The 119,059-nt window shown below is 42.1% G+C and overlaps 4 protein-coding genes across 8 annotated transcripts; all 4 read right to left on the reverse strand.

Moving 5' to 3' along the window:
* Positions 1-3,535: 3,535 nt before the first annotated feature.
* n4bp2l2 (NEDD4 binding protein 2-like 2) lies at positions 3,536-7,304 on the reverse strand. 3 transcript variants are annotated; one of them, XM_086164513.1, is made up of 5 exons: positions 6,005-7,304; positions 4,887-5,011; positions 4,478-4,566; positions 4,307-4,383; positions 3,536-4,223 (listed from the first exon to the last, which is right to left on the reverse strand). In XM_086164513.1, exons 1-5 carry the CDS (start codon positions 7,036-7,038, stop codon positions 4,094-4,096), a joined length of 1,455 nt encoding a protein of 484 aa, XP_086020639.1. In that variant the 5' UTR covers positions 7,039-7,304; the 3' UTR covers positions 3,536-4,093. The 3 variants fall into 3 exon arrangements, 2 of the variants coding, with proteins under 2 accessions (XP_086020639.1, XP_086020640.1); XM_086164514.1 differs by lacking the exon at positions 4,887-5,011 and having other exon boundaries at positions 4,087-4,223; XR_015107456.1 differs by lacking the exon at positions 3,536-4,223 and having other exon boundaries at positions 4,336-4,383; positions 4,780-5,011.
* Positions 7,305-11,976: 4,672 nt separating this feature from the next.
* brca2 (BRCA2 DNA repair associated) lies at positions 11,977-19,604 on the reverse strand. The gene is made up of 16 exons (XM_086164954.1): positions 17,657-19,604; positions 17,388-17,486; positions 16,914-17,300; positions 16,641-16,831; positions 16,353-16,537; positions 16,110-16,280; positions 15,108-15,456; positions 14,883-15,038; positions 14,664-14,811; positions 14,478-14,590; positions 14,175-14,373; positions 13,918-14,084; positions 13,660-13,798; positions 13,326-13,582; positions 12,697-12,810; positions 11,977-12,599 (listed from the first exon to the last, which is right to left on the reverse strand). The coding sequence occupies exons 1-16, from the start codon at positions 19,602-19,604 to the stop codon at positions 12,222-12,224; spliced, it is 5,001 nt and encodes a 1,666-aa protein (XP_086021080.1). The 3' UTR covers positions 11,977-12,221.
* Positions 19,605-20,347: 743 nt separating this feature from the next.
* LOC147224214 (uncharacterized) lies at positions 20,348-24,555 on the reverse strand. The gene is made up of 11 exons (XM_086164956.1): positions 24,288-24,555; positions 24,105-24,156; positions 23,831-23,871; positions 23,706-23,734; positions 23,487-23,598; positions 23,337-23,392; positions 22,958-23,048; positions 22,146-22,631; positions 20,934-21,910; positions 20,786-20,863; positions 20,348-20,425 (listed from the first exon to the last, which is right to left on the reverse strand). Exons 1-11 carry the CDS (start codon positions 24,553-24,555, stop codon positions 20,348-20,350), a joined length of 2,268 nt encoding a protein of 755 aa, XP_086021082.1.
* A 1,558-nt stretch (positions 24,556-26,113) lies between these two features.
* LOC147224215 (protein furry homolog) lies at positions 26,114-82,182 on the reverse strand. Of its 3 annotated transcripts, none has more exons than XM_086164793.1 (62): positions 81,888-82,182; positions 72,308-72,507; positions 67,518-67,571; positions 66,559-66,698; positions 66,375-66,465; positions 65,654-65,733; positions 65,478-65,558; positions 64,323-64,491; positions 61,367-61,459; positions 61,158-61,256; positions 60,242-60,343; positions 60,061-60,164; positions 59,483-59,591; positions 59,296-59,382; positions 59,040-59,211; positions 58,797-58,929; positions 58,597-58,704; positions 57,132-57,372; positions 56,837-57,019; positions 56,662-56,748; positions 55,396-55,655; positions 54,539-54,728; positions 54,138-54,262; positions 53,293-53,350; positions 53,114-53,205; positions 52,853-53,025; positions 52,249-52,409; positions 51,365-51,475; positions 48,388-48,542; positions 48,199-48,298; positions 47,941-48,112; positions 46,381-46,637; positions 46,153-46,299; positions 45,889-46,057; positions 45,398-45,488; positions 45,208-45,290; positions 44,674-44,824; positions 44,469-44,572; positions 43,871-44,056; positions 43,051-43,249; positions 42,021-42,142; positions 41,735-41,922; positions 40,419-40,513; positions 38,089-38,669; positions 37,233-37,330; positions 36,986-37,156; positions 36,760-36,900; positions 35,587-35,766; positions 34,781-34,945; positions 34,617-34,691; positions 34,356-34,526; positions 33,162-33,362; positions 31,999-32,142; positions 31,114-31,262; positions 30,832-31,039; positions 29,519-29,665; positions 29,340-29,438; positions 29,171-29,254; positions 28,445-28,462; positions 27,943-28,053; positions 27,640-27,845; positions 26,114-27,573 (listed from the first exon to the last, which is right to left on the reverse strand). In XM_086164793.1, the coding sequence occupies exons 1-62, from the start codon at positions 82,102-82,104 to the stop codon at positions 27,315-27,317; spliced, it is 9,147 nt and encodes a 3,048-aa protein (XP_086020919.1). In that variant the 5' UTR covers positions 82,105-82,182; the 3' UTR covers positions 26,114-27,314. The 3 variants fall into 3 exon arrangements, with proteins under 3 accessions (XP_086020919.1, XP_086020920.1, XP_086020921.1); XM_086164794.1 differs by lacking the exon at positions 81,888-82,182 and adding an exon at positions 76,803-76,903 and having other exon boundaries at positions 57,117-57,372; XM_086164795.1 differs by lacking the exons at positions 28,445-28,462; positions 81,888-82,182 and adding an exon at positions 76,803-76,903 and having other exon boundaries at positions 26,138-27,573; positions 57,117-57,372.
* Between the last annotated feature and the right edge of the window lie 36,877 nt (positions 82,183-119,059).

The following is a 119,059-nucleotide window of genomic DNA, read 5'->3' on the forward strand; positions in this document are numbered from 1 at the left end:
CCATGTATCCATTTATTTTACCCTGATATATATATAAAACTAGACACGAAACGTGTCAATGTTTCTATATGTGGCCCTGTAATAGATTGGTGAACCCTGCCTCTTGCCCAATGACAGCTGGAATAAGCTCAAAGATAATTTAAAAATATATACAAATGTATTTTTATACTGCTGTGTATGCATCGATGCTACTGTTTTTTAGCATAACACATAAACATCAGTGGTGCAGCTACACACATGACTCACACACCAGTTTACATCCCCCCTGCATATACTTTAATAGTCTCCTATTCCTCACTGTCAGATTTATTCTGGAAATCCTTTTTTTTTCTATCTTTTCTTTTTTTAAGCTAATTAAATGGACGTTTAATAAACCCGAGAAAAACACCCAGCTTGCTAAAGCTGCTGGTCAATTATCCTCGTATTAGCCCGTTGTGCTCACTTTTTGTTTTTGGCACTGTTTGGATGCCAGCTTTCATTTCATCTGCCCTTTTCTCTTTCCAATAGCTGACGGTAATTGTCACTTGCATTCAAGGAGCAGAGTTCTCATTATGTCCCTCACATCATCACTATTCAAGGCACACATGTTCTTTTTTATGAGTATGTGTGTGTGTGTGTGTGTGTGTGTGTGTGTGTGTGTGTGTGTGTGTGTGTGTGTGTGTGTGTGTGTGTGTGTGCGTGCCGCAAGTTATCTCCTGACAGCCTTGACACCCGGGATGTGCACCTCGCAAGGTTGTCAAGGTGAGACTGGAAAACAGCAGGGGCTTTTGCAAAAAAATATACTTCAATTCCCGCTTTAGCTGTCAAGGTTCAACCTGTTTTCGATCAGGATTTGGGAAACGCGTCATTTTTTTTTTACGCTTACATCGACCCTGTAGATTTCCCACACTTCTGCAAAGAGTTAGCATTAAAATATTTATGAGTAGGAAAAAAAAAACCAAGAAATTGGATCAGGTGCTGGAATATTCAGGATATTATTTGGAATGCACGGGAATCAAATCCAAGTACTGCAGCACAGCTGCTATGGTTTCCCATGCCCTCATCTATTATTTGGCATTGAAAGAATCCACAGGTCCTTTCTGTGGTGCCAAGAGAGGAAGCACAGGAGTACACAGACCCCCGCGGGAAGCCAGATGTCTTCCTGTTTCTGACATCCTGTCATTGCAGTGGCACGGTGCTCCATGAAATTTGAAAAAAAAAAAAAAAAAAAAAATCCCCACATTTTTCCTTTCGCCCTTCCAGGCATTCAGAAAAGTAATTACCACAGTTGTTGATTGCGCTTTGGTTTAGGTGCCTTTCAGATCAATGTCCGGTAACAGGACAGAAGCACAATATCTGCCATGCCAAGAATCATTAACTTGTCCAGCCAGTTTTAATAGCTTCCTCAAACCAATGGGAGTGTCAGGAAATCAAACTCATTGAGGTGAGGGGGATGAGCACAGGCTCACCGGGCGCGAAGAGTCACGGCGGCACAAGGTGAGGTGACTCGTCCAAGTCAGATTTTCGTCGACTCGAGATCAGGCGCCCTGACGTGAGAGGTTTCTAATGTGTGGCTTGTTGAAAAATATTCATCAAGTGTTTTTGCGTGTTGCCTGGGATGCCACCCCTCCACAGAATACACAATGTGAAAAAGAGGAAGCCTTCACATAATTGCAGTCCTGATGTCAGGCAAGTTCCTGATTCTGGACTGCAGTTTCATGGCCATTCTGAAACCGTCTCTTGTTTTCTCACAGCATATCAAAATTCAAACACAAGGATGTCAGGATGCTGAAGTTACAACCCACTATTCCACTCCCTCCATTCCATCCCACAAGATGCTGAAGTCTCTCTTTCTCCAACTTAGTCCACAGATGTCGAATTGTCCCCGAGTCTCTACTGGACTCTGATAATATATCGAAATATTCCCACTTCTTTTCCTTTTGTGCACGACTGCTTCTTTACACTGAGAAAACCATCACGCTACTATTGCACCATATACCATGATGTTACCTCCAGACTTTTGCACTAAACTGTAAACACACACACAAAAAAACCTCTGCTGCTACTCTCATGCCATCAAATATCAGTCTGTATCTGCATGCACTTTATACTTCATCCCTCATCGTTTCATATAACAGTGAATTTTACTGTTTAATTTGCGCTGTTATTATTTTGTTAATTTCATGTCACCGCAGGATCATGAGAAACATCTTCTTGATTCCTCTGTATGTCCATTACATACGGAGAAACTGACAATCAAGCTGACTTTTCATTCATTTGTCCATCCATCCACAACTGAGGCTATCTTCCAGAAACCAGCCAGGATAAACAAAAATCCATGAAGCAGCGGCCATATTTAAATTTTATCATTTTTATATATATATATATCTTAAAGCTTTATGACCCTCCCCGCTCTAATTAACCTCTACCGAGCTCTTATTAACCTTTCCCATGCTCTCATAAACACTCCCTATACCCTTAAACACAGATTAACACTCCGAGCAGCGATCGCACATCGATGTGAAATGGACAAGGCAAGACGCTGAATGCATGCTATGCGCAGGAGATGCAGAGAATGATGCTGAGCCAATCAGAGCCAAGGATACAGAACACCATGCTCTGATTGGTCACCACTCTAGAAAATGCTTAATTTATCCCAAAACTAATTTAGATAATAAATATATAAAAATACATTTATACAACAAAAAAAAACCACTGTACGGCGAAAAAAAAACACAATATAAATTGAAATTAAAGTTAAAAATCTGCGATGAAATGAGACCGTGAAAGAAAAACCGCAATATGGCGAGGGATGATTGCACTGCCTATCCTGCACCCAGCGTCACTGGAAGGACTTGAGCAGGGCCACATATATAGGGCCACATATATAGACATATATAGACTCACTCATACGGGGTAATTTTTCCAGTTAACATGCATGTTTTTGGACTACAGGAGGAAACCGGGGAAAACCCACACCAACGGGGGGGAGAACATGAGAACTCCACATAGAAAGATCCCCTTGTCAGAATGAAACCAGGGTCCTTTGCCCCATGAGGCCGAAGCTCTAACCACTGCGCCACCATGCCAACAACCATTCGCTTTAATTCAAACATTGTATCGAGACTAACAATTACTCTCAATCAGACTTGAAACCATTCACCCTCCCACTCCCATCATAGACACAAAACTCACACTTCAATATGGAGACATAAAACCATTCACCCTCTCACTCATACATTATAGAGACATTCACAGGTAATCTAGAAATATATAACCCTTTCTCGCTGAGACACAATGCACGTCAGAGTGACACGCGTTAAAGGCCGGTGAATAGAAATAAAGCCCATTCAGCGGCGCCTCGGTGAAAATCCTGAGGGGATTCTCTGGGTTATTAGAATCGCAGACGTCGCCACGGTCACTATTGTTCAGTCGCGCTGGCTGAGAAGGTCAGTATTTTCCAACGGCATGCTGTGACATTTAACCCCCCCTACTGACTCATGGACCGCTCTAAGAAATCGGTTTCACGTTGTATTATAGTTGTAAAATGAAACACGTTATCCTTTTTTTTTTTTTTTTTTATATTGATACCAACAAGAATCAGTGATTGTGATATTATTTGAACTGTTTTTTGCAGGAACAAGATCACACAGACGAAAAAGGGGTCAGGGTAAAAAAAAAAAATAAAACAGGTACAAAAGGTAAAATGGACCGTGACAATTTTTCTTGTTCGTGGCAACACAGGGGGGAGGACACTCAGCGCCGCTCCGCCTCTGACTTCCAGGAATTACCCCGGGCCGAGGGCGATAGCGAACAGCTGACCGGTCCCTCCTCCCCGATAAATCGCTTACCAAATCGTGATGCTGATTTACTCCAGAGCAGAGATAAGACTGACAGGCAAGTAAATACTGAAAAATCACGTTCAAGAAAATAAAGCCTCTCTTCTTCGTACAAATTGACAATTTACAAAAACATATTTAAAAAGCCGGGAGGGGCGGCGGTTACTAAGTATTTACACCTTGAGAAAAATTGTTCTTCTTTGAGGCTAATTATTTGGCTTTTTTAACCTTCCTGGGGATAAAAAAAAAAAAAAAAGAAAATCTAACATTTGGTCTCATCTCCGTCGTCTCTTTTTGCCGGGACGCGGCTCTTGCGAGTTCATGACGATGCTGACGGAAACCGGCGAGGAGAAGCGGTCCATCATCTGCGCGATTTTGTCCCGGGGAACGGCGTGCTTGTTCCTCCTGGGGGGGGGGGGGGACGAGGGTGTTAGTTTTCCATCAACAGCTGCCGCTTAGATATCAATCTGTAAAAGAAGGAGCCCTACTTCTCCAGCTCACAGGGATCGAACTTCCAGTCAGTGTCGGGCTCGCAGAAGTCCACTCTGTATCCTTGCTCTAAAGCCTGCCACAGGAATTGTTTGTTTTTTTTGTTTGATTTCGAGATAATGAAAGTCGTGGAGTAAAAAAAAGCGCGTAAGAGTGACGTGGCAGCTCACCATTTGAACGTACGGCTTCATTTCCCAGGCCTGGATGTTGGTGTTGTCGATGATGATGGGAGACCGGCGTTCGTGCATCGCATCTTTGGCTATGGGAAGGTTGGGGGGAAAAAAAAGGATAGGGTTTAACCATGTAAGCAAAACATATTTTTTAAGTGACGTGAATGGCTTAAAAACAGCTTGAATTTAAAAAAAGCTAAAATTAAAGGAGGAAACAGCCAGATAAACTATCTTACATATGTATGTAATTTGTCCTATTTAACCTGCTCAATAGAGACACATTTAATTTACTGCCACTCAACTAGGTATGTTTGTAGATACTGAGACACTTTAATTCCTCTTCAGCGACATTCAAGGAAGCCGAGGTCTGAGGGACAAGACTGAGCGCTGGGTTTTTATTTTACCGCACCCCTGCACTGGTTCCATTCATGGGCTTTGCCGAGGAGCCCCGGATTATAGCGGTAACCATCTTCCTGCGCAAAGTAGTCGTCCGTGCTCAGTATCAACCCGCCAGGAGCATCGGAGAGCAGCTTCCTGTGGGGGAGACGGGTGACAGAGGTTTTATTTTTAGCAAAAGAGAAAGAGTACAATCCCCGTTTTCTCACGGTCATGTGAGACTGTCACTGCTGTCCTCGGATGAGAGACACACAACCATTCACACTCTCATTTACATGTCTTGGATATTTAAAAGTTCCCAATAAACCTACTGAATCTTTTTTTGATTTATTATTATTTTTGTTGATATTTGTTAAAATAGTACTTATTTTCTTCTTGGTCTGCATTCTGTGGCGTGAGCCGGGACGGAAACCAGCTAAATTTCTGTTTCAAAAGAGGCTCATCGCTTCCAACAATCACCAAACCAATGCCTGTTTGACGACTACTATTTCACAACATTAAATTTTATTCTATAAAACATGGTAATCATTGGATGATTTCCATCTGATTTTTTTTTTTACTTCTTTTTTTCCCAGATGTAAATTTCAAGCCCGCAGGTGGTTACATTTATGATTACTGTTGTTTTGTTTACATTTATTTTTGTTTTTTAGAAATGTTTTCAAATGGTGTTTCAAATATTTATAGGCGGCGGCGCGGCGGTTAGCACTTCGGCATCTTAGCTCGATTGACCCGGGTTTGATTCAGACAGGGGGGCCTTTCTGTTTTGCCCGATGGCAGCTGGGACAGGCTCCAGCATCCCTGCGACACTGGGTAGGACGAGCGGTAAACAATGGATGGATGTCTCAAATTGCACATTGAAAGCTATTTTCTGATTATGTCTGTGGAGGTTCTCAGTCATGAATCAGTCTTGTTGTGGCAACTGGATTTGAATTTCTTCACTTGAGGAGTATTTACTGATTAATTATTGAAATCTATCTTTTCTGGTGGCGATGCCATCCAGTGTTTTGGCAAATCTGGTCATGTTAGGACTACAGGGACGTCAAAATGGAAACGTTTATCTCTAAAATTGAATGTTCAATGCCGAACAATGACAGAGTCAATGAATCAAAACGGAGTGCTCAAAAGATGTACCTGGCCATCGTCGATTTCCCAGATCCTGGCAATCCTCGCAACAAGATCAGCACCTGGGAGGAATGATGCGCTCCGGTCTCATCGGGGGGTCGGCAGTGATGCTGCTGTTCCCACAGGTCGTTCCCGGAATCAAACCCTTGACGCATATCAAAATCCTCGCCCCAGTCTTGCCATATTTCTTGCGGGTCGTCGTACCACCGACCGTTTTCGTAATCTGCGCGTGCATCCATGCTGTATCCGGACTCGTAACCGTCGAAATAGGGAGGGGTTTCTTCATAAAAGCCCTGAGGCGGGAGATGATGCTGAGGTAATGGGGGCCCCTCGGGGAAACCCCTGTGCTGGTTTGGGATTCCGTGTGGTCTCCAAGTGGCATGTGTGTGAGGCAGCTCATAATCTGGATAAGGGAGGGGCGGGCAATGGAATGGGGGTCCGCGAAATGAGGGATCCGGTTCTCTGTCAACTGGAGGAGGATAATACCGGGGATCCTGAGTTGGTGCGCCTCTGAAATCGTTTGGGTCAGCACCCGATCTTGGCCATCTGGCGTGATACGGTTCGTTTTGATACCAGTGAGGCCAAGACGAGGATTTAAGCTCACTATTCCTGTGGAAGGCGTTCCTCTCTCGATGTCTTCTTCCTCTGAACTCCTGCAGGTTTGCATTCTGCATCTCGCCGCTGGTCGAGCTTCTGGGTCGCAGAGCAAAACCTTCGTCTCGCCCATCGCGATCGCTTTCATCGGCGCCGTGTTGACGTCCGTCGATCTCTTCGAGCTCTTTGTAAAACTCACTCAACGAGTTTTCGAGGTCGGGTTTGGGAGCGTCTTTTTGTGGGGGAAACGCCGGACCGATGAATGCTGTGCTAGTGAGTCCGACCTGCTTGACAACCCGCTCCCGCTCATTTTCCCCGCAAGTGCCGTTAGTCTCACAGCCGGCGTCCTTGGCAGCGGGGGGTTCTACACCACCTTCTTCAGTTTTACCGTTTTCGGATAAATCCCCGGTGGGGGGATTTCCATCTCGAAGAGAAACCGCCTCAGACATCTAATAAAAGGATAAAAACAATGTTTACATTCACTTGGCTTCTAGTCGACAACATGAAAGTGAACTCAAAACGGCTAGCTAGGTCGAGCAACGACGGTCGAGAAAGAAAATAAACTTCGTGCAGCTAAATATTACTACTTCATCTGAAAAACAAACAAACAAATTCAAAAACACGATTACGTAATGTTTTGGAATCAAAAAGTAAAAATAACGGAAATAACGACAAAAGCAATCCTGTACACCATTCCAACATTGCAGCAGTTTTTTTGTTTACGGAAGTGACGTCATATGCCTCTTCTTCGTGTACCTGTTGATAGTTGGCGAGAGTCTTTGCGCCATCAAGTGGAGAATAACAACAACAACAACAAACGCATGAAATGCCTCAAAATGATGTTGTAAGCAGGTCATCAGCAGTGGAAAAAGGTTTCAAGCAGTGACGTGCAGTCAGTAGAGGCAGAGGAGGCCGGGCCTCACCTGTCATCATGGAAAGAAATTAAATGGTTATATTCATTCAATGACTCGTACGATAAAGTCATTTTCCACGTAGCTTCATCACTTTTAGTTTTTTTTTTTCAAAATCGCTAAAAAAATTCACATTTACCGTTCAAATATGAAAAAGAGACGTGCAGTGATGTGGCAACCAGCTGAGCCCACTATGGATTGCGCAATGATTCTGCTAGCTGTGCTGCCATTCTATGCACTAAGACTATTGCTGTCTCTGTGGATGTCACTATTAAAAAAACACTTTTAATGTATGAACTAAATTTCCATAGTTTAGCTGATGTGTCGAATGTTTTTCGTCAACAACTGTAATGTGTTTCTCGTGTTTCTCATGATCATAAAACAACTGCGAAGAGACATTAAGTGAGGCACGCAGTGACAGTGCCTCATGGTAGGGGGCACCTCTAATCCCAAGGATCCTTCTTACTACTTAGCTACAGAATAATATAATTGGCAATAACAAGCTACAGTAAACAGTTAAACAGTCAAGTGCAGCCATCCAGCTTTTTTTTGCCGATGTCATCGGGCTGATAGCTCACAAACGATGAGGGATGAATGTAAATCTCCTGGACAGGTTCTCAACTTTTTGGCCCAGAAGGATCTCATTCAAACTGTTCCTGAGGCGACAAAGTTCTCCGGCCGGTGGTCACCGTTCCGGCAGCATCAGCGGAGCGCTCATTCTCGGCACCAAAAAGACTCAAAACATACAGTCGGAACAGGACCAATCAAGGACGACTGTCTTCACTGGCAGTGATTTTCACACATATAGTGTTCTATATGTAAAGAATGCTGATATGATACTTTAAACAAAGCACGTCAACTGGTGCCAATAAAATGGTGAATAAGTTACTCTGAAAGGTTCATATGTTTGTAAATCTGATTGTGATGACGTCAGTGCCTCACCAGCCATGAACCTCACCGCACGTCACTGGTATCAAGGTCCTAACATTTATCATTACCGATCACCGAACAGTGATTGGCTTGCAGGAACAATTTCTTTGACCCTTTTTTTTTTTTTTCTTGAAAGACGATGAAAAACGACTCACTTTTTGTCTTAAATATATGCTGTTTGCTTTTGTTTTAAATATACGCTCAAAGTTAAAGTTTTAAGCATGTACCAAAAGTGGATTTTTAGAAATACACGATTAATGTTCCAGAGGATTTGTGAAATCTTGAGTCAAAAAAATTATTCATACTTTGTACCTCATTTCTACATTTTTTTGTCCTTTCAGTTATTAAAGTGGAGGGAAACCCACCCCATATATGTATATATGTATATTACAGGAGACACAACAGCTTGAACCAGTAATCCTTTGAAATGATAAAAACCCCAACAACAGATGTCACCACACAGGCCCGAGTCACATGACACCCTCATTGCCAAGGAGACACAGCATGGAGGATGTAAGGGAGCAAACTGAACCATAGGACCTTCATCAATCACAGTATGGTGCATTTGAAAGATGTGTCAAATACGGATTTAAGGGTGCAATCGGAGGAAGAGGAAGTGCAAAAGGAGTCCAGAGGGAAGCAGATGAGGTTTACATTGATAATATTGGGATAATAAATGCGTGCTTTCAATCATCCAGATACTTGCTGTCATATCTTGTTGCTTGATTTCTTGAAGCCGTTTCGCCTCTCATCCAGGATAAGGGGCCACCCATATGACTTTTGGCATGTTTTGAACAGCCGTTTATCTCTTTGGCAAGTCGTGCTTTGGCAAGTCGTGCTTTCTGTTCAAGGAGGTACATGGACTATTATTCATTATATATGTATGCAGATGCAAGTTTCACCTGTGCTGAGATATGAACGATATATAGTTTCATAAGAGCAGGGCAAGGATATTAGCAGAAATGGAAACACAGTGGGAAAAAAAAGTGTCAACCGCTGCATTTACACTGTGACTGTAAACAAGTAGATCAGGGTCTTCCCAAATCAAAAACCCTGGATGACCAACGAGGTCTGGACCCTCCTCAAAAACCGGACTCCCCCTTCAAATCAGGAGACAAGACTCTATACAGCTTGGCCAGGCCTCAGCTGAGAAGAGGAATTAAAAATGCCAAACTGGCATTTCAAAGAAAAATCAAGGATCACTTTTCAGAGAAGGACCGCGAAAAATGTGGCAGGGTATTAACCCTGTCACCACTTACAGAGGCGGAAACCCAACACCTGTCAAAACTGATGCCACACAGGTCGAGGAACTTTCTCTGCAAGGCTCCCATGCCCTTGACAGAACCATCGACAAGCGCACCGGCCCTCCAAAATAGCACACTGCTACTTCAGGAGCATGCAGTGAGAAAGGTGTTGAGGACAGTGAACCACAGGAAAGCCACCGGCTCAGATGAAGTACCTGGAAGGGTACTCCGAGCATCCGCTGATGAGCTCACCGGTGTCCTCAGCACAAACTTCAACCGCTCCCTGACACATACCATCGTCCCTTCATGCCTAAAGTCATCTACAATAATCGCCCTCCCCAAAAGGCCAGCTGCAGCCAATCCCAACGGCTACACACCCGTTGCCGTTGCCATAGTCTCACAGCACTCAGGTCTACCATGCCCCCACAAGTATGCATGCAGAGCAAACTGCTCCACCGAGGAAAACTACGCCAGACGTCATACACTTCATCTTCACCTTCAACAACCATCATTCCGGAGATTCTGGTGGAGAAACGGTATCAAATGGACAATCTCGACCCCCGTCTGCTGTTGGATTAAAGACTTCCTAACAAACCGCCTACAAGCAGACAGATCCGGCCCCCACCTCTCCTCCACCATAACACTCTGCACCGGCTCCCCCCATGGTTGTGTACCCTTCCCCGTCCTGTACACTCTACACACACAAACGGCCGCTCCCCCGTGCCATCTCTGCAACACCTGCTATAAATCTGCAGAGGACATCACCATAATTACAGAGAGGAAGTGAGAGAGATTATAGAGATGAGGTGCGGAAACCGACAAATGGGTGCACAGCAAACAACCTCACACTGAACACCACAAAAACAAAAGAAATCATCCTGGGCTTCAGGAGAGGGGGCACAGAGCCAGCCCTACTCCACATCAACAGGGATCGTGTAACAGAAATCCGGGGGTGCACATGGTCCGGCGACTCCATTTACTTAGGTTGGTCGGGAAAACCAACCTAGAGGAGGAGCTGCTTGTGACCTACCGAGAGCACCAGGACATAATGTGTGACAATGTGTTATGCTGGATGCATGGCGGCTGACAGGAGAGCACTGCGGTGAGAAACATTGCCCAAAAGATCTCGGGCTGCTCTCGACCCAGCCAAGAGGATATCGTCAGCTCTGGCTAGCTCAGCAGGGTGACAAAAATCATCGAGGACAATTCCCACCCAGGCAACCACATGTTCAAACTGCTGCCCCCCCAGTCAGCGCTCCTGTGCACACAAAAGCTGCACGAATAGACTCAGAGACACCACTTAACCACCATTCCATAAACCTGCAAACTAATTACCCCTTCATCACTCAAGTGCAATAACTTGCCGTGCATTATTTGTTTTTCATGTATTTGAATTTTACATGTCTAGTCAAGCACTTTATTGCATCCTTTTTTTAAAATTTATTATCTATTATTATATTGTGTAGCATAGTGTTGCATTTTACCTTCCCCGTTAGTTTTCATTTCCTTCAACACCGAGCTGCACTACAATTTTGTTGCATTTTGACATGCAATGACAATACTTCGATTCTATGCTATGCTACAGAACTTCAGACAGATGCTCTGTAAGGAAGAAGTCTGATAACAGTGGAGGCTGCAGCAAAATAGGGCGCGATTCCTGCTTCCAGAACTCTGGAACCTGATTCTGAGTGACATGTTGCCAGATTAAACACAACGAGAGGCAGAACCTCATCCCGATATTGACTGATCTGTCGCGTTTCCCCGCGGCCCTCAGCTCCGCCATCCGTCCTGAGCCGTCCACTCCGGGGCAACGTGTGACATTTTGAATCAATCATAAAGGAAAATGTCCACTCCAAAAATATCTCCAAATGACAGTCTGTTTTAAAAGAAACTTGTGACTCAACCTGTGGAAGAGATAGACTAACCTGGTAGCAAAGACATCCTCGCTAACAGTGGTCATTTTAAATCAAATGTATTTATTTAATGTTTTTATTAATTTGCTACGGTGCCTCACTTTCCTCATTTCCTCTTGGCCTTCAGAACTGTAAGCAAAGGATACGTAAGGTAGCAAATGCACTGTTGCATCTCAAACTAATTTTGATTCGGCCTTCTCTGCCTTCTCAAAACTTCCATTAAAAAAAAAAAAAAAAAAGAAGTGCATATATACATATACATATATATACATATATATATATATATATATTTTTTTTATTTTTTTTTTTGCACCGGATATTTATTAAAGTAAGTTCACTGTCAATCAACATGGCGGATTCCTCTTTCCTTGTGTCAGTTATGTATTTATTAACAACGATTTTCTCTTGAGTCACAGTCTGTTTCCATATTTACACTAGATGGTTTCTAAATTTAGAACTTGCCTTTTACAGATGGGCAAAACAGTTTTGGGAGGGGATCCCAAATCAACTTTAAACAAAGTTTCACTGGCGGAATATTTTTTCTTGATGATATGTAAAGACAGTGAGGAGATGTTATTGCACCTTTTTAAGAGTAGAGTGAGATTGCGAGTCGCCGTATTTACAGATAGTCTTTCTAGTATCTTCCCATAGTAGTGCGCTGCTTGTACACTTGGCGGGCATCGTCTGCACGCAGCACCTGAGTGTCAATCATAGCTAGCTCCTCGTCGTTCACCCACTCGTCCATCAGCGCAGACGTGGCCGGTCCAGGAGCAGGGGACTGCGGGGGTTTTGGCGTGCCGGGCGTCCTCGACCTCCGGGGTGGGTTAAACGTCTTGCTGATGCACGGTGAGGCGCCTGAGCTCAGGTGGGGCAAAGGAGGCGGGGAAGGGATCCGGGACAGATAGTCTAGCGCCCTCCTCCTCTTGAGGGTTTTTGGATCTTTTTCCGAGGAACCAGTAGCTGGAGGTGGTTTGCTGTTCAGGGGCGTGAAGGTTCCCTGCAGAGATGTTCTCTGTCATGTGGAACACATTCTAATGTTAGACCTGTTGTTTATTACTAAATTGTTTGCTCACAGGGATTTTTTATTCTTTAGGTAAACGCACACTTGCCTTTAAATCCAGTCTCTCTGTTGTGGGGGCTGGTGAGAAGAGGGAGCTTGGGCCATCACATTTGATCAGGCGTGAAAGTTTCTCCTCAGCAGTGATAAAGAAATTCTCCTGACCCTGAAGAACACGAGTATGAGGTTTCTTAGTTGTATCCAGATTCGAGAAAACAAAAAACACTGTACTGAAACAAAGTTACGCATATATTTATCATGATCAAGGACTAAAAATGATGCACCCCTAGGAGGTTCTGCGGTATTGCATCAGTATATCTTTATTAAAAATGTGTCATGCTGAGCTTTATTTCCTATGTCGGTGAAATTGTGTGATGTTTTATTGTATGTGCTTTTATTGCTGTACTTATTACTGCAATGTTTTACAAGGAAAGTGCTGTGTGTTGGTGATCGAAGCAGAACAGCTCTGACCGTAGAAATGGTTTAAGAAGCTACCGGTCCATTCTTGTTTCATATAATAGGCTCAAATCCCGATCAATTACTTATTCAGGAGTTTCCAAACTCGGGGAGCAATCATGATAAACAACTATGATTCAAATATAAACATAAAACTGGAATTTTCACACATTTTAGACCACATGAAATGATAACACCACTTCTTAGTATTATGCAACGCTGTACCTGACCCAGGGCTCTGAGCAGGCTGAGGGATTCCTGAAGATGTTTCTCTTTTGGGTTGGTGGAGAAGACGGCGAGATCCCCGGCATAGACGACCGGAGTGGGATGAGTGGACTGGCCCCTCAGCTGAAGATTACTGACCGCCAATGGCGTGCAAGGTTTGACCACATCCTCCAGGCCGGACTGCGCGAGGCTGCTGAAGCAACGGACTTTGACGAAGTTCAGCCTCCCGTCGACCAGATAAAACGCAGGAGAGGAGCCTGCGTGCGCGGGTGAAAAACACTCAGTTTACGACAGGGCAAAAGGCAGAGGCGCTCAAGGCAGCTGGGTCACAAACCTTGTGGATCAACGATATTGATGACATATCCTGTTACATCTACCTCCCCACAAGGCATCTTTAGGCCTGAGTTTTGGAGATCCATGAAAGAGGTAGACACTCTGGGTTGAAAACAAGCAGACAACCAATCCTGGGAGGGCTATTTGGAAGACAAATCGCACACATTACATGTGGTATGTTTGGTTCTTTTCCCGACCTGGCTTAATTTAGCTCACGGGTGATTCCGCATCAAAAACAACTTCCTAGGTTCTTCAGTACCTGCAGGTTCTCAAATCGAGTTTTCTTAGTGCTGCTGAGCTGCACAGTTGCAAGACCTATGCGCTTTTTCCCGTCTGAAGCTGTGAGGTTGTAGCCTTTGTAGCGGCAGCCTTCCTTGAGCATGGACTGGAGGTCAGAGGTCGGTCGCCAAATGTTTAATTGGTAAACTGAAAACAACAGCGCCAATCAGAATCTGAAAACACGCCCGTAGCGTGAAGTTCAGTAACCAAAGTTCGTGTAGACAGAGGAGGACTGACTGTTTCCGGTTGGATCCAGGGAGTCCGCGATGGAGAGCCTCCACACGGGGGTGACGTCCCGTCTTGGATAGCTGGCTTCACTGCCGTCAGCATCCTCTAGAGCGCGGCGATAGCGGTCCTGCAGTTCGACCTGCTTCTTCTCCATGAGTGCCCGGCTGTATTTACGCAGGCTCTCCAGCTGTTGTTCATTCAAATTAGCCTTGAAGATTAAAGTAAAACGTATTTGTAATTAAAGCTCCGTATTACTAATATATTATACAGATTCCTTTGAGACAAGAACACAACATGGAAAGTACTTATAACCTCAATATAAGCTGGGTCATCGCCCACAATCTTGTAAAGCTCCTCCCCATCTTGCAGACTTGCAATGTCCTGACGACTGATCAGTCGTTTTCTCCTCTGCGGGATTTTCAGATCTGAAAATAAAATCCCGTTTGAGTGGATTCTGCCTCAGTTTGCGTTGAGCATGCTCAGTACGGGCACACTTGCCTTTCTCCTCCTTTTCGATTTCCGCTTGAATTTTCACAAAAAGGTCCTCCATGGCCTTTTGCCTGTGGCTGTTGTAGCGTCGCGACTCCTTCTCTTCCGCACGGACGGTACGGAAGATGCCGCCGCCGTCTGGTTTCCTCTCCATCCACTGTACGGACAAGACGCGTCGTCATGACCACGAGCTGTCGCGAGAAACAGCGGCCACACAGCCGCGCCTACCTGCATGGGGTAACTTCGGAGTACGACAAAGTCCATGCATCCAACTGGCCCTCCGTTGCTGTATAGGCATGACAGAGGAAGCAGGAACGGCCGCGGATCCCGGTGAAATCCCAGCTTTGCATCCCACCGCGCTCGTCGACTGCTATTGGCACAAATCTAAAAAAAGGTGGCGGTATTTAGAGAGGACTAGGTGAAAGGCGGATGGAGACGCAGACGTTCCTGTACCTTTAACATGAGGGAATCAGGTGCCTCCAGAGGGGAGCAAGCCTCTTGGGATCCCACCAGCTGAGCCCCGTGGATTATCAACTTCCCACCGACAGCCAGCCGGCCCCCGTGAAGCATGGCGGTCAGAGGGTCGTCCAGCTGGCCCTTGATGGCGTACCATCCGTCTGTCAGCCAAACGACAGCAGAGCCCTGTGGAGTCTTGGCGTCACTCTGTTGTCTTCTGAGCGGGGAGTGGCCCCTGGAGACGACCCCGCAGACACACAGCACCAGGGTTTTTGCGGGGACGTCGTCCTTTTCCATGATCCTCCTAAGAGCTGGCCTCTGGCTGCGGTCGATCTCAACGTCATATCTGAAATTTGAATTACACGGGAAAATGTCTGTCCGAATATAGGGAAATACGTACTCAATCCTATATGATCATCAGCGGTCATTTACGTAAATTGTTTCATAATGTTATACTGTTTTTTTTTATTTTTTAAATTAAAACAAAAAACAAACAATCACACTGATATTCTTCAAATTATTAAACTTAATGGGTTTGCATGCTCAAAGCTGGACTCTACTATTTAGATGTTAATCTCAGTTATGAACTCATATCCATTACATTTCAGTTTGCACTTTTGCAATTTGCAAACCAATAATGTCATATTATGCTTATTAATTTGTTTAGTCAGTCAGCCAGTCCAAAAAATGATCTGGTTTCACTGTGAACAGCAAAGTATGGACTTCATTGTCCAGGAAAACACATTTCCAGACTGCACATAATAAACACTTTGAATCTTGAAATGATTTCCAACAAAAGTAAATAGGCTTAATCATGGCGAAGGCCCAGTGAGCCTTACTGCGCTGCCAAATATTTTATCACGTATAACAGCAATCGTCCTCTCGGTCTGTGTCTTCCAAATGACGTGTCATCGGTTGTGTAAAAGCAGCTGTCAAAATAAAGATTTAAGCCTTAAGAGTTAAAAAAAAGAAGCCAAAAGAATCCACGATCCCTCGTACCTGTACTTCAGTTGTAAGAGAACTTGTTCTGGGGTGAGACAGAGGCTGCCCATTGTTTCCGGAAAGGACCTTTCCATCGAGGCCTGCTTCCACACGATCCACCTGTAGTGGTTGTACCCCCACTCCTCACTGATCAGCTTTGGGTCCACGCCTGGGGTGTCGCACAACGCTCTGCATAAGAGGAATCAGACCCGTTCAGCACATTGAGTATTCATTAATATGCCTGATATTTCATGAAGATACCTATAAAACTGCTCTTTCCCCGCAGTCCCGTCGTCGCTGGGGATCAGGCAACCGCCGTCGGCGAGGCGGACCCCGCCGTCGGTGAACGCCTCCTTTTTGAGGAACTGCTGTAAATCAAAGCGAAAAGACTCCGCATTCTCGCCAGTGATCTCGCCCACATGCCGGTGCACTCCGAACTCATACAGCTGAAGAAAAAAAAAAAAAAAGAAAAAATCAAGAGCATGAACGTGTCAGGAAGCTATATTGGCAGTAAAAATGTTCCAAAGCAAAGTGAACTGATGGCCTTGCCTGTTTTTCGGTGTATTTGGCAGGTGTCTTTCCATTCACGGCATCCTTAAATGGAATTCTCGATACTCCTGAGGTTTTGGTTAAGAACAAGCTCCCTGGCAGAGGTTGAATGGTCTGGCGATTCTTCTTTCGGATCCTCATGTCTTGCATATTTCGTGCGAGCTCGGTGTCCTCTGGGGTCTGGATCGCCTCTGTTACACAGAGCAGATACTCACAAATTTCCTCTATTTTTTGTGACACGTAGTATTCGACTGACCCGTTTCTACACGCTACCTTGTCTGCACGTGTTGGGCCCGGTGCCGTCCTCCAAGGCTGACTCCGCTGCTCCACAATTAACAGTGTTGTTCTGTTTGTTCCCAAGACTGCAGTTTGTAGATTCAGCAGAGGTCTTTTCCTGAGCATCTCTGTTTCCCATTGAACGTGTAGCAGTTGGGTTTTTCTTGGTGGGCGGTATGAAAGTGTGGCCTTTGGAGGACATTCCAGCAGGACGCTGGTGTCCTCCCTCCTTGTGAAGTTTTGAGGATTCTTGGAGAGACGTTCTTTGCTTTCTGATCGGTGGAATGAACGCAGAAGGTGTTCTCGGGGCATCGTTGGACGGCCTTGTGATATTTGGCTGCAGAGAGACGCTATACTGGAAAACTCGCCTGTCCTTCAGTATACCTTCCATGACAAAACAACTATTACATCACTTTGAACATGTTCAATTTTCAGAAGCAAATATTTCATGAATGCACAACTATTATTCACCGTTGGGAGAACTTGTTTCTGGACGGAGCTTCGATCTTCTGAGATTATCGAGAGTTCTATCAAACTCTTCCAGTAATCGTCTCTTCATGGGAGGCTCATCTGAAGTGTCACAAAACAACAGTTTCAGATAAAAAAAGGGAAAAACCGAAACCAAATTACACTCATTTAAAAAAAAAAAAAAAATCCTGGAATAATTCTGATCCAATGAGACAGGTTGTAGGAAGTAATTGAAAATGCAATATTAAAATGAGTATTATTAAAACACTCACCAGGCATATCTGCATCCTCTGCTGGTCTTTTTTCTGCAGGGTTTTGTGCCACTGAAAATGCGCCGCTGCACTTCGGGGTATCTTGACGGCCCGCGGCCTCTGGAGTCGTCAGCAGGCCGGCGGCACTCTCATCTTCTAACAAGGCTTTTGTGCAGTCCAACGCCTCCTGGGCGAGAGACCACTGCTGGGTTTCGGTGCAGCCGCTGAGATCCAGGGAGTGGATGTTCACGATTGAGACCTCCCCACGTGAGGGCTGTTCCTGAGAGGTATTCCCCTCACAGAGGCGAGCTCTTTCAACATCGCCAGCTTTTGATGTACCCGCCTTAGGGTCGTGACTCGGGCTCTCTTCTGGTTTCTTGTCACTCCTCGTGGTGGAGACAGGTGATATTTCTGCACTGACACTGATGTCCGCAAAAAGGGCTTTAGCTTTCAGGAGGGCTTTGGGGGAAAAGGCCACTTGCTTACCGCTGGCCTTTAGAAAGCCATTACTCCTGGCTGGTGGGGTATGAACGGGATTGGAATGTGCCGCTTTTGTGCTGATTTTACCCTCATTATCACCACAGTCACCAAACAGCATCTGTGCTTTCTGTAGAGCCTCAGCCGAAATGGCAACCCCTCTGCCACCGGCAGTCTGAAAGCCGACATTTCGCCGCGGTAAATTCTCTCCCCTTTGTTGGAGTGTCTTCTCTGCCTCCTCAAATGCGGCGCACAGAGACTGCTCTGTTTGTGCCGCAGCGTCATCCGGCAAAGAAGGCGTTTTATGACCGGCCTCACAATATCCAAAATCCTGCGGCGGCGAAGCACCTCCATTTTGGTTGGGCTCTCCTTTCATGTTATCCAATGTCAGACTTTGATTTAAGAGAGACTTTGCTCTCGCCACTGCATCATCTGGCAGTTTGACTTTTTTGCCACTGGCCGTGAAGAATCCGCCATCAACGCTTATCGGTTTCACAGAAGAGAGTGGAATCTTTTTTGAAACTGTACTTGATGAAGAGGGAATCGGCTCTACCAACCCTGACGGTTTTACATGCACAGTAGCCAAATTTGAGAGGCCCGATTCATTCTTGGAGATATCTTTATGATTTTCCATGTTATCACAGTGTGCCATCTTTTCTGTGATTTCATCTCCCGTGTCGTCACATTCACCCAACAGCGAGTGCGCTTTCTTCAGAGCGGCAGATGAAATCCAGACTCCTTTGCCACTAGCTGTGCAAAATCCAACATTTTCTTGCATCAGACAGTCTCTGTTTTGGCTGAGCCTTTTCTTCGGTTCCTCACATTTCACACTTTCATTCAAAAGACTCTTTGCTTTTGCCAAGGAATCGTCTGACACGGAGACCTTTTTGCCACCGGCTGTGCGGAATCCAATATTTTGTGGGGTTTCATCCGTTTTTTTCTTGATTTCAGTGTTTTCACTGATCAGCAATGCTGCTTCTGTGATCTCACTGTCCGATAGAGACTCTCTCTCGTTATCCAGTTTCAATTCATCTGCTGCAGACGAACAAAACGCATTTGCCACAGAGGGGGACGGGGGAGATAGCGACTTAGGAGCTAGAAAGGGATCTGCATGTAAACAAACTGAGGAGGCTTTAGCGTTCATGCTCTCAAATGCAGAGTTCTCAGAAGTCCTGATTTTCCCTCCATGTGTGGTGTGAAATTTCAGATCAACTTTGCCACTTTTCTCCTTTGTAACAAGCTCGCCATCTGTCTCCACAGGTTTTTCCGAAACAGCACGACGGTCTTTCGGCAGATTTTTAGCTTTTCGCAAAGATGTCTTTGACTCACAGACAGTTGCGCCCCCTGCTGTGTTCGTCTCATCTGCATTTTGAACATTGTCTTGTCTCTCGCTGCTCCACACTGGGCTGGAGACGGTCACAATGTCGTCAAAAAGGGCTCTCGCCTTCCTGAGGGCCTCAGCTGAAAGGGCGACTGGCTTTTTACTGGCCATGAGAAACCCAGTATTTCTTGCTGGTGATTTGTGTCCGGGAACCTTAGGGATTTGGTTTGCAACGCTGTCATCCTGTTCCCTGTTGCAATCACGAAACAAGATGTTTGCTCTATTAAGAGCTGCAGATGTAACAGTAACTACTTTGCCGCTGGCTGTCTGAAAACCACTTGATGGATGTTCGCAATCACCCAATCTCGATGAGCTTTCTCGCTGCATCTGCTTGTTTGCTTCCTCGGGAGTATAAAGCTCTTTGAAAATTCGATCTGCCTTTGCTATTGCAACAGCTGACACAGATATTTTGCTCCCACCAGCCGTGCGAAATCCACCGCTATTGCACGAGTCTGAGGAAGGAGAACTGGTATTCTTCGATAATCTGCAGAGTGGAGAAGGAAACGGGCTTTCATTCAAAGACCGCTTACCATGAAAACCAACTAAATCAGATGAAGCCGCTGTTTTCCTTGGAGGATAAATCCCCTCAACGTGTTGCACCCTCTGAAATTTACTGCAGCTGTTGACTGTTTCTTCCACGACGGTTGCTTTGACAGAATAAGTGCTTTTGAGCCTTGGATGGTTTTTCTGATTTTCACTGAGACCTGAGTTCCTCTGTTGAACTGGCGTGGCATCACTGCAGTCCACAACGTCACAATCTTTAAGTAAAGCAGTTGCCTGTTTCATTGCTTTTGCTGAAATAGAGATACCTTTTCCGCTGGCCATCTTAAACCCGCTTTGATTTGTGGTTGGATCTACGGAGCCATTTTGAAGACATCCAGGAACATGCTCATCTCTTGGGCCTGGGATTTTCTCCCTTGAGTCTGAAAAGCCTGAAGGAGAAAAGTCACCAAACATCAGAATGGCCTCCTTGTGTCCGATGTTCCCAGTGCTATGACCTCCCACACAGTCTTGATCTTCCCCTGCAACATTTTTGTCACTTTGCTCCATTTCTAAGATTTGATCCATGACAAGCTTTTCCTTTAGACCCAAAAACAGGGGACAAGGTTCTGCTGCTGTTTTATGCCCTGCTTCTTTGGAGATTTGTTCTGAGGATGAGCCTCCTTTTGGCTCGACTAACTTGGTTCTGTCTTTGGGTGATTTGATGTGTGTATTCTCATCGACTGAAAGAATTCTTTCATGTTCATTTTGCTTTTCAGCAGCTGAACTGAAACTGTCATCGAAATCAATACCCGAGAGAAGATCTGGGTCAAATTCTTTGTTGGCTTTTTGTGAGGGGATTGCATTGCTTTGACACTGTCGGTGTTGATCTGCAGTTTGGAATTGCGTAAATTCGAATTGAGTATCTGCTTCTTCCAAGAGCGTACACAAGGCTTTCACATCAGCTCTTTGTGACACAGTCAACTGACACTGAGAGTCCCTGCTGCTTGGGCCGTTTGAGGCAGGGTCTGAGTCGCTGGCCAACACATGAGTGATTATTCCTGCATCCTTAGTGCCGCTGGTCCTTTCGCTGGGTTGATGAGTAAGAGGCCTGTCACCTACAGTCTGTTCAGGAAAACATTTGCCCTTCTCTTGGTTAAATGACAACATTCCTGTTGCCTTATCCAGTGGTGTCTTGAATCCTGATGCATGGTCATAAGGAAGAGAATCACTTGTTTTCTCTGAACAGCCATTGAGTTGACCCTGCTGGAGTGAGTTGTTTACATGCAACTCATGCTCTCCGCCACCAACCACTGTGTCCTCTTCCTCAATGCTACGCATCGAGGCATCAGTTTGTCCTCCAGGTAAAACATCCTCTAGCTGTGCCTCCCTGTTTTCTCTGTGTGAAGAATAAATAGGTGTTATCCACGGTTGACTTGGAGCTGGTTTCTCTGGACTCAGGTGAGCAGGGGTTGCAGTCACATTGGTGATGTCAGCCACAGCAGACTGGAATCCGCTGTCACGGACTGTTCCCTCGATGCCCGAGTCATTCTGATAAGTGTCAGAGACAGGTCTTCGGTTGGAGATACCTGCACTGTCATGTGGGAGGGATGCTTGCTTTGCTATGTGCTTGGCTTGTTTCATGGCAGCCAGACAGGCCGATGGAGAGAAGTTGTCCTGAGGAGAATCCTTCACTGCTGTGCTCAGTTTCCCAGAGTTGATCATTTGACTTGAGTCTTGCGCAAAAGCCCAGCAGAGCAGGGTCACGTCATAATCCTGGGATCTGGAATGGGTAAAGGGAGGTAGATCTCGCTTGGCGGCAACGGCAGGGTCGTTCTGTTGGACTGAAGAATTTCCATCAACAAGTTTACTATTGCTGTTAAAACATTCCACTTCCTCCTCTGCCTTTAGTACCGCCTTACTCTTCAAGTCCTCTCCTAAAATGAAGCAGAGCACAAAACAAGATTTTAGCAAAACCTCAAATGGAAAAATGGGTTTTACAGAGCTCAAAATTACCTTGTGATAACGCCATCTTTAAAGAGTTTTTTTGTTCTTGTGGGTTTGTAGGCTCCACAGTGTAAACAAATGCTCTCTTTTTCTTTGTAAATCCGGAGTCTGGCTTTTTTGGAGATGCTACGACCAATAAAGAGTGACTTTGTGCTTCTGTCAAACTTTTGTTTTCCACTACTGGACCAGATTTTTTAAGACAAGAGGAATCCACCGCACAGGTGGAAATTTCAGATAAACTCAAAGGAGACCACTGGGTGAATCCCAGCTCTTTAGCTCTGGCAGGGCTTTCCGAGTGCAAAGACGGGGGGATGCTGCAAAGTTCCCGATCTCCTGTAGTTTTTCCTGTGGATGCATTCATGTTCTCGGTCGGTGGCCCCGGGGAGCTGAAGCCGCAGGCATTTGTTGAAATGATTTTCTTCCTCCTTAATATCGTCGTTTTTACTTTCCTTAGTGCTGAGCTACTATTGGAGAAAAACAGAGACGGACCATTTTCGGCCCCTTCAAGAACACTTTCGACTGTGGTTCGAATTTGTCCGTCCTCAATAGCATCCGGAACCTTCTGCCTCCCTCCTGTGTTGCAGTGGTTTGGTGAAGACGGCAGTGGGCTGAGGGATTCCGGATTCTTTTCGTTTTCAGGAGAAACAACATCTGTTGAATCAAATAAGCAACAACATTAGGAGCCATGGAGTGAATCACCAACATCCTCCTGACTAAAATGTAAGAATCTCAGGATGTGCAATATTTGCAATGATACGGGCAAATCGTAAATGGAGCCCATTTTTAATGAGACAAATACTGTTGACGGAGATACCATGATTGTTGTTACCAGGACCGACCAAACACAAAGCAAATTTTCAAAACACCTGCATCATAGATTGGTTCCTATTGATATGCATGCTTTTCTAAATGCTTGGTTTAAGCTGTCAGTCATTACAGAAAGAAACAACAAAATGTAAAAAGAGGTGAGACAATACCCTGCTGAATGAGGACCGGGTCATTTCTCTTTGGTGACATCGGTTCATTTTTTGATGCAGCTGCTACGGAGGGGAAAAGCTCCCGTACAAACTGAGGAAAATCACAAGGAAGAAAACATCAGTCTCAAAAATAAACCAGAAAGTACCTTGCAACTTTGAAGTTCAAAATATGTGATTGCTGCCTGTGTGATAACATTTCAGAGCGACTGCTTCATTTGGATTTCTTATCTGTTCACACAATTTAAGAACTGCAGAATCTCTTTGTTCTCCACTTAGTTTGGAAAGAAAAATACTTCAGCATTTGATTAAAATATCAATATCATTGTGCCTCTTTTCATGGCATGAAATCAATGCAATGCATTGTGTGGAAAATACCTACCACGATATTTTTGTCATCAAGGAGGCTCATTGGACGGGGACTGTCATCCTTTTTAGCTGAAACATTGAGAGAACACACAAGTAATTGAACAATCTACATGTGTCGCTGACATTAAACAATGGAGAAAAAGGAAAAAATACACTTTCTTACACAAAATCAGGGTGGATGGCAGTCCGGGTGGGGTATTTAGAGAACTTGTCCATGATAGATCAGAATGAATGTTAACGCCAAGGCTCTCAGATATATGGTTGGCATAGCTGGCCTGGGTCATTAATGGGACAAATCAAGGACATATAGTTATGCATTGTATGAAGAACTTTGATTTTCCCACAGTAAATGAACAATATCAGTCAGATCAAATATACTCACATGGGATTTTTGTGGGGTGTGTAGTATGTCTGTACAGATGACAAAAGAAATAAATCAGATGGTGATGGATGATTGCACTTTCATATCTGAGATAAGGAATATAATTACTTTACACTAAAGCTTACCTAGCCCTTTCTTCATACATTCATATTTTGAAGGTAGGACCCTGAAAAGAAAAGAGAGGCAGACTTTTAACTAATACATTACTTTAGTCCACATGCATTGTACAAAAGCATCAATTTCTAAAGCAAATAACAAGGCAAATAAAAGTTAAATTTAATAATATTATCATCAGTGTTTCTATTTAGCATTCAAAAATATTTCTTTCAGAAATGTATGTGGCACATAAAAAAGATGTCATATAACCAAACTGCAAATTTCCAGTATAGTTTGACTTACTCTTCTTTAGAAGTCTGAAACATATGTGGACTTCTTGATGTCCAAGGTGTTCCTTTTTCACAGAAGAGGGGTTGATATTTTTTTTAGGTAACCATATCAGAAAGGCTCAGACACATATTAGTTAGTTGGCATACTATACAGTATATATTTAACTAGCAACCAACATAGGTGACGAATAATTACCTTTGTCAGGAGTAGTGAAAGAAAGCTCTTCCTCAGTTTGCGGCGATAAAACATGTCTGTGTCTAAAAACCTTAGGGGTTGAAAACATCTGACTCTCCAAAGCAGTTTTGTTGAGTGGGGGTTTGAAATGTCCCTCCTGGTTCGCACACAGGTCATCCTGATCGGAGGCATTCCCCTCATATGTGGATGCTTGAGCGGTCAATACGTCGAACCAGTCGGGGTTCAAGGGTCCAAGCTCTAACAAAAAAAGGAACCATGTTTTAAACATGTATTTATTGATTCATATTAATGTGCTTTCCTACACTCAGGGTCACGGTGATGCTGGAGCCTATCCCAGCTGTCCACCCTGAGCTAGTTGTAGGGCAACACACGTGCAATAAATCAATATGATTCAAGACGTACCTTCAAAAAAAATCTTGCAATATTAAGTTAATTTACAATGTTTTTTTCCTCCACTGGTACCAAAAAATTAGGGTAAATGGCAAAATAGGATGCGCTAAATCGAGGGTATTACATCAGAGCTGTAAGAGAATTATAGTGACCATAATTATGCTATGTCTGTGGAGGCTCTCCAGGTCAAGGTAAATTATTGTCGACATCTTCTTGTTATAGCAACTGGACTTGAATTTCTTCACTTGAAGACGTTCCACCTCTCTTCTTCGGTTCATGTTAAAGGGAAGAAATTCAAGTCCAGTTGCCACGACAGAAAATGTTGACAAGAACTCATAACCATGCTATTTTAATAATCGATTTCGAAATAGCCGTATCATCGTGATCGACATATAAAAGATATACCATGTTATATTCAACATCTACGAAAGTAAATCATGTTTAATCCGCTGTCCATAGATGTACACGAGTCAAAGATTTCCAACGTGTTGTCTGAACTCACCTGTCCAGATGTTGTCTTTCAAAGCTTCGTATATGAACTCTGAGGGAAAATCCATCCCGGGCGACTTGGGTAATCTCGTAGCCCCCTTTCCATGACACACCTACAAGCTTGAGCTTCTCTCACAGGCTGTCTTTAAAACGGTCTGGTCCAGCGCTAGCTAACTTCACACTAGGACCCTTTATTAGCTTGTCAAGGAGCTAATGCGAATCACAATTGAACGTAATCAACGTAGCTAATAGCTAACTTAACTTCCATTGCTGGGGAATACATTTTAACAAGCTAGCAATCGTCAGGTTATCCTGCTAACTCACGCCACATTCTCACAAAATAAACCCTCTAAAGTATATAACTTTGCTTTGAGGATACATACCATGGCGACGTGCTAGAGTGCTAATATCCATATCCCCACAAAGGCTTTGACATGCTGTTCATAGCTATAAAAGCCGTTTAATACTGTAAAAAATGCTCTGACATGCAGCGTATAACATTCTTGCTAAGTTTGGGCAGTCCAGCGAGGCAAAATAAATCTCGCGCGCAGAGAGCGCAGGAAGTCACCGCGGCTTCAAAATAAAAGTCTTTAAATCAGAAATAAGAGACTTTAGTGGCACCGAAGCCACAAATAAATTTCAGATAACGCTAATAAAATTCGTTTTTATAGCAAATCATCTCTGAATAGAAGAGACTAACATGTAATGTCAATAATAATAATATTAATGTGGGAGCGTCTGAAATGTTGACCAATCAGAGGCGACGTACAAGCGCAGTCCCCAAAATCACAAATCCCCGCTAGATAAAAGTTATTGTTTTGGTATTATTTTATGTCAAACACGAATATGTATACAGTGCAAACTGTATATAAATGAAAAAAAAATGTAGCAATGGATAAAATTCATGTCATCAGTAACCCATGTTTGAATAACACAGTGAAACCATATTTATTGAATGCAAGCTTTACTTGTTTATTCATTTTTTTCAGTCTTTTTTTATTGCTGCATTAGTGTGTAGAACTCCAAAGTACAGTACATTGCAAATAAAGTACAATTTACAAGATGAGAGTCTGCACCGTTAGTTCTTCTGGGAGCTGTACATATTAAGTAACTACCTCTTCTTCTCAACACACCAGTCAAATCATAAATTCAGAAAAATACAATCTTATGAGTCTGTGTAAAGCCACTATCGCACTGTGTACAATTATTCTTTTAAAAAATATATATATATGTATATATATATATTTTTTTTTTCATAGACATTACGGTTCATAATACATACAGTTTGCAAGCTTGGCATGTTTTCAATAGATTAAACAAAATATATCTTTCAATCTACTCTGATAAAAGCACATTTTTCTCTTGCAAATAATATAAATATTTTGTCTATTTGCTTAAAAGCTGCATGGGTACAAAGTAGTCTGATGTTTTACGTGACATATCACCCACACATGAGCATTGCATGTAGGTTTGGGAGACAGTAGATTTGCAGCATACTGAAGTAGTTGAATATAAACAATATCAATAAGTTGGTTATCCATATTTCCCATCTGGGATGGTCGTCAATTTCATGTCACGCAGTCAAGCATAAACTAAACACCCGCATACACACACACACACACACACACACACACACACACACATACACACAAACACACACACACACACACACAAAACATACATAAAGACCCAATACTTTTACCAAGTAAGAAGTCTCCCTTCTTGTTTTCCAATGCTATGATAATAAAATACATTCTTTTATGATACAGTAAAAGTCTTCCACGTCTGTGAAGAATTGCACATTTTCCCTTGAAATTTAAAACAAAACTACTGACTTGCTTAGCTTTGGTATGTCGTGTGTTAAACGCAAAAAAGTTGTTGACCTCAGTAGCAATTGGTCGCTTTTGTGACAACATATCATATTAGTGCAATGAAAGTCCGACGGTCTCGCTCTGCATGCGCTTGAAAAACAAATACATTGACGCATGTGCAAAGATATGACTTTCTAACGATGTTATTGCCAAGAAAGGGCCGAGCGGAGCGCTTGTCGATCACTGAGATGATAGCAGCAACTTCAGACAGGACCAGAGGCGACGCATCGGACACCGCGCTCTCCTGGTAACGGCGTTATTCGCTCCCGCGCTGCCGTTAAAGAGTTGAGCCCGAAATTCTCGAGTCCGGAAGGAAAGCTGTGATGGCTCGATAACCCCGGGCTTGTCGAATCATATCCCGAATCTCCCCGTTGAGTTCCATTAACTTGACAGAGATTTCTGTCAGGTCCCGTTTTGTCCCCACCAGTGCAAAAGTTCCTGTCCGGCCCAGAGTCTGATGTCTGAAGAAAATGTTCAGTAGGGTTTGGATTTCATCCTCCGAGTGGCTGCCAAAGATATCATTCGGCCATGTCGTCCTGGAATTGAAATCAGTTTTAGTTTTTCTCAAGGAGATTTACAGTAGAAATCCACGCGTTTCTTACCTGCACTCGCGAATATAGCGGATGGCAGTGGCGAAGCCGTTGTTCTTCAAACCCTCAAGGACGGCCTGCACGGCGGCCTCCGACGAGCTAAAAGCGGGCTCAGTGCAAAAGCTTTCACGGGCGGCGGTGTCGTCGTTTGCGATCGAGGATGCGGCGGCTCTCAGGCAGCTCTTCAGCTCTGTCAGCTCAGCGGACATGTTCGTCAGCTGCGGGTCGAGGGGGAACGCGATCGTTAAACGACAGAAACAAAAGACGGCGCGGTTTTTTCCGAGACAGAATGAAACAAACACACAGCTCACTTACTTCAGGGACGGAAATAATGGCCTGGACCTGCTCGATCAGCTTACAGTAGGATTGAAACAGCAGTAACAGCTGAAAGTGGAGTTTGTAGAGTCTCTGACAGAGCTCCAGTTGCTAAAAAGTAAGCAAAATAAACATTATTATTATTAATGTGCTTTAAGTGAATTGTTTACATTGATAGGTTTTCAAAGTGGGAGACTGTGGGGCTTTGAATTCTTGATAAAAACTTGCATCGTCTAAGTTTCAGTCGGTTAAAGCGTCAACCATGAAAAAAACTTGACGTCTTTTTGTAATCATTTTTTTCTCTCTTTTCATTTTGGAGGTTCACACTTTGAAAACCTGTCCCATGGGATTGGAATGTGTGGGATATTTCTACGGGTATCCATTGATAATGAATTCACAGATAACTATTCTACGACTACGTCAGAAATATGCCGTCTCGGCCTGCAAGCGCCTACGGACTGCTTCTAACAACATAGAGGAATCAAATCTAATTTAAACTTACAGCCAGAGATTCCATTTGCTACAAAGCGAGCGTGGCACGGGACAGAAAACCAGTGAGGAGCAGAGAATTAAAGAACATGCAATTTCTTTTTCTTTCATTTCACAGGTGCTGAATAGAAAAGTTTTAAAAAAGTAGCTGGCGGGGGTCATTTTTCCGACATGCGTTAAGGGAGGCGGTAAGTGATGTGTGAAAGTAAAAGTGAAGGAGGGGGGGAGAGGAAAGAAAGAAAATGCAAGCAAAATTAACAACTGGCCCGCGCATTAGCACAAATGCACTCACATGAAATAGAATTTTGGAACAATCGGTATCGCTGCTCTTATTTGCCAATATCCAGCGACAACAGCGTCTTTTTTTCCTGCCCTTTAAATTGTTTTAGGTATTAAGTGAGTGGAATTGTTTTGTCCGATTAGATTGCAACTCAATCAAAGGAGACGACCGCGGAGAGAGGCGAAATGCATGGTCGAGGTCGTCCAGAATCGGATGTTCGATATGAAAAATCAGAGGTATCACTCACAGGGCTACAGTGTCACAGAGTAATCGAGGTGCAAAAAAGGGTACAGTGTGAAAAAAAAAAAAAATCAGTTTAAATGGAAGCTTTCGGGAGTCTCTTGAGGTTTTACAGATCGTGCGCCACTGCACTGGAAGAATCACACAAGTCACACAAAAAACAGTAACAACAACATATCATTTGGTGATTGTTGCCGCAGGTCAAAAATGAGTATTTACCTTTTCCTCATGCTCCGCCGGTTGATTCATCACCACTGGCCCCCTGATGCTCTTGGAAAAAGTGGCCTTGCAGTTGTTTAACCACTGCGTGCGACAAGTAACGGCACAATCACTCAAAGCTCGCCGGCGGGAGTTTAAAAGCAAAAAAAAAAAAAATTGATTTCCGTACGGTTAGGGCTGCCTCCTTTCTGTTGTTGTACGTGTCGAGATACTCTTGAAGTTCCAAAACGCTGAATTTCATTTTTTCCAGGAGTCCGTAAGTCATGATCTGGACAAAAAAAAAAAACGGTCAGTTTACCTGACATGTTGTTATAAATTTCTAACAAGCAGAAAAAAACAAATACTCACTGTGTCTGCATCCATGAATAGCGTTGGACACTCTGAACAGGCCAGCATTTGAGAGGATCTCAAAAACGTTGACCCTAATCCTCTCAGACCCTCACTCAGGTAACTCACAGCATCACAGGTCAGGGAACAAAATTTAGTCTGGATGTGCTGCAAAAAATGAAAAAAAAAAAATAGAGCATTTAGGTCAGGGGTCTCAGACTCACGGCCCGCGGAACAATTTTTGTGGCAAGCCGGAAATATAATCTTTGTGTTAATGTGGCCTGCACGTTTTTTCTCACATGCATTTGGGGAATTTTATACGGTGGGTTTATAAAAAAATAAATGGGCAAGGAAAAAAATAAATAAGTAACTTTGCTTCAAAATTTGAAATAAAATGATTTTTTTGATGGAAAAAAAGTGACATTGTTAAAAGATCTTTTCTTTTCTTATACCTATAAAAAACACAGAAACGATAGCAAAAAAAAAAAAAAAACAGGCAAAATTAAAAAGATCAGATTAAGAGATTTAATAACCAGAATAAAAAATAAAAAAAACGCAAAATTATAAAAAACGATTTAACAACCAGAACAGCCACCATTAGCCTTGTAAAAGTTATACCTCCTCTTACACATGCTACAAATCAATATTCTAATAAATTCTAGTTGCACATTTCGCCACAGTGACAAGATTTTCTCTTTGAGCTGAACAAAATTTTTAGGGTGTAATTTCATCACTTCTTTTTTTGATATTAATTCATCCCATGTATTTTTTTTAGAGGAACAGTTCATTACATATAAAGATTGGTATACTCTACCTGTTTACCTCAATTACACTAAAAGAAAGGAAATATTTGGACTTAGTGTTACCTCTATCTATTGATTTTACTGGTCCGGCCCCCTTGACATCAAATTAGGCAGTATGTGACCAAAATGAATTTGACATCCCTGACGCATACAATTAAGGGTAAAAACCACCAACGGTTTTCAGTTGGAAGAAAAAAAAATATGAAAGAAATGTTTTCCAAAGAAAAAGTGACCTAAGGTGAATTATTCTTTTCTGTCTTGTGGATATCTTGCATTAAAATTCATTAAAGCACCAGATTTAAAAGTTAAAAAAAAAAAAAAAAGTTGAACTTGAAATTTCATTGTACATCACTCTATGCTTTTATTTATTTAGAATGTGTACGAGTTTGTTATAACATAGGGAAGACTTAGTGTTACTTCTAGCTATTGATTTTACTGGTCCGGCCCCATGTGGCCCCCGGACCAAAATGAGTTTGACACCTCCAATCTAGTTCTACGCCGATGTTGTAAATTAATCAGACCTTATCGTACCTGAAACAGCGAGGTGAACACATGGAAAGTGTAAACGGCACAGGATCCGTCCGAGTCAGCCACCAGCTGGTTGATGTGATTCCGCCAGGCCTCTTCAGCGTCGTCGCACACGGCCGGCTGGAAAGCGGCGAGGATTGCCGAGAAGAAGGGAGACGGCAGTGGGGAGGAGCCGGACTCCAGCAGATCGTCTCTCTCCTCTTCCGCGAGACTAAACAAAACAAAAAAAACAAACAATTTAGCATCTCACATTGCATTTTTAACTTTCTTGCGTCCGGCTCGTACCTTGGCAGACAGCCGTCCAGGTCCAGCTCTCCTTTGTAATAACCGTCCGCCGCCAAAGCGTCGCCGCAGTGAAACTCAGGTGGGAGTTCGCTGATCCTTAACAGTGCGTTTTCCTCCGGGACATTGGCGTCTTCACACTCTTGTGAAAACTGTGGGCAGAAGAGAATTTTTAATTCTTTTTTATCTTCCAAGAAAAAAAAAAAAATCATTATAATCAAGAACTAATGCAGAGGCTACATGCAGTGAAAATTATAATTATTTCCCACTTTTATACAAAAGTTTGGTGTTAAATGGATACACTAACCTTTTAACGGCACCCTATGGATACTCCTTGAGGTATTTTTTCTTTTATTTGACAAATTAAGTGTGCATGTGTCGCGCCAATCGACAAAAGACGAATTGAATCGGATCGCCAATGCGGTCCGGCACACTACTATTATGGGTCAGGCAATGTGTACACCTTTGTCGATTCATCCCCGGCCCCACTTCCAACATGCCAAGAGTTTTAGTTGCCAACCCGCGGAGAAGGTATACACATTGCCTTAAACGGACAGAAACAGGGAGAGGAAGAAATTTTCTTTTTCTATGACCCTTACATCCCAGGTCAAGATTTGCAACCATGAAAAGGAGACTAACCAAGAGAGTTAAGAGATGCCAAATGGGGGTTTGGCATGCAACGATTCGCCCATGCTCTACACTAAAGAGGGGAAATACAGAAAAAGTACACCGAACACAGACTGAGCCCAAAGTGCAAAATAAATGCATCCAATACATTTCGCAAGACACTTGCAAGAGAAGCTCCTATTTGGCTAAATTAGTAAAAAACTGCAGCATCGAGGATTTAGTAGTTCCCAGTATCTCGGACACTCTGAAGCCCTTATTCACCCGCCGCTTCGAGTCCTCTGGCAGCTGGGCCTCAAAGCTAACGTTTTTGGAGCTCAGGGGAGTTGAGTTGGCCGAGGTCGCGTTGCAGAGGGCCGGGGGGGAGTCCATGCTGTCGACCTCTGGAGTCGGAGAGAGGCTGATCATCTGCGAAAGAGGCAAAATGTACCGTTTGATATCCTCTTGTGCATTTTTAAATTTACACTGGAGGGAAACGCTTCAGAAAAAATAGGCTCCCACCCACCCACCCGGTGACTGTACATACAGGGAGTACTGACGGGTTGACAAAGTGGGGACAGCGGGGAAAAGGGGGGGTGACAGCTGTGCAGACACATGGGCTTCTTCAGGGGCCAACGCCCTTCTGCAGTTGTACTAAAGATCAGCCTTATTAATAAACAATCCATTCACAGAGTTGCATTAAACATTACTAACAGTCTTGTGTGGCTCTGCCTCACCTGTTATCAGAAATAAAAACAGTAATAATAACATAAAATTTGTATTGATATTTTCACTGGCCTGTGCTATGAATATATTTTCTGTATGATTCCAATAATATTTAACAATTACTTAAGTAAAAATTATTAATAAACAATCCATTCACAGAGTTGCGTTGAACATTAATGATAGTCTTGTGTGGCTCTGCCTCACCTGTTATCAGGAATAAAAACAGTAATAATAACATAAAATTTGTATTGATATTTTCACTGGCCTGTGCTATGAATATATTTTCTGTATGATTCCAATCATTTTTAACATTTACTTTGGTAAACATCATTAATAAACAATCCATTCACAGAGTTGCATTGAACATTAATAACAGTCTTGTGTGGCTCTGCCTCACCTGTTATCAGGTACAATTTCATTGTACATCACTCTATGCTTTCATTTGTTTAGAATGTATATGAATTGTTTATGAAATAGGGAGGGTGAAAAGAGGAATAAGGTACTCTTTTGAGCTCTTACAATTGCCTCACCAGCAATGAACCTACTGCCACTGGTCTTGTTAGTTTAAGACTCACCCATTTAGAAACTAGACAACCAAGTATTCAGATTTTGTTATTATTCATTTATAACTGCATCTTGTCAATCTAAAGGAAAATCTGTGCGCGCTTGGGTCCCCGATACTTTAGTTAGTTTATCGGCACATAAACAGAGATGGAACTCACAAGCTGCGAATGGGAGAGCGTCTGGCTGGCGGTGAGGGAATCCACCTCTGAGGACTCGTCCGAGTCTTCCTGGGTGATCTGGCTGAGGCTCGGCATGCTGCAGGACAGCTGGCTGTCCTCCAAGGCCTGCAGGTCGCTCTGATCCAGGCTGTCCACCGAGTGCCGCCGCACACCCCAGTTGAAGTTGTCCACGGTCTCACCCTGGGAGAGCGAGGGGACGTTTGGTCATCGAGCGGAGACGACAAGCGACGTAAGCTAATCTCTGGTGCAAACACATGCACGCTCGTAACATACACACACACACACACTCATGCAGCTGCAAACCCCTAATAAACAATAATACAACTCTGCATTGAAAAGTAAGATCAGGAATTTCCCGTGTTGATTTGTTTCCATTTGGAATATGATTTTTTTTGACAATTTTTGCAATACATTTTTAAGGGAATTTTCTTTTCTTTTAAAGCAAAATGCATGGACAAAAGGCAGAATGTGACAGTTAAGGAACATTGCCACTAGATGGCGCTCATATAACAAAATTACAAGTGAGGCGAACATTCTCCTATCAGAAAAATGGATTACTTTATCAATACAAATCATCATTTTCAAAAATTGATAAAAGTTGAAAGGGGTCAAATGTTCTATAGAAGTTAGCGCCCACAAATGACATTATTATAAACAGATTACCAATGATAATAGTAGTTCCTAGAGGAGGTGTCATGTGTTTACATGCAAATCAGGCTTTTTTCCATTTTCACTTGTCACGCATAATAAACTCGCACTTAAAAAAAAATATATGTCAATTTATTTTTGCTTCAAGCAGACTTACAACCTTGGGGTACACGAAACGTTATCCTTCCGTGACATGTCAAAGTGGATGCCGGCAAATATTCCTCTGCAGTGTGAGTATATTTTATAAAAATACCGTATAAAACTGAACGAAACAACACTCGCCCGACCTGCGAACGACTGAAAACTCCATGGCGTGTATCATTCCATGCAATGAAATCTCTGCTGCCGGGATAAAGGTTAAAGGAAACTTACCTGGAGCTCCTAGATAGCATACACAGAAAAGAAAGAAAAAAAAAAAAAAAAGAAAGAATACATCAGCGTGAGAATTCCCTTCGGTTAAATATACCTTTCTTTTCTGTTCAACATCCCAGCCAGTAAGTAGAAAGTGATTCATCTGGCACCCACCTCTCCGTCCTCAAGCTCCACGTCCAGGAAGTCGAAGTCCCTGAAGACCCTGAACTGCTGCTCGGACGAGGTGTCGTCCGCGTTATCCAGTTCCCGCGTCCCGTCGTCCGAGGACACCAGGCTGGGCTGGTGCTCCATGAGGTCGAGCTCGCCGCAGCTTGAAAAGATGACCTGTGTGGATGTAAGAGGGGATTAAAAGTGAAAAAAAGTGGACGGGGTAAAGTTCAGCACGAGGAGGGTTTAAAAATCAGCGCCTCTTACCGAGGGATTTTTGGTCAACCCTACTTCTTGGCCGCACAACGATAATACATTCACCAATTTCTCTCGTGTTCTTTTCTGGAGAGCGGAAGGAAAAACAAAAAACAACACATTTTAAAATATCCGCAGAGCAGAATCACTGAAAAGGCGGCGAAGCAACTCCTCACCTGCGAGGATTGAGGTTTCTTCCAACTGACCGGCACCAGGACGTTGTTAGCCGTGGACCCGGAGGACGTGGAGGAGGTGCTGCGGGTCACCGCCGTGGTTCTGCTTTTCCCATCTTGGCCCAGAGAGCCCCGCAGGTCGTTGTAGCGTCGCCCGATCACCGGCGTCTACCGGTCCGGACGGCACATGCGCAGACAGAGAACCCCCCCCCGATGAGCTCCCGTCCAAAAAAAAAAGTGAAAGCGTCTTCCCGCTCAGCTGATCCATCACCCCACCCCCTGTTTTGTTTTTCTTTTTTTTTTAAACCAAACTGCAATCATTACGATTCTAAAAACACCCAAGAAAAGACGGTCTCCCGGGAGAGGTGAAATTCACGTGCCGACCCGGCTCTTCCCTCGAACTCTCGCCGATGCGCAAACAAAAGGCGGCAGCAAAAAAAAAAAGGGGGGGGATGACATCATTTCCTGCCATTCATGAACCGCACAAATAGCTCTCTGTTCAGTTCCCACACACGCAACACCCGTATCTCTGACATCACTTTAATGCACTCTGCTGCCCGAGCTGAATTTGTTTACCGAGCGAGATTTCGAGCCAATCTCCCGGGAGCGGGTTCAGGGGCAGAAATATCAACATTGAGGAAAGGGAAGAAATGTTTCCTTTTTGAGTTTATAAAGACAGGGGAAAAAAAAAAGTTTAAAAAGACTTCACACGGCCTGAACACGCGGCACACCCTGGAAAATACAGTGTTTTTCCACGTGTTACAACAAAGAAACTCCCAGGAAAGAAAGACGGAGAAGTAATCTTTAACCTCGGATATGTCAAAGTGGAAATCCAGGGTTTTCCCGGGCAGGGCCTTGGAGGACTGGTCCCAGATGCGGCCGACGTCCTCGTAGGAGAGGTCGCCTTGCGGGCACGACGGCTGCACCAGGCTCGCCGATCGGGAGACCACCAGCTTTAGGATGTTCAGCGCTTCCCTCCAGTGGATGGTCTGGGAGCCGGAGCAGACACAGAGAAACGCATGTTTTTTTTGTTTTTTTTTTAAGCTAAGGAATAACCGTGAAGACCAGCGGTCCCCAAACTACGGCCCGGGGTCCGGATACGGCCCGCCTCCACATTTTGCCCGCCCCTGAACGATACCAGAGATGCGTTATGATTTTTTTTTTTAATTCCGGCCACGTCGTCGTGATTTGAACATGCGTAAAACGTAACATTCCACTCCACCCTTCGGCAGTCTGTGCCTTATCTGAAACCTATCCCTCAAAAAAAAAAAAAAAAAAAAAAATCCTGGACACACCCTTGTCTAATAACACGGAATAATGGTAAAAAAATTAGGTAAGAGAATAATAGATTCAAAATGCTGGGTATTTAACCTGGTAGCTGAATTTAACTTGTTCCTTAGTAAATGTTAATTAACTGAGTTAATGTTCCTTGGTCTTTTTTTCTGTGAAAAACTTGAAAAGGGTTATTTGGTTATTATTGCTTTCATAAAAAGTCTTATTTATTTCATTGATAATGTTATTATTTATTTTCTGTTTTTTTTTTTTTCTGTCAAGATCCCAGAAAGGGTAAATTTTTGGCTATGTTTGGCTTTCTGGATTAAGACACCTCTCCGATCATCACACTTTTTGTTACAAACTTCGGCCCTCGCAGAAAAAAATTTGGGGACCCTGAGTGAAAAAACTCCCATTCTATTTTTAGAATCAGAGGTGTTACGGTAAATGGGGTTGTCGGGCGCTGAAGGAAAAAAAGGCCTGCAGCGGTTTATAGTTTGGGCGTGTCTACAAATTTACTGCCGCAACCCCCTCCTCCCTTTTCCTCATGTAGTTACATTTGAGAGGAAATACAAGAGTCAGACGATGCCTTAAATTTTCCATCAATCACGTTATTTTTAGCCCGTCAGACGTTTTAAGGGCCGGTCCGAAAAAAAAATAAAAAAATAAAAAAAAAATCGCACCCTTTTATTAACCCTTTCGGCGCTCACCTGCACAAACTTTTCGATGGTCTTGAGCACCTCCGCGTTGAAGGGTTTGGCCTGAATGCCGCTCAGGTCCATGTGGCTCAGGAGACTGTAGATGATTTGCAGAAGGGTCTGCTGCATGCTGGGGAGACCTTTCTCCAGCAGCTGTTTAAGCACAGACACATTTTTTTTTTTTTTTTTTTTTTACGCCTTTGAGAAAAAGTAGCAGTTGCAATTCGAGCGCACCCACCTCCGCCATGTACGTGACCAAACTGAGCGTGATGTCGGAGAAGGCTTCGTGGAGATACCGGCACACCACGTTAACCCACAGGAAGCAGTTTCTGGTGTACGAGTGGGTTTTGTACAGGGTCATCACGTGAGCGAGGTTGGACAGCTTGTCGCTCTTCTCGTCCAGGCACACCTGCAGACAAGAGACAACATCTTTAATTGTGAACCGGTGAGATGGGAGAGCGTCATGTTTGGTGGTGGAGTGCGACCTGCGCTATCCTCTCGGCGACATCTTGGCAGAAATGCGTGGGGCCGTCAAAGTTCTGCACGAGATGCGGGAGCAGGCAGAGAACATTCAAGGGAAATCCTGATGATGAAATACAATGTAAATTGGTTAAAAGATCACAATAATTCACAGAGAGAGGGCAATCTGACAAATATGTCCGGTTAGGTAAATAAATCAGCATTAAGGAGGGTATCCTGAGCGTGTCAGCCTTGCGCTGACCTCTGAATGCAACGATACTTTTAAACTTTCAGGAAATGTTGTTTTTTTGAAGGGTATGCACACCTGACTTATTTTACAATAACAGCACAGTATTTTAGGTACAGATGTTCAGGTATACGGCATGGAAGGAAATAGAATAAACATCCTTCAACAGGAATAACAAATGCCCTTCATTCAAATCTAATCAGAATAACAAAATTATGGCATGGGACATTTTACCAGAACTTAGTAAGTAAAATGTCAAAGGACACAAATAAAATAAAATAAAATAAAATAAAAAATAAATTAGATTAAATTGAATTAAATTAAATTTGTATTTGTATTGTGCTGAATTGTATTGTATTGTGCTGTGCTGAATTTAATTCAATTCAATTTAATCTAATTTGAATAGGATTTGATTAAATCAAATACAATTGTATAAAATTAAATTAATTTATTTTTTGATTTAATTGAGTTTTTTTTAAATTTTATTTAACTTACCATCAGTCTTTATCACACAACTGAGAATACTATATTATGTAATATAGTAAATACAGAGAGTTGCTTTGACAACAACGACAAAAAAGATAAAATGTATCATCTGTTAACGTTAGCGTCTATGTGGTAACACCAGACCGTACCTATGGCCTGCGACGTGTCCACAACGGGGACCCGTGACACAGGAGTGAGCTGCCAGAAGAGCTGAAGCGTGAGGTCGGTGGTGGACGAAGAGGTGAAACCCTTCAGCAGCAGCTGCTGGAGTCCGGTGAAGCTGCTCCACTTCAACTGGCCTTGCAGTTTCTCCAGCTTCTCCCTGTTCTCCTGTTTGTCCAGCGACATGTGTCCCAGCAGCTTATTCAGGAGTCTCAGGGACATCTGATACTCAAACTCGAAATCGGACTCCATCAGTGACACCGCCACCCAGAAGATGGTGGCGAGCAGGTTGGTAGGATGGTTGACGCTATTCGGATCGGCGACGTTGTCTTTAGATGAGGACGGGCTGCGGGTCTTGGCGAGCAGCGCCTGTTGCTCGCAGGCTTGAATGCGGTCCAGCGTGGCGCTGCGAGGCGGGTCGGCCCACCTGTCGGCCTCCCCGAACTTTTTAGGGACGGAAGAACTTCTCTGGTGCCGGCTCTTCTCGTCCCTCCGGAGGTTGAGCTGCCCGGTGCTTTTCCTGTTGGACATCAGCTTGAAACTGGCCAGGAAATCTGGAGACGTTGCCCTGGAATTGAAGAAAATGATTATTATTATATAATATGAATCATAGTTATAATTGCATTATTAAAAATAATCCAGAGTATTTCAACAACAAGGTGATATGACGTCTTTTGATTGAATAATTTAGCAATCTAAAATGTGAAGCTAATAATGTATTGCAATAGCATGTATGATGAAATTATAGCTTCAATATTCATAATAGCAATGCTATACTGATACTATTTATACTTATTTCAAGTGTAATATACCTCATCTCAGCATGTTTATAAGAGCTTCTCTTTACATAAGCATTACTGATTACCCCAGTTGCACATTCACTTTTTTGTATTGCTTATTATTCATTATATTTTGCTATATTGCGTAGCATATTGTTGCACTTTTTACTTCGGCGTGTAAGAATTTTAAAGTCAATAACAACTTGTACCATAAAGCTTCAACTTGGTGAGATAAACACTTTTTGACCACATGGCTATAACTTTTAAACCTGCAGCTGGATTTGAGTGACTTTTGTTTTTATTTCTTATACCAAGGAGCAGCATTGGCTGTGTTTCTGAAATTCAATAATGTCTATTCTATTCTATTCTATTCTATTCAACTAACATTTTCTTGTACGCTAGTGAATTTCATTTCAAGAATTTCATTGCGCAGGAACAAACGTTTTCCTTTCTGTGCATACGACAGTCTCTTTATGTCACTTAAATTCGCAGATTCAAACTGCAAGATATGGGCAGGCTAAAGAACAACTGTTGCATTTTTGCACAGGAATTTAGTTTAGATATCTCACAAAAACAAACAAAAAGGAAGGGGTGTCAAACTTATTTTGGTCCGGGAACTAAAAAATACATGACGAATTAATATTAAAAATGAATATTAAAAAGAATTGATGAAATTGTATCCCAAAAATATTGTCGAGTTAAAAGAGAAAATCTTGTCACTGGGAAAATTTGCCACCATAATTTATAAGAAAATTGATCGGTAGCATGTATAAGAGGAGGTATAATATTTACAAGGCTATTCTGGTTATTAAATCAACCTTTTTAATTTTGCTCATTTTTTTTGCTATTGTTTTTTTGGTTTTTATAGAAATAAGAAAAGAAAAGATAGTTTCAACAATGTTACTTGACATTTTTTCATTAAAAAAAATCATTTCTTTTTCGAAAATTTTGAAGCCAAAAATACATTGCAAAGTTACTTTTTCATTTTTTCCTGGCCCGTTTTTTTTTTTAAACCCACTGTATAAAACCCCCAGATGCCTGTGAGAAAAAACACGCGGGCCACATTATCACAAAGATTTGATTTCAGGCAGGGGGCCACAAAATATTGTCCCGAGGGCCACAATTTGCCCGCGGGCTGTGAGTCTGAAACCCCTGTTCTAAAGTTTTAAATTGTTCATTTATTATAAGAATAAAAATAAGAATAAGAAATAAGAACAACTTTATTCATCCCAAAGGAAATTGTTGTGCCAGAGTTTCAAGTAAAACATAACAATAATAAATAATAGTAGGAAGGAGGGAGAATGAGAAATAAGAAATACAAATAAAACTATAAAGTATCTAAAAGGCTTATGGTTTACATGGGTATTGGAGCAGTCACTGCTCAAGAAGAGTTCCTGAATTTACAGAACATTTACGTCGTAATATTTGTGAAAGCCCTTCGTTCGCCGTCTTTCTTTCAGTCCTGTACCGTCAATCCGGTTGCATCCGTGTTTTTTTTTAACTCATTTCCCCCAGACGTGAACGGAGCGGACACAGACCTTGACAAGAGGGCCATGAGGTCGTTGTTCTTGAGGCATTCGGCCAAGTTATCCACCACCGATTCCAGTGTAAGTAATACTTCCATGACGTATCCCTGTGAAGCAGAAGACGTGACAGGTGACATTTTTTTTTTTTTTTTTTTTGTTAATTTATTTGAAAGGGACTGTGCACATTAATGAACATCCATTCAGACGCATCTAATGCTAATTGCTAATTGCTAATTGCTAATTTACATCCGGAGTCCCTCGGCAGGTAACTGAAAGATACGACAAGACATAAGAAACAGCAAGAGGTCATTTTAAAACTTTTAAAATTCTCAAGGCTCAATAAATTGTACTTTTTTAAAATCTTACATACATGGAATGACATTGGTTTTCTATCAAAGACCTTTAACGATTTTTTTAATAGAGTGATTCTATGGTTTTGCATGTATTTGCATTGATCTCCACTCCCTGACTATATTGTCACAACTAACCTTCAGTCCTCCCCTTTCAGCGCATACCTCCACCTTTTAATTTTAGCTTTATTTAACTAATGCTATTGCACTTATCTAGACCTTTTTTGAGCCACGGCACATATTTTACATTAGAAAAATCACACGGCACACCACCAATTAACATGTCAAAAACATTTTTTAACAAATTAGAATGAAACCGTAGTCTCAATTTACTTTGTGTGAAATCTAATATATCTAATATCTGTAGATTCGTACTTTGTAGCAAGCTTTCACTGCTTTCTCAATTGTCCTGGTAGTTTTCAACAATGCTGCCTGTTTGTTTACGCAGTTACAAGTACTTTTTATTTAAAAATGTATCACGCAACGCGTCACTAATCCCTCTGATACACAGATACACAGGTTAATTCACTACCCGTTACCATCGAAAGGGCACGCTGCCCACATAGACATAGGAAGACACATTATTTACGTTGGATAAATAATTTTCGGACCAATCAGGTGAAAGTGGAGACTTTTCCACGGCACACCTGATGATATCTCACTGCACACTAATGTGCCGCGGCACAGTGGTTGGGAAACACTGATCTAGACTTTTAAAGATAAGATAAGATAAGATAAGATAAGATAAGATAAGATAAGATAAGATAAGATAAGATAAGATAAGATAAGATAAGATAAGATAAGATAAGAACAACTTTATTTATCCCGAAGGAAATTGTTGTGCCAGTGTTTCAAGCAAAAACATAACAATAATAGATAATAGTAGGAAGGAGGGAGAATAAGAAATACAATAAAATATAAATTGTCAAGGTTAGAAGCAACCACAGCGACGTACACACACACATAACGTGAACAAACCTGGACTTCCTCTCCGTGCTCTCCGACCACTTCCACCAGCCGCGAGAGCAAATCGGACACGGCCCGGGCCGAGACGGGCTGCCGGAGGGCTCGAAACACCTGAAAAGAGCGTCCGGCGTAGTGACGCGATGAGCTGCACAGGGCCGTCTGCAGGGCAACGTCGCTGAGCTGCTGTTCCAGGTGAAAGTCTGTCAGAGAAGAGTGTGTGAATGGCGGCCGCCCTTGAGCAAGGTGTTTTTGCAGCACGAGACATCACCTGTGCAGGTCCGGATCAGGAAAACGTTACCTGTCTTGGGTTCTTTAAATGCAGATACCACGTGCCGAAGAAAATTTGTCAGCTGCCCGGTGCTTTTTGAGTTTAGGTTTTTTGGGGAAATGTCTTCGTGACTCCAAAGCGGGCCGTGTGCTCTGCAAAAGAACACGTAAGTTGGCAGCTGTGCACGCCTTCATTTTCCCATATAAATGTAATGTGATTGTATTTGTGTAAAAATACAATGTGATTATTACTATCAATCGCTACACTGTTTTACTATTAATGTTTCATTCACAGCACAGCAAAAGTATAATATACAGGGCTGTCAGAAAATTAGAATATTGTGATAAGGTTCTTTATCTTCTGTAATGCAATTACAAAAACAAAAATATCATACATTCTGAATTCATTACAAATCAACTGAAATATTGCAAGCCCTTTGTTTTTTTAATATCACTTATTAGGGCTTACATCTTAAGAAAACTCAAAAATCCTATCTCAAAATATTCGAATATCATGAAAAAGTCTTTTTTTTTTTAAATTGCATTACAGAAGATAAAGAACTTTATCACAATATTCTAAATTTCTGAGTCCTGTAGATATATAGCATGGATAAAAAATAGATTGCTTAAAATTGAAATTAAATTTGTGATACATCAAAAACCCCAAAAAATAAATCTGACAAGAAATATTGTTTTCCTTAATGATGGAAACCAATGTATTTCTGCAATTTTATAGAATTCTAGATTTCAAACCTTGCAGTGGTCTCCGCGGCAAGGATGCTTTTAATTATTTTTTTTTACATTAATAATTGCCTTTCATTTGGGTGCTGTTTCATCAAAAATTGAATAAAAGCAAGTCATCTACAGTCATCTCAAATTAATTAAACTTAGTTGCAATAACCTGATGTCGCCACTAGATGGAAATATATCTGCACCATGAGATATATATATATATAGATCACCACGGAATTGTGATTTTGTTTTGTAAACAACATGCAAAATATATTGTCATGACCTGATTTTTACACATTTCAGACCTTTCCAGTTGGCACGCCGTTTACCTTGTCATTAAAAACTCTATGAGCTTGTTGGTCCTCTCGTCCGTGTCGGCAGACGTCGCCAGCTCCTCGGCCTCCTGCGAGATTTCGGGCAGGTTGCCGCTGCTGCCGCCGAGGCTCAAGCTGGAAGACGTGGATGACGAACTAAGGCCAGAATCTGGCACCGGAGATGCCTGACCCTCCCTCAGGAAGTCAAAACCACCTAAATGAAATAAATAAACAGACGACAGAGAAACTGCTGAATCTAGATATTTAATACAAACTCAAATGTTTCTTACCGTAAAGTTTAAAATCGGATTTAATTGCTCATATCAAATGTAGAGCTTTGAAACCGATCCATTAAACGCACGCCGTATCTCAGCGTTGTTCATTTCTAAAAAAAGCGTGTCGTGTTTGGGTTTTAATCACCGTATCGATGTTTGTTAGACACGAATAAATAAATAAACGAAAAAGAGGGAAGGGTGGGGCTGAAAACTGGCCTATTGGTGCCTTAGCAGATGGCTTCGTTTGGGGCTCGAGGATAAAAATAGCGGCGTGGAATGCTTTAATCAAGACCTTTGGTGCCGTCCCCTGCTCCATATTGCTTTTGGAAGAGGATCTGAATAGTTTCTGTTCCGATAAGACACTTATCTATCCACTGGCAGGAATGTAAGCCATTCTCTCCTGATGTTCAAGTCCCTGACAGGCCGGCTAGAGAAGCAGAGTCCAAGGCAACCGTGACTGGACTCTGGTCTCCATTATGCGGACGTCTTGTATAAACATGAATATAAAAACACTCAAAAAAAAGTCAAACTAAACACATGGAAAGAAGTACTGATCTTACCAGAGGGTAAAAAGTCCGGCTGGAGACTTGGCTTGCAGGTCAGCGTCTTGGTGCCATTGATTTCGCGCGTCTGTAGCAAGACGGATGCGATTGCGCGAAAGTTGCCGTTGCGGGAAAACGTGATGAGCAGGTGCAGGAGGAGACGTTTGCTGTGCTCGAACACCTCGGGACGGTAGTGATCCATGCCTGGGGCGTAAAGAATAAAAAAAGGAAACTAATTCAGGCCTACAAGCGAAAGCAGTTACCCCGTTGTCATCAAAATACCTATAAATAAAAAACAAAATTGAAAAAAATTGAAAAATCATGCATTTCGGATAAATAACAAATAATAATAATAATGATAATTATATACATACATATGTACATGAGTCAGTAAATAATTGAAAACATAATAATAATAATAACCCATACATACATGATACATATTTCCATTAATTAAATATCAATAACAAATAACATAACAAATAAATAAATAATAATTACAACAATAATAATATATACATGCACGTATGAAAAAATACATATCTCACTTGCATCACATCTGTGTTTATAAATGCTGCAAATGATTTAGACCATTCAAAATTTGTATACAACTTACCTAAAAATAAAGCATGTAATAGTAAAGGGAGGTGCATGGCCCAGTCCTCTCTCACGCTGTGGTCTACCACCATCTCTGTCATGAAGATGACTGCTATGTTACACCTGAAATAAAAATGGCAAATAGATAATAATATTAAGAAAATAAAAAAAAATGGTCTGAATAAACCCTATCTGCCTTTCGGTACATTTTTAAATATCCTTACCTGTGCAGGGGTCCTCTGGGGGTGATGGTCTCGGGCAAAAAGTCCACCAGCGGAGCCCAACATCCTCCACTGAGCGGCATGGGAAGAGGTTGGGGCTTGTTGGTTTCTATGACGACCATCAGCCAATCGGCATAAGGCGGCAGGGGTTCACCTAAACGACAGACCGATTTTATTCATTTATTTATTTCTATGTGCCTTACGAGACAACTGCGTGGAAGACCGTAGATTTAGAATGACATTTTCAACACGGCCGTTTAAGGATGAGAAAAGTCCCGACTGAATTCAGGTCAGGAAAAGTGTTTTTTGAGTCGGTGTTGGCGGCGCAGACGCCCCAGGCTCAGATCCTTTTTATTCCAGCGCCAGTTCCCCTGCGGGGCCTTGAATAGCCGCGGGACACTCTGCTCTAGTCATCTATTATCCATTGACACCCTGCTGGTCACCGTCTTCCTCTCCAACTCCCCGCTCTGTTGTGTTTCACGCTCCACGGACAAGAAATGTTTTGTTTACACCGCACGGAACCCAAAACACACTCACTCTTATCTTCGTCGTATGATCCCCCGGAGCTGTTGCTGTAGCGCGACTCCAGACGATTGTGCGCTCGCATTATGTGGCCGAGCCTGCGGCCAGAAAGCAAAAAAAAAAAAACATCACGTTCGCTTTATCGCGACTGAAAAAAAAAAACATTTGTGGAGTTTTTATTAAACTCCACATCGGACGGTTATACCTGTCTTCGTTTTCCTTTGCCGTCTTGGTATCGTCCGTGTCGGGATAGCTCTCTTGGCCGGCGACGACAGTATTGCAGCTAGAATTGGTGCCTAGAAAAAAGCGAGAAAAAGAGCTCATGGAAAATCAAACCGAGCATAACGTCAACACCGGCGCTGAATCTACCAGTGTTAAGATTTTGTGTGCTTTTCCAAGTTGGTTGCATTTCCTGTGCGTTGCAATGAAATGTTGGTTGCATTTCCTGTGCATCGTGTATTTGCAAGTGTATTTGCAGTCCCTATGTCCTCTATTGTAAGTCGCTTTGGATAAAAACATATGCCAAATGCAATGTAATGTAATGTAATGTAATGGTTGGCCGCTAAGCGGGTCAGGAAACATTCGATTTCTTTTTTTGATGGCGTTTCCGAGCGATAGCGTGATGAAATCGGGGAGCTCTACACGGTGAGACTACAGTAGCAGCGTCCGTGGTGTGTTTGTCTTGGAAATAGATACCTGAAGCTGCAGCTGAGGTTTTGCTCGTGGCACTAAAGCGGTAGAAAGGAGGGCTGTCGCAGTGCTGCACCACGGGGTTGACTGGATCCGTCTGTTGCAACTCAAAAATCAAATCCTCCATGGTTTGCATGGTATTGTTTCGACATAAATAGATCACCACCTTCTTTATCTGTGCAAAAAAAAACAAAACAAAAAAACAACAGAATATGAATATATGGCGGAAACCTTTTCCCCGGAAAACCTTAAATGATGCCTCTTACGTACATATGGCAGAAGGGTGGTGTCGCTGCTAACGCCACACAGGCTGATGAGAAATTGCAGTGTCGTTCTCAAATTGCTGTTCCACTTTTCATTGCTGACTAATGCATTCCAGGCATTTTCCATCTCTGGTCCAGGTAAGTCGTCTCCATACTGACGGGGAGGGGTTCAAAAACCGAAAGTTGTTATCTGCGGTGATCTTTGTATTCGCCGCCTGTGGACTTTTCTTTTTACCTTAGCTGTCATGAACATGAGGTTATTGAGAACCAGCGACGTGGCTTGTAAGGAGCCCCATCCGGAGCCCCTCAGCTGGTGGGAAACGCCCGCGACCGTCCCCCGTCCCAACGCTTCGAAATCGGACGCGCAGGTTTTGAAGTCTGGGAGGTGCAAGCCGCCGTCCACCAGCTCGATGTTGGCGAGCCACGGCAAGAGGTAGGTCAGCATGATCTGCCTGCCGTTGGGATGGGTGGTAGGGAACCTTTGGCTCACCTCTGCAAGGAGGAGAAGTAGGGCAACCCTTAGAATTACGCTAAATAGCGAGTGCACGGTTGATATAAATCAACACAATTTGGAAAAAAAACGAGCGAGATAACTGGTAATACGAGCAAATGCTAAAGGCGCCGTTTTTGTCTCCACGGGGGCACGACAAATTCAGGAAAAAACTCACCTTTGATATAATTATTAAAACCGGTTCCTACAAATTAACGCCTAAAATGGAAAAACTCACATTGATTCAAACGTAAAGCAATGCCCAATTAAAATTACGAGAAATAATAACATCCTAAATTTACTGATGTGCCCTCTTGAATTGATGATTGAATTTACGATTTATCACTATTATTATTTATTCACTTATTTACAGGAGGGTATTTAAAGTATATTTAAATCTACTGATGTGCCCTCTTGAATTGATGATTGAATTTACTATTTATCACTATTATTATTTATTCACTTGTTTACAGGAGGGTATTTAAAGTATATTTAAATTTACTGATGTGCCCTCTTGAATTGATGATTGAATTAACGATTTATCACTATTATTACTTATTCACTTATTTACAGGAGGGTATTTAAAGTATATTTACAGTATATTACAGGTATATTACAGGTATATATTACAGGTATTTACAGCATATCATTTTTTTTTGTACTTATTTTTAACTTGTTAAGCATGTAAATTGGGTGATATGGTATCATTAATGGTAATGGTAAAAACAATGCTATTCCATTTCTTTTGTAATTGTATGTAAGTTTGCCGAAGGAGTGGGGGCGGTGTATAAAATCTCGCCTAGGGCACTACATCGGCGCTTGAAAGAGGAAAGGAATGTGGAAATGATCTCACGTCGCAATATCTTTTCCTTTTTTTTCACATTTACTAATGACTAAATGATGATCTTCAGATGACTTAATAGCAAACCCCTCTGTATTTGGCACTGCTCACACGTGCTGATCTTGTGACTCCCCGCTTGACACGCACTTGGGCGCTAAATGAATGCATCATCTTCCGAAGCTACGTTACGAAACAGGCGGTTTCAGACACAAAGCTGATGAAAAATAATTTTGGTAATGCTGTAGTGACAGCATATGGCTTCATTTGGTCAGTGGGTGTGTCCATCCGTGGAGAAAGTGTTGGGAAAGTGGACGATGAAAGCCACTTGGGAAAGATGCGCGAGCTGTATTTGGTGGGAAACCAAAAGATGATGACCAGCCCATGAGAATTCCTCCTTCAAAATGGGCTACAATGCGCGCATTAAAAAAAAAACAAAAAAAAACACGCAAATCCAAATGATATACCAGAGAATAGAGGAAGTGTGAGCTCGGGGTACATCCTGGCGAGCTGGCTGGAGAGCTGAGGCAGGGAGACGCTGTACAGAGGTGGCAACGGGCCGTGGGTTCCGTGAAGGATACCGTTTGGCTTCTGTTCCGCAATCCTCTTAGAGTATGCAAACATCTTAGCTTCAAGGATCTGTTTGGCGAAAAGAAAAAATAAAATAAAATTCCCGTTCGCACTCAAGTTAAACCTAATAATCCGTCAGGGTGTTTACTTCTCACCTGCATTAGCTGCATTGAAATCTCGTAGATATCCCTGTTGGTGTCGGAAGCCTTGAAAAGCACCAGATTCAGCAGGGTCACTATATCACACGGGTAGTTTCTGGGAATAAAGGACAAAAAAAATTGTTTTTTCTGGCGTAAGGTCCGCAAGATACCGTAGTGTGTTGGCGGGGGAGAAGGGTGAAATACCTGCTTCCGCAGACGGTAGCAAGAGCTTTGAAGCAACCCGACGCCAGCTGGTAGGAGCCGGTGTAGCAGCGATCCACAGCCCAGTTGAAAAGGTTGACCTGGTCGGCGTTGAGCTCCAGCAGCAGGATGACGACCTCACACCCGAGCTGGTGAACCTGGGAAAGGACACGCATTCATTCATTCATTCATTCATTCATTCATTCATTCATTCATTTGTGTATCATCTACACTGCTAACCAGGTTGCAGTGGTGCTGGAGTCTATCCTAGCTATCACTGGGGTGAGAGGCACGGTTGATCACATATAGACGCGCAACCATTCGCTCTCTCAATCGTACATCTGGAAAATTTAGGGTCTTCTATGGCCATTTTTTGTACTATGGGGGGAAACCGGAGAAAAACGGAAGCAAACCATGCAGGCGCTGGGCAGCAACATGCAACCTCCGGTGTTGGAATAGAACCAGGGACCTTCCTGCTGCGGGGCAGAAATGCTAACCACAGTGCCGCCCTATTACATTCTCATTGGTTCACTTCCTGTTTTCAGGGATCACCCATAGTCCAGTCTTTATATTCATGACTTTTCATGGATTTTCACCTGTTCTGAAATATCCATGGGCTTAGGACGGGGGTCGGCAACCCGTGGCTCCTGAGCCGCCTGCGGCTCTTTCATCCTTACACTGCGGCTCCCAGTATTTAATTGGGGTGTATTTTATTTGTGTTAGTTCATTTTTTTAATTTTAATTCAAAATTGGAAGATTATTGTGATCTTGAAATATTAAAATAAAATTATATTTTTATTTTTCGACGCTCAAAATTAACGTCACACTCACGGCAGCCGGTATAGCCCCGATTTGTAGATGCTGTGTGCAGAAGTTCAGGAGAGGAAGTCCCTTGAACACGTAAAATAAATATTCATGGAGATATTTTGCAAATAATTATCTTTCATTGTTCACTGACACAGTGATTTTTTTCCCAATCTATTTCTGAAATTCAGGTCAAGGCTCCGCTACACGCTCTGAAAGCTCAAAATGTTCAAAATGAGTTCATTACATAAATAAAATTTAATTTTCTCTGTAGTACTTTGTGAATTTCAGAAGCAACACACTACACACTTATTTATACAAAGTGTAAACGTAATAAAAAGCAATATATACAGTGGTATCTTTATTTTAGACGTCAAAAAAAAATTGCGGCTCCCAGTGTTTTCTTTTCCGTGGAAACTGGGTCCAAATGGCTCTTTGGGTGTTAAAGATTGCCAACCCCTGGTTTAGGATAAATTGTTTCCAGTAGCTCTTTATATCTTTAAAATGTTCATTCATTTACTATCTATAAATTTGAGTTAAAATAAAAAAAATCAGTTTGGAACTGATTCTAGAATATTTGTAATATTTCTTCATAATACTGTGTCATCAGTGACTTGCGCTGAGGTTCATGGCAGGTGAGGCACCGACTTCATCACAATCAGATTTACAAACATATGAACCCTAAATAGCAGCTTATTCACCATTTTATTGACAGCAGTTAATGGGTTATTTTTAAAATCTCATATCAGCTTTCTTCACATATGCAAACTGTAGCACAAAAAAAAAATTGGTCTTCTTGAACAAAAACATTGATAACTTGATTATACAGGTTGTCCTTGTCGTCCTTCAGTAAAAAAATACGTTATCACTGATCAATATAATTTCATTATTTTTTTATCTCTTTCCAAGATCGCCTGACTGCACGTCACTGTGTGTGATTTTAAAGTAAACAGAAATTAGTTTTGAAGATAAATTTCAGGGGTCACCCGTCGATGGAGTCAGGGACCAATGGCTTCCGAGCACGTCTGCGTCATTGTAAAGGTGAAGAAATCAATTTAATCAGATAGCCAACTAGTTTATCCGCTTCTACCATTGTAACCGAAAAGATGGCGAAAAGAAAAAAAGAGGATGATTACAAATTTACATTTGTATCTGCGGTGTAACTAATATGCGATGATGAAATTGCATCGATGAAACAATCAAATATAAAGTGGCACTTCGATAAATCCATGCCGCACCAGAGGTTGCATTAAAAGTAAGACATATTTAACTTATCATTATTAAAAATACTACATGGTTCTTAATGAAATACAGGACTGTCTTGGAAAATTAGAATATTGTGATAAAGTCTTGTTTAAAAAAACAAAAATTACTTTTTCATGATATTCTAATATTTTGAGATCGGACTTTCTAGTTTTCTTAAGCTGTAAGCCATAATCAGCAATATTTAAATACTAAAAGGCTTGCAATATTTCGGTTGATTTGTAATGAATCCAGAATGTATGACATTTTTGTTTTTGTAATTGCATTACAGAGAATATATCAAAATATTCTAATTTTCCGAGACAGTCCTGTATATTTAGAAATATTTGGCTTTTAAGGCTCTCCCAGTCAAAAAGGTTCCTGACCTCTGATATAGAGGAATACAACAACTGATTCTCTCCTTCGCAGGCTTGGGCAATTTAACGTTACCAATGAACCTCCTGCATATTTTTGGACTGCGGGAGGAAACCTGAGGGAACCCACACAGACACTGGGAGAACATGTAAAGTCCACACAAAAAGGAGTTTGGAATCGAACCAGTGACCCCTTGCTGAGATGAAAAATAATATGTTCATCGCTTCTCGCCGGTCTAAATCGTCAAGGGGAATTGGTCTGGTTTCTCTTGGCTAAATTTGGGTTTCCAGATGTTGGATATTTATAGCAGCCACTGACCGAGGGCGATCGTTCGGATGTACATCCGATCGGACCAATGGAAAAACGCAGGGAGCCAAGACCTGGACCATGTAAACAGACCGCAGGGTCCTGCCAAACGCAAAAGGCTGTTCTTCACATCCAAAAATATTCAGCGGGTGATTTTCTTCATCTTTTAAAGTGAACGCGGGACCCCGGCACGCTTTGGGAAACCTCAAAAACAAGTGATGTGGCTCGTTGCGGCGAAGTAGTTTTCACCTACCCGTTGATCCTGGCATGCTAGAATATTATCCAGCCACTTATAGAGGTATCCATCGGGAGAGAGGCCCACGTTATCGAACACCGGCCCGCAGCACAGCACGGCAGACATGGCCTACAGTTTGAAAATTGGAAATAAAAAAAACCAAACATATGGTATACTGTTCCTAATTTTTTGCTTTTGTACATTTTTTGAGGTAAACAAATCCACGAACAGCCATTTCTTGGCTCTTCAGAATATCGTCTTTCCTAGCGTTTGTCACTTGTGGCTGCAGCGTCAGCCTTTCTGCACGCCGAATCTCCACGTCTTTTGCTGTATCATCGGGAGCGACGTTTGCGAGTCTTCGTATTATCGTCACTTTTCACCATGTGGCCATACTGTACCGACGTAAACAGACCTTGTGCGTATTGTGCATTGTTGGGGTAGCTGCCATGGCACATCTTCATTCCTGGCTGCTCGCGATTCACTCTCGCAAGCCATCATTCAGGGCCATATAGGGCCAACCGGGCACCCTCCAAATTTTTTGACTTCAAGTGGATATTTATTTTTTTCTGCGGCCGCGCTGACCCGCCTCCATCGCAGCCGGGCTACGTTTACACGACCCAGAACGTCTGGGATTTAGTGGCTCTTCAGAACATTAACTCTGAACGCAGGCAGAACTTTCCGCTGCATATACGACGCGTCAGGTGGAGGGGACCCAACGTTTGGGCGCTTGGGTTTAGAAATTCCGTTTCTAAAATTCCTTTCCAACTAGCAAAATTTAATATAAAAGTGCAAAATTAGACCTTTTTTAAACATGTTGTACCCTGGATTTACAGTTGTATGCCGAATTATTATTCTCAACATTTGCAAAGAATTATTAGGAGAAGCAGCGAAAGGTCAGTCACCTTTAAGGCGCAGTACTGGTATCTGGTGATCTGGTGGTTCCTATCGCTGTAGCGGTCCAGAGGGGTGAACATGATGCTGAAAGGACCTGCCCACTGGCTGAAGAGGATGAAGAGATGATGCCTCAGGCTCTGCTGTGGAAACAGGAAGCGCCTGTGGTGCACTGGCGGGTGGAGACAGTAACCCCCGTTATTAGCCGGCGTTGAAAAAAATTAACTAACTCAAGTGTTTTCTCATTTTTTTCAATGAGACTGCGAGCTGTTGCCGGTGTCTGATGGGTATTTTTTTTCGTGGAGAAAGCTTGGCAGACAAGGAGTCATCACCTGTCCTTGACTGATCGTCCGTTAAGCTGTTCTACATTTGGAACTACTACTTGGTTGACATCCAAAGAACACCGTCTTATGGTGCATGCTACGCTAACCTTAGCCTGTTATGTAATCACAGCTCCTGAGCACGGAGCGATGTCTAAACGGATGCATTGGGAAACCGCATAAAACGAACGCCAGTTATTTGTGGAAATTTCAGTTGCACAGATTTGAGCTGTAAAGAAAAAAAAACGTCCAAATGAGCGAAATTTCCGACTTGTGGGAATCGTTTTTCGGCTACCTGGCACACACTGGATGAGGTTGGCCACCATGGCGCTGAAGTGAGCTCGGATGTCCTTGAGGATCTCTGCGTCTTTGTCATTCTCGGCCTCCAGGAGCATCCGGGTCATATCCACGTACTCCAGGAAGAGCGCGCCCATGGCGAGGGTGTCGCGTTCCAGGGCGCCGTTCGTACTGCGGCGCCCAGGACGACAGGACGGGTCAGCCGAGAGGGATGAGGAGAAAAGAATTTCACACCGTCGAATTTCACGCCGCTGCTCACCTGTCGCTGATAACACCCGCGTCGGCGAGGAGCTCAAAGATTCGGAGCAGCTGCAGCCTCAGGAGGTCTCGCCGCTCACGTCGTTTTTTGTTCTGAAAATAAAATATTCCAAAACAATATCTAATTGAAATAAAGTCCCAGGAGGAATATTAAAAAGTCTGGAAAAAAAGTGAAATAACCTCAGGTCTCCTTTCCAATGCCTCTTTCATGAGTGGATGAAGTTCCTCCACCAGTTCCCTGTTGCCAGACAGAAAGGTATCAAAAATCAAAAACCTCAGAGGACAGCAATTCTGTTTGTTTTGTTTTTTTTCCACATGAAAAAGCTTTTAACCTGAAAAAAATTTTAGTCGCCACTTTTAATAGCCAGAAAGCAACATAATGATCCAGGGACTAGCAAACTTTTGCTCAAGGGCTGCATTGACTTTGCATTGCATTGACCGCATTTGAGACACGGGCCGGGTCAGCACAAGATACGATACATATATAAAAGAAAAAAACATTTGTTAACGATACATATCAGATTTGTCTGACATTTGTCTGAACATTGTCTGACACTTGCTTTGAAAATAAATCCAGCCTGGTTTTGAGGTGCTCTGACTTTTGCTTGCATTTCATGCACATTCATGTGCGTCCGTATGTCTGCAGTAAAGGCTAAATCACAAAGCAATGTGTGTTATTCAGCTCAGGAAAATTCTCAAGTAGCTCCAAATATTAAATAATTTTCTGTTTGAGCTCCCACATTAATTGATCCAACCATTCAATCATTCACATTGAGTATGACTTCTGTCCCAATCTTTGGCGGGCCGCATTAAAAAGACCAACGGGCCGGATGTGGCCCGCGGGCCGTAGTTTGCCCGCCCCTGCAAAAAATCCATGGGTCATATCTCATTTGAATTCGCTCCAAAACAGATCAACATCGACTTAAATTACAAAAAAAATGACAGTAATGACTTCCAATTCACTGGTTGTTTTTTTAAGGGAGATAAAAAGTGCATCTTTAAAGAAGAAAATCTCTCTGATATACCTGAAAATAAGGGAATTGGTGCGACCAAAGCCCAGGACTAATGACTCTGTCAGCTCGATGCTCTCTGCCCTCATAAGCGGAACCAGCTGCTTGAGAAGCCAAGCGACAGACGGGCTCCCGATAACCTGGGAAAACACACAAACACACACCGTTCAAGTTGGACGGGCCTCTCATCCCGAATACCTTTGACTTCGAAAAAGCAAACGTAGATAAAAAGGCCCGCGCCCTTGAAAAAAAATACACTGACTTCCTGTCCCAGTCAGATAATAGCTGCTGTGTAATCCGAAGCGTTGCGTTTTTTGATGTCGACAGGTTCTGCTGACACCCGATCCGCTGCGAACAAAGCTCCGGTGGGTTGAATAAGGCCAGACGACGGGGCACGGGGGGGGGTAGAAGGATACCTTGTTATCGTAGCCGATGCTGTTTTCAGACGTGGTGGACGTGATCTCCGGTGTCGAGGCTCTCAGATGGCCGGGACTCATGATGCTGGGCTTGGCCACTCCGAAGCAAAGGATCAGGTAGTTCCTCCACAGGATTACATAATTGTCACCACTGCCAGAGTTGCTGGTCTTCTTAGTGTTAACTGGGTTACTAGTTTATCAAGGAAAAAGAATGATGGAAGTTATTACATGTAGTTAAAAACCGGTTATATAGTGGTGGAAAATACAAGTTTTTTTTTTATGCATAATAATGTACTAGCATAACATGTTCACCCCCCACAGGAAATTAGCAGGAGAGGATCAGTTAATGAATGGAAATAATAATAAAACTGGCCAAAATGTATCTAAATGCACCACCTGTTGCCTTTTCATATTTATTCATTTATATCATATCTTTATTTTATTTTGTTTAATTAATATATTTATTTTTATTTTTTGAATTCTAGCCTTTTTCTATATCATATTTTTTATTTCAATTTTTTTAATTTTTTTTATCATTATATATTGTAATCCGCACACCACAGCAAATTCTTTGTAAGTGAAAATCACTCTGGCAATAAAGAATCTCTGATTTTGATTCTGATGTGGATTTTCAGAGGGCTGCCTGCCCAGGCTGCATGGAAAGCGCTACAAGACAACTGTAAATCTGACATGACTTGACTTTTGTCCGTGACTTCCTATGGGTCAAACTTTGGAGGGGGGGGATCCTGTGTCAAATACCCTCAGCAGAAAGCTGAAAGTGAATAGATACAAATAGCGGTTTGCTACTGTGGAAGGTCATGGCGTCCCGTATGACCCCTTCGGGATCCGACGCTTACTTTGGGTCGACCACGGGCATGAGCATCTGCATCCGGGTGAAGGCGTACGGCCAGGCGTAACTGAGCGCAGTGGGGCAGTGCTTCGGCAGGTTGTCTTTCCTGAGGAGGCTGTAGATGCACAGCACCCACGGGTCCTTCACCGACTGGGCGAAGATCCACACGTGCGACGGGCTCCGGATGTCGTAATGGCTGTTGACCAGCAGCGCGTTCCCCTCGGCGAGCCACTGGAGATCCACGTGGTGACCAGACGGCATGGCGGCCTGTGAGCGGGAAGGTTATGATATTATTAAAGCACATCCTTCTCTGACATTTTAATTCCCACAATCCCACAATCGAACAATTGAAGCTCAAATGTTGGTATCTTAGACTTACACTTAGACAGACTTTACTGTCATTCTGTATGCAGCTGACGTATGCGGAACAAAATTTGCTTTGCACGAGCATCATCTTTACATTATCCAGATGTAAAACACAGAAAAGTGCAAGAGTATAAGGTGCAAGTTGTAGATGTAGAGTACGTATTTGCATACGATGAACAGCAGCAGTTTTATAGCATTTCAGTTAAAGTGAGTCATATGAACAAGGGAGAAAAATCACAGCAGTGAGATACAGTATGTATTTTCAGATATATGACTATATAGATGTGTAATTGATTGACAACGGTGCCAGAACAAATCTATTTTTTTTTAAATATTATATTATATTATATTATATTATATTATATTATATTATATTATATTTATTATAAGACAAGATAAGATAAGAACACCTTTATTAATCCCGAAGGAAATTGTTGTGCCAGAGTTACAGAAAATATAACAGTAATAAATAATAAAAAGAAAAAGGCAGAATTAGAAATAAAAATAAACTATAAACTATAAAGTGTCTCAGTGAAACTATAAAGTGTCTTAGTAAACAAGTGATAAAACTATAAGTGTATTAGTAACAAATGAGGTAAGGAGTGCACAATAGTATGATAAAAGGAAAAATTGTAGTGTAGCTGTTATAAAATGAAATATTGCACAGTTCTGAATATTGCACAGTGAAATGAAATATTGCACAGTTTATATTATATCATATTATATAATATTATATATAATATTATATATTATATTAAATTTAATTATTTATTCTTTTTATATTGACAGATTTTGCTGCCCAGAAACTGGAAATCACATGACCTACAAAAAAAAAGGCATTCAAATTCATATGAAAATAAATAAATCATCCGGGACTGGAGGTCCCTTCCGGGGCCAAACAACTTACTGTGTCCGATACTGCGACGTTTACAAAACTTTCCAGGATCATGGGGCTGAGCTGGTCCATGATCTCAATCATCGGTTTATCGTCATCCTGCGGCCACACACACACACACATACACACACAAGAATCAAGTCACTGTCATTATGGCGATGATCTAATTCGTTCACACCCAACTTACCTCAGACTGTCCGATCGTCATAAAGACGCTGCGTATCTCCTTGAGCACGGCGATGGCGAGCCGGCGTGTGCTAAGCTGACAGGAGCAGAGCAGGACGAGCGCCAGGCCCTCCACGGCGTGGAGCACCGCGGAGTGGGGGCCTCGCTCCGCCGGCACCTTCAAGCCAGAAGTCGTCTGCAGCAGCTGCGAGACCAAAATAAAATCCAACGTGATCAGACTGGATGGGATACAACTTTTGATTTTCATTTCGGTGAAACATTTAGAGGTCATTCATTCAGACCTCTGCAGTGTGAACCTTAGCCGTGTCGTAGCTCTTCCCGGGCACGGTCATGGTGAGCTTCCACTGCGTGAGCAGCTGCAGAAGTAATTTGAGCGACGTATCCAACAGGCCCTGGTGCGTGTCCTGGACCTCTCGGAGCAGGAAGTTGGTGAATCCAAACAGGACGTCGTCACGCCAATCAGGGAAATCCACTAGCAGGCTTTGCAGAGAATTCTGAGCGATGAGCCGCAGCTCGTCGTCCATGTGGATGGTCAGTCTAGCAAACGAGATTTAAAAAAAAAAAAAAAGAAAAACATTTCAACAGGCACATTATATAATCTAGATGACTTCATTTTTCTAGCTGATTGTGCTTTGTTTTGACAAACAACATGCAGCAACGTGCACCGCTGACTGGCTTATAGAGCAAGTGTCAAGTAAAAGCTGTTACTGTCATTTTCCCACTCCCACCAAGATACCGTACATTTTTTTTCTAAAGTTCCTTAACCTTTGTGTTCTATTCACTTCCTGCACCCTTTGCTCCCGTTTGGGATCCAACTGGCTGCAAAAGGAGGGAGAATCTGTGCATGTGGATTTTTTTTTTTTTTGATTATGAAAAATAAAAGTTAAATGCATTTTAAAAGATTGAGAGGAATCCCAACATATTCACATATATCGTCCCGGCTTTTGGGCAAAATACTGTATCCAGTGAATGACACATTTAGAATTAATCAGCGCTCTATCTAAATTTATGTTAAAAAAAAAAACAAACCAAAAAAAAATAGGGCGAAATACTTCACAGGGTGAATGACACGTGTAGAATTAATCAGTGCTCTATCTATGTAAATTTATGTAAAAAGCCAAACCACAAAAATATATACATAAAATAGATAGCAATTGAAAAGGAAAATAAATTAAGATGATCATTGGCTCATTTTCCTTGGAGTAAAAAATAGAAACGGGTACATTTGACCATAACAGCATGTCAGCCACACAAGTTACATCACTGTTAACTGCGTTGCATAACTGGTATCTCATAGTGATATTAACACACACACACACACACACACACACAAAATATGCATATACAGTACGCACTGTGTGTATATATACATATGTATACATACACATATACGGGGATGTATATTGGGAATTTGCAGTCCTCCGGTGTTTATGCAACCTGACTAGCAGCAGCAGAGCATATTGGCTGAGGCGCGTGCTATGCGTGCCACGTTTTGTTGTTTTGTAAATAATTTGTCAAGAATGTTAAAGAGGAACAGGAAGGGGGCGGCTTCCTGTAACCAGATGTAAACTCTGACCCCCCGTGACTCTGCTGGACAGCGGCGGGGAAGTATCAAGCCGAAAAAGCTTCTGCAAAACTGATTTATTGAAATGTGATAGAAAGGAAGTGATTGCTGTTTGGCCTTGAAAGTAAAAATACCAGAAAATAGGTTATTCGGATAAAACAATTTAGAAATCGGGTTTCCTAGAAACAGCGACTGACCGAGACAGAAGGTCAATGAGCTCCGACTTCATCATCCCATCAGGCAGGATACGAGGAATTGCAGCGACGCATGTCCGAAACAAGTCGATCTTGGGCTTCCTTTCACCTCTGCAACAATGGAAGAGACGACGGAGCCGATCACAAGGAATACTTCTCAGTGCCGCGAGGCAAACGAGAGCGCATGTGACGTGCGCACTTACGTGATCATATCCTCGGGCTCCTTGTTCAGCATCTGCGCGTTCGTCATCATCATGCAGCGTCCCACCTCCTTGTCCAGGTGTCTGAGGATGTTGTCTATAGCTTTACGTACATGATAATAATACTGCGACATTCCTGCAGAGGATGACAGGGCCTCATATCTCAGTTGGATGTTAATTTTTGCAGACGGGCGACAAAAGAATGACGTTTTCGACGTTTCCCCATCACAATCTTGCCCGGCTCACCGATGACCTTGGCCTCCTCGTCCGTCAGAGTTTTGCTTAGGTAGGTCTTCTTCACGCGGAGTGTGTTCCCGGAGGGCAGGGTGCAGCCGGTGTTGGGCATGGGAGGCTCCCCGTCCTTCTGCTGTAGTTTATCTGCTATGACCAGGAACGCTCTGAATCCTATGTTCATTCTCTGTGCGACAGAGGACATTTATTATATCATCAGGGAGAAAGACAACGCGATCGCAAATGCATTTATAAAGGAAAGGTCTAATACCTCTGGGTTCAGACTAAATGCTTTTGCGGGTTTTCCGACGCAGAGAAGATCAAAAATAATTTCTTTCATGGCGAAATCCAGTCGTTCCTGTAAGAAAAAAAAACAAAAACAACGGATAGAAATTTGATGAATTCCCTGATGTAGTTTAGAACATCTCGAGAAACTTTCGGTAAGTCGCTTGGTTTACCTGCGCGATAAACTGGATGATTTTGACAAAAATGTTGAGAGGCATGTCTCTCGGTACCACACTGCGCGATCCTTTGGGGAAAAGCGTCGTCACTATGGTGTTGAGGCGGCTGCGGACGAAGTGGAAGGATTCAGCGAGTGAAAAAAAATGAGTTAAAACAGAAAAATACACAGGGTTTTGGGGGGATTTAAAAAATCCAGCTTGGATCTGAGTTGGGATTTTCATGAAAACACAGTCTGTGCAGAAGACAACTTTAATTCGTTTTTTAAGTCAGGTTTATTTTGAACCTGATAAACATCTTTGAAAAGTCAGACACAACATGTCTGGGATTTCTTCTATTGCCTCAGGGGCTCAAAAGTATATCTGTAAAAGCGCCTGGTGCGAATGATCCAACAGGTTTGCGAACCAGTAAAAACAGCAGCAAAGAAGACTATTTATTATAATTCCCGCATATTTCTGCCAGAGGCTATTCATTTAATTGAAAAGCAGGAAACTGAGACCCACTAAAAGCAGAGAAGTCCTTATTCCTCCTTGAGGTGAGTTCAAAACACGAGGCAGGAGAGTCAAAAAGATTTTACCCCTGTGTCGCGGTGTTGCTCTCGCATTTGATCCTTATCATGTAAACCCACAGAAGACGATAAAGGGACTCCAGCGCCACACGAGCCATCTTGGGGTCCCTGCTCTGTAACGGAAACCATAAAGAAAACGTCGGCGCCCATTTGCTTTTGAAGGAAATGTTCGTCCGACCGACCGCGTTACCTTCAGATTTGAGAGGCAGTTGCTGAGGAAGACGTGCCACCTGTTGAGGAAAAATTGCTTCTGGCTGACGCAAAGGAGGCACGTCACCAGCGGATAGAAGGCCTGTGTGGAGAAAAAGCCTTCTTTTATTTATCATGTTGATTTAACAGAGTCAGGTTCACTTTCCTGAATTCCTATGCCTTGATGACTCATAATTTCATACAGAGATTCTTTTTTCAAGAGATCTTGAAAGAAGATATTTTCTGCCTTTCCATGCTGACGATGCATCGCTAGTGATTTATATGATATCATAACTGATACCCCTGTGTAGACACTATCATAAACAATGGGTGTTTACTGTGGTTGTCTAAGTCACTGTATTGTACTCTGACACATTGTTGAATGCTTTGAATTCTTTGTATCCTTTGAATCCTTTGAATCCTTTGAATCATTTGAGCCATTTGACTCATTTGAATCACTCTAATAATTTGATTAATTTGGATCATTTGAATCCTTTGCATCCTTTAAATCCTTTGAATCTTTTGAATCTTTTGAATCATTCGAATCAGTCATATCATTTGAATCACTCGAATCACTCAAATCATTTGAATCACTCGAATCACTCAAATCATTTGAATCATTTGAATCATTGGAATTATTGGAATCATTGGAATCATTGGAATCATTTGAATCATTGAACCATTTCAATCATTTGAATCCTTTGAATCCTTTAAAAACATATATTCTGCGCTGTTTCTCTTTCAAGCACCAATGCGGACGCAGATATTGCACAGTGACCTTGACATGCGTGAGGTTTCGCAGAGACCGCAGGCATCCGAGCATGCAGCGGGGGGTTGCCGGAGTGAGACGAGGGGGTGGAGAAAACAAACAGGCCCGTCGAGGGGTGACCTTTTTTGTTTTCCACCGGGTAACTAACCAGCGAGTGTTTCTTTCTGGCGGACAAGTCCAAGGTTGTGTCGTACAAACTGTCCACAAAGTTCTTCAGGCAGGGAACATTCACCTCGTTCTTCACGGCCTGGAAGAGCGTCGAAAAAGAAAACATTATTGGGGGTGCAGTCTTGTTTTCTAATGAAAATAAAGAATTCCAATATCTTTGTTGTAGGATCAAAAAAAAAAAACAATTACCGCGGCAACTGGAACTAAAATTTCAACAAAAAGGCCAGCCAAGGCGTGCTTGATGTCCTTGTCCTTGACTTCCAGGAAATACTGGGCGCATTCCTGAAAGAGAAAGTATTTCAAAGAACATGACCTCAGAGGTAAACAGCGTGATGCTCCATCCATCAATGCCGAGTAGAGGGAGTTACAGAAAAACAACAAAGTAGTTTAAAAAATGAGACAGAGTGGCATTATAGCATGTAAACAAGTCATTTGAAATTATATAGAGTCTATCTAAATTTGAGTCTGCCATAAAACTGACCCCTGTCTAAAACTGTCTTAAAATAAAACACGTTCATTGTCCATAGCCTCCATTTTCCACAATTCATGCTGATCATGTTATCAAAGAAGTGACGGCATCCCATCATTAGATTGGCGTGTAGCGATTTTCAACAAGTTGAATTGAGCGATAAGAATAAGAATAAGAATAAGAATAAGAATAAGAATAAGAATAAGAATAAGAATAAGAATAAGAATAAGAATAAGAATAAGAATAAGAATAAGAATAAGAATAAGAACAACTTTATTCATCCCGAAGGAAATTGTTGTGCCAGAGTGTCAAGTAAAACATAACAATAATAAATAATAGTAAGAAATTGTATAAACAGTATAAAAAAAGGGGAAGAATAAGAAATACAAATAAAACTATAAAGTGTCAAAGTTACAAGCCAAAATGATCCCTAAATGTCCAGGAAGAGAAAAGTTGATGAAGATGGAAGGCTGTTTCAAGAAGATGGGAAGGCGAATACATGCTTGTGCTTCAAGGAGGAAAACCACTATGTCTGTTGTGTTATGTGTTATGTTGGTTGTCAAAGTGGACAATCTACATCGGCATTTTGGCACTAAACACGGAGCTAAGTATGCCAAAATTAGCCTTCCAGAATAACAAGAAATTGTCCAAGAATTAAAAGCCAAAGTGATACATATAAATTTGCAGAGACTCTATTAAAATGCATATGTAATATTTTGGATTTGAATGAATAATAAAGTCAGAGTTATCTAACGTTACGGAGTGTTTACATTTATTTTACATTACATTTGGTTACATTTAGTAACCATTATGCTGATGCAGCCCTTGGTGAAAATTTTTTTTGGAGTTTCAGGAGTCAAGAGTTTGACACACCTATTTTACGTAATCCAAATATTAGCCGCACAACTATCTATTCAGATTCCAGCTCAAGTGAGTCCCCAAAAATTCATATCTTTGCTCCCCAAACAACACACATATTATAACATAAAAACCCCATTCAACCTGGCGGTTGCGCAATGCCTCACTTATTAACATAACGAACCCTCTCGACTTGGACCGATGCCCGAGCCCAGCCCCGGCCTGACTGGAAACTCCCCGGAGACCTCCAGAGATGAAGAAACCTCTCGGATCGGAGGGTGAAATGTCCTCGAGGAGAAACGTGCCATGACAAGATCCGAGAACCCTCACAGACGCACGACCAATGCTAATGCTCAGAGTCTTTTGGCTCAGATAAGCTACTTTATGTTGGATCAGTGTAGAATTTAAAATCGTTCCTCTGACCTATAAAGCGCCATCATATCTCAAGGACCTCTTTGAAGTCTACCGCCCCAGTCAGAGCTCTACAATCCCGTCTTCTGTGGATCCATCTTCGGATATCTACCCCACTCTCTGTTTGAAGATAGTCTTAAAACCATATTTTTTTGAGAAAGTTTACAGTAAGCTAAGGCTAACCCCTAGTAATGCAACCATAGGCCTAGTTTGCTGAGGGATGCACTTTTATCCTATCATGTCTGTGTTTGAGGTGTGGCTTGATCTACTGCAGTGGTCCTGTCAGGTGTCCAGCATTATTTATTTTGTAAATATTAAAGTTGTTCTTGTATCTTATCAGACCTGCTCTACATGAAAAGTCCAACGAGAAAACTGTTTGATTTGGCGGCATATGAATAGAAAACCGACTTGACCTGAACCTTCTCTAAACTTAAGACATCAGCTTTGAAATGTGCTTTTTTTTAAAAAAAAGGTTTATACAAATGTAAAGCTGTTCTATTTTCAAACGTGGATACTGAGTACACTGTCTAAGTATGGTTAATGTGCCTCCTTTAAGTGGAACGTTTAAAAAAAGAACAAGTATTTTATGCATGTGGTACTAGACTGTTATCTTAATTAAATATGGTGCCTTTAAATGTACTTATTTTGTTTTTTTTTTGAAAGTTAAACATGATGTTTCCATTATCGGAATTCATGGGAACATGTCCTCTATATCTGTCCACTTGACCGGTAGTTTTAAAAGAATTACTTTAACTTAATTTAATCTTTTCCAGACTCACGCTGTACTGGAAGCCATATCCACAAGCATTTCAAGCGAATAATTGAATTTATCCGCCGCATTTTAATTTTGTCAGAAAAAAGGCTTTTTTATCTTTAGTTTCTTAACAGACTGTGAACAAAAACATTAGGCAAGTCAGTGGTTTGGCGGTTGATAAAATAAAACTGCGTTTGCGCTGAGCCATGATTGGAGAGATATATCTTTGGTCCGCTGATATTAATTCCTCGTGAATAGATTTAAATGCCAACTGAAGTCCTCGGTGAAAAAGCGTCGCAGGTAATGTGCGATAAAAGAGGATGAACCAGACAAGTCATGTTGGAGATGAAGATTTTCAGGATCAAGTCCATCAGAGGGACAGAACGTTAGATGTTCTGGAGATAAATTCAGATGGAGATGGTTTGGATAAGGACAGATGGAGGTTAGTGAAAGGTAGAGGGATGCTGAGGTTGGAACAACCCGGCAAGAAGCCGAGAGGAAGAACCAGGGAGGAGATTTATGGATGGCGTGAAAGAGGATCTGCAGTTGGTTGGTTTGAGAGAAGATCACGCAGAGGAGAAGGTGAGGTGGAAGAAGATGATCGGATGTGACGGCCGCTGAAGGAAAAGGAAGCAGCTGAAAGTTCTTGGTACCTGCATGAACTGAAAGGATGCTTCAAAATCCTCGACGGGATACATCTTGATTCGGAAGAACTTGACTCCCATGATGAGGCTGATGGTACTCTGGACCACGTAGGGACTCTGCTCTTTCTGCCTCAGCTCCTTCAACTCGGTCATAAACTTCTTCTTCACGGCGGGAAACCTGGGGGAGAGAAAACATTCATTCATTTATTTGTGGTCTTTACCGCTTTACCCAGGGGAGCCTATCCCATTGGGCGAGAAGCGGAGTTCATCCTGGACCAGCCACCAGTCAATCGCAGGGTCACTTACAGAGTCATTGGCCGTTGCCGTAGGGATTTGTGCCAATTCATTTTTTTAAACTCTTTGCTTGAAGGAAGCAGGTGGACAGTCATTCGACAGTGTACAGCAGAATGACCTTGTCCTTTGGCCAAAACTGATTCAGAGATGGAATTTCACCCTTTTGTGCTTGAATTAGAAGGCAATAACTCTCGAGGGCTTTTAGGAAGTGGACACGTATGCTTCTGGATACACTAGAACTTGTACTTCAGTCACACCACTCCCTTTTGTTTATTCATTTTTTTTTGCTGCTATCATCTATTTTTACTCTGCTGTGTACATACTTCGGCTATTTAAAATTTTGTGCCTCTTTTTTTATGCATGCTTCTAGCCGGAGTCCCAAAATTTTGTTATGCTTGCATAATGACAGTGGAAACTCTTGAGTCTGGATCTTGGCCACATCATATGCTACGAACAGTGATTTAAAAAACAACACCCGCTACCAGCACCGCTACCAGCTTTAGCAAAACACAAGACCATGTTCTTTGTTAAAGCAGGCAGAGCAGAGCAGAATTTTGATTGGACCGTAGGTACGCGGCATGCTTCCAAACTGTATCCCTATTTTAAGGGCCCCACTGCTTGCAGCGATGATCTGAAAACTTCAAATAAACAGACATCAATTTCCAGTCCTAGTTTGGTGTGACGGCGACCTGTCCAAAAGTGCGCTGTCCTTACGCTTCGCCCCAGTCTCTTGCGCAGCGGGAATGTTTTGTACAAAAAGGAATTAGGGACGTTCGAGCGCCAACGCACAGTCGCTTCCAACAAAAACAGACGGAAGAGAAAAAATGCACACATTCGCCGCTGACTTCTTACAAGTATTATTTCACTTACTTGGACTGGGCCAGTACTCCTATGACTTCGGCATAGAGGTCTGCTACAGTGTGCATGTTGCCAGTGTTTGGACCGTGATACCTGCCAATGACAGTGTTAAAGAAAAGGAAAACACTCAATAAAGCGATGGCACAAAAAAGAAAGAAAGAAATGTGCTTAACATGTCAAAAGCTTACCCCTCTTTGTATCTAAAGTGCTTAAAGGCTAGATTAATGACTTCACTGACTAAGCTGTCAAGTACTGGGTAGAGCGGCATCTGGGTGAGAGACAGTCAACATAAAAAAGATGAATACCATGACATGAGCAGCTCTTTTCTTGTATTGTCCCTTCTCTTTATATTCAATTGAGGCCCCGAAATGTGGAAAAGATGCAATACTTTATTTCAACGGACTTAAAGGAATTCACTTATTCATTAACTGTACCGATTATCCTGCACTCAAAGTCGCAAGGATGCTGCAGCCTATCAGAGCGCTCACTGGGTGAGAGGCGGGGCTCACCCTGGACCAATCACAGGGCCACACATTGAGGCATACAACCATTCACCCTCTCATTCATACATCTGGGAAATTTGGGGCCTCCAGTGAACCTGCAGCATGTTCGGAAATAATAATTTAGAATTTATCCTTTATTAATCCCTGCGGGAGATTAAAAGTGCCACGACACCCCTACAGAAATGCATTATCGTGCCGCCCCAAACTAAAATTTAGAATTGGCTATTTCCTTTAATAAACACTTTTGTTTACACAAATGGAGGGAATTTGATAACAAAACATTTTTTTTATTTCTTATTGGGCTTCCGCTCTACTCTGGATATAATAACTATTCGGGGAGCTTTACTCAACTGAATACCGAAAGAACGACGGCGATCCCGAACGAGTAGAAGGAAAACTGAATCACCTGTTTCAAAACTTCTACGAGCACGAGGCAGAAGATAAAGTCAATGGCTAAATCCCTCCTTTCAAGTAGGTAATCTCTCTGCTGCTCATCGCTGTGAAAGACATACAAAAAATAAATAAAAGAGAAGACGGGGTTTTCGCCACGAGCTTTGCCACATCGCATCGAAATTTGTGACGTTTCTCACTTTTTGGACTTGGTGTTGGCTCTGGGCCGGTACTCGTGCAGCTCCTCTTCTAGTCCGTTCTGTCTTTTGTACCAGTCAAACAAAGTGCGCAGGATGGAGGGGAGACAGTACTCGGCCAGGGAGCTCATGGTGCTTATCAACTGGAAGAACAAGACGCACACACATTTTGCTCCCGCCTGTTTATGTTTGGCAGTCAACATACCGAAGCGAGAGATGGCTATCGGTGTTTCCTGTGCTCGAACCGAAATTACGACAGAGCGGCATGATTTGTTTGCGCTGGAAAAAAAAAAAAGGGAAATTTTATTACAAAGGTGCATTAAGAGAGAGGAAGACATGTTTAAAAAAAAAAAAAAAAAAAAAAAAAAAGCCTTCTACGGGCTCGTGGGCGCCCACGGGGGCAGCCTCCGCGTCCATCTCGGGGGAAGGAGAGCGACAGGAAGGAACGGGCAGGACCAGCCGGGCACACAGGAAGGGAGGAGAGTCTGGTGGGGCCGGGGGAGAACATAGCGAGCCCTTCATTCAGCGCGAGGGCTGGAGAAGAATCCCTGCTCTGTGCGGCTGCTGAATAGCCTCACGCAACAGCACAAACACACCCCTGTGGCTGTGAAAGAGGCCACAGACCTGCCGGACACACCTAGCGCCGAGCCAGCGCCAGAGCTCAAGGTAAACACTCCTGCCCTTGACTGGCTTTGAAAGGACTCCTTGGACGTGAGCGAGGCGTTTCGCCCAAAAGGCCCTTTAAAAAAAAAAAAAAAAAAGGTCCTTGCCCTCGTATGGACGGGGAGTGGTGGAATAGGCGCGGGCCTTATACGAATGCTGTCGTGTACGGCGGCGCATGAAGGAACGTGGAGAAAAATACGCGCCATGTATCCCAGATGTTTGCCCGGCGACAAAATAATATGAGGCGTAGCGTAAACACGAACGTATCAGCAGTTCTTTGTATTTTTTGTAGCGCTTACTTGGTCGAACTGCGGATCTTCGCCTCTCTGTAGTGACTTCGTCAACGGCTTTTCCTGCAAAAAAAAAAAAAAAAACAACAGAAAAAAATCCCAGTCATTTTTAAATATTTTTCTCCTTTGGATCTTGTAAGTATTTGCCATTTGCAGATATTTTAGTGTTCTAGAAAAGCTGGGGGTTGCCGGAAAAATATTTTGTTCAATTATTTTAAATGTCACTTTTTTTAAATTTAATTCTTAAAGACAATGCCCAAGTCATTATTTTGGCTTTTTTTTTTTCTTCCTAAATCAACTCCTTATTCAATATATGTTTTTTGGGTTTTCTGAGAAACTTCTGAAAAACTTAGGCTACCCATACATCAGAAAGATTTGGAAAAGACTTGTGGAATACAATTATCTGACATTTGCTCACATTTAAAGACAATTATATATATATATATATAAAGAGAGAGAATTGTATATATAGACTGAAATACTTGCAAAAATATTGAACACATTTGATACTGTCGTAAGACTAGGAAATGGCTGGATTAAAACTGCACGGATTATTAGTCAATACTGAAGAATAGAGATGACGGCATTGCATTGCAATTCCAGTAAAAATCCCCAAATTTCCTTTTGATTTTCATTTTTTTTGTCTGCAACTTTGAAAATTTTTAGGTCTGATTATTTTAAGACGGCAATGATAAAATTAGGTTAATATATTGTACTTGAAAAAAGCAAACCGAATACCCCCCAAAAAACAAAACTAAACTGATTAACCATCACAAAGATTTGTGACATTGTGTCTTTTGACATTTAAATCACCATCCTGGATTACACAGCTGCTCTTCATCCTTAGAATATTTAAAATTTGTGTTTAAGAAAAGAAAAGATTTAAACCTGTCCTGTTTGAGAAAGCTTATTGTTAGCTAGCTAGCTAGGCTAGCTCCTAGTTATCTAGGCTAGGCTAGGCTAGCTCCTCTGCATCCCACAATGCGCTTCTTTCATTCCTTGTTGCTTGCTCACGGAGGATACGTTGTGTATCAATTAATCATTTTAAAGAGTGTGGTCCAGACACAAAGGTATTGTGATTCAACGCCACGTCCAAAAGTCAGGTTGTGAAATTTGGCATGAAGCCTCATCGGCCTGCTGGAAAGAGTATTCTTGAACAAGCGCCCATTCCGGCACAGCTAATGGCGTAGCCATCAATCAGGCCGATGCAAGTCGGACATAAAGGATGGGATGTGCGAGACAGCTCCCATTATTAAAGTCTTATGTTCTGCATGATTAAATGCCTACATGACGGATTGAGGCCCTAAACACTCTCCGCTGTTAAGGTCGGCGCCGCCAGTGGCCAATCGGTTACACGCCAAATCGGTTTCCACCTCCGCACCCTTTTTATTAGTGAGTGGATGCTGTGTGAAATGAGATTTAAAGTGCTGTTAACTAGTGTGCAACACTGAGGGCAATGAGAATGATCTGGAGTTTGTAACTTTTCAACTATAAGCAAGAAAAAATTGTAATCTGCTGCGTTTAGAAAACACAAACCTATGACTCAAATTAATTTTAGTCAATACTGGAAATATATGTTGTTTGCATTTAGTGTAACTGCCTATCCAGTCAGTCATTATCTTTACCACTTATCCTGCTGTCAGGGTTGAGGCGCAACCGGACCTATCAATATTTACCTTATTATTATAAGTATCAATAATGAAAATAAAAATAAGAATAGAAATAATAGTAGTAATAATAATAATAATAATAATAATAATAATGATAATAATAATAATAATAATAATAATAATAATAATAATAATACAACAATAATAATAATAATGATGATATATTAATATTATAGTAATTATTGGTATTATACATTATTATATTATATGTTATAATATATATTTTTATGATGTTTTATTATTATTAGAGACAATACAATTTGCCAGTTTTATGATTAATAATGATAATAACAATTACTATTATTATATAAGATACAATCCTAATACAAATACATGAAGATGGTAAGGTTCTGTTTGGGAATGACAGGATGGATAGGATCAGGAACGAGTCTATCAGAGGAACAGTACATATATTGGTAGATGGATGCTGGGTTGGAGCTGCCAAGCAGGAAGTCTAGAGAAAGACCAGAGAGAAGATTTATGGATGTAATGAGAGAGGATATGAAGGTAGTTGGTGTGAGAGACGAGGATACAGAGAATAGGGTTAGATGAAGACGGTTGATTCCATCTAACCAGGACCCCCACCACTCTAGTTTTTGCACATATTATTTTTATTTTCATGGGTGCTATTCAACACTTTACTTATATGATTGCAAAAGCTGCGTTTTATTTTCGAGTGCAATTACGAAAAACATAGCCTACATAGCGAATTTCATGGAAACGAGCTTCACACAAACTCGGCATCCGTTTCCCTTTAGATTTCTCTTCCAGATAAATCCCTCTTCTGTCTCGCTATCTGGAGTCAAATCACAGCACGTCACGTATTTGATGACTAATCCGAACTGACTGCCCGACTTGTCCGGCTGTGACATTGCGTGGGCCGATGTTTTCTGCTGCTCACGCTCTTGTGGCTGCGATGCCAACTAAGCTTTTGATGAACCTTTTAGTTTTTTTTTTTTTTTGTGTGTGTGGACAAACCGAATGCTTGCATTTGTGGAGTCCATCTGCGCCATGATGACATAATGACAGCCACTGCTTTTCCGCGCCGTCTGGGTTTTCGCGTCAGAGGCCAACACGGCGAAGTGATTTTTCCGTTTTTTCATGTTTCTCATTATTCCCCTCATTTACCGTCCTTTTTTTTAAAAAAAAAAAAAAAAAAAAAAACTCAATGCAGATAAAGGAGCTGAAACACGATGACTCAGCAAACGTCCTCACTTCGGAACAACAGCCGCTGCTAAATGTCCCCGATATCGTTTTCTTTGCGCAAAACCGATGGGTCATTTGTTGACTTTCAGCGGTATTCCGCGAGAGAGATACTCGTGTCAAATCCCCCCCTTCCGCCCCCCCGGGGAGCAGGTGGCGAGCGGTGCCAAACGCCACACAGGCTCTTCCCTGTCCGCCCGGTCGTCTGTCAACAAAATTATTTATGACAGCTGTGGCCCCCCCCTTCCGATCCCCTCCGACCCTCTCATCCCCCTTTTTGCTCTTCTGCTCCAACCCTGACTGGACAAAATACTCTTTCTAAGACTTCACTGACCAGCTTTTCGCTTCATCATATTTTGCCCTGCCACCGCTCTGGATACGAGCCAAAGACAGAATTACACGGCGTGCAAGAGGTTAGTCTATTATTCTTGGTCTCTATAATGATCCTAAAATGTTTGGTCAATAGAAAGATGATTTAAAAAGTAACCAAAATCCAATTCTGGCAGGTGTATTTTTACTTTTTTTTTTTTTTTTTGGAAATGGCCTAAAAAAAACTTTGCGGGTCCATCTCTTTGCTAGGTCATACATTCTTTAAGGACTTAAAATATCAAGCAAAAAAAGAAAAAAAAAAAAAAAAGGATTTTCTGCCAAATTATCCTTTGTAGCCCCCTTCTTTATCTGTCTGTCAAGTCCCCCATGCGGGGGTCAGAGGACAATTCCTCTTGAATCAAAATATTCAGCACCTTAAGGTTGCATTTCTATGACTTCTTTTTGTGATATGGATCACTTTGGTCCTCAAATAACCCGATAAGTGGAGCCAGTCGAAGGTTGATGTCACGTTAAAGATGTAGGCTGGAGACTACTTTACTAGAGTGCCAGTGTTATGTTATGTAATGAGCTCTTGGCAGGCAGATTACAAATGATTAGCGTCAATCATCGCATTGTGAAGAGTTCACAACCAGCAGAGTCCGAAGAAAATCATGATAAAATAAATGCTTTAAAAGACCCTTGTTGGCTTAAAGAACTCTCAGAATCCTACCACCCAACGTTTCCAGGATGCAGGGCTACTTGCTGTACTTGTAGTCCCTAAAAAGGAGAACTTTTGCAGAACTATCTTCCAGTCTCCTTGGGAAACCTTCACTTTGTTGAAGAATAGCCTTAAACGCATTCTTTTTGAGAGAAGCTAATCGCTAAGGCTAGGCTAGCCCCTCGTTATGCTCCCATTGGCACTCGTGCACAGTATTAACCTCATGTCTTCTTCCAAGTCCTTTGGTTCTCTCATTTTGCAGGCTTGAGCTTCTGCAGCCGTCCTGCCAGGCGCCTGCCATTGTTTATTTTATGAATATTAAAGCAATTATAACTGTTAGCGCTACTGTTGTCATTAGAATGAGACCTTGACTATATCTCCCGACCCTCATGCCAGCCCCCGCCGTCTCTTTTTTTCTAGCCCGACCGCTCGAGACAGGAGGCCGGGCTCGGATCCGTCCAAGCGTCATGTTTTCTATAGGGAAATGTCGGGTTCCTGAATCATTTTGGTTGTTGTAAAGCAGACCTGCTCTACATGGAACGAGTCTCAAGACACCCATGTTGTGATTTGGTGGCTTAGAAATAAAAATCTGACATGACTTGACTTCAGTTATTGAAGACCCTCCAAGAAATTTCAGTTGTGGACATCCTCCTTCCAAGACTGATTTATGGCAAAGGCGTTTGACTGAAGGTTTCCTGGGTCTTCCTCAGCTCATGCACACTCTGCTGTGCAACAGTTGCATCAACAGTCAAGTACGTTATTTCCTGTTAAATTTTGAAGTGGACTTCCTTTTTGTGTCTTATTCTGATTTACTTCCTACTGTCCCGGTTGCTTCGGGAAGATGACGTACAATCGGCGAAGAACGGGTGCTCCTGTACTAGGATCTCCCGTTGACTCACCAGCGGCTCGGCCATGATGACGCGGATCTTGCGCTCGGACACGGAGGCGAAGTTAGCGAACAGGCTTTTTAGGACGTACTCGCCCGGTTTGCTCTCGGGGTCGATGCAGATGGGCATCGTGGCCGGCGGGCCCTTCTCCCCCTGAGGACAACTAACCGGAGGGACGGGGGGTTTGCTGTATCCGTTCCCGACGGGCGATGCTGGGGAAAGAAAAAAAAACAGAAAAAAATAGTTACGTTTGAGAAAGGACACGGACGATTCAGGTACAAATGAGCGGGACGGCCTCAGACACCGATCTGTTTACAAAAGGAGATCGCCGAATAGGGTCTTACTGCAAAGTCTCCAAACATGGACATGAAGTTCACAACATGTTGAACATTCCAGAGGGAGAATGTCCAAAGGGCACCAACTTGCCCCGAGCGAGCCTGCTCTTTCTTTCCTACTGCTCACGGTGCACGGAGCGCGCATGGAAAATAAAACACCGTGGCCGGCAGCTGGTGTTTTCATTTCCTTCCGAAGATGTCATTGCCCTTTGAGGGGAAGCGAAAAGCAAAAAAAAAAAAAAACGAAGAAAAGTCTTCTGCACGTGATCGTCCTTCAGACGGTTTGTTATGATGTGGTCCCGCATCCGATTACAAACGGCTTGCCCCGGGCCATAAAACCACACAAACTCACTTACTTAGTTAAATTTTTTCCTCTGTGTTACGCTCTGGTGCCTGCGGAGCACAAAGAAGTTAAATATAGAGCCAAGATCTGCGTACAAACATCTCATTACAGCCAAATATTTCATTTAGCCAGCACATCCACCACACACACCGACGCAAGGATTTATTTCTGGGGTGCAAAATAACAAGCAATATATTTTTTCAAGCTATTTTGATATTTTTCAAACAAACAGAGTGGAGTAATAAATAAATGTGACTGAACAGAATAAAGAAAAACTAAGAGCAGAAAAAAAATGTTTTTTTTTTATTTTATTTTTTTATAAAACTAAACTAAAACAAACTAAAATAAATAAAAATAAAATAAAACAAATAAATAAAAAATAAAATAAAATAAAATAAATAAGGTTTTCACTGCAAAATGCATTAAATCTGTCAAAGCCAGATGTCAAACAGTTTTATGGGCTGAAAATGAGGGTTCTTTTCTGTCAAATTAAAGATCAGCTCCGCCGGATGGAGGCTCAAAATATTTAAACACCACCAGAAATATCGCGAAACGTATCATCAGCTTTCTGTTTTATCGGTGTTTCGGTTGTTCATATTTAGGAATATCCTCAAGATGAAAGTAATTTGTCTTTGCTAGGTTGTGAAACGACAAAATCTCATGGAGAGATTTTACCACTAGATCGATCCAAAAGAAGGACTTAAAGCAGAAATGTTTATTTCCTAACAAATTTAGGGTCCCGGGGATGAAAACACCTGTTTTTCTCTTCCTCAAGAGTCAAAACTAAATACAAATGGACCGCTCTCAGATGAGGGTGGAATTTTTATCAGCTCTGAAAACAGATCTGCAGACGGCTGAGGTTAACAGGGCTCCTTTTCCAGGTCTTTTCAGGACACGGCTCTCTCAAGGAACGCCCGGCGCGTCTGACAATTATCGCGTGACCTCGCACCTTTCTCGCGCTCTCAAACCCGCCACCTACCCAGGCCCTTAATGAAGCTGATGACGCTGGCCCTACTCCAGCACACAGCCGTCCCATCCATTGTGGGGAAGGAGGATACGGTATCCAGGATTGTCCTGAACCGGGAGCTTTCGCTAGTAACGTCCGACGACCTCCATGTCTCATGCGTCAGCCGATTCTGTTCTGCCGGGCATAGTTTCCGTGGCGCGCGGAGCCAAAGGCGGGCGTGATTGAAAAAAAAAAAAAAAAAAAAAGAAAAGAAAAGTGGGAGTAGTGTTTGGTACGGGAGACCACGCAGCCTCTGCTCTCCCTCTCCCTCGCTCTCTTTCTCTCTCAGAGTTTGCTGCTGCGTTGGCTTCCTGCAGCCTTGTGACCAACCGGAGCCTCATAAGAGTGAAGGTCAGGCAGGAATTTTTAGCCGAAGCGAAGCACAGTGATGCTATGGTGGCATAGTTGTGTGACTATATTTATCTTGGACACACACACACACACACACACACGATCCTGACAGCAGCAGCCTATCCCCTTTCCTCGGCATCGGGGACGAGCACGAGGATCACAACAAGTGTAAACACCGTTCTAGACCCTGACCCTACCCACATGATAAAAAAATCAGATTATTTTTGTTATTTTTTTATCACTTTTTGAAAATTAAAACCCGATACGATCACGATTGACGTTTTATGGGACGGCACGGTGAACCGGATCGCGTTAAATCCGCGTCCGATCTCGGCTGTGTAAGGAAGTGACAGAAATGGCAGAAGGAAAACTCGGAAAAGCGGGCCAAAGGGGGAGTATGGGGGGGTGCTGGGAGAACAAGGGGCTTTGGCAGCATGCATTACATCATCGCCATGTTGAAAACAAACTGAGCATGGTGGTGCTCCCTACAGGACAATACAAACAGCCCAACAAGTGTCTCTCTCTCTCTCACACACTCACACACAAACACACACACATGCACCAGAACACCGCCCCTTTCACGCTTCCAGAGGATTCTTCCACTGAGTAAACAGCCACCTCGGAGCTGGAGTGTCCCCCTCCTTCAAAAAAAATTCGAGAGCGATCCCGACGCCGACACCCGTCTTAAAACGACAATGTTATCACAGTTTTAATTCTTTCTAATAAACGTGTTTTATACCCGAGATCCTGTGGGAAAGAAGATAGCGGCGGATCAGATCTGCACCAATAGCAAAAGGAATAAACGATAGCCTTGATAGGTGACTCCGTCTTTTAATGCAGACTTTGCATCCGAATAGTGTCTCGAAATAGATTTTGGAGGGGGGGGGGGGGGGGGGGGGGGGGGCTGTGAGAGAGTGAGAGTGGGACCTCAGTGAAAAGCAGATTAAAATGCCAGTCTCAAACTGCGGCCCATCAACCCAGTTTAGCCGTCTGACATCATGCCGAGACGCCGCCGCCCGCTGCGAGAGCCCTGAAAATGCCTGCATCTGCAAATATGTGCTATATTACATCATTATACGACCTCCGGGCTAGTTTCTGCACAACGATATAGAAAGTGACTCAATAACACGCCATTATTCATTAAAAAAAGGCCGCTGTGCCATCTTTTAATGATTTGATCGACCGATCGGGCCTTTGTGCGACTTTTCACAGCGATCATAAGCGATCCGCTCCACAATGTCAGGGATCCGCTCCACACCGCACTGCCAGATGTCACTGATTTACCAGTCGTTTACATATTCACCCAAGCATCTAGCTGTGTTTATTTTCCCCATTCCGGGATAGTCCTCTGAAAGAGAAAACGAAGAGGCCAAAAAAAATGCTGATTTCATCAACGATTGCTCATCTAAAAAGGTAGTAGTTTCTGATCAGACTAGGGGGAGGCTGTTCGAGCTCAGCATCCTGTGATGCATTACATAACAGCTCGTGCAAACAGGAGGGGGGGGGGGTGGGCTTAGGAGATGAGATGACATATTTAATCAAAAAAAAAAAAAAAAAAACGTTTTAAATGCTCTTCCCTCAGAGCAGGCCGCGGTTGCCGATCAATGACGCCCTGTGCCTTTAGCGGCAAAGTGACCCGCTGCGAGGATTATGCAACATCAAGCGACGGCTCAATGCTGAGCGTGGAGAACCGGAGGGGGGGGGGCGCTTGTATACGGCGGTTTCTATTTACAACTGCATGGTTCATCGATAAAATCCCAGTTACGGTGACTTTCCCACCAGGCACGAGTCGCGTCTGGGATTTTAAGGCCAGATTTGTGTTGGGAGCAGATGAATGGATGAATGTATACATCAAGTCCATGGGGGGTTTCAGCTCTCTGCGCTCGCCAGCAACTTTTGACCGGAGTCCATCTTTATCAACGGGAGGATGTTGCAAAATGTGGTTGATGAGAGGCAGGGAAGTTTCCAATCTCGTCCTCCATTGAAAGCGGCCGTGGAATGAATAGGAGGTGAACCTCAGCTAATCCTATTACCGTCTCCTCCCACTTAATCAGAGCCGGTCAGACTGTGCGTGCGTGTATGTGTGTGTGTGTGCGTGTGTGTGTGTGTGTGAGTGAGACTTATTCGTTGGAAATGACAGAAACCAGACGCCGGCCGATCCAAACAAGACTCTGGATCCGGTGGGAGAGCGGCGAGCCGGTGGCTTTTGACGGACGGATGGATATTTGGGAGTAAGTCAAGGCAACTCTGTTGCTATGAAACCGCTCCCAGGAACTGAGATGCCCTGTTGCCAGAACCATGATGATTTAAAAAAAAAATGTGTAACACGGGCCGCCCCGGCATCATCGAGGCAACCGTCAGAAAAGGCGGCGAGGTTGTAGGTCAGACCAGTGCAGCAACAACAACAACAACAATAACAATAACAACAACAACAATAACAACAACAGCAACAGGAAACAAACTGCTACTCACTGCTGCTCCACGATTTCAGCAGGGATTTGATGCTGATTTCAAAGAAGCCCGAGTCCTGCTGGCTGGTCATGGTTGTCGCTTCCTGTTGAGTCTCCCGCAGCCACCGCCACCCCCGGCCCGCCCCCCCCCCAAACCCTCTACTTGTGCTTTTTTTTGTTTTTTTTCTGCAGAGCCAGGGACCAGCAGGTTAGCGCCCCCCTGTCAAGCCCGCCGTGACGCACACAACGCCGTGGCGCTCACCAGACCCTGAGAAAAAACACACTTGCTGGAGCTCCGGCGTCCTTTCTGCGTCTATCGGCGGTCTCTCTCCCAGCCTCTGCTCCCTCCACTCTCTCCCAACATCCCTCTCTCTCTCTCTCTCTCTCTCTCAAGCTGTGGGCGGCATTGCAAGCTCCCTTTAAATAACTGCATGGAGGCTGAGAGCACAGGAAGCAATCCTCTTAGCTGGCCGCGGTTAATAATAACCACTGTTTGTCGGTGTGCGGGGCCTGATACTGATGAGAGGACTGGACCTGTGTGTGTGTGTGCGTGTGTGTGTGTGCTCAGCTGGACGGGGAACATCTGACATGCCACCAATGACAGGGGATGGGGAGGCGTGACATGTTACAGGGAACATCTGGGAGGCCGGGGCAAAGGAGAAGGCACTGAAGTGATCAGCGGGATTATACGTGTAAATGTGCAGCGGCCGACTTTCGGCTTTTAACCCCCTTTAATTCTTTTAGGAGAAAAAGAAATGCTCGGTTACGGGAATGCATTTCCATTTCAATTCATTAGCCTCTGTTTCAATTCATATTGTCGAGAAAATTAAAACCAGTGTATGGCATGAACAGCTCCTATTTGGTAGACTAATAATGAAATAGATAATAACTATAATGGTATAATTCATTCATTCGCTGTCTATCTACAACCCTCATCTTGCAGGCTGGAGCCTATCCCGGCTGTTATGGACCGAGAGGCGGGTTCATCCTGGAATGATCACCTGTCAATCACACGGCCACATAGAAACATTCACTCAGTCACTGACATGTCACATAAAAATATTCAACCATTCACCCTCTCATTTACATGTCATATACGGTATACCAGGGGTCTCAGACTCGCGGCCCTCGGAACAATATTTTGCGGCCCCCTGCCTGAAATCAAATCTTTGTGTTTTTACTCACATGCATGTGGGGGTTTTATATAGTGGGTTTAAAAAAAAAAAAAAAAAAAAAAAAACGAGCAAGGAAAAACATGAAAAAGTAACTTTGCAATGCATTTTTTTGCATCAAAATTTGAAAATGTTTTTTTTTTTTTTTTTATGGAAAAATATCTACTGCAATTGCTAAAATGATCTTTTATTTTTTAGTTCTATAAAAACCACAAAAACGATAGCGAAAAAAAATTTGGCAAAATTAAAAAAAGATTGATTTAATAAGCAGAATAGCCAACATTAGCCTTGTAAACATTATACCTCCTCTTATACATTCTACCAATCAATTTTCTAATAAATTCTAGTGGCAAATTTTCCTCTTTCAACTCAACAATATTTTTAGGGTGTAATTTCATCAATTCTTTTTTAATATGCATTTTTAATATTAATTCGTCATGTATTTTTTACGGGAACAGTTCATTATATATAAAGATTTGTATAATTTACCTGTTTATCTCCTTTAAACTAAAACAAAGGATAAATTTGGACTTTGTACTTCTAGCTATTGATTTTACTGGTCTGGCCCCCTTGACATCAAATTAGGCTGTATGTGAACCACAGACCAAAATGAGTTTGACAACCCTGCTGTAGATATATTACCATTCAATCTCTCACCCACGCATAACATAAAACCATTCACCCTTTCATTCAAATGTCACATACGGTAAATATATCACCATTCAGCCTCTCATTCACGTCATATCGAGACATACAACCATTCATCCTCTCATTCATATGTAAACTGTAAACTGTAAACACTGAAGGTATCTAACCACTCACTTGCACTCATTTTTTAATTTACTCATGTCTCTATTAATTGACTCTCCTACACATCCACTGCAAATATTGCCGTTGTTCGCTGCTAGTCGCCACTTTTGCACATGTTTATACTGTTTATAAATAACCAACATTTTTAGTTGCAATTTGTTAAACAAGCCTTAACTGTTTATATATATTGTTACACTGTTTATTTTTAGTTACCCTCTCATTTACAGATTATATAGACCCATATGACCCTCAAAGTCAAAGTCAGCTTTATTGTCAGTTTCTCCGCATGTGTTTCTCACAATCTCACGGTGACACGAGATTTATAAAATAATAACATAGAGGGCAAATTAAACAGTAAAGTGCACTTTTACAGTCAACATTGAACTATGAGGTATAAAGCATAAAGTGCATGCATATACAAATTGCTGGTAAGGTGGAAAGATGGCTACATTCGAAGGCATGAAGACTGAACTGTATAAATATGTGTAATTTCAATATACAGGACTGTCTCAGAAAATTAGAATATTGTGATAAAGTTCTTAATCTTCTGTAATGCAATTAAAAAAAACAAAAAGTACTTTTTCATGATTTTCTAATATTTTGATATAGGATTTTTGAGTTTTCTTAAGATGTAAGCCATAATGAACAATATTAAAATAACAAAAGGCTTGTGATATTTCAGTTGATTTGTAATGAATCCAGAATGTATGACATTTTTGTTTTTGTAATTGCATTACAGAAGATAAAGAACTTTATGACAGTACTCTAATTTTCCGAGACAGTCCTGTCGAGAGTAGCAGCAGAGTTTTTTTTGTGCCATTTAGTGTAAAAGGTAATATCATAACGGCATTCATGTCATACACTGCAGATATATAACCAGTCATTCTCTCTCTCACCCGTCACTTAGAGACATATCACCATTCACTCTCCCCTTCACATGTGGGCAATACTAGGGTCTGAATGAATGAATGAATGCATGAAAAATGAAACCCCTGCCTGTTTTTGGACTGTGGGATGAAAAAGGCAGAATTAAACCAGTGACCTTCTTACTTTGATACTAAAAACGCTAACCACTGCGCCATTGTGCAGCCTAAATAACAATTAACTACTGTACCTGCATAAGCTCATATATATATATATATGAGCTTATGCAGGTACAGTACGATATATATATATAGATATATATCGTCACCCTCTTAAAATAATCGCCAAAGCCAATTTTTTACAAAATTTTTTTTTTTGCCTAAATCATCTCCTCATGATGCTGAACACCTCTGGAAAAATTGCAAAAAACCTTAGTTAAACAGATTGTGCCATTCTACGCCTCATGAGCCAAAATTGCCTATGTCAAGAGTGTGTCAAATGGCCCAGTTTTTTGTGTTTCCTGAAAAATCTAAATAAATGACTTAGACGATTATTGGAAGAGGGTGATGATATATAATGTTACATTTCATGAACCACAAAAAGATGAAAAACAGGAAATAAAAAGTGTTCAATATTAATGAGCCTTAAATAACACAATTTTCACATTGCTACAACATAGGTTTGGGGATCATCGTATTAAACTATTTATCACCGTATCCAATTAAACCGACCATTCCGACCAGGTATGGAGACAACCAGGACACAGGCCTGTCTCCGCCAGCCGAGTGTCTGACTCACTTCCTGGTGTGACTCGATTGGGGGCGTTATAAGCAGCACCGCCGCCTTCCATCTGCTCGAGCAGGGAGGACTCTTGTTTTTATACCAGGAGCTGTTCGACGCCGTTTGTGACTTGTGACGTGATTTATGTTGCGGGGTGGGTAACGTCAGCGGCTTCATTCATTCAGCCAGACCATGACAAAAATATTAGCAATCCTGGGCAGGGACGTCTACTTTCTGCCCGCCGCTCGGCTTGAAAAGTCTTAACTTCTCTATCGAAAAGTGGTTTGATTCAAGAGAGTTGTAGCGAGAAAGCGGCCGATCCTGGACGGTTCACCTCCCTGACTTATCTGTCATCCATAATCCGGTCTGCCTGACTTGTCCACCAAGAGGCCCCCCGAGAGGGGCGGCGTGTTATGTAATCCCGCCCCCTTCCATCCCTCGGTTGAATACATTTATTTTTTTTTTCCACGACAACTACCAGATAGAGACATTAGATAGAAAAATTCAATTTCAGAAAGACAAAGATTAAAACCGGCAACGTTACTGATGAATTTAACCGATGCATACACCTGTATATTTCTATGAATGAGTCATGATTCTATCAATTTTTTTTTTAACAAATAAACCACAAAAGGCACAAAAAGAAGGAAAATAGTCCCACATGTCCCACAATTTGTAAGAAAAAAAACAACAAACAAAAATCTGAGACCGAATCTGACATTTGTTCGGAACATCACCCAATCTCCCCAATAGGTCCAAAAAAAAACCAAAACACTTTATAATTACAAGATCCAATACCTTAATCGCTTATTTACCGCTTATCCTGCACTCAGGGGTGTTGGCAAGAGGCGGGGTTCCTCTGGTTACCACATATAGAAACAATCATTCACTCGTTCAGTCAAACATCTGGGGATTTTTTTATGTTATTTTTTCTCGCAGACCTTAATTTCCCCCCTTAATTAGGCTTTTTATAAGCAGAACAGAAGCGCTGACAAATGGAAGTTCCTATTAAAACCATTATCAAGCTCCGATGAAGGTGAGGAATGTGAGGTATGACCATCCCGTTGGACTATCTTTGCAGCCCCTACCTCTTAAATCACCCCCTGCCTCGGGGCGCCGCTGTATTCCCTTTTTAATCTGCTGCTCACAAGATATTTATTCCTCGTTGTTAATCGGTATTTTTATCGGGAGAGATTAATTTCGGGCGGTTGAAGTCAAAGCTCCGGGAGAGAAACTTGTGACGATGAGCTAAGCGACGCCGCGTCCAAAACCGTGGGTGATGTTCTCTCACCCCCATTACCGACAAGCCGTCACATTCCCGCGCAAACGCGACAAATACGATGCCGAGGCGAGACATTTGGCGTCTGCGGTGGCGACCGGGTCTAAAATACGTCCGATCTCGTAGAATATTTTTTTTTCTCTGAGATGGAAAACGAAAGAGGAGGGTGAGAATCTCCTCTGAGAGTCAAATCGGTACCTACTTTCAAGGATGGTTGGCCTCTTCTTTTGTCGCATCTTTTTAAACTTCCCTCTGAAGTCCCTTGGTGGGAACGGCTCCAACGGCGAGCTGGCGGCGCGCCCCGGGACGACCTCGTCCAAGCCCCCGGAGCCATCTGCCTCGATCTCGGCCCCGTCCCTCACAGCGCTCCCTTCCGAAGACATGTCGCATGGCCGGGAGCCCAAAGCTACTTCTATCATTCTTCCCGGAAAGAAGTCATTTAAGAAAGTGAGCCAGCTTTCTTTTTTTCCCCCGTCTTTCTAACCTTTTTTTTTTCCCCTCCCGTTCCTGTCAGCTGTCAGCAGCAGCTCGGGTCTAGCTGTGTGTTTAAACCCCCCCGGACCCCCCTGCGCTTGTCGGAGCGCCTCTGCGAGTTACAGTAACACTCATGAATCGGACAGGTATTGGATTACTTTGGGCAGTTTTAGACCCTCCTACTTTTCAGGCAAAAAAAAAAAAAGTCAAAGAGGCAGAGAAGTCATGAGAGGGAGGGAGTGGGAAGGGAAGGCGGCCCTGACAGCTACAACATCCCCGCCTAGTGTATAGCCCCTGAGGCATTCCTGAATAAATATCCTGTATTTGTTTTGGATCGTTTCGCATGTAAATCATGCGCCGATTTCCCGATAAAATGCAAATTTGTCCCCGCGAACGAGCCGAGATGCAGTCAACGCCGCATCGCTCGCTTACGCCTCGTCACATCTTGCGCGGAACCGGTGTCGGTACGATACCCAAGTGGTGTTCTTCTTCAACCGGTGCTGAAAATCCAGCAAACATCACCATTTCCATGTTACTCAACGCGGAACTACCTATGTAGTTCACACTGTCTCTCCGTGGAAACCAATGAAGTGAACACTAAGCGGACACACCCACCTCATGAGCCAGTTTTTCCTCGTCTGAGCGACATGAGCAAAACAAACACCCCGCCTGTGTGTGTGTGTGTGTGTGTCATGTCCTGAAGGCGTTTTCTGTTTCGGGGAAAAAAAATAAGGAACCTTGCACTTCTTTTTTCACTCGATCGGTAATGAACAGGCAACCAGGAGCTTCATTCTAATAAAAGTCAAGCGGAAATGTCTTTGTTTAACCGCCTGTCAAAAGAAAAAAAAAAAAAAAAACGATTTAAAAGAAAAAAGCATCAGGTGCGTTTGGAAATCATACGAAAACAAAAGTATGTGCGTTGTGTTTCTACGACACCCGAAAACACACGCCTGGTGTTCTTCATGTGCATGGCTGGGTTTGTGAAATCAATGAGAGATGTCTGAAGAGTCAAAGCGGCTAAATTTGAATAAAAAGCACAAGTTAAACCCGGCACGCCTGGTTGGTTTAAAGATCTAAGTGTTCCGCACAAGTGCAACGACAACTCGTAGTCTTGGTTGCACTGAGTGACTGGATAGTTTAGTAAAACGGCGCCCTCTACTGGCGACCAATAACAAGGGACTGAGCGATACCACGAGTCCCTGACTTTGCCCGATATCCGAGGTCGCCGAGGTTCTGGTTATCGACCCGAGAGAAAAAGCCCCAGTTAGTTAATAATTAAAGTCCTGCTTTCCCTTTTTGGTCAATCATGGAGGCAGAGATGTTGATATTTCACCGGTGAAATATTGGTTGTTGGTAAATTCATTCATTCATTCATTATCCATAACCTAAAGTCGATCCCAGTCAAATGGAGACATACAACCATTGATCCTCTAATTCATACTATATAGAGACGGTCAATCATCCGCTCATTTAAAGTTCATATACAGACAAGCAACTATTCACTCTCTCACATTCACAGGTCATATAGAGCAGCGGCCCCCCCAACCTTTTTTAAACCAGGGTACCGGTTATATGTGTGAAAAAATTTCTGCTGAACTGTTCGAGGTGTGGGCGTTCAAATGATAAAAACTTTTGGCAACTCACAGTATAAAATCTGAATACAATGATTATACTTTATATTACGCCACAGGTTTGCTTCCCCGCGACTAGATGGTCCCATCCGGCGGTGATGGAAGACAGTAACGTATATCCAGTTTTCTTCGTAGTCTTATTTTGGTTCGCATAGCAAGTGCTGAGCTTGCGAATCATCTATTATGATGAACACGTAACTTAGGTAGAAATCTAGATATTTTCTTTTAAATGTGGCTTTCTTTTTGCTGGCAGCAGAAACAATTGTTTTTTAAAATAAAATCTGGAAAGTCTAATGAAGAAACTATAATAAAAATAAGAAAGATTTCCTTTGCAGACCGGCAGCGGGGGTTGGGGACCCTTGATAAAGACACACACACACACACACTCGCTCTCTTTCACACATCATATAAATGGTGATATCGTGCTTTCATCAACCTGTTGTTTCAAACCTCTTTACGCTGGATTACATTCTGTGTGTCCATTTACACACACACACACACACGCGCACACACACACACACACATAAATGGCGGCAGAGCTGACATGCAAGGCACTAAGCAGGCCATCGGTAGTAACTTGGTGTTAAGTGTCTTTGCCCGACGATACTTTGAGATCCAGACACGAGGAGCAGGGAATTGAACCGTTGACCCTCGGATTGGAGGGACATCTGCTCCAACGACTGTTCCGCACAGCCGCTGGCCAATTAAAGAAACATATGCGTGTTTTAATTTGTTAACTGTTTCACTGTTTATCTTGCGGGGAGCCGGGTTTGATCGGCTCACCTGTCAATCCCAGGCCAAAATCGAGAGCAGGGGTCCCCAAACTACAACCCGGGGGCCGGATACGGCCCGCCTCCACATTCTGCCCGGCCCCCAAACAATACCAGAGATGCATTATGATTTTATGATCATAATGCATGTAATAACACAAATATAATAGGAATGAAATCTACTGGGATAAAATCCGTTCTACAACCATACTGGTAGTGAAAGGTGTTGTGTTGGTATCACTGCTTGCTTTCTGGTTTCAACAATGAATTTAATATGAGAGAGCTGCAAACAATTGTGTCTATAAGAAAGTTAATGTTCCTTGTTCTTTTTTTCTGTGGAAAAACTTGAAAAGGGTTATTATTTATTTCATAAATGGTGTTATTAATTTCATTAATAATGCAATTATTTATTTTCTGATATTTTTTTTTCCTGTCCAGATCCCAGAAAGGTTTCATTTTTGGTTATGTGTGGCTTTCTGGAAAACAATAAACGTTTACATTTAGACACCTCTGCGATCGCAACGCTTTTTGTTACAAACTGGTCCGGCCCCCCGTCAGAGAAGGGAAAAGTAATTTGGCCCTCGCAGGAAAAGGCAAACAACCCTCCCATTCACACCTCTGGATAATCGAACAAACCATCCTGTTAACTGGGGTATTAACTCTCGACAGAACTCGCAAACTTTTGTTAAGTTTGAAACCCGAAAACCGGAGTCGACCCGAGCTGAAACACTATCCGAAACTTACAACAAAACTCCCCCGAGCTTTAGTTTCCACACCCGTGTCAGACTCTGGAACGGAGCGGGACAGCCCGGACTACGAAATGAGGTTGGAATCGGCACAGCCGCTGAAACCAACACCCCCGGTGGAGACGGAGGGCCGTTTCCATGGTGAGGCACATTTAAATTTGCATAGGCAGAGCAGAACATGATGAATAATTGATAGACATCGGGCCCAAATGTTAACACGAACCCCATTGAAGTTTAATTCCCGTTACACTTGTGGACTCCGGAATCGCCCGCGGAGGCAACAAGTGGACAAAGACGGCGGGCGGCGTGGGAATGGACGTGGAAGAAGCCCCCTTATGTAACGCGGCGAACCAACCCGATGTGATAAAAGGTGGACGGATCTGCCACTGATGTACATTAAACTAATCTTCTCCTGCAAAACCGAAGTGACTTAGCATAAAAACAACTCAACAAGGGTCCGCAATGTCCAACTTAAACTCGATCACCTGAAAAAAAAAGAAGAAAAAAAGGCATCTTTACGGCAGCTGTGTAATTATTGAAGGGGTCACCTGTTCTCCGAACGGGACAATGGAGCCATTCAATGGCCGCAACGGCCAGCTGCACCTGTTTTCCCCTCCCAGCTTCTTATAATCCGTCTTGTGCATTGTGCGTCGACAGGTACGCTCCCTCCTGTCAAACGTCTCCTGCTGTTTATCCCTCCATCCATTATTTATCCCTGTTGTCGTCTTCATTCTTTTAATTGTCTCTTTTATTCATATTTATATTCGCTGCTGTGACAAACAAATTTCCCCTACGGGGGGAGGGGAGGGGGGTAAAGTATTATCTTATCTTATCTTGCAATGTGAGTGTTGGATCTTTATTATTAAATATGCAGCAGAGTCTTCCCTTTTCTATCGCGTGATGCGCCAACGCTTACTCGCAGTCGGGGATGCATGCCAACCTACAACCATCTGTTCTGAATACTTCCCGACTTCTATGCAAGAGGGATTGGCAACATTATGACGGGAACATGGTGGAATGTAACAACATGGGCAAAGCAGGAGTCCATCCATCCATCCATCCATCCATCCATCCATCCATCCATCCATCCATCCATCCATCCATCCATCCATCCATCCATCCATCCATCTATCTATCTATCCATCCATCCATCCATCCATCCATCCATCCATCCATCCATCCATCCATCCATCCATCTGACTGCACAACTCCTTTACTTTATATATATATGCACACACACACACATATATATATATATATGTTTATATACAGTGGGAGAACAAGTATTTGATACACTGCTGATTTTTCAGCTTTTCCCATTTGCAAAGCATGTAGAGGTCCGTATTTTTATCATGGGTATCTAAAACAAATAATCCAGAAAAACACGTATGATTTTTAAGTAATTTATCAGCATTTTATTGCACCACATAAGTATTTGATCACCTACCAACTAGTAAGAATTGCGTCTCACACAGACCTATTGGCTCTTCTTTAAGAAGCCCTCTTGTTCTTCACTCATTACCTGTATTAACTGCACCAATTTGAAATCCTTACCCGTACAAAAGACACCTCTCCATGCATTCAGTCCAACAAACTCCAACCTCTCCACCAGAGACCAGAGAGCTGTGTAAGGACATCAGGGATAAAATTGTAGACCTGCACAAGGCTGGGATGGGCTACAGGATGATGGGCAAGCAGCTTGGTGAGAAGGCAACAACTGTTGGCGCAATTATTAGAAAATGGAAGAAGTTGAAGATGACGGTTGATTTCCTTCGGTTTGGGGCTCCATGCAAGATCTCACCTCGCGGGGCATCAATGATCATGAGGAAGGTGAGGGATCAGCCCCAGAACTACACGGTCAATGACCTGAAGAGAGCCGGGACCTCAGTTTCAAAGAAAACCATTAGTAGCTCACTACGCCGTCATTGATTAAAATCCTGCAGCGCACGCAGGGTCCCCCTGCTCAAGCCAGCACGTGTCCAGACCCGTCCGAAGTTTGCCAACGACCATCTGGATGATCCAGAGGAGGAATGGAAGACAGTCATTCGGTGCGATGAAACAAAAATAAAGCTTTTTGGTCTGAACTTCTTCCGTGTTTGGAGGAAGAAGAAGGATGAGCACAACTCCAAGACCACCATCCCATCTGTGAAGCATGGAGGTGGAAACATCATTCTTTGGGGATTCTTTTCTGCAAAAGGGACAGGAAGGGAGGATGGATGGGGTCATGTATCGCAAGATCTTGGCCAACAAACTCCTTCCCTCAGTCAGAGCCTTGAAGATGGGTCGTGGTTGGGTCTTCCAGCATGACAACGACTCAAAATAAGCCAGTTTCAAGACCTGAACCAAATGGAAAGTCCATATTGTCCAGCGATTGCCTCGAAACCTGAAGGATCTGGAGAAGATCTGCATGGAGGGGTGGACCAAAACCTGGTCAAAAACTACAGGAAACGTCTGATCTCTGTAAATTCCAACAAGGTTTCTGCACCAAATATTAAGTTCTGTTTTTCTGGATATTTCAAATACTTATGTCATGCAATAAAAAGCAAATTAATGACTTAAAAATCATGTGTTTTTCTGGATTTTGGTTTTAGATTCCTACACTCAAAGTTGAAGAGTACTGATGACAAAATTATACAATAATACATGTTTTGAAAGTGGGAAAAGCTGAAAAATCAGCAGTGTATCACATCCTTTTTCTCCCCATTGTACACACATACATTCACACTAACATATATATATATAAACACACACATTGATTCACAAACACACACATATACACATTACTTTTTGCATTCATAATTTCCCCCTCATTCTGTGTCAATATACAGGACTGTCTCAGAAAATTAGAATATTGTGATCAAGTTCTTTATCTTCTGTAATGCAATTAAAAAAAAACAAAAAATACTTTTTCATAATATTCAAATATTTTGAGATAGGATTTTTGAGTTTGCTTAAGATGTAAGCCACAATCAGCAATATCAAAATAATAAAAAGCTTGCAATATTTCAGTTTATTTGTAATGGATCCAGAATGTATGACATTTTAGTTTTCGTAATTGTATTACAGATGATAAAGAACTTTATCACAATATTCAAATTTTCCGAGACAGTCCTGTATGCATGGATAGAAGTTATATCATATATACATCATATACCATACTATATATATTCCTCTATCTACCTACCAATGCACTATTATTAGTTGCAGCACTAGAACTTGTACAAGTTCACGACAGATCCATTAATGCCGGGCACAGAAAGCCTACAGGGTTTTATCTGAGTAACTCAAAGAGGATTAGAAATATCAAAAAGAAACACAGGTGAAATTGAGACGGCGAAGCTTTCATTATATCCTCGGCCCGCAGGCGTGCAAGCTTCTCTCCGAGGGTGGGGGTGATCCAAGGCTACGAGGAAAAGATCTATACAGAAGATTCTGGGGTGATGTCGCGAAGCTGGTTCTGTTCAAATAGCGTAAAAAAAAATATGTTTTTGGATCTCATCCGTATTTGACCCGCTTTTATTCAGTTAGTGACGTGTAAAACACAGGCAGAATAACCCCGCGCGGTGTGAAATTACAAAACTCCTATTTCGTGCGTTTCTGACTCCGTCACGAAACACAAAACCGACGAGAGAGGAAATCTCGAGGCGGAAGATTTGTAGGATTACCAGAATAGATACGGGCCTTCTGCTCCTGCCGCGTAAAAATAAAACACATTCAGGGTGGAGGTTGTGGTTTCGCGTTTGTCTGGCAGGGTTGAAAAAAAAAACAAAAAAAAAAAAAAACAACAAAAAACAAACTGAAAAAAAAAGGAATCTCAGAAGTCATTTAGACAGAAAATAGATCTGGTGTTTTTTTTTTTTTCCGAAGCCGCCGCTTCACTTCTCCCGACTGTTCATTCTCGAAACCCCAATTCTGGACGGCCAGATCCTGAACCCTGCGTTATGAAATGTTTGGAGAAGCAGGAGAAAGAAAAAAACTTTGACAAAGTCTAGTTTTGTTTTACTTGTTTCCACCACTGTTTTGCATCGAGGCCGGATTCGCCGTCATCGAGGGGGAAAGAAACCGTCGAGAGTCCCCCCATCAATAATACACGGGGAGTAAAAAGTTGAGAAGTTATTTTTTTACATGCTGGGAAAACTTTTTTGTGCTTCCAAGTTTGCAAGAGTGAATGCAAATCACTTTTTTTTTTTTTTAAATTAACAGTTTTTGAGTTTGAGGGGAATTCAGATTTAAAAAATCAAATCAAATATATGTATTTTTTGCTACTTTTTCAACCCCCCTCCAAAAAAAAAAAAGAAGATCAGTATGGAGAGGGGCCAAAACTTACAGGAAAAGTTACAGAAATTACAGGAAACATCTGATCTCTGTAAATTCCAACAAGGTTTCTGCACCAAATATTAAGTTCTGTTTTTCTGATATTTCAAATACTTATGTCATGCAATAAAGAGCAAATCAATGACTTAAAAATCATGTGTTTTTCTGGATTTTGGTTTTACATTCCTACACTCAAAGTTGAAGAGTACCAATGATAAAAATTATAGAATAATACATGCTTTGCAAGTGAGAAAAGCTGAAAAATCAGCAGCGTATCACATCCTTTTTCTCCCCATTGTACACACATACATTCACACTAACATATATATATATAAACACACACATTGATTCACAAACACACACATATACACATTACATTTTGCATTCATAATATCCACCTGATTCTGTGTGAATATACAGGACTGTCTCAGAAAATTTGAAGATTGCTATAAAGTTCTTTATCTTCTGTAATAAAATTGAAAAAACAAAAACTACTTTTCCTGATATTCTACTATGTTGAGATAGGATATTTGAGTTTTCTTGGTATGTAAGCCATAATCAGCAATATTAAAATAATAAAAGGCTTGCAATTTTTCAGTTGATTTGTGATAAATCCAGAATGTATGACATTTTAGCTTTTTTAATTGCATTACAGAAGATAAAGAACTTTATCACAATATTCTAGTTTTCCGAGACAGCCCTGTATACATTGATAGAGGATATATCGTATATACATCATTCACTGTACTATATATATTCCTATATCTACCTACCAATGAATTTTAATGGGATCTACATGCCGTGCACGCACTATTATTAGTCGCAGCACTGGTACTTGTCCAAGTTCACGACTGATCCATTAATGCCGGGCACAAAAAGCCTCCAGGGTTTTATCTGATTTTTGGGTTTTCTTAAGGGTTAGGGTTAGTCAAATTAATGACTTAAAAATCATGTGTCCAAAATCCAAAAAAACAACAAAAACAATGAATCAATGAACTCATAAATAAAGAAAAGCATTTTTAAAATCAACCTGACGGGCCTTCATTTACTGGAATGTCTCGTATATATGCGGAAATACAGTGGATGGTTGCCATAGTTGCACGACAATGCGCACGCAAGTTTTTTTTTTTTTGTTTTTTTTTTAATCGATCAATTAAAAAAAAAAACAAAAAAAACAAGTAGTACCTTCAACGTGGGCAGCGATTCGGTCACGACATCTTCATCCGCGATGCGAGTGGAATTTCAAGCGGATCTCGGCGTCCGCGGCGTCCGTGTTCGTCCACGCACTCCTCGGGTGGACAAACCCCGCCCCCCCCCTGCGAACTCCCTCTCCACACCAGCAACCCACGGGAAGAGGAGCGTGGGCGACCGGCGTGACCCGATCTCCCCGGGTCAGGTTACAGTTGGCATTGTAAAAAAAAAAAAGAAAAAAAAGAAAAAAGAAATGATAAAAAAACAAACAAAAAAAAAAAAACACAAAAGAAATATAAAACGACACAACACTAATATTAAAAACCTCTCCAATAAAAACGTGTTGTGCAGTATTTTTTTTTGGATTGATATCGTAAAAGAAATGATACAATCCAAGTGTTCATCGTTAATACGTGTCATTTATTATCATTTATTTATAAAAAAAAATAAATAAAATGCACGTATTTATTTACTTACATTCATGTCGTCGTCATTTAGACGTTTATTGTAAAATGTATTTTCTTTACTCACAAATTCAAATAATAATACTACTGATAATAAATACAATAACAGCTAGTACTCTTACCCCTACTTATAACTTCTACTTGTAAAACTATAGAAAGAACTATAATTTTTATTGTTGCTGATTTTATTCTTATCAATTATTACTGTTATTATTTATACCACCACTACAACTACAACTACTACTAATGATTATAATCATAATGATGATGATGATAATGATAACAATGATACAGCGTCCACTACTGCTACTACTATTACTACTTCTATCACTACAAATCATATAATAATTAAAAATACAAATAATAAAAATGATAATTATAGTTATGATAAACATCAGCATTAAAACATTCGTCATTATCATCATCTTAATGGTAATAATTTGCTTTTTCTATTTTGTCCTACAACTCATTTAAAGACAATCAGGCCAGCAAAGCTTTGAACACAGTTATGTTGACGATAAATTTTCTTTAATGCTTTAAAAAAAGCCCTGCAAGAGCGACGGGGGAACATTAGTTTTAATTTGTTCCAAAAAAAGAAAACTTTATATTTCCATCATGAACGTTTAAAATGTTGATGTGAATCCAGCAGGTGGCGTCAAAGGATACAATATGAGGGAGAGCTCTGCGAGCTGAGGCAGCAAATGTGCTGGAACAGTTGTGAGAAGGTGTTAGGTATTGCAGACTAAAAAATAAACAAACACAATACAATAGAAAAAAAAAAAGAAAAGGAACAGAATGCAAACAGGAAATTAAAAAAAAAAAAAAAAAATCAAGCCACGGTATCTGTTCGGGTGAAACCTCGAAACCTCCAGTGACTTCACGAAGAAGTCGCTCGGTTCAAAATATGCAAAATAAATGAATATGTAAATACTTTACACATGGAAATCATCTGTACTGCTCCGATGCTTCGGAGACATCCAGCCGGTGACGGGCGCAGACTGCCTGACAGGCCCGAGCTTAATGGCTGGCCATCAAACACCCGGGCCGTCTCCGTTTGGGCCTTGGGACCGAAGATGGGACTGATTCGAGATGATAGTTTGCCCAGGAGCTCCGTCCGAGAACAGCGACAAAATTGTTTTGTCAACCGTGGGCACGCGCTGGCACTTGTCAGAAACACAGCAGAGCTGGTGACTTATAGAATGCCAGGTGCTCTAAAAATAAGACGAAACATTTTTGAATTATTGAAGAAAAAAAATCTCACGAGGAGATTTGATGGGATTAACATGTCGCCAGCTTGAATAAAAAAGACATGAGTCGCCAGGATGTGATTTTTTTTTTTTTAAATTCACTTTTACCGTCTATGTTTTACGCCGGATCGGTGGCCCAGTTAGCAGATCTGCCTTCCATCGAGAAGGTCCCGGGTTCGAGTCCGCCTGAAGGCCTCTCTACGCGGAGTTTTCACGTTCTCTATGTGTCTGCTTTGGGTTTCCTCCCTCCGGGTTCTTCAGCAGAACCGAAATCCAAAATCTACCCAAGCGTTTGAATGAGAGAGTGAATGTCTACATAGGACATATGAATGAGAGAGTGAATGGTTGTTATTCTATATATGACATGATAATGAGAGAGTGAATAGTTGTTTGTCTGTCCATGATGTAGGAATGACAATGAATGGTTGCATGTCAGTATAATGTAGAAACAAAAGTGAATGGTATTCTCTATAGAACCCATGAAATAGTGAATGACTGGTTGTTTGTCTCTATAGGATGTATGAATGACAGAGTGAATGTTTTTATGTCTATTTGTGATATGTGAATGTTTTTATGTCTCTATATGATATGTGAATGTTTTTATGTCTATATATGATTTGGAAATGTTTTTATGTCTATATATGATATGTGAATGTGAGAGTGAATATTTTTATGTTTATAAATGATTTGTGATTGTTTTCATATCTATATATGATAAGTGAATGTTTTGATGTCTATATATGATTTGGGAATGTTTTTATATCTAATATGATAAGTGAATGCTTTTATGTCTATGTATGATATGTAAATGTTTTTATGTCTCTATAATATTTGGGAATGTTTTTATGTCTATATATGATATGTGAATGAGAGAGTGAATATTTTATGTCTCTTAAATGATTTGTGAATGTTTTTATGTCTATATATGGTGTAAAATGACTGACTGAATGTTGTGTGTCTATTAACGAATGAACGAATGAATGAATGATTGTTTGTCTATATGATTCTAGAACTGATCAGCTTTATGTCTATATACGACATATCTTTATGCCTATGTGAATGAGAGTGAATGGATTTAGGTCTGAAAATGTTGGTGAATGAGTGACTGAATGGTTATTTGTCTCTACATAATTTGTGAACGAGAGAGTGAATGGTTTTATGTCATGTGAACGTAAGTGTAAATGTTTATATCTACAGTATTTTTTATCTCTGTGACCGTGCGATCAACTGGCCGATAGTCCGTGTGAACCTCTCCTCTCCCCCTCTTGAACCGGAGTGCTGGATAAGCGCTATAGATAATGAACGAATGAATGAACGAAGGCGCAGCACTCGATTCTTTGGCAGCATTAAGGTACAAATCAGTGAAATAACACCTTCAGTAACACAGCTCAAAAGAAATACCAGATTCGCAGCTGCTGCAGAAGTTCCGATCAAGTCCTCTCCATTTTCTTCAAGGACTGGGAGCGAAAAAAACAAAAACAAAAAAAAAAAGAACAGGATTAAGGACAGATGTGGGCGCGTGTCAGCACGGCGGTCGCGTGTGCAGGTACTTTCCGGCTCAGATGAAAGTCTCCCAAAACCAAATGAAAAAAGATTCTTGAAACCACTTGTGAAAGCCATGACGCCCCCCCCCAGCTCCAACCCCCTCCCTCTCCATGTGCATAAAATTGCATTAGCCGCATCTTCTTCAGAGCACAGTGGGCCTCCCTTGGCTCGCTGAGGCTAAATACCTCCCGGACATTTCTCAGGGTTCTCTTGCAGCAGCTGATATCGCCTCCTTTTTTTCGTGGCTCGCTTTTTTGGAACGCAAGCATTTTTTCAATGCGGGAAAAAAAAAAAAACACCTCGCAGCCCATCGGGACGGGGGTGGGCTTTTACCCGGCGTGTCTGCGCCACAACAAAACGACTCCCGGACGATTTCAATGGGCTGCGTGGCTAACAGCTATTCGGGGTAATCGCGCCAATGCGCCGTGGCGCGCTGATGCCACAGTCCTGTAACACAGGAAATTCAAGATTTCCAATTTCTTACGACATTTCTGTACGACATTGGTGCACGATTCACTGTGGAGCTTGCAGGGGAATTTGCGCAAAAAAAAAAAAAAAAAGTGTGAATAATCTTGAAGGTGATGTTCTATTGCTATGTTTGGGGAACGTTTCAAGCGTGGTTGCAAAGACAGGAACCTCGCTGCAGCATTCCAAGGATTTTTGGGGGGGGAGGAAGTTGTGATTTTATGGCGGCGGCTGAAAAGTGTGGTTAGTGCTCCCGCTCTCGTCTTGGGTTCACATGATCTCCAAGTGTCCATGCGGGTTTCCTCCGGGTTCTCTGGTTTCCTTCCACAGTCTGAAAACTGACAAGTAGTTCATCGCAGACTCTAAATCAGGGGTGTCAAACACATTTTGGTCCACATGCGACCAAATTTGATGTAAAGCAGGCCGGACCAGTAGAACCATTACCTAGAAGTAACACTAGGTCCATAATTTTTCCTTTGTTTTAGTGTAAAGGAGGTAAAAAGGTAAAGTACAAAAACATTCATATGTAATGAACTGTTCCTCTAAAAAATACATGATGAATTAATATGAAAAATGAATATTAAAAAAGAATTGATGAAATTAAACCCTAAAAATATTGTTGATCTTGTCACTGTGGGAAAATTTACCACTAGAGTTAATCAGAAAATTGATTGGTAGCATGTATAAAAGGAGGTATAATGCTTACAAGGCTAATGGTGGCTATTCTGGTTATTAAATCAATCTTTTTAGTTTTGCCCATTTTTTTGCTATCGTTTTTGTGGTCTTTATAGAAATAAGAAAAGAAAAGATTGTTTTAGCAATGTCACTAGATGTTTTTCTCATCAAAAAATAATTTCGTTTCAAATTTCGAAGCATAGCAAAGTAACTTTTTAAAATTTTTTCCTTGACTGTTTTTTTTTCCAAAACCCACTGTATAAAACCTCCAGCTGCATGTGAGAAAAAACGTGCGGGCCGCACTAACACAAAGATTTGATTTCAGGCAGGGGGCCACAAAATATTGTTCCGGGGGCCGCAATTGACCACGACTCTCAGACCCCTGCTCTAAATTCCCCAAAAGTGTGAATGGAGAAGTAAATGGATGTTTGTGTCTGTATGTGATTGACAACTAATGACAGCCAATGACAGCTGGGATTAGCTCCTGGGTGCAGGAAAAGCGATATAGATGAATGAATGAAGTTACAATACTGTCATTAAGAATTTTCCTAAAAGCAAGAGAAAGATGTAATGTTATTTGTAGATAACGGGAAATCACTTATTCATCATCCACGCCCCCATCCTGCACCCAGGAGAGATCCCAGCTGGGATTTGTCTAGTAGTGATGTTCAACCTGGACCGGTTGCCAGGCAATCACAGGGTTACTCACCGATTCATTTTGTCATTCTAACATCATACAAAGACATAAAACCCCTCACTTTCTCATTCACACGTTATATGGACACATGAAAAATTAATTCACTCCCCAAATATTCACCCAAAAATATTCACCCACTCATTCACTCCCAAAATCACAAGTCATATAGACATAAACACATTCACTCATTCATTCACTCTCATTCACACTTCATGTAGACACAGTTAATTATTTTCTCATTCATTCACTCACTCATTCACTTCATCATTCTAATGTCATATAGCAGAAGTTGGGAACCTTTTTGACTGGGAGAGCCATAAAAGCCAAATATTTCCAGATACAGGACAGAAAATTAGAATATTGTGATAAAGTTTTTTATCTTCTGTAATGCAATAAAAAACACACGCGCCCTCCAGGGCCCCCGCCATATTTCGTATAAGTCATCGAACGGCGGAAAAATAAAAAATGAAAAATTCGTCCGCAAACCTTTGGTCGGGGAGTCGGCAAAGATTTGTGACCTTCTGTCCTTGTGCTAGAATATTATTTTCACAGCTTTTTAAGATTAGGTTTTCAATACACCCAGACAAAAAACAAAGAAATCCATAGGTCAGAAGCCTTTAGAATCTTATTCAAATAATCAGTTATAAAAATTCAAATTCTCCATGAGAAATCAATAAATGTGCTTACAATGCTGCGTACAGGACTGTCTCAGAAAATTAGAATATTGTGATAAAGTTCTTTATCTTCTGTAATGCAATTCCAAAAAACAAAATGTCATACATTCTGGATTCATTACAAATCAACTGAAATATTGCAAGCCTTTTATTATTTTGATATTGCTGATTATGGCTTACATCTTAAAAAAAACTCAAAAATCCTATCTCAAATATTTGAATATCATGAAAAAGTATTTTTTGTTTTTTTAATTGCATTACAGAAGATAAAGAACTTTATCACAATAATCTAATTTTCTGAGACAGTCCTGTATATTTAATCGAGAGCCATACAGTATTTTTAACGTATAATAAATTAAATATGTCTTACGTTTACCGCGACTTCTGCTACTGCATGGATTTGTTCGAAGTGCCTTTTTATATTTGACCGTTTCATCGATGCAATTTTATCACAGCATATTAGACATACAGCAGATCCAAATGTAAATTCCTCTGTCCACGCAGCCTGGAATGCACGGTAATCATCGTCTTTTTTTCTTTTTGCCTTTTTTTCCTGTTACGAGGGTTTACGCGGATAAACTAGTTGGCTATCTGATAAAATTAATTCATGACCCGGACAATGAACAATGACCCGGACGTGCTCAGAAGCCATCAGTTCCCGACCCGACCCGACCGACGGGTGACCCGTGAAATTTATCTTCAAAACAAATGACTTTAAAATGACACAGTATTATGAAGAAATATCACAAGTATTTTAAAATCAGTTCCAATCTGATTTTTTCCTTTTTCAACTCAAAATTGTCTGGGAGCCATACGCCGTCACCGGAGGAGCCATATATGGCTCGCGAGCCGTAGGTTCCCATCATATAGAGACATTCAACCATTCAGTCATTCACAAGTCAGAGGAATTTAGGGTTTCTATGGAACATTGTCTTTGAGTTTGAGAAAACGGACGTGAACGCTGCACAGAAAGGTGGATTTGAACCAGGGACCTTCTTGCTACCAGGCGAACGCGCTAAAAACCTTTTCATTAAAAAGCAATAATAACAGCCAGTCACCTCGGGCCTGAAAACAATCTCACAACACTGCGTGGAGGAAGTTCTTCCTTTATTAAAATCATGTCACAGCGAGAAGATGTTTTATAAATGAACATTCTGTAATTTGTTGCCTGAATGATTCCATTGACGCCCCCAAACTGTTGCGGTGGGCAGGTTTTTTTTTTTTTTTTTTGCCTTAGTAAACATTTAAAATCCGCTTATGAGCGGCTGCACTTTAAAAAGGAAGTGAAACCGTAGAAAGTTCACGGCTGAGGGTAACTTTCCTCGCTTGAAAATTCACACGTGGCTCGAGGGCGCCGGACGGCGTCTCCCCGCATTTTCAGGCAAGTGGCTTTTTCATACACCGTAAACCCCCCCACCCGCCCAACCTTGTTCATTTCTCCACTTTCCCTCTCACAACAGACGCCCGGATGAGGTAATTTGAGCAACATGCCTGAAGGCCCCCGGCGAGACCTTGATGACGACCCGGAAGATTAAACTTGCGGCGGAACACGGCTCTGGGAAAAAAAAAAAAAAAAGTGGAAAAATTTGTCTCCGGATTGAAAATCAAGGAATTTCACCGGGCAGGGGGGGCTCTGTCCTTCTGCTCACGTGAAGCCGATATGGAGTATAAATGAAATACTTTTCGGGCCATTTTGACCCCGACGATGTGAGGATGAAAACGCAACTCGGCGGTTTTCAAGCGACCCGAAACCGTCGCCGCCTAATGAAGCAACTCGCTTCCATTCCCAGATTTGACAGGAGTCCAGGGGTCTCACTTAGAATGGACGGGATGCTCTTCTTCTCTGCAACCCTCGCCAAACCCCAACCCTGTCTTTTAAATTTCGTGCTCCGGGAACACTGAGCCAAACACACACACACACACACACACAAAGATCTACAGTAAATTTACGACGCGCCTGATTGGCTGGGGAGCGGTCAGATTTATGCGAGAGGAGCCTGGAAGTCTCCATTCAAAGGTCACGTCGGGATGCGGGGCCGCCGTCTCGATGGCAAAAGGCAACGCGATGATCCAACGGCACGTGTTTGTTTTTGTTTTTTTCGGGGGGAGCGGAAAGAAGCGCAAATTGGGAGCTGACAGTTTTTCCCGCCCCGGCAATGATTCCCTTTCATGCACGGCGGGCCACTTGGCACACCGTGCACGGCGCACTGCAGCCACAACGCTCTGCACAGCTAAGAAGACTTTAATAGGTTTTTCCTCCCATTTTAGCTTCAGTGCATTTTGAGGGGTCAGAGTTGCGCGTGCATCAACACACACACACACACACACACACACACACACACATACATACAATACAGTGGGCTGGAGCTTTGCACTTCAATGATTAGCTCTCAAGAACTAGTGATTACCCGGTGTGCAAATGTGCCCGAGCCCCTTTACAGACGCCTCTTGTACAAGGCTCTCGACAGGTAAGTCGAGTTCAAGTCGCGCGTGCCGCCGTAATTCCGCGCCTCTCCGGCGAATTTGCCGCCCAAGTAAAACTCACCGCGCCCCTGTGTGTTGTCGTCCGGAATAAATTAATTTCCTTCTCCCCATTGTTTCACACCACTAAACCAGATATAAGGGATTAAGTTTTCCCGTCTGCGATTATCGCCGCAGATCCGTCTCTGACCTTGATGTTTTTTTTTCTTTTAATTCTTTTTACAGTTACTCCCCCTGACGATGCTGAGCCGGAGAACGGCTGCAACATCTGTCCGCGTCACGACCCCCGCGTCAATTGTGTTATTTTCGGGGGAACCGTGATAATTCATCAGCCTCTCTCGGTTTTGATTTCAATGTCTTTCAAAAGCGGGCCGGAAAGCAGCCTTTCCCGCCCCCCCCCCCCCCTCCGTCTCCCCCGGTGATTTTTAACAACAATGTTTTTCTATGGAAATGTAACACAAAACAGGGCTGTACGCCGGGGGATTGCAAGGCTGCTGTAGGAAATACAAATCAAAATTATAAGATCCAGAAAAAAGGGAAAAAGATGCACAGGAACGGCTTATTGAATTAATTATGCGAGAGGGTTATTATTTGGATCTATGGTAGCTGAGGTTATAAAGATCACTGTCTGGGAGCAGATTATATATTAAAAGTACTGGGAAAGACAAAAAAGAAAAAACAAAAAAAGCAAACAAATACACCGGGGGTAAGTGACTGGAATACAAAACATCGTGTAAATCTCACTGATTCGCCGAATCAAAAAAAAAAAAAAAGAAAAGAAATGAGACTTTCAGCTTTGAAGAGAAGGTATCTAACAATTTTGGGCAACTTATAAAAGCGGAGTTGGAACTGCAGCACCCAAATGCACAATTTGAGGGATATTTCACAGCGCAGACTTCTATAATGTTTCACGATGAGCATAAAAAGCTCATTGCAAATTCACAACCGCTATTATCACCTCCCTAGTGTTAGTCTTTCCATCTCAAAATGCTGCAAAAAGGAATGGAGGTTGTTGGGATGGCGGATTATCCCCCGGAAACCACGGAGTCCACATAACATCACTGCTTTCCAGGAGCCCGATGAGAAAGTTGCAATAAGAAAGCACAATGCAGGGAGAGGCTCGGAGCTCCGCTTTTGACCGAGACAATTACGACAAATTAAATGCCACATTAGTAATAATGAGAGAAAAAATAGGGCTTGACTCATCATGAGGACGCAGAGACGCCGACGGATCAATAAAACAAATGCGTGTTCTCCTGCGGCTGAGGTTTCAAGTTTACAATATTAATAAATACCAGCCGAACGGTCTGCTCGCAAGGGGGCAAATGCAGACAAATTGCGAAGCCAGAGAAGCCGACGCAGTCTTTGCAATATTCCGGCTCTTATTATACGGCCATTACTCATTGGAATGCATAATTCCATTTCAGGGAAACAAACGGAGGCCAAAAAAATTTTTAGATTTATTCATCTTTATATGGACCAAGTTGTTTCATACCTCTAACGGTGAAATAAAAATTCCCATAAACGTGATCAAATGCGGCTCTAATTGCATCTGTGATTTTTTTTAATAATGCTTCAGATAAGTACTCCGAGCCTTCGGCGGTTCGCTAAGCCGTTCAGTCCAGAGGTGACGGCAATACGGTAAAAACCCATTACAACTTTGGCAAAGCAATCACATCTGGGCGGAAGATTAACACGGGCAAGGACATGGTTACTATGCTGGGATGGCGGATTGGGGGAGGGAAGGGACGACAGGGAGAAAACCCACCCAGAGATACAGACAAGAATGCCCCTTTTGCATTGTAGGAACTTTAAACGGGTCTTAGAACCTTTTCAGGAACTAGTTTTTTCGTCGATTCGGACAACACATTAACTAATAAATCGAACCTCTGTTCCTAGAAAGATTTTAGCTCCTACTCTGAGGCAGGGCTCTTTTTACGGTCACGTAGGAACTCGTGTGATTTGCTGTTGGTGCTTGGAAACTGGTGGAACCCATGAGCCACGCCCATGGCTTTCTTGCACTTTGCAGTTCCCAGATCCTTTCCAGGAACTATGCGTTTTTGTTTTTTTTTCATTCTATTGCACCAGGACCATGAAAAGGGTTCCCAGAACCATTTTAACTCCTACTCCACGGCAGGGTGCTTTAACAGTTCTGCAGGAACTGTAAAGTAGGGTCTGGGTTACTGAAGCAACTAATAAGCCACGCCCATTACCATATAATTCTTGGACTGTGGGAAGTTTTTAATTTCCTAGAACCTCCTAGAAAACGAGGCTGTTCTTACATTCATTCAGTCACCATAGAAAAAAGAACTAGGATGTCGGTTCCTAGAACCATCTTTGGTTTTACTCCAAAGCAAGGTGCTTTTACAGTCCTATAGGAACTCATGTCACATGAGCTATGTCTATTTGTCTTGCACTGCAGGAACATTTTGCAGTTCCTAGATCCTTTTAGGAAAGTAGGACATTTTTTCATTCATTCATTCATTCATTCATTCATTCATTCATTCATTCATTCATTTATTCAGCATGGGAACTAGGACCTCAGTTCCTAAAATAATTTTCGCCCCTGCTCCAAGGCAGGATATTCTTATGGTTCCATTGGAACTATGTGATGCATGAGCATGGCGATCGGTGTAACTAATAACCCACACCCATTACCATATACTTATTGGATTGCGGGAACTTTTTGAACTCCCAAGAACCTCCTGGAAAGCAAGGCTGTATTATCATTCGTTAAGTCAGGATAGGGACTAAAAACTAGGATATCGGTTCCTAGAACCATTTTAACTCCTACCCTGAAGCAGGGTCTATGTACGCTTCTATAGGAACTCATGCGGACTGTGGTGCGGTTTTGAAAAATGATTGCGGTCACCGGTCAGCTTTTTGCGACAATGGACAGGACCAGCAAGAAATGGACCAACAAAGAGGTCAAAGCTCTTCTGGTCTACTATCACAGAGGTATTTCTTGGTGTCATGGCAGATTTTGGCCAAAACAAGGACAGAATTAACCAATGGTAGAGGTATTCACACAGCGAAGCGGTGCAGGGCAGAAATAAAAACACCTCAACCCATTTGACAATCCATGGTTAGTATTCTGTGCTGAACCTGAACACTGTGGCAACTTCAATCTACATGTTGTCAATGTCGTCTTCCTCTTTTTCCAAGTGGTTTGTTTTTGAGAGTGTTGCTTAAGGGACATGCCACAGGCATCATTGCAGTCCCCATTGCAGTTCCCGGGGCAAAATTCGAGCTGGAAAGTTAGAAGAACTGAGTTATTCTAACTTTTCCGCCCAAAAGCGTCTGTTCTCAGATTACGGTGATCCCATCTCGGCTTGCAGTGGACATCAGCTGGACTCAAGATGATTGAGCAGAAAATGAAAGTCTGATCGCGCAAACTCTTGGGTGACTCAGCTGCAAGTAGATAAAGACACTCGGAGGATTACAACGTTGATGTATTATTTGCTCGTAAACCTCTTTCGCCAGTCTCAACACCAACGCATGCCTCGAATCTTAAAGTCCGGTGAGGTGTAAAGACGACCATCATCTCGAAAAAGAAAACCGTAGGTTCAGACAGGTTGTCAAACATTCTCCTCACGCTCAGGAGCACATTGTCTACCTTCATGCATGATGTAGCATTGGGTAGAAGTTGCTTACTGTTCTTTATCTCCGCTCCTCTATATGCCAAGAGCTGGCTCTCATTCCCCAAGACTATTTATTTCAGAAGTAATCAGGAGGAAGCAATGTGGCTATTTTGGATCAACCCATTAACCCTTACGTGTGGGATTTTCAGCGCGTATTCGTCCACCAACATTTGGTCCATCTGACTGAGCCCCAGAGGATTCGGCAATTCATTTCTTTCCGTAATTATACAGTACTTCGAGTTTCCTAGGTCCGTTCCCTTAGGCTTGTTTTTGTATAGCAGGCAAGGAGCATATGGATTTGGATGTGCAGCTCTGTTGTAATGATAGTGCACAAGACTTCGGGCTGTTATTCATACATTTTAAATAGTGCACTCAAGACCACTTTGAAAAAAAGCCCAGCTAAATTGCAAGCGGAGAAAGAACCCTCTAGACTGTGCCTAATGAACACTAATTTTGAAACCCATACATTTTTGGGTTCCAATGACACGTAACCAACTTGCTTATTTGTGGGATAAAAGAAATCCAGATGCATTATCGGGGTTGCTTTTATATTCCGCCCACTGCGACAATAGCTGTCCATTACCGCCTTAAGCAGAGCAGAGGACGGACTATCCATCATCTTTATGCTCGCTATTGTTTCCAGGATTCATACTTTAACATAACGTGGACAGGGGCTGATTTTCCAATCTGGAAGTAAAACCGACACATCTGACCATAAACCAGCTAAAATCGGCAAGCCGGGGATTATGAAACTACTTACTCTATGTCTTAAAAAAACCTGGACTTCCCCACATCCCCGCGATTTGGGTTCTAGAAAGTGGAGATTGAAGATTTGATATTGTCCACCGCGAAGTTCTGTTCTCTATATGAATCCGTTTTAATATCTTTAAAGAAGTTATCTGGTGGATTTGATTACATGTGTCTGATGGTGAATCGTGTTTGTGCCGGCGGGACCGAATCTCCTTGCTTGACTGTTCTTTGTGAGTTCCACAGGGCTCCGTACTTGGAACAGCTTCATTCACTCTTTCAATATGAAAATCACGGAGCGCTCTCGACAGAATTATTTATGATTTTCATCTTGAGCTGATGTAACATATTCTGTGCGTTCCCATTGTAATTTTTTTGAAATGTATATTTTTCTTCCATGTTCTCCTTCCTCAATTCCTTAGTGGGGTGGCTGGAGGGAGGGGGGGAATCTATCTAAGACACATTTCTGTTATTTCTGTTATTTCTGAATTGGAAAGGAACAGCGACGACTAATTTTACATTACAGTGTGGACGGCAACCAAAATCTGACTGTGCTGTGTTAAACTTTGCATCGCAACAGCGACTTCATTTTGACTGCTGCAAATAAACCAATTACGACCAAAGACGAACACATTTTTATTACGAATTCTGCCATTTTCCTTAAAAAAATCTAATGTAAAGCTTTGAAATAAAAAAAAAACAGACAGACAATTTGAATATGGCTTTTCAGTCTGAATACTGTGCTGGAGCTTTTCATTTTGGAGCTTTTGAGTGTTCGGAAAAGGGAGGGTTATTAAAGATTTTTTTCAGCACTGCAGACACACTGAGCCACTGTGCTCAGTGATGAGTTGGAGCAAATTACATACAAATCTGTCGTCACGACAACCGATTGGCAATACGCTGTCTTGCATTCTCATTAGCGTAGCATTAAACTGAGGTGCCTCGTGATTTGCAAATACGTCTAATTATTCGAGGAAAATGGAGCACTGTACCAGAACCTGGATGCTAAGTAGCTAACCCTTAGCCCTAGAGGGGTACCTTCAGGTACCGGAGTACCACGATAACACTCGAGCTGTCTGCTTAGGACCGAGGGGAATGATCTAGTGCAGGAAAACCACAGCTTGTCAAGCGGAATATTGAAATCAGGACTTCGGTTAACCTGGTAGAGGCCCAGAGGCCGAAATATTACGAATTCAAAAAAGGACACAGAACTTCACTGCATCGCTTGTTGAGTGCTAGTTTGTTTTTTGTAAAATCATAAACACTGGAAAAAGCCACCGAACACAATGCAACTGGTGTGTGGGCAGGATAAGGACCCAGATACTGAAGCGAAGCGGAGCAGCTGGCAGGAATCCAAGAGGAGTACTCGTACGTCTGTTCTTCCGTGAGGGGAAAAAAAAAAAAATCAGTATCTCGTTCCTGCAGGTTTTGAATGGGAGCTGAAGCTTTAAGTCATATTCAAATGTGGAGTCTTCTGACGAGACGTATAGTCGTGCGGTACGTGTCGGGTGGAGAATGATCTGCACATACACATTGTTGCAGGCAAGTGACAATCTGGATGGAATTGAGTTGTCTACGAATTATGGACTACAACTCCCGAGATCAGGATCGAGCAATTATTTTGACTAGCGGGGCACATTTCTAATTTGATTTTTATATGCGGGCCACCTGGGTGTAAATTGTAAATTGAACAAAATTAAAATTGCAATAAAAAAATTATTAATTTTTTGACACTTTATTTTAACTTTAAAATCATTGATGATCATACACATGTATATACATGTACTGATATTATTTTGTATAAAATCATCCACACAAAATTAAACGAAAGCAAAAAATAAGGTGTTTCTAAATTCAATATTGATTAAAAATACTAAAAATATTCAAAGAAAATAGCTTGGCGGTCCGGATAAAAAAGCAAAACGGGCCGGATGTGGCCCGCGGGCCGTAAAATGCCCAGGTATGCCCTGGATGGTAAGTGAGTAGCTACTTGCCGCACAGGAGGCTAATCAATCCACAACGCGGAGAGCACAGTTGCCACAGCATGTAGACTAGTTCTGCACAGCAGGAATAATAACAGGAACAGCGGGAATAGATTATCAAATGGGTCGAATGACTTTTTTTTTTCTCCTCCCACCACTGCTTCGCCATGTGAAAATCCCCACCGTTAGCTAACTCCGTGCTAATTTTTGCCAAAACGTTCCCGTTCCATTGTGTCCTGGGAACCCCTCTGTTGCGTAACAGGCCAGAAAAGCTCGGACTTCTTCATCGGCTGATTTCATGCCGGTTCTGTCTATTTTGTCATGAGAAAAACGCTGACCAACAACCGCAATCGTTTTTAAAAAAATGTCTCTCCGCAGTCTACAAGAAGTATCTAGTGATGGACATGGTTTATGAGTTCTGCCAAACGCCAAGAACCTACGTCACATGAGTTCCTGTGGAATAAAGACCCTGTCTGATTCATCAATACACAGGATAAGGTGTTACTGTGCCAAGATGCTAGGTGAAACACATCTAGAAGTCCAATTCAGAGCCGTATACAAGCTATCTACAGCTAGGCTAACAGCCTACCAAACAAACAGCACTTACTTTGGGTTTTCAAGTGGGCACCTTCCCTCGTTGGCATTTCGTCGAGTTAAGGCCACTGCACCTCGAGATGTTTTGAAGGTGAAACCCGGTGTCCTGGAAACAACTTCCCTCCGTGCTACATAGCTGATCAACAAGCAAACACTCTCCTTAGCGACCCCGCTAGCTACCATGCTTCCTCCTTCCGCCGCAACCATTCACTTGCTGGTTCTGCTGCCAGAGACATGTTGCTGACTGAAAGTTTAAGGCTCCGGCTGCACTCTGGACTTTGCGACAAACCCAAGACAGTCTAGAAACCCCCCAGAGTCCTCCAACCTCGTTGCCATCTCAGCATACCGAGCTTTTTTGCACTCACTAACCTCTTCAACTCGATCCTCCCAGGGGGGCCGTAAGTTCGATAAAATACGCTGTTCTCTCAACCCCAGACCACAGCAAAAGAGTAGGAGCGAAAATGTTTCAAGGAACCGAGGTCCTATTTCTTAGTTCAGTCCTAGTTCCTGGAAAGATTCTAGGAGCTGCAAAAAGTTCCTTCATGCAAGAATTTTTTTCAGGAGAAGAAGTTTTATTTGTATTTCTTATTCCCCCTCCTTTTTTACTTATACAATATTCTACTATTATTTATTATTGTTATATTTTACTTGAAACTCTGGCACAACAATTTCCTTCGGGATAAATAAAGTTGTTCTTATTCTTATTCTTATTTAACGAATTTAACTCGTTCCAGTAGGTAAATTTTTTCGTATCTTAAATGAATCATCCCCATTTAAAATAATAGAAAACAAATTAATTTGTCCCCCCCTCCATAAACTCACAAAAAAGGATATTAATATAGAAAAACCCTGAAAAAGAAGGATATTTTAATGTAAGGGACATCAAAAAGAAAAAATCATGGTTACTGTAAACTGATAGTGTTGTAATATAAATCCTTACCTCAAACACAGACGACTGTAGACGGCGACGAGTGGTTACGAGGGTCCGAGAGAGGCCACGAACATAGACTTACAACGAATTTGACATTAAATTAAATGCACGATGATAATTAAAATAAAATTTTACTTTAGAAATTTACTTTTCTTCACTAGTTTTCTTTTTTTTGATTCATTTTCTCTGAATAGCTGTCGCCTCTGGAAGCTCGCTTGGCGCATACCGTGCAAATTTCAAATTTTGGATTTTCTTGCCCTCGTATTTGTATCATGACATTTTTTTTTCATATTTCAAAGAGAAAAAATTTGCTTGAATCATGCTTTGTATCTAAAGAATGTGCATATCAAATTATATGTATCTTAAGGGGCTACTGTATCCAGTAATGGACAAGGCATATGAGTTCCACCAATCAACAAGCACAGATGTCAATGGAGCCTAAAAGTAGGAGCTAATATGACTGTCCGAACTGACGTCAACGGTCCCTGGTTCCTATGCATGAAAAAACAGCTTTTTCCTGAAAAGGCTCTAGGACTAGCAAAAATGTAAGCGGCCAAAGACGGCAAGCTTGCCTCTTACAGAAAAAAATATCTACCATTTTGCGGTGTCACATGTCTGAACAGATTTCTGCGTTATTTTCCCGGGGACGATTCCATCCCGTCACGCTCCGCGGGCGGATCAGTCGCTCCCCGAGTTTTCGGCAACACGGCGTGAAGCGCTTGAGCAAACGGAGCCGTTTCTGCTTGACTTCACATCCAAAGTTCAAGCGCCCGCCTTCTTGATTTTACTCGTACTGCTGCACCGGTGCGGTATTTTCAGACTCCTCTCATCTCAGCTCTGACCTACGGAGCTCTCGACTCGCCGACTCTTCCGTATCGCTCAAAATAATTACGTCTAAAGCGAGGATGTCAGCGAGCAGGTGGACTCCCCGCCCTCCACTTTGATTGTCAGACGACAAAAAAAAAGGACATATCGTTGCTGTGCATGTTGGAAAACAATGTGTGTTGTTTATTCAGAGTGGGGCCCAGTGCTGCAGAATATTTGCACGATAAATTGCACGATAAATTGAATTGCATTCCAAGCACAGAGCCCCCAGGATAGGATTTGACCGCTAGCTTGAAGCTCTGTAACTTCCCACAGCTTCGAGAAAAACTCAGATTCAGGACACGCCGTTAAAATAAAATACCGATTCATTTTAAGATTTACAATGTGCCGACACCGCGCCGTTACTGTAATCCGCCGTCTGCGATGTTAAACACATGAAATCCTTGTTACGACCCCGGCGCTGAAAATAAAAAAAAAACAACCAAACGCCATAAAACCTAGGGAGTCCAATTGGAGTCAGTAAAAGTTTAACTCTGTTACCGCGGTGTTATAAAAGTCTTTCCCCTCATCATGGATTCCTGTCACGCTTCTATATGTGCGGCTCAAACGGCGACTGGAACTGAAGGGAGAGCCTCGCTTAATCAAGCACTCCCACGCCCACTCACCGAGGAAGTAAGCTTCTTAAGTCAATACCGCTGCTGGAAAAAGCAGGATTCAACAGCTGGCTGGCAGGTGATTTATGGGGACAAAAGCAACGGCGTAAATAAGGTTACACCGTTTTAAATACGGTGTTTATTTTGTAGCGCAATTATTGTGGGTGGTTTGTTTTGAGGGTAGCATCTCTTTGCCTGTGTATGTGTGTGTGTGTGTGTGTGTGTGTGTGTGTGTGTGTGTGGCGGCAGCGGTGGTGGAGTGGTTACACCCCTATAATCCCGCCTCCAAACCAACAAGCCCCGTGACTTCTTATGTTTTTTAAACTATACTTTTCCAACGAAGGGCGGCAAAACGACAAGAAGGTCCCCCCGGTTCGATTCAAATAGAAAGCCTTTCTTTTTGGAGTCTCCATGTTCTCCCTGTATCTCTGAGTTTTCAGTCGTGATCGACCGGCATTTAACCCCCTTCCTATGACAGCTGGGCTCCAGTCCCGCCCTCCGACCCTGAGTGCTGGATAAGCACCGTGTAGAAAATGAAAAGACAAGGCAAAGATTTGTACTGGTGAGTAGAAAGTGTGCCGAAGTGCGTCGCTCCGGAGTAGCGTTACCATATAAGCCTTGGTTTCACGGGTTATTGCTTTCTTAGCGTTTCAGCCTCATAGCAAGAAGGTCCCTCGTCCAATTCCGACTTCAAGCCTGGAGTCTCCATGTTCTCCCTCTGTCTGGTTAGGGTTCCTCCCACTGGACAAAAACATGCAGGAGGCTCAAGGGATTGCACAGACAAATGGTTGCATGTCCATATAACGTATGAATGACAGAATTAATAGTTGTATATCTCTATGTGATCCCGTGATCAACTGGTTGAATCCCACCTTTCACCCAATCACAGCTGGAATAGGCTTCAAGCAGCCCTGTGACCCTTAGCAGTAAGTAGTCTGCTTTCTTGCTCCAAACTTGTACTCTTTCCCTTCTTGTTGACCTTGTTGACAACGGGCATGGACCATCAGGAGTGATGCACCACCAAAACGCACAAAAGGAGGGGATTTTTAAAATCACATTCCACAGCTGTTACAGCGTTTCTGTCGGTTGCTTCTGAATGTAATTTCCAATCGGCGGGCATCGCAGCTCCTTGGGGAACCGCCCCTTTTTGGGGGCTCAGGTTTAAATCGCCTCTGAGTTTTATCGAAGACTTTCATGTGAATCCCTTTTTTTTTTTTTTTTTTTTTTTTGCAAAAAACAGGCACTTCAATACATTCCCTGTCGGTTCCCAGAGGGCTTACACATATGTGATCTTGGTATTACGTAACCCACTTTAGGCCATGGAAGGGCTTCACTTCAATATTCGGTAGTCCCACGCGAAATCGCAATGTGAACCGCGATATGCCGTTTTCGCATTCAATGTCAAGAGGGCACGTCAGAAGAATTCTATTGCAAGTTCCTAGTGAAGAACTTTTAGTTAGTTTTATTAATTAAAGTTGCTGGACTTAGTTAATACAATAATGGCAATGGTCACGCAGGCTTCTCCCTTCAAATTCAGAGATATCTGAAAGTAAACTAACAAATCTTCATCAATGAGCAATCAATCCAGTATGGTCAATGTAGATACTGTAATTTACGGACTGTAAGCCGCTACTTTGAACACTGCGGCTAACACAATAATGCGGCTAATTTATCAAATTTTTTTTGGGGCTAACACGCTTCATGCTACCCCAACATTTAGACTCGTCACAATGGACCAATTAAATTACCGTGAAATTCTGACGCTGTTCAATTCTGATACTGAAAAAGAAAGTTGTCTTCTTCGGTGTCAGAATTGATCAGCGATGGTTTTATTGTGCAGGAGGAAGGCGGAGATAACAATCAGCTGGAGTAGGACAAAGTGGGGATAGAAAATGAATGGATGGATGGACTTTTCCTTGTGTGATTTATTATTAATCCTTGTCATCAGCTGTGTTACAGGCAATGTTTGGAAAAACGCATTTCTATTACGTATTTTGTGGATGTTACCGGTTTCTGTGTAACATAATTCTGTGCCAATATCTCATTTAAAAATGTGGACACCTGCGGCTTATAGAAAAGTGCTGCTTATATATGTACACATTTATTTATTTCTTTTTAGCTGGTGCAGCTTACATTCAGATGCGCTAAATAGTCCGGAAATTACAATGAGCAATCTTAAATACGCGCTCCGTGTAGCATATGTCGGTATCTGGCCACCTATTGGTTGTATTGCTATGTAAATTTGACAAGGCAAACATACATTGTAAGATGTACATATTTAATGGGTCACTTTAGTCATCACTGCAAAAGTTTCCCTCCCTAATTTTGTCAGGAGCCACCACTGTATTTGAATGGATGGTTCGATGCTGCTTTCTAGCTCCGAACATGTGTTGTTTACATGAGTTGAATTCAGATCTCCAAATGCCACCTGCCAATAGTTCATTCGGACGCAACGAGCCAGATATGCCATTATAATGAAAGGAACGCGTGGCAACCAATCAGAGACGGGAAATGCATGGCGCTTTTCTCCTGCTTGGAAATGCACGATGGGGAAAAATGATAGAATTTCACCAGATTCAAAAGTGGTTTTGTTGGAGCTGCGAATTCAATAAAAATCTTGCGATTATAAAATTTGAATTCATTTGTTTTTTTTTGTTCCACAGCAGCTAACAGCTAGTCACATTAAACCCACCTCGAACAAGGCGGGGGTGACGCGGCAGATGATCCGAGCAGGAAGGGGGGCGTTGAAACATATCTGACGAATAAAACCAAAGTATTTATTGTCAGATTCCTCTGGATTATGTTTAATGCTGTAACTTTCCGGAAGAATAAGAAATATGAGAACAGCAAACTAGGGTCCTATCATGCACACAGGCCGAGAGCATACAGGAAGCTTTAGTTAATTTGCTAATTGATGATTTTGAGGAAAAATAACAGCAGATTATGCTTACATTATCATCCTGGCTAAAAAAATGTACTTTTTTTTTTTGAGAATTCAAAAATTAGCCATACATCATCCTTATCTTTGATATTTTTAAGCCCACTTACATCACCAACATCTACGGCTGAATTTTTGTAATCCAGACTTGACCCGAGGTAATAGTTGGAACTTTTCTTTTCTGTTCTTTTGTTTTATAAAATAGTCTCTTTCTGTGTTGCGTTGGGCATTGTCCCCTGAAACAGTGGCGGGCATTGGACTTTTTCAAGCTGAATTGTCCTTTGAACACACACACACACACACACACACACACACACACACAAAAGTATAAAATCAAAAATCAGCAAGCCAACGCTTGAGATGGAGAACTGTTTGTTTTGCTTTTGAACAAACTATAAACCCAGTCTTGGTTTTAAAAGCATTAGCTCATTTATCAGCACATCTGCTTAACACCCTCCTTCAGAGGAAAAAACATCGCTAAACTGAGTGGGTAGCATATTTTTCTCCTTACACGGCCGGGCTGTAATATACATTTACCGTATTTTCTGGACTATAGAGCGCACCTGTAAATAAGCCGCATCCGCTCTATTTAAAAAAAAAATGTAAAAAAAAATATACAAGCTGCACCAGGCTATAAGCCGCTGATATCAATGTTGAAAAAAAATGATATTTACTGTATGTACAGAATGATTTTGTGCTGTAAATGTACATGTATGTACCTGAACAGATTCTTTCCGAACAGTGCCTTTTAATGCGGCAGCAACTTTGCTGATTAAAACGTAACAGATAACCAGTATTTATTTACCCTCATTTCTCCTGTGTTTGAAACCTCAAGTCACTTTAATCATCTTGGCTGAAACCCATTTGAGGATTTGAAAATAAGTACCAGTAAGTTATTTGTTGTGTGTGTCCTATGTGCTTTTTATCTGCTCTTTCTGCTATTCTTCTTTGCATTGATTTATACGTCTTATCTTATTTTGGATTCTACTTCTGCCCCCTAGCGGTGGAAGAAAAATCCACAGAATAGCCGCACTTATGTATACGCCGCATGATTCGAAACCTAGGAAAAAAGTAGCGGCTTATAGTCCAGAAAATACGGTACATAGAAATTATTACTTTCCTGTCTATATCCATTATCCTGATTTATTTGTTCTAAATAGCTGAGTTAAGAAGTTGTACATCCGTCTTTCCCCCCACCTGCTGAAATTCTCACACATAATTTTATGGGATGCCGTCAATAAACTGCTGAACTCCTGCAAGTGTTGTGTAACATCAACCGAAAATACATGACCCCTTAGGTGGATCACTGTCTGGCTCCGCTGGTGTGAGTGTTTACTGTTTTCCCCCAGTTGATGAGAAATTGTTGTTAAACAATGAGAGGCGAATTAAGTTGCTCGCGCTATCAGCCTGACCCCCCGGGTTTGGCCGGACGAAAGTACGTGACACTAATCATCTTCCGTCGCTTCCTGTCTTTTCATTATGCCGAGGACGGTATCTGGCAGGAAATGAGGTCATGGTGGGAGTGTGTGAGTGTGTGTGTCGGGCGGGGGGGGGATCAGACCTTCACCGACACCAACCCGCTTGGTTACGTAGCTTAGAAACACATGTGGTCACAGTGACTTTGAGCATTTTTTTGCATTGGTCAGATGCGCATAAATGAAAGGGGACCAAATTAAAACATAATTTATTTATCATTTTAAAGCAATCGTTTTTTTCTGCATAATTTTGTCTTTAGAAATTTGTGATGGCGTCCACAATTGTTAATTCTTTTAAAAATATTGAAGCCATTATTGCATCATTTCAGCTATTAGCATGTAACTGTTACCGCTACTGTTATTCGCAGTATGAGATCATTTACACCTGTCAACCCTCACACCCCCTACTGTTACTATCAGTTTTACTATCTATCCTTTTTTTCTTCTCTTTTATACCTTTCTAGTTTGTATAAAATTGTATTAAAACTTTTTAGTCGTAGGCTGCTATTGTCGCAATGCCGTCCGGGTCGTGACATCATGGGGTCGACCTGGGCTCGGTCTATTTTACCGTAAGGTGCAAAAGCAAGTCATCTGTGCAATCCTTTCCCGTTCGAACCCGAGAGAGACGTGAGCAAGGAAGATTAAGCTGAGGACGGAAGTCCGTATGACCTTAAATATGAAGACGAAGAAAGAGGCAAGAGTTGGCAAAAGTCGCTCTTGTGCGTGCGGTGACTGCGTCGCTACGCTAACAGAGAGAGTTCTGGTGCTTTGTGTTTTTGTCGTCGGTTGTTCACAGTAGACTTACGGCCGAGTGACCGAGTGACTTGTCGTCAGCTTGCTTCGTGATTGCCCGGTTTTTCGTCATCAGACAGTATTTCTACAGTAGAAGGTTGTTGACAGGCTCAAAGGAGGAGAACATCCAGCCTCTCCAGCCTGTGGCGTTTCTTGGAGCGGGATTTCAGTCATTTCCAGAGGACGTTTTGCACGCTTGTGAAAGAATACTGGTTTTAGCATCCGTTTAAAACTAGTAGCGCCCGTTAGCTCTTTATGCAGCTGAGCTCGGCTAAATGCATCAAGAGACGAGCAGCGTTAACACAGCCGCGGGTCCTCAGGAAATTGTGTCCGCCCACAGACCCTTGGAGAGCTCTCTTTATGTCCCTCAGATTGGAAATTGCACCCAAAAGCAGCACCATATGACTTTATTAACATATATACTGTGCCGTTCAACTAGCCCAACAAAGCTAACACTAACACAACCGACCTGTATTGCACAAGTCAAAAAATGGCGGCGTGCCTGGGTTAAAGAGTGTTATAAATTACGATTTTAAGAGAAATTACAGTTCTTCGTGCTTTTTTACCAACACGTTCAAGTATGAGACAAACGATGAATCGTATTTATGCCAGGTGGGTTCCCTTTAAAGAGACAACTGTGTCGTGATTTGGTACACAATGAATAAAATCGGACTTGACTCGACTCTAGGATCTTTGTAAAGATGTCAGGCCGAGGGTGAAAAATGTTCTGCCGGAAAGCTCGTCAAGATTTTTTTTTCGAGCTGCAGTAATTTTTTCAATTCCTTTCTGCCGCTCGAAGATGAATTGTGCGGCTCCGGTATTGAGATAATCAACTGCAAACCAGAGAAAGTGCTCGGCTAAAGGTCGGGAAATGAAAGCGAGCTACTGACAGACGAGGAATGTCTGGACGGATGTTTTTTTTTTTTTTTTTTTTTTTGGAGATTCAGGCCAAATCTGCAAAGCGACGGCGAAGGAGCAAATTAAAAATGCATAGCTCTCGAGTGTCACGATTATTTTGCTGCAGCGTTTTTTTTTTTTTTTTTGGCAGAAAAAAACTGATCGGCGACGTGTGAGAAAAATTGAACGATGGCAGCCTGAGCCCAGATGCTTTTGGACGGACATTTGTCATGGCAGTGACGGCTGCCGCTTGTCTCGTCCGCTCAGTTTTGAGCATTCGCCGGTTTCGACAGCAAACCCTCCGGGCCGCGGGGACCGACTCGAGTCCAAAACATCTCCAGCTGAGTCTCACCACGATTTCTCATGAATCACAATCCTGAGAACAACCGGTAAAGGGTAGAACGTTTCTGACAGCGCCAATATTTTTTTTATTATTGGCAGAAAAATCATGCATTTTTTTAAAAGAACTTAATTTCTCTTACTGCAATTTCTGGCCCAGGTTTTGATTGCTTGAGTTCTTCATTAGCAATTAAAGAAAATCCCACTTCATCTGACTGCTTCACGCTTGATTTGGATTTAAAGTGGCTACCTGGAAGGAGCTTTTTTATATGCTGATTAGTATATTTATTTATAATTAATTTTTGCCTTGATCCGGGAAGCAACAAATGACGTTTGCGTCTCAGTGGGTTGGTGTTGGCGCATCAGTGGGATAAAAAGAGAAAAAAATAAATGAATTGAACATTTAATACAATCTGTTAAATCAAAATTCATCCTTTTGAAGGTCATCGCAACTGAAAAGCAAATGATTTTGTCCCCAGGAGTGCAGCAGATTTGGAGGGGGACTGGCTATGCTCATTTACAAACAAATACAGAACTTAAAAAAAAAATAAAATTAAATAAATTAACTATGCAGGGAGATTTAGTGGATTCGAAGTGTGCAAAGGCAACTGGAGGGTCCAGGAGTCTGGGTGAATATTTCAACAAGGCCGAGTGTTGGGCTGTGACACACATCATATTTGACTTTTCCTTGAATACCAAAAACTCTTACCGTGTCTATTTTCACAAAGCCTTGATCATTTTTGTCTTTTCTATTTTTTTTTTTTTTTTTGTATTTTGATGATTTCGGAACAACTCAGAAAGTCTTTTCATCTGACTTCATTAAAATCCAGGTCTTTTCATACCTCGGAAAGTCGCGAAGACTGTATTAATTCACCTGAATTGTCACAGCATGCGTGCATAAACAAATAAAGAAAAATAATAAAATAAATTAGCAAACATTTTTCACTCTTGACTCTCATCAAAAATGCTGAAAATCACCAAGCTAAAAAAATTAGATACAAAAGAATAAAAAAAAAAACATTGAAAAATACTAAGTAAAGAAATTAATATATGCAAGTAGATCATTATATTCAAATCAATAATAATACGATAAAAATAGAAAAATTAATGAATAAAGACTGAGATGTAAAGATTTTTGGCTGTAATTGAGCACCAGTGACATTTGCTACAGACTCCATCCATTCTTCTTCTCAATCAACCTTCTCCATCTAACCCTATTCTCTGTATCCTCCTCTCTCACACCGACTAACTTCATATCCTCTCTCCACAAATCTTCTCTTTGGTCTTCCTCCAGACTTCCAATTCCAGCATCCGTCTACCAATATATTCTCTATCCCTCCTCTGTACATGACCCAACCATCTCAGTCTGGCTTCTCTGACCTTCTCTCCAAAACATCTAACATGTGCCGTTCCTCTGATAGACTCATTCCTGATCCTATCCATCCTAGTCACTCCCAGAGGGAACCTCAGCATCTTCATCTCCGCGACCTCCAGCTCTGCCTCCTGTCTTTTCGTCATTGTAACAGTTTCTAGTCCATGCGGCATCGCTGATCTCACCATTTGTCTTGTACACATTTCCTTTCATTCTGGCTGATAGTCTTCTATCACATAGTACCCCTGACGATTTTCTACACCCATTCCAACCCACTTGAACCAGTCTCTTCACCTCTATTAGGTTTGATTCACATGTTTGGCTTTTGCAAAAGTTTTACGCTGAATGGCCTTCCTGACGCAACCCCCCGGCCTCATGGAGACACCGATTCGCGCTGCCCTGAGGCTGCAGTTACAGACTCTATCCAATAAAATAAAATAAAATAAAATAAAAAGTAAAGACTTGTGTCTCAGCGAAAGATGTTTCCGGCTGATATTTAACAGGCTTTCCGGCTCCTTCCAGACCCTTTTCATTTAATTTGTTAGTACATCATTAATTTAAAATAAAAAATAAAAAAATAAAACACAAGTATTTGCATAACTATGCACCAATTGTGATTAGCAAAACAATGAAAACTCAATACCCCCCATCCCCTTTCTAGATTACATGTTGTTTAGCAGACAAAAGTGGGTCATAACCTCCTGGGAGGGTGAAAAAAAACTGCCATCAAACAATCAATCAAATTAGTCTGATTATACATTTGCTGTGTTTTATCTGCAGAGAAATTCCCGAGTTGCTCACAATGTCAGCGGAGGCACTTTCATTACTGTCACTTGGGGTCACAACCAATTTCATTTGAAGGAAACGCGTGAACCCGTGGGGTATTAGACGGAGACACCAAGGGTTTGTTTGACGTTCACGTCTTTAGGTGAACAAAATGAATGATGGTGAGGTCAGAGACTAAAATCAGCAGAAAACATCAATTCTACTTCTACATTCCTGGGCAGATTAACCAGCACTGATTTTTTTCACGTTTTAGTCCCTGGAGGGATTCAACGTGTTTCTTTCCCATTTCACAAATGACTTTGCTTGACTTCGGGGTGCATCCATATTAACTTTTCCCCATTAGCCTCCTATAATGAATATACACATTTTGCATTCATAAATATGGAGCGGGTATTTCCTTTTGTTCTTTCGTTGGAATTCTGTTCCTACTGCATGACGTAATGCAATTGTCGCCATAAGTTGGAACTCACATACCAAACATAAGTACCTATGCCACTCAGCTAAAGCTAAAGCTAAAGCTAAAACTAACACAGTGGTGTCATGATTTAGGACCTAAACACAATGTATAGTAAAAACAAGAAATACATTTTAAAAAAGTCTTATGACATAATGAAAGGCCACAAAAAACACAAATGAAAGAAGGAAAAATTAGCACAATCCAATATGGGGCACATCTGACAAATGTAAACAAAACCACTACTATGCCGCTAGATGAGGTATTCATCCGCTCAGCTAGGCAACTAGTGGCCAAAATTTGTTTCAGCACAAAAGCCGTACGTCGGAACGGCAGAACAGGAATTTCATAATAGAAATAAAGGGAGATGGTAACGTGACCGGGAAACGCCATTGGTTGAGCACTTGTAAACTGAAGATTGTCCGTATTAGTTTAATCCATTGACAAGACGAAATGTGTGGAAGTAGGTCGGGATGGAGTCAACATGGACGAGTCCATCGGAGGGACAGCATGTGTTAGAAGTTCTGGGGATAAAATAAGTCGTAAAGAAATCATAGGAGTACACTGGATTTTTACTGGAATCTTCTTGGTGGTTAAGTATAAGTTGGCAATCTTATCAATCTTTGATCAGTCTTTTCCTAGTCGTGGGCTTCAAACCATGCAAACCATTGCAAATGTTTAAGTCTTTACAGTGACAATACGCATACAACAACTGATAGATAAGATCCAACAATTCTGTTTTCCTCCCAAAGTCTAAAAACATCCGGAGGGTCAATCGGAGACCCCAAAATTTCCAAGATGTGTGAAAGAGTGAGTAAATGTTTGTCTTGTCTTTGTCTATGAAATAAGTGGTATAGATGTTGAATGAATGAATAAACATTAAGGCTATTATTGTACTGTGTAATGCTAACATTACACCTCAAGATTTTCAATCACAGACTAAAAATTGAAAGCTGCAAGGAAATTTCAGGAGTTTTACTGGAGTAGCAGTGCACTCCCTTCATCTTAATTTTTATAAAGTGGGAAAATATAAGGTAGTAACCTGAGCTATTTTAGATCAGTCTTTCCCAGTCTTGGGCTTACGACAATATAAAGCGTATTTGATATCTTCACGGTGACGTAACACAATCAACAACCAATAGATGAGCTTTAATAAAACCTGGAAAAAAGCAAACCTGGTAGACAAACAATCACCCAGGCGTTCTTGGCGGCAGGCTTTTTGGCGGTATGGCGGATGGCGGAGCTGCGGCAGAACAGCCCGGCCTGTAACATGTCAACACTCAAACACATCACGGCCGAACGGAGAAGGAAAAGCGATGGACTGAAATATCAGAGGCTCTGAAAATACCCGGAGAAAACATTGCATGGTGGGAAAAAAATTGTTGTAATCTTGTTATAATGACCCCGTAAAATTCACAACCTTTGTAAAATCTCAGTCTGTGACCTGGCCGTGACTAAAAAACAAGTCTTGTGAGAAGATAGTTTTCCATGAGTCTTTTCCAAATCTTTTCAAAGTCTTAAGATTTATGGGTAGCATTTAGATAGTTTGGAGATTTGGGTAAAACAACCCGCAG

The sequence above is a fragment of the Fistularia commersonii genome, chromosome 18 (assembly GCF_037954325.1).
Source record: "Fistularia commersonii isolate RoL2024-O1a breed Wild chromosome 18, RoL_Fcom_v1.0, whole genome shotgun sequence".
Lineage (NCBI taxonomy): Eukaryota > Metazoa > Chordata > Actinopteri > Syngnathiformes > Fistulariidae > Fistularia > Fistularia commersonii.

Bases quoted from the DNA above. Each gene is read 5' to 3' on its own strand.
- n4bp2l2 (XM_086164513.1), bottom strand. From the start codon at position 7,038: ATGTCTGAGGCGGTTTCTCTTCGAGATGGAAATCCCCCCACCGGGGAT. The intron at 5,012-6,004 runs GTACATCTTTTG...TCTCCCCCACAG, and splicing joins GGGAAATCGACGATGGCCAG to GAAGCTGCTCTCCGATGCTC. The intron at 4,224-4,306 runs GTAGGGCTCCTT...CCCCCCCCCCAG, and splicing joins GATCCCTGTGAGCTGGAGAA to GAGGAACAAGCACGCCGTTC.
- LOC147224215 (XM_086164793.1), bottom strand. From the start codon at position 82,104: ATGATAGAAGTAGCTTTGGGCTCCCGGCCATGCGACATGTCTTCGGAA. The intron at 54,729-55,395 runs GTAAGCGTCGGA...TTGATAAACTAG, and splicing joins ATGCCCGTGGTCGACCCAAA to TAACCCAGTTAACACTAAGA. The intron at 48,299-48,387 runs GTATTTCACCCT...CTTTATTCCCAG, and splicing joins GCTACCGTCTGCGGAAGCAG to AAACTACCCGTGTGATATAG.
- brca2 (XM_086164954.1), bottom strand. From the start codon at position 19,604: ATGGCCAGTAAAAAGCCAGTCGCCCTTTCAGCTGAGGCCCTCAGGAAG. The intron at 14,812-14,882 runs GTAGGCGCGGCT...TTGTCCGTACAG, and splicing joins TCCGAAGTTACCCCATGCAG to TGGATGGAGAGGAAACCAGA. The intron at 13,583-13,659 runs GTTTGTGACCCA...CCGCGCACGCAG, and splicing joins CAATATCGTTGATCCACAAG to GCTCCTCTCCTGCGTTTTAT.
- LOC147224214 (XM_086164956.1), bottom strand. From the start codon at position 24,555: ATGTTTAAAACATGGTTCCTTTTTTTGTTAGAGCTTGGACCCTTGAAC. The intron at 23,049-23,336 runs GTAGGTATTTTC...GATTTTCCTCAG, and splicing joins TTGATGACAAAAATATCGTG to TTTGTACGGGAGCTTTTCCC. The intron at 20,426-20,785 runs GTATTGATTTCG...TTTCTCCTTCAG, and splicing joins TGACCCAGATCTTCTCTCGG to GCTTTTCAGACTCAAGGGAG.